This window comes from Nycticebus coucang, chromosome 4, assembly GCF_027406575.1.
Source record: "Nycticebus coucang isolate mNycCou1 chromosome 4, mNycCou1.pri, whole genome shotgun sequence".
Classification (NCBI taxonomy): domain Eukaryota; kingdom Metazoa; phylum Chordata; class Mammalia; order Primates; family Lorisidae; genus Nycticebus; species Nycticebus coucang.
In genome coordinates this window covers 111014029-111158207 of record NC_069783.1, presented here as the reverse complement: position 1 = coordinate 111158207, position 144179 = coordinate 111014029, and the positions used below count along the sequence as shown (strand labels likewise).

At 48.7% G+C, this 144179-nt stretch overlaps 2 protein-coding genes across 3 annotated transcripts; both read right to left on the bottom strand.

The window, feature by feature from the left end:
- Positions 1-47235: 47235 nt before the first annotated feature.
- SCARB1 (scavenger receptor class B member 1) lies at positions 47236-129351 on the bottom strand. 2 transcript variants are annotated; one of them, XM_053586938.1, is made up of 13 exons: positions 129010-129350; positions 84088-84245; positions 81618-81759; positions 79320-79523; positions 76196-76291; positions 74656-74771; positions 72889-73055; positions 65636-65754; positions 60281-60354; positions 56450-56501; positions 55766-55912; positions 51757-51885; positions 48128-48265 (listed from the first exon to the last, which is right to left on the bottom strand). In XM_053586938.1, exons 1-12 carry the CDS (start codon positions 129133-129135, stop codon positions 51757-51759), a joined length of 1530 nt encoding a protein of 509 aa, XP_053442913.1. In that variant the 5' UTR covers positions 129136-129350; the 3' UTR covers positions 48128-48265. The 2 variants fall into 2 exon arrangements, with proteins under 2 accessions (XP_053442914.1, XP_053442913.1); XM_053586939.1 differs by lacking the exon at positions 51757-51885 and having other exon boundaries at positions 47236-48265; positions 129010-129351.
- An 11422-nt stretch (positions 129352-140773) lies between these two features.
- Positions 140774-141302, bottom strand: LOC128583074 (deoxyhypusine synthase-like). Its single transcript, XM_053586937.1, has one exon. The coding sequence runs from the start codon at positions 141206-141208 to the stop codon at positions 140792-140794; it is 417 nt and encodes a 138-aa protein (XP_053442912.1). The 5' UTR covers positions 141209-141302; the 3' UTR covers positions 140774-140791.
- Positions 141303-144179: the final 2877 nt, after the last annotated feature.

Genomic DNA, 144179 nt, shown 5'->3' with positions numbered 1-144179 from the left:
CCCTCCTGCCTCAGCATCCCAAGTGTTTGGCTAGTTTGTTTGTTTGGGTTTTTTTCTATTTTTTGTAGAAATGGGGTCTTAACGTTGCCCAGGCTGGTCTTAAATTCCCGAACTCCTAGGCTCAAGTGATCCTCTCACCTTGGCTTCCCAAAGTGCTGGGATTATAGGCATAAGCCACTGCACCTGGGCTATCTTGGTTTTAAAACTGAAATTTTTGGTCCCTGAACCCTTTAATCCAGAGCAAACTGAAGTGGTTGGTACATTAGTTGCCCTGAGCGAGCTGCCACAATACCGCAGACCAGGCGCTTAAAAAAGACATTGATCTGCTCCCAGTTCTAAAGGCTAGAAGTCTGAAACCAAGGTCTCAGCAGGGCTGGTCTCTTCTGAAGTCTCTCTCCTTGATGTCTAGGTGGCTGTCTTTCCCGTGTCTTCACACGATCTTTCCTCTGAGCCAGTCTGTTTCCTAATCTCCTCTTTTTATGTGGACACCAGTCAGGGCAGATTTGGGACCATCTAAAGACCTCATTTTAACGTAATCACCTCTCCAAAGATCCTATCTTCAAATACAGTCATATTCTAAGGCACTGGGCCTTAGGACTTCAAAATATGAATTCTGGAGGGGGCACAGTTCAGCTCATAACAGTTACCCTACTTGACAACCACAAAGACCTGAGTCCTGCCAACAGCCACATTAGTGTGGAAGCAGATCCCTCCTCAGTCAAGCCCTCAGATGAGACCCGGTTGCCTTAATGGCAGACTTAATGGAGGAACCAGTTATGCTGTGTGCAGCCTCCTGACCCACAGAAACTATGAGGTAATGAATGCATATCATTTCATGCTGGTAACAGTGTGGCACTTTGTTACACAGCAACAGACAATGAATGCATTGAGCTGTATTGGCACACTTGTCCAGCCTTGTCTATAACTCTTTGCCGACCCCTGGCACAGAGCCTTCTGTTTCCATGTTCACAGACTGTTCTTCTGGGAAAATTTTAAGCATCTGTATTACTCTGCAGGCTTCTCTTCTGTTTAATCTTCTGGGCCCTAAATTCTTCCCTTAGGTGGTCGAACTTTGTTTTTGTCAAAGTGCTCTCACATGCTTTGTTAATCAACCCATTTCTTGTTGGGTTCTGACAATGTGCCCAAAACTACTGGGTCTTGTGAGGGTTGAGTTTTTATTTTATTTCCAGCCAGTCCCATCCAGCTGAGAGGAGTGGGAGTCAGAGAGGCGATGTGATCATTATAGTTGGCTGCATGCTCTGAGTGCCTTCGCAGTCATCTTTGCTAATCTGGGCTGCCTTACGGTGTGCTCACTGAAGCATGCAGGTGCTCTTTGAAAAGGGTCCATGGAAAACTACAGGTTCTCACTTCTGCTTACATCTGCGAAAATGCACATTGATGTATGAAAAGCACTGATAAGTCCTAAAGGGCAGGTGAGTGGCAGTGGTGGGAGGAGAAATCACTTACTGCCTTTTGAGAAACACTGCTCTGACCCACACCGCAACATTGCAGGTAAGTAGAATTATCTCCATTTTTCAGATGAGGACATTGAGGCTTGAGAGTACTAATACCTCGCCTAAAGTTACCTAGTGACCTATGTCCCCCAACCTCATAAACCAAGCAAGGAATTGAATGAGTCTTCGGTGGACCTTAAGGAGCAGGTTAATGTCAAGAAGTTGCTGGAACAGGGGCAGGGGCTGACGTGAGAGCCACGTGGATGTTTTTTCTGTTGAAAATGTCTTGTGGGTGAAATTCCAACCATCTCTCCTTTCTCTTTCAAGAACTACCAGTACATACATATTTTAATTTATTATTTTCTTTAAAATTCTAGCACAAGTGAAAGAATTGGCCCTCTGGGCTCCTGTGCCTACTGGAATTACAGGTGCCTTGGGGTTTATTCCCTGGGAGCTTTCTGGGAGCAGTAATGGTGTTGCTAATAATAGCACGTTTATTGAGCTCCTGCACACGCATGGGCTGCACGCTATTACACGTGGCACGGTGGTTTTTTATCTAATCCTTATAAGAACACTGTGAAGTAAGAATTGTTAATGATCCATTTTGCAGGTGAAGAAACTGATGCTGAGCAAGAAGCAAGAAGCAAATAATCTTCAGATACACTGGGAGGGACTTCAACGAGATTTTATAGAGAACTGCCAAAATGTGAGAGATAATGAACCTTGTCAGTAGTGACGTTATCTACCCGCCTTTGGGTAAAGCAGCAGCTGCGATTTGTTGAGCTTACTAAGTGCCTGGCATTGCTCCGACGCTGTGTCTATCTGCCGTTGATTATCCCCCATGACAATCAGATAAGTGAAGAAGTGTTATTCTCATCCCCATTTTCTAGGTGAGAAAATCAAGGTACAGAAAGGTGAAGTGGTGTGTCCAGAGCTGCACAGCTAAGCAGCAGCAAAGCCAGGATTTTAAGTCCAAAGCTGTGCACTTAACCTCTGTACTCCATCACCTCTCTGGGGCCTGCCAAGAGCCAGACCCTGGGCATTTTCTCCTTTCTTTCTCCTGTTAGCCTATTTTGCAAAGGCAGAAACTGAAACTCAGTAAGGGGCTGCAGGTTGTTCAGGACCCCACAGCTAATAAGCAGCAGACTGGCTAGAGATCTTTTTGACTCAGAGCCGGTGTTCTACCTGCCAGGGTCTCTATCTCCTCTCCTGGGCCAGGCCAGAGGCAAATGGGGCTCACTTTTGCTGCGCCACACCCAGCTTGGCAGGCCAGGCCCTGGGGGACCCCACCCTTTTCAAGCCCAGCTCTAGGACAAGATAATGCTGACCCAAAAGATCAGAAGCAGAAGATGGCTTGCTGCGCACCACATCTGCTGTTTACTCAGCATTCTTTTGAACTTTTAAAAAATCCCTGAGAATGCCAGAAGCAGAGCTGTAGATTGCTTAAAAAGAAAGAAAAGAAAAAACTGATAACGTGAGGAATCTTTCTTGCAAGTCAGTGTAAGTCAAACTGGTTGAAGCAAAAAGGGAAATTTATTGGCTCAAGTAGAATTGCCTTCAGGCACAGCTGGATCCAGGAGCTTAGAGAATGCCACCAGACTTAGGTGTCTCTCTCTCTCTGGGCTGTCCTATCCTCCATGTTGGATTCATTCACAGATGTCACAAAGTGGCAAGGTGGCTGGCTGCCAGGAGTCCTGTGCTACCTCCCCCAGGTCCAACTCCTGAAGAGATGCCCCATCAGAGTCCTCCAGCAAATGCACCAGAAGCAGCCAATCAGGGCAGAGCAGTACACTGGCTGGCTTTGATCCTGCTCTTTGACCCTGGAATTGGTTTGCACCACCTTTGGAAAAAACCCCTTTGTTAAACCATCCTGGAATGACCTACGTGTGAGTAAACCCGCTTTCCCTGATGTCTTGCTCCAGGAGAGATGCCGTAGAGGAAAGCCAGTCTGCACTGGGATGCTGGACTTCTTCCAAGATCCACCAGTAGGGTCCCCTCCGCCACCAGGAGCCCCTGTCCTTCCCACCAAGTCTTAAATGTCAGACTTGGATGAGAAAGTTCTGAAAATGGATGGTGGTGATGGTCCAACAACCAACGTAAATGTACGTAATACCAAGTGTACATTTAAAAATAGTTACAAGGGCTGGGCGTGGTGGCTCACACCTGTAATCCTACTACTTTGGGAGGCTGAAGTGGGTGGATTGCCTGAGTTCAGGAATTTGAGACCTGGCTGAACAATAGTGAGAGACCCCTCCTCTACTAAAAATAGAAAAACTAGTCGGGCATTGTGATGAGTGCCTGTATTCCCAGCTACTCTAGAGGCTGAGGTAAGAGTCTTGAGCCCAAGAGTTTTTTTTTGTGTGTGTGTGTGTGGTTTTTGGCTGAGGCTGGGTTTGAACCCACCACCTCCAGCATATGGGAGTGGCGCCCTATCCCTTTGAGCCACAGGCGCCACCCGAGCCCAAGAGTTTGAGGTTGCTGTGAGCTATGACACCATAGCACTCTACCCAGGGTGACAGAGGGAGACTTCACCTCAAAAAAAAAAAAAAAAAAAAAGGTTAAAAGTATAAATTTTTTGTAGGCATATATTGTGGTAAAACACAATTTTTGTTTATATTTACTTTTATTTCAGATTAATTACAAGGGTACAAACCATTAGGTTACAATATTTTTGTTAGGTGAGGTCCCTGTTGTAGTTGTGTCCCTTACCTAGGAGGTGTGCCATATACCCTTACATTGTGCCCATTAAATGGGAGCTCACCAATCCTCCCTTCCTCCTCCCGCCTCCCTCCTCCCGCTAGCTTGAATTAAATTGAGTTTTTGTCTTGTGTGGGTGTGTATTAGTTTGTCTACTGGCTTCATACTAGTATTGAATGCATCAGATACTTGCTTTTCCATTCGTGAAACCACAATTTAATAATTTTTTTTAAAGCCAAGGAACACAAATCCTCATCTAACCAGCGCCCCATCCTTTATCCCTCCTCTCCCATCGTTAGTATAGAGAGTCCTGCTCAGAGGCATTTGGAGAGGAAGCCGGTCTCATTTGGATCAATGCAGTATTGATTCCTGTTTCATGAACAAGGACACAGGCCCATCTCCTTCCAGTAGATCTGAACTTCACATGCCCCCAGGCCTCGGGTACAAAAATGATGCAAACTGTTTCTGTAGCCAACAGGGAGGCGTTTCAGTGACCAGCCCTGGGGAAGGCCTGGGGAAGGAAAGGCACTTGGCAAACAGCACCTGGCAAGGGGCACTCGGGGGCAGGATGACAAAGTCTAGAGCAGACGCCCAAGTTCCTCTTTCCAGCACAGGAACTGAGTCATCTTGCCTGTGTCCTCCCTGCCTGCAGGCTGGGAATGCCCTGCTGGTGAGGCCAGATGGCCAGGGTCAGCAAATTAAGGGCAGTCTCTTCTGCTGGGAAAAAACAGTATCCAGGGCACACAGTAGGCCAGATTCTAGATGCTGTCAATGAGGCAGGGAGCCAGGAGGATCACTCCTTGGGCTCAATGAGCTCACATTCCAGAACACCCTGTCCAGGTGCCCGGCTAGGTTTTCTATTTTTAGTAGAGATGGGGGTCTCACTATTGTTCAGGCAGGTCTCAAATTCCTGAGCTCAGGAATGACACGAGCCACAGACAGAACTGAAATTTTCCTAGTAGTTGCATAAAAAAAAAAAAAAAGATAGAAAATGAGAAGAGAAACAGATGAAATTAATTTTTATACTTTACTTAACCTAATCCAAAATATTATCATTTCAGCACTTACTCCACATAAAAAAGGAATCAGTGAGATGTTTACATGTTTTTCATACTGACATTTTGAAACCTACTGCACTTACAGCCCATCTCAATGTAGACACTAAATTTGCATTGGAAATACTGGATCCGTATTTCGATTTCATAAAATCAACAGTTGAAAAGGTAGATAAATCCACTGAAGTTGTTCTTTGAAGACTTAAAAGTCTTCCAAGAACTGAAGATCAAAAAATCATTTTCCTTTAATATTCGCATCCATGTTAGCAAAACCACTTTGGTTTTTAATTTTAAATTCATTAAAATGAAGTAAGATACAGACTTCGGTTCCTCAGCCTCATACCCCCTCTTTCAAGTGCCCAATAGGTGGCAGTGGCTATTACTTTGGTCAGTGCAGTTTTAAATGGAGGAGAGAGATGATTAAAATATACATAAATGGCATCATTTCATATAAATGCAATCACACAGTAGTTTCCTTTTTCTTGTCGGGCCTCTTTCATTCAACATCATTACCTTGAGAGTTGTCCATGTCATTATGTGAATCAATAATTTATTCATTCTTATTGCTGAGTCGAGTCCTGTTACCAGGATATACCACCATTTGCTTTATTTAGTCACTTGATAGATTGCTGGTTTCTTTTTAGTTTTTGGCTATTACCAAGAAAGCAGTTGGCTATTACCAAGAACATTTATATACAAGTCTTTGTGTGGACATATGCTTTCATTTCTCTTTGGTAAATAATAACTAGGAGTGAGATTGCTGGATCATGATCATAAAGCATATGATTAACTTAAGAAACTACCAAACTGTTTTCCAATGTGGCTGCACTATTTTATATTCCCTCAGCTGTGTATGAGCATTCCAGTGCCTCCAAATCCTCCCAACACTGGGTAGTGTCAGTTTTTTTCATTTAAGTCATTTTGATTTGGGACAATGAGATCTTTAAGGTCCAGAATCTTCATTCATGCATTCAACAATATTTGCAGAGCACCCATGAAGCACGGGGCACCGTGCCCAACACAAAAAGATGTATGGTTGCTGCTCTTGTGGAATGTTTGGTTTTGTGCATGGGACATTTATCAACTGCTGAGTTACAGGGGCTTTTGCTGCATGTAATGCCAGGAATCTGTGAAGCAGGAAAGTAGATCCAGTCTTGTGGGGAGGAAATCACAGCAATTCCTCTGAGGAGACCTCTGAACAGAGCTCTACGTAATGAATGAAGAACTAGCTAGCTGAGGGGAGGTGTAGGGAAGAAAAGAAACTACACACAAAGTGATGAATGAATGAGTTGGGATTCCTTGGGCTGCAATTAACAGCTATGAGATTTAATCATTTCATTGCTATAAACTGAATGTTTTGTGCCCCCCCATCATACATTGTAATCTTTTTTTGTTTGTTTTTCTTTTTTGAGACAGAGTCTTACTCTTTTGCTCAGGTTAGAGTGGTACGGAGTCAGCACAGCAATCACAAACTCCTGGGCTCAAGAGATCCGCCTGCCTCAGCCTCCTGCATAGCTGGGACTACAGGCACCCACCACAATACCCAACTAATTTTTCTATTTTTGGTAGAAATGGTGTCTCACTTTTGCTCAGGCTGGTCTCCAACTCCTGAGCTCAAGGAATCCTCCTGCCTCAGCCTCCCAGAGTGCAAAGATTACAGGTGCGAGCCACCATGCCCAGCCCCGTATATTGAAATCTCAACTCCCAATGTGACGATATTAGGAGGTAGAGATATGGGGAGGCAATTGGGTCATGAGGGTGGAGTTTTCATAAAGGTGATAGCAACCTTATAAAAGGGACCCCAGAGAGCTCCCTCACCTCTTCTGGCTTGTGGAGACACAGCAAGAAGGTGCCGTCTGTGAACCAGGAAGTGGATCTTCACCAGATATCGTATCTGCTGATGACTTGATCTCAGGCTTCCCAGCCCCCCAGAACTGGGAGCAATAAATTTCTCTTGCTTGTAAGCCACCCAGTCTATGGTATCCTGTTATAGAATCCTGAAATAAGATGCTCATGTAACAGAAAGTCTATAGGGGGGGCGGTTTTAGGATGGTTCCAGCTACACAATACTGTCAAGAACCCAGGAGCTAGGGTGGCGCCTGTGGCTCAAAGGTAGGGCAGGCCCCATATACCAGAGGTGGTGGGTTCACACCCAGCCTCGGCCAAAAAAAACACTGCAAAAAAATAAAAATAATAAAAATAAAGAACCCAGGAGCTTCCCAAATTTCTGCTCCCCCATCTTCAGTGGGCCAGCCATGTTTTCCCTCATAATCATAAAGTAGTTGCTGTAGCTCTAGGCAACACACTCCCACACCACAATGAACCAAGCAGGAAGGAAGGGGGAGGCAGCAAGGGGAGGTTTCTTTCTTATTAAAGGAGGAAAATATGCCAAGCAGAGTTTCCCTAATATTTTATTTGCTAGAACTGGGTCTCCTGTCCACCTTAGACCAGTAAGAAATAAGATTTCCTTAGACCAGGGCGGCGCCTGTGGCTCAGGGAGTAGGGCGCCGGTCCCATATGCCAGAGGTGGCGGGTTCAAACCCAGACCCGGCCAAAGAACCACAAAAAAAAAAAAAAAAAAAAAGATTTCCTTAGACCTATCATGATTCATTCTATGGGACAGAGCAAAGCCCCCACCCCAATAAATTCAAGGCTAAATTAGAAAGGGAAAGGAGGGAATGGTTGCTGAATAGGTGATCACCAGGGCTTGCCCAGCTCACAGAGTTAATTGTTTAACAGAATTAGTGACTATCTTAGAAATGTCTTGGCTGCTGGCCTGAGATGATTCACCCACAGTGACATGGCAAAAGCTGAGGGACAGGTCAGGTAGCCTTAACCCAAACACCAGGACTCAGTTCCCAAATGTCCTTCTGGGCCCCCAAGAGGACCTGGCAAGGACCACAGATGAGGGACAAGGGGTGAGTTGTGAAACTCCCCTACCCTCAATACTTCCTGAAATGTCCAGACATGTTTCCAACCTCCGCTGAGACATCCCAGCCCAGGCAGCCTCTGGCATTTGGTCAGCTCTCTCTCTCTCTCCCCTCTTTCTCTTCACTTACCTGGGGAAACATCTCAGCAATTCCAGAATGCATACCTGAAGATGAAGGTCGACTTAGGACAGGAATAATCAAATGACAGCCCCATCCCATCAAATCCCCTCCCGGCTGGGGCCCTCTCTGCGGTCGCACTGTGAGTTAGTGAGCACACCTCTGGGTGCAGAGAGGGTGCTGCGTGGCCTCCCTTCACCTGACCATGTGCCTGGGGCTTCTCTGGGTTCCTAGAAGGTAGCAGGATCCCTGAGCTCTCTCGATCGGGCTGGCATTTCCTGAGAGGAGGACAGAAAATCAAAGAAAAAGCAAACAAGTGGGGTGACTCCACTTGAAGGTCAGAGATGGCTGAGTAGCTGATGACTGATAGATATAAAGGAGGCAGCTGTGCAGAGGTGCTGGGGAAGCTGCTCAGGTGGAAGGAATGTCAAGTGCAAAAGCCTTCAAGTGGGAACAATTCAGGTGGGCTCAAGAGACAGAAGGGAGGGCTGTGTGGCTGGGGGAGGCGTGTGGGCCTCTGAGGTTGTGGCTAAAGGGCCTTGATGTGCCTGACTTCTAGGTGGGAAGCCAGATCAGATCAAGAGGACTTTGTGGGCTTTGTTAGAGAATTTTCACTCTTTTTCTTTCCATCCCAGAGGCAGGTAGAGCAGTTGAGAAGCCATTCTTGGCTCAGAGGTCTGGATCCAAATGCTGATATTTTCAGGGGTGACAGATGTGCCCAGCTGAAGAATTCCACTGCCACCCTCCCTTGCAGACAGGGGTAGTTGATGAATGACAGGCAGGAGGCTCTAGGCAAGGCTCTTTTAGAAAATATTCTTTTTAAAGTCAGGCTGAATTTTAGGATTGAGAGCCCCAGGTTCCCGCTGGCTGTCAGCTGGGGCTCATTCCCAGGTCTTAGAGGGCCCTGCTCACAGCAGGGGAGCTGTCTTCTTCCCAGCCAGCAGGAGATTGTCTGCTACCACAAACTTTTATATGATGTCACATAATCAAGGGAGTGACTATGCCATAGCAGTCTGCTCAGGGAGGGACTATACAAGGCTTGCACACCAGCAGAGAGGATTAGGGACCATTTTAAGATTCTGCCTCCTACGGAGGACAAAGCTTTGGAGCAGGCCTGGTGCAAATGCTAAACCATGATGGGTCTGGGCTGGGGAGGGCCCAGAGCCCCCCAGGGTGCTGGCCACCATCTGACCAGAATCCACCACTGGCCATTTTCCAGCACAAATTCCTAATTCCTTACCCTGCATGAAGCAGATGCAATTTAGAGATTTAGGAGAGACTTAAAGGAAAGCAGGGATAAGCCAGAAGAAGGCCTGGAGGCCCGGGAGGTGGGCCAGCAGGAACACTTCATGGAACCAGAAGACAAAAGACCTAAGAGCAGCGAGTTGGGCTTAGACCCAGTTGCATAAAATAGAAAATCCATTTACTGGGCAGCATGGGGACCCGCGGGGAATTCCTCCTGGCTGCTGCCTACAAATTGGAAAGAATTCAGGCACCTACAAAAGTTGATTTCTATTTTATGGGTTAAGAAACTGACATTCAGAGAGGTTAAGTGACTTGCTCAGGATCACACAGCTAGGAAGAGGTTACGTTGGGACTTCACCCCATTTGATTCGACTTTCTGTCACTTGCAACCAATAAGTCATAATGAACATGCCATGAGACCCTTGGTGTCCTCTCTGAGACAGACCAGGGAGTGAGTTTCTGAAACTTTTGTTATAGTGTGTGCTGTGCATGTGAATCTGGGGATGTGGGTGCTGGCGTTTGTTTTTTGTGTGAGCCATGTCAGAAATCCAGCCTGTTTTAAAACATTTGTCAGCATCGCTCTGAACCTGTTTGGATGGTAGGTCTGTCCCTCTTTGCCAGTGATTAGCCTAGATAAGCTCATGTGATTCACTTTGGACCAAAGAGCTATCAAAGGAAGTCTGCTGGGAACTTATTGAAAACCTTTGCTTCCTGATAGAACACATAAAGAAGTCCTCCCTCACTCCCTACCCAGCCCCTTCCTTCTAGATTGAGATGTTACTATGTAAAGAAATGTTACTGTGTAAACACGGAGCAGCTGCAGCCATATTGGAGCCCTGAGGCAAAAGTAATGGGAAGTGAACAGTTTGGTCACTGATGATAACACCAAGCTGCTGAGCCACACCTGGAAGCTCCTGCCTCTTTTGAAATTATATTACATGGCCTTATCACTTAAGCCACAGGTAATTGGGTTTTCTTTTCCTTGCAGCTGAGGCATGCTAACCAAGCCACTTATGGCAGTTCTTCAAAGCCAACTATAATGCCAATGGTTGAGGTCAAAAAGGTTTGCACAAAATGGAAAAGAACCAAGGAGCTGAAAGTAGTTGTGACATGACCTTTATTTAACTTGTGGTGGCCAACAAGCAGGTATGGGGACATCTGCCTTCATTCAGCTCATGGGTCCAAGCGAGCTAGCATGGGAAGCGACTTCTCCCCTCATGGGAAGTCTGCCTTGGAAAGTACAACATGCGAAGTCCACACAAGTGGAAAGCCTTGGGGCCTTACATACTAGCCAGAATAACAGTGGCTCCAAATTAAACGTAATGACGATTACTTAGGAACCCATGGCACCTTCCGGCTTAATTATGGGTATTCAGAACAATCGGGCACCTCCTGGCCTTCAGGTGAGAAAGCCTAAATTAGCTCATTTTCCCACACCAACTCTTACCCATCTTCCAGGGCCCAGCTCTGGTCTCCCTTCCCCGACTAGCCCCCCACCCAGACACTCTCATACTCAGCACAGTGTCCCCTTCAGCACACTTGTCACTGTTGCAATTTAATTTGTCAGGAAAGTTGAGGATAAATCCATAATCCTAACCTCCAAAGTGGGCCACCTGGAAAAAAAAATAACATTTTTCTGGTGCCCTCCTCTGAGTCAGAATCCTAGGCTGAAGAGAGGCTGGGTACATATCTCCATGGTCAAAGGATGGATTCCCAGCCAGCCTCAGCGACACCAGGGGAAGCCACACTGCATCAGAGTTGCAAATAATAGCTAAGGCCAAGGAGCCATATAGGCCTTGGTCTTGCTGTTTCCCAGCTGTGTGTCCTTGGACAAATCACTGCACTTCTCTGGGCCTTGGTTTTCCCTTCTGTAAAATGGGAACAATGACACCACCAAGATCATCATGCGGGAAAATGGGGCCAATGAAGGAACCCCAACTGTCACATGGGAGCTCTTTTCCCTGTGGGAAGGAAGTGCCCATGAGGGTGGTTGCCCATGACACATGGCCAGGATACATAGAAATGAGGTTGTCTAGTAACCAATGTGTGGTCACAGTCATCTCACACTCTAGATCCTGCTGACTCAGAAGGTTCCAAGATGTGAGCTGCCATTAACCCTTCCTTGGCTGCGCTCATTTCCCAGCACCCAACAGCAAGACGGCCTTGAGTGAGGGTCAGTGGCCATAGCCAGGACATTGCTGCTGACCAGGTCAGACTGTGGTGGAGAGAACAGGGAGAAAGACGACTGGAGGACACTTTTCTATCCAAAGAGTAAGCAAACAACCCTCACACCTATTCCACCCCGGCTAAGAGGAGGAGCTAATGAATAATGGTAACATCTGACATTTCTGGAGCACCTGCTGTGTGCCAAATGTGTTCTAGCACTTTCTATGTGCTAACTTATTTAATCCGCAGAACAACCCTGTGCAGTAAATACTATTCTCATCTCCACCTTACAGATTAAGAAACCAGGACTCAGGGTTAAGTAACTTGCCCAGGGTCACAAAGCCCACGGACAGCAGAGCTGGGATTTGAACCCACATCATTTGATTTTCTGATTTGCAGCCAGTCAGTCCTGATTAATGTATCATGAGACCTTTCGCATTCTTCCTGAAGCAAACCAGGGAGGGAGGAAGCCCCATCCTTCTTAAAAAGTCCCAGCGCTCCTACTGTGACAGAAACACCAACAAACAGAGATGGCGGTCACTGATGTCAGGGGCCACAAGACCACACACGAAGGAGCCACATTTCTTTCTCACACGGCACCAGCAGACCGGAGAAGCTTAACCCAGAAGGTCACACATCTCCTTTGAAGTCTGAGTCACAGGATGATGGTTCCATTTAATGCCTGGATAAAGCAAAACCATTGAGAGCACAAACCCCAGGGGACACCCAACTTGAGGATGCCCACCATTCGGGATCCCCAGGCTGGTTCAACAGGAGTCAGGTGCCACTCAAGGGTGACCCCAACCGGCAAAAATGCAAGGCTGTGTCTGGTCAGCCCCATTTTACAGGTGAGGAAATGGAGGAGCAGAGAGGCTGCACCACCTGCCTGAGGTCAAACAGCTCATGAGATGGGAAATTAGGGATATAACTCAGATCTCCCAAGGTTCCCTAAGGCTCCCCACGGCTCTTTGCTCCTGCCTTGGAGCTGGGTGAGAGCTCCCCCCGCCCTCCTGCAGAGAACGCTTGCAATATCTGGCCACACTGCATTCATTCCTCTTTTTAATGGAGGCATGTACCTGAATTTCCTCTCCCTGTCACTTTAGTTAGTCCAGCACGGTCAGGTGGCTTCTATCCCCTCAAGGGGGCCTGTGCCCCAGGCCTGGCCAAAGCACCGCCAGCCAGGTGATCAGTGCAGAGATGGGCATGTGAGCCAAGCTGGTGCCATCAGAGTGACAGAAGTTACCAGGCAGAGAATGTTCCATATTCCCTTGGCTCGAACCAAGGGAGATGTGCCTTGTAACTACACAAATATGTTATCTTACATTTCTTAGAGTCAAAATGGGCCCTACAGGGCTAAAACCAAGCTGTTAGCAAGGCTGCATTCCTTCTGGAACTTGTGGGAGAGAATCATCTATTCTTTACCTTTTCCAATTCCAGGGGTCCCCTGCACGCCTTGGCCCATGATCCCCTCCAAAAAGCCATCGCCCATCCTCGGCTCCTGCAGCTCTTCCCTTCTCTCTGACTCCGCTTGCCTCTGCTCCTCTTTCACTGCTAAGGACCCCTGTGATTTCATTACCCTTACAATGATGCAGGAGAATCTCCTCCTCCTCTCCAATCTTTTTAACTTAATTGTATCTGTAAAGTCCCTTTTGCTGTGTAAGGTCACATCCTCACAGGTTCCCTGGGGTTAGGACATGGATATCTTTGGAGGCCATTATTTTTCCTACCATAGCAGTTAAAAACCATAGGAGGCGGGGTGTGTGTGTGTGTGTGTGTGTGTGCGCGCTGAGATGGAGAGAAGTAAATCCTGGTGAATGATCTGAGCCCCTGAATCAGGCTGCACCTGAAGGCATACATTAATACTTTTTAGTTATATGATAACCATTAAATTCCCTTTTTTGCCTAAGCTAGTTTGAGGTATTGTTTTGTTTCACCACTTGTGAACAAAAAGCCTGCCTGGTATAACTCTCAACTCATAAGAAGTTCATGAAAAATCACCAGCTTACATGTCTCTCTCACCTGGGGCTGAAATCTTTAAGAGTAGAGACATGGCCAGGCACGGTGGCTCACCCCTATAGTCCCAGCACTTTGGGAGCCTGAGGCAGGAGGATCATGTAAGGCCAGGAGTTTAAGACTGCCTGGATGTGGGCGGCGCCTGTGGCTCTGTCGGTAAGGCGCCGGCCCCATATACCGAGGGTGGCGGGTTCAAACCCAGCCCCGGCCAAACTGCAACCAAAAAATAGCCGGCGTTGTGGCGGGCGCCTGTAGTCCCAGCTGCTCAGGAGGCTGAGGCAAGAGAATCGCTTAAGCCCAGGAGTTGGAGGTTGCTGTGAGCTGTGTGAGGCCACGGCACTCTACAGAGGGCCATAAAGTGAGACTGTCTCTAAAAAAAAAAAAAGACTGCCTGGGTGACATAGTAAGACCTTGTCTCTACCAAAAAAACAAGAAAAAAGAAATTAGCTGGGCATGGTGGCTTGTGTCTGTAGCAGCTACTCAGGAGGCTGAGGCAGGATGATTGCTTGAGCCCAGGTATTCAAGGCTGCATACAATGAGCTAAGATGATGCCAGTACACTCCAGCCTAGTGACAGAGTGAGACCCAGGAAAGGAAGGAAGGAAGGAGGGAAAAAAGGGAGGGAGGAAGGGAGGAAAGGAAGGAAAGGAAGGGAAACCTCATTTAACTTTGTTATCATCAACACCTGGCATGGTTCCTGACACATAGAAGGTGCTAAGAAAATGTTTGTTGATTGACTAACAATTTGCTAATTGAACAACTGAATAAACACCCTCCCACAGGCCCTCCCTCAGCAGCCATCAGTAGAACAAGAGGGCAGAGAGAAGCCTCAGCAGAATTTTCCAGGGGTGAATTGCAGGCCAGTCACTTCCCCTCTAGGGGTGGCAGCTTCCTCAGAGAGAGGCCCTCTGAAAGTGACCCAGACAGAAGCCTGGAGAAAGCCTGCCCTTTGAGGGCAGCCAGGGGCCCTGCTATCCTGACCCAGCACTTCCAGATTAATCCCAGGATGGCAGCTGCAGCCCTCTGCTGACAAATTTATCTGAGTCATTTCTGGTCAGGAAGCAGCTCGCTGTTAAATGAGAGTCACAGCAGGTCCCTCTGCACACCGGGAAAAGGCAGACGCCTCATTTTCCATAGCCCCAGGGCTTAGCAGGCGTGGCCCTGCAAGGAGGGTTTTCACAGGGTAAGGAGAGAAGCCAGAAGAGAAATCTCCCAGGAGGACCACGTGCCTTGGTCTCCAGACTGAGCTATCATTTTAATCAACAAGGTCCGTGCAATTCTTGCTTCCACACACATCTGAGAAATGTAATCTAAGGCAGGTTCTCTCCCTCTCTTCTGTAGGGCCCCTGTCCCGGACACACCTTCCTATTCTTTTCCTACCTCAAGTTGAAGGTCGGATTTTCCTCTGTGGACTCCAAGCAAGTGTTCAACCATTGCCAGATCTTACCATGCCCTGCAGTCTGCCCTTCATGCATTCAAATGGCAGCGATGGGGCAGACCTTTCCTCCTAGCTGGAATGCTGTTCCCCACACTGTCTAAATTTTGGCTACTGTCTCTCATGGTTGCTCAAAGACCAAGCTGAAATGTTGCTTTTCATTCTTTTAGTCAACTAGTATTAATAAAAGTAACTACTGATACGTATACAGCACTTATTATGTACCAGGCTCTGCCTCATCTACTATAACTGTGTATAACTTGCTTAATCATCACCAAAAGGCTGAAGTGGGGAAACTGAGGCACATCTAGTAAGTGACAGACCCAGGATTTGGGGGTCTTTGGGGACAGAGCTGCTCCCAAGGGCTGGGTGCTTAATCCTTCAGCTATACCAAGCTGGAAGCTTAGTCCTCAGGACGCGCTTCCTGGGCCCTGGGACTTTAGCCAAGTCCTCCTGCTGTGTCCCGCTACTACTTGGCAGATCCCATGAACAGGGGGCAGGGCTGCCTCATTCTCCTCTGGCCCCCAGAACCAACACTGAATACACTGATACATAAATAAATGAGTCTGCAATCAAGCTGGTAACCCTGGGCACTTAACATTTCTGTGCCTTGGTTTCTCTTTTGTGAAATGGAGATAATAATGGTGCCCACCCCTGAAAAAGTCATATCTGAGCCCCTTCTTGTAAGGGGAACTCTGACAAGGAATTTGAATAAGAGATGGGGGGCATCTCAAAGCACATCTGTGAGTCAGCTATTTCCATCACCCTGGCCCAAAGAAGCCCAAATAGGGGTGATGTTATAAATATTTAACTGCCTTAATGGCCCAGGTTTTCCTCTATCAAATGGAATGTGAATACCTATGACAGTGTACTGGTATAGACTGCTATGTCTGACCCCTGTGCACCCGCTGGGGCATAGCTCTACTGGGCTGGTGCTCTGGGCCTCCAAAGATTCACCCTGCCTCATGGATGAGCCAGGGTAAACAAACAGCAATGGGAATGGCGGCCACCTGGGAGACTTACTGGGCTTGTTCGCAGACACCAGGGAGGGCAGCGGAGCCTGGACTGCCACTCACAGAGGTGCCCAACTCCTGAGTCTGGGCCCACCTGGTGCTTCCCTCCCACTGGTCCGGGTTCCTGTATCTCAGGCCTGTGAGTGGTGCTGCTAGGGAAGACTGGGATAGCTCAGGACTTCTGTCCAGGCTACTATAATGGTCCAAGCCTGGGGTCCTCAGACAGCTCAACTTCAGAAGCCCTGTGGTTTTCTGTCTGTGCTTGACAAGTGTAAGCAAGATCATGGGGTGACTCCCAACAGCTCCCTAATTCTACAGAGACCAAATATGGACCTTGGCAAATTGTAGCCAGGAGTTCTCACACAGAGCAGGGAGGGTGGGCTTGCCAGAGGAAAGATCCGCCTTTAGGAGCAGGAATCACATCTGCAAGCTGGCCCTGGTGAGTAGAAGGCTTCTGCTTACATACCTCCAGGGATAGGGAACTCACTCCTTCCTCCGTTCATGAGTCAGGGTCATGGCCTAAGCTGGCTGGTGCAGAGGGGATTCCCAAGGCTGCCCGCCCCGCCCAAATCTGCTCACACAGCTAAAAGTCCAGTATCTCTGCACTTTGTCAAGTTCACCACAGATCGTGCCTCGCCCGTGCTTGTAGAAATCATCTCCAAACTGCCTGGAAATCCCAAACCCTGCCCCCTCACAGCTTTCCTTCTTCGTGGAATTTAGATCCAGAAAAAAGAGACGGATACTTAAAAATAATCAAAGAAGGGCAGCGCCTGTGGCTCAGTGGGTAGGGCGTGGGCCCCATATACTGAGGGTGGCGGGTTTGAGCCCGGCCCCGGCCAAACTGCAAAAAAAAATAGCCGGGCGTTGTGTTGGGCGCCTGTAGTCCCAGCTACTCAGGAGGCTGTGGCAAGAGAATCGCCTAAGCCCAGGAGTTAAGAGGTTGCTGTGAGCTGTGACACTACAGCACTCTACCGAGAGCGATACAGTGAGACTCTGTCTCTAAAAAAAAATCAAAGAAATAAATCTAGAATTACACATTGTGAGAAGTGCTGTGGAAAGAAATGGCAAACAAAGGAGCCAGGGGCATGACTTTTTTGTTTTTTTGTTTTTGGGGGGTTTTGAGACAGGGTCTTGCTCTGTTGTCCAGGCTGGCGAGCCATGGTATCAGCCTAGCTCATAGCAGCCTCAGACTCCTGGACTCATTTGATCCTCCTGCGCCAGCCTCCTGGAGTAGCTGGGATTAAAGGCACCTGCCACTAATTTTCCTATTTTTAGTAGAGACGGGGACTCACTCTTGCTCAGGCTGGTCTTGACCTCCTGAGCTCAAGGGATCCTCCCACCCAGGGTACAGGAGCCACCTGGACAGACTTCATAATGAAGTTTTGATACCAAAATATTTTCTGCGTTTGGAGGAATAAAAGTTTGTCCCAGGAAAAAAAGGAAAAAGAAGGGAGGAGAAAGAGAGAAAAACGTGGGGAAAGGTGAAGAAAAGAAAAAGGGAGAGAAAGAACAGGGCAGGACAGGAGAAAGAAAACAGATGCCCCGTCCCTATCACCATAATCTTATCTAGGGGTCAGCAAACTTCAGTCATGGGACAAATCAAGCCCATGGACTGTTTCTGTGCCACCTTCAAACTAAGAATAATTTTTACATTTTTTGAAGGGTTGTAAAATACAAACAAATAATGTAAAATATATTTACAATAGAGACCTTATGACCCACAGAGCCTAAATTTATTATTTGGCCCTTTACAGAAAAAGTTTGCATCTCTGAATCCTGCCAATATTAGCTCACTGACTCCCTTCCTGCCTGGGACAGACCAGACAGATGAGAATTTTCCATTTCTGCCCACGACGTCGAGCGCTATCCATTATAAACCTCTAAACACTAAGGCCCGTAAGGTTAAGTGATTCCTGCTTCGGCTCAGTGAGGCAAGTTCAGGGGCCAGAAGGAGAAGGAATGTCCTCACACACTAAAGAGAAAGGAGTCATCGCTCGGCCTCTACCCATTATCCATTTCTCATCAGCTTTTTAGAAAGCAGGAGAATTAATTTTGCCTGTTGCTTGTGTGGTGTGGGGTTTCTGTTTTATGAAATAAGGAGAGAGGAAAGACCTATTTATCTGTCAGAGCTCCTGGCTGCAAGTGATAAAAATGCCAATTCGAGTGTCCAAAGCAACAGAGAGAACTTATTTATTGACTCATGTTACTGAAAAGGGCGGAAGTTGAATGTGCTTCAGGCATAGCTAGATCCAGAGGTTCAAAATAGCACCATCAGGGTTCATCCTTTTCATTTCTTCTGGGTTGGTTCTATCCTCAGGCAGGCTGTTTCCTCAGGAGGCAAGATGGTGCCAGCAGCACAGTCTGTCTGCATCAATTGCCAGCCCTAGGGGAAAGAGGATCTCTCCTTCACTGAATTTAACAGTGCCCTGCCTGGATCATGTGATGCTCCTCTGATCCAATGACTGCGGCCAGAGGATGGGATGCTCTGATTGGCCACCCTTGGTCATGTGCCCCTCTAAGGGGCAGGAAGGCCCATCCCACCTGAACTGTACCTGCTGAGAGGAAAGAAGAGAACTGTTTCCCTCAATAAGATCAGGGGCCATTACCAGGAGAAACAGAAGCTGAGCCACCAAAAGCAACTGCTGTCCCCTACAGAAACAATCTGATATTTCCCTGGCCCCTTGCTAAGATTCACCTCAACTCATTTTACAATTGAGTAAACTGAGGTCTTAGGGGTGGAGTCATTCTATGTTACTATACAAATTTAGGTAGTGAAGGCAACATATAATCCTCACCTGGGTCTGATTCACAATCCTGCTCCCTCACTGACCAGCGCTTACCTCTAACCCTGCCCTCTGGCAGCCTAAGAACCCCAAAGGCACTCACTGTGCAATAAATGCCCATCACATCTGATCGGATTGTTGTTAAGAGTTTACCCCCCACTGGAACACAAGGTGCCTGAGGGCAGGGACCAACCAGGTGGGTCTTGCTCCAGCGCCTAGCACATACCTAGCAGGTGCCCCACCAATACTTGGTGAATGAATGGATGTACGCCTAGCATGCAGTAGGTGCCCCACCAATATTTGGTAAATAATGGATATATCCTTGGTGCATAGCAGGTACCCCACCGGTACTTGATAAATGAATGGATGTATTCTTAGCGCATAGTAGGCGCTCCACAGACATTTCATAAACACACGTGTCCTGAAAAACGCTCCACAGATACTCGGTAAATGAATGGCTGTCCCTTTAGTGCTGCACACACAGAAGGTGCCCCACAGACAGCTGGCAAATGAACACATCCTCGGTGCCCACCCAGTAGGTGCTTAACAAATATGAGGTGAATCAGTAAATGGATCTCAATGAGAGCCACACTTCCTGACTGCTCAAACATTTCCAGATAAGGGGAGAGAGAGAGAGAAAGAAAGAGAGAAAGGGCTAGGGGAGCAAGGGAGCCAAGGGGAAAGGAATGAATAAATGGCAGAAACCTCTACTAGAGTCCAGGTCTCACAGGAGGACCCCACAGTCCCCGCAGAAGGTCCCAGACAGTGACAGCATCAAGACTGACTGGAGAGAAACCCAGTTTGGGAAGAAGCGCTGGGTCTTTGTGAGCTGGGGCAGGCTGCAAAAGCAGGAGGAAGCGAGGTCAGCAGGACCCGCTGTGCCAGGGACACTGCGCCCCGGGCACTGCCTGCTCCCCACCCGCCCCGACCTTGCCTCCCACGCTACAATAGAGCGTCCATTGTTAGCGGGTAATTGGGTTCTGAAGCATCCCCTCCCCGGCTGGGGGTGGAAGCAAAGGGAAACACAATCTGTTTTCTATTTGTCACGGCTGCCAAGACGCCACTCCCGCCCCCGCCCTCCACCCCCAACCCCGCTGAGCCACAGCCGCTGTGACATTCCTTGGCCTGGGCCAAGCATGTATTGTTGCTGCCCACCCCTGCTGGCTAACTCAAGAGAAGAAACATGACAAAAACTTAAAAACAGCCGAAAGGGCCTCCTGGCCTTATCCCACATCCTCAGCTGTGGAAGCTATAACTACAGCCCTAATTGGAGTCTTTTGGCCCAATGGAGGATTCACATGCGGGACCCTCTTTTTAGCTGTGTGACCCAAGGTCACACAGTCACTCAGCCTCTCTGAGCCTCAGTTTCCACATCTCTAAAAATGGGGAGGATAGGAATAAAAAATAGGAAAGGCTATAGATTATCGCGAGCAAAGTAAGGGTTTGGTAGCTATTGGCTGTCACTGCTTTAACCTTTTAGAGAGTGAGAACTTCCTGGTTTCAGTTTATTTCATAGAGTTGGGTCGCTGTCCCAAAACAACCTGAAGTGGAGGGACATGGCAAATACCCAGGGGTCCTGTGTGTGACCCTCACTCAGGGCTATCGCACTGCTCTGCTCACGGACTCCCTTCCAGAGGGCCTACGGGATGCTGCTATACACCAACCTTGCAGTGACAGGAAAAAAGGGACACAAAAAGAAGCCAAAGGTCTGAGTTGTTCACATGTTGGGTTAGAAGACAGATGGGCTCTGGTGACATGTTCCTACACCCCTGAGTTCTGTAGGTGTTGGGAGATGCAGCAGGCATGGAGGGCTTCCTGGAGGAGGCGAGCCAGGTTTGAATCCTGACTCAGCTGTAGATCTTGGGCAATGTCTTTACCTCTCTGGGCCTTGTGACCTCATCTTCTGGGAACTCCTTCAAGAAAAAGACCAGCCCAAGTCAGCAAGGCTTTTAACAGCAAGTAAACCAAGACATGGTGAACTTGGCTTTTACTGGATAAAATCCCATGGGAGCCTTGGCCTGGATATTCAGAGTAAGCCTGTTCTAGCCCCACAAAAGGCCAGTGTGGGACAGACCAGCCCTTGGGGCTCCATCTTTAACCTGAACACCTAGGACAAGACACTGAGTCTCCGCAAGACTCAGTTTCCCCATCTGTAAAATGGGACTTGAGAGACCCCCAAGTGAGTATTTCAGCTCACAGGCTTGGCACACAGTAACTTCTCGACAGACCTTAGAGCAGGGAGTGTCTGAGAAAAGGGGGCGGGGGAACAGGCAGCAGAGACCAGAGTTTATTTCAACAAATAACCTTGAACGTGGCAGAAATGGCCAACGTCAGTTCTTTAATGACCTCAGGTGCATGAAACTGGATTAGGTATCATCTGTGACTCACTCCCATTGTTGGCGGGGACCTGACCTGTTTTATTTTATAGGTTTATTGCTTCACTTTTGTTTTTTTTGGTACTTTTCATTTCTTTCACAATACAATGGACACTGATGAATCTATCCCCCAAGGCAAGATCAAGAGCATGACTCATGCAGGGACACATTTGTCCTTTACCCAGAAGTAAACTCCATTCCTCGATTTAATAAGCACTATTGTATCTTCACTCCAGGTCAGACACACAATCCTGATTTTGTGTTTATCATTCCCTTCCTCTTTCATACAAAGGTCTTTGGTGTGAGTGTGTTTGTGTAAGCACCTAATCCAGTGCCTCACACTTACGCACTCTCAGTATCACAGGTTGCTAGGCCCACGCCAGAGTGCCCGTCTCAGCTGGTCTGGAGTAGGGGCCGAAAATGTACATTTCAAAAATGTTTTCAAAGGGGCCACTTCTGCTCTGGGGAACCATGGCCCTAAAGAGTATATTATTAGGCTGGGCATGGTGGCTCACACCTATAATCCTGGCATCCTGCGAGGACAAAGCAGGTGGATCCCTTGAGCTCAGGAGTTCAAGACCAGCCTGAGCAAGAGGAAGACCCCATGTCTACCACAAATAGAAAAATTAGCTGGGCTTGGTGGCGGGCACCTGTAGTCCCAGATACTCGAGAGGCTGAGGCAGAAAGAGCCCTTGAACCAGGAGTTTGAGGTTTCTGTAAGCTGGACTAAGGCCAGGGCAACAGAGTGAGACTCTGTCTCAAAAGAAAAAAAAAAAAGAGAGAGTATTATTGAGTTGTAGCTGTTTTTAAATGTCATAACACAAGTGTCATGTTACATGTGGTCTTTTGTGACTAGACCAGACCAGTGATTCTCAATTTGGCCTCAAGCAAGATTGCCCCAGGAGACACTTGACAGTGTCTGGAGACATTTTTGGTTGTCATGATTGGTGGGGAGGGTGCTCCTGGCATCTCGTGTTTTGGCCCCAGATTTGTTGCTAAACATATGATAAGACACAGGACAAGGAACAATCTAGCCCCAAAAATCAACAGTCTCAAAAGCAATAAAGACACATGTCCACACAAGAACTTGTGCAGGAATGTTCACAGCAGCAGCATTCGTAATTGCCAAAAAGTGGAAACAAGCCTCATGCCCATGAACTAATAAATATATGTGGCAGATCCACGTGGTGGAATGTTACTCAGCCACGAAAAAGAAGGAAGGCCTGATGCTGCTGCCGCGTGGATGGACCTGGAAACATGATGCCGTGTCAGGTACACCAGACACAAATGACCACACAGTGTGTGGCTCCATCCACGTGAAACGTCCATGATGGACAAACCCACAGTGCAGACGGTAGGTGGGTGGTTCCAAGGTCTGGGGGAGAGCCGGATGGGGGAGGGCTGTTTAGTGGGCATAGGGTTTCCTTTTGAGGCATGAAAACAGTGCTGATGTGCGCCTTCCTATACATATAACATGGGGTGCGCGTTCGAGAGTTTTGTTTAGGAGTATACCTAAGACAAAAAGCTGAGTCTTGAGACATAGGAAAGTTCAGTTTTGTCAGAAAATGCTGGCATTATTCATGCTGCCAGGCACTATGCAAAATATCGACCTATTTTCTCAGTGAATCGTCCCCATAACAGTATTATTAGGTCTGTTTTAGAGATATGGAAACTGAGGTTCAGAGATGTGAATTAATACAGACTTCAGCTCCTGGCCACCCAGCTAATTCCCCTCTAAGCCTGGGAGATGTGTTTCTCCTGCCAGGCACATGGAAAGCAGCGAGGGAGGGGGCTAGGCAGAAGCCACAAGCCCCCTCCCCTGGACTGACCTTGGAATGATTCACCAGTCACTTCTAACCTAGTGTAGGGCGTGACCACATGTTTAGAAAGCAGCTAAACCTCCAGGAGGCTTCCCAGAGGATGGCTGAACTTTCTAGAATCACTGGCCAGCTTAAATCATACATCACAGCTACCCATTTCCCTCCTAAGACATGCGGAACCCTCTACCATCCCAACTCCCCCTGCCTGACCCTTGCACACCCCAGCAGGGCAGAAGAGCACAGCAACAGTGCAAATGGGGTCTGCAAACGGAAGACCCAGTTCCAAATCCCAATGTTATTATGAACTTGCTGTGTGACTACAGAGTGGTGGCCTGACCTCTCTGAGTCCCAATCTCCTCATAAATGTAAGAGAGACATCAAGGCAGTGTGTCCACAAACCCAGGTTTGCACCATACAACCAATTTTTTTTTTTTTTTGAGACAGTCTCACTTTGTTGCCATTGGTAGAGTGCTGTGACATCACAGCTCACAGCAACCTCCAGCTCTTGGGCTTAGGCGATTCTCTTGCCTTAGCCTCCCAAGTAGCTGGGACTACAGGCGCCCGCCACAACGCCCGGCTATTTTTTTTTGTTGTAGTTAACGTTGTTTTGGCAGGCCTGGGCTGGGTTCGAACCCGCTAGCCCAGGTGTATGTGGCTGGCACCCTAGCCACTGAGCTATAGGTGCCGAGCCATATACAACCAATTCTTATTTCTTCCCAGTCAATTTAGAGCAGATTCCAGACCCTCAGCCTCCCAGGATGAGGGAAGATTCAGCCTCAGGACTGGTGCTCCTCCACACTGGGCGGAGACCAAATCTCCAAGAGGTCCCTCTGGTCACTGGTTCCCAGGGGACCGTGTGACCCCTTCTGATGTGACATTCCTCATCATCTGTGTGTTCTGGCAGTGGGAGTGGGAAGGGGCACGGGTCCTCATCTGCCCTTGAACCTCTTTGCTTAGGGCGCCCCCTTCCTGGTGCATGATGCAACTTCTAGATATGTCACCCAGTCACCAGGCCTGTCTCACCACCACCACCACCCCTGCCCCGGGTGAAAATCTCACTCCCTTTCTGCATCCCCCTCAGAACCAACACCGGTTTCTCAGCAAGCTCTCGTCTGGCCAACTCATAGTGCCTCCTGCCTTCATGGGCCTCCTGCCTTAGACTGTGGCTAAGCACAAGGCTACGGAGCTGGACACGCCACCCCTGGGAGTGGCAAGGGTCTGCCCAACTTCCACTCCCCTGCTGAGCAGGAAGTGGTCCACCCTCATTTCTTTCTCCTTCCCCCCGCTTTGTTTTTGGAGATAGAGTCTCACTATGTCGCCCTCAGTAGAGTGCTATGGCGTCACAGCTCACAGCAACCTCAAACTCTTGGACTTACGTGATTCTCTTGCCTCAGCCTCTCAAGTAGCTGGACTACAGGCACCTGCCACAACGCCCGGCTATTTTTTGGTTGTAGTTGTCATTGTTGTTTGGCAGGCCGGGGCTGGATTCAAACCTGCCAGCTCCGGTGTATGTGGCTGGCGCCCTAACCACTGCACTACAGGTGCTGAGCCTCTCTCCCCCCTTTGAGAGCTGGAATGTTGCTCTGCTTTGGCTACACCTGAGTGCCACAGCTCCTGGCTGTCCCCAGCACACCACCTCCCTTGCTCCTCTTCCATTAGAGAAACAAACTCCTCTCTCTCCTTGACAAACATGTTTCAGGGTTTCTCCGTTACCTCAGCTGAGCCCATGTATACCCTAACTAACACATCATGTTTTCACAATAGGCAGATATAGATGGACTACTTCTGGAAGCTTCTAATCCCTACCTGGCAAAAACAAAAATCAAGAAAAGAGCTGTATGCTGCTCTGGAATTGGGGGAGAGAAAATGACAGCATGAATAAACGTGAATGAATATCTGAGTTAAGAATCTTGCGAGGGCTGGGTGCAGCGGCTCACACCTATAATCCTAGCACTCTGGGAGGCCGAGGCAGGAGGATCCCTTGAGCTCAAGAGTGAGACTCCATCTTTACTTAAAAAAGAAAAAATAAGCTGGGCGTTGTGGTAGGTGCCTGTAGTTCCAGCTACTTGGGAGGCTGAGGCAGGAGGATGGCTTGAGCCCAGAGTTTGAGGTTGCTGTGAGCAAGGCTGACACCACGGTACTGTAGCCTGGGCAACAGAGTGAGACCCTGTCTCAAAAAAAAGAAAGAAAGAAAAAAGAAAAAGAATCCTGCCACCATAACACCTTCCACCGGGGGCTGTGTGAATGTGTGAAGGACTACAGGGTCCGATGCATGCAGGGCTGATGAGGTCTGGTATGCCATGAGTGTCCTTGGCCATGGGGTAACTGCATTGAGCCTTGTCAACAGTGAGCACTTTGCTGTGAGCCCTGTCTGGCTTAGAACCCTGCCTTTGGTATTTTCCAGGGCATATGAGGTTGGCCAAGTCACTTTGTAGCTACAAAAATTAATTGCTGAGCACTTACTGTATTCCAGGAATAAAGTCGATGCTGGGGAGAAAGTGGGGAGAAAGAAATAGCTGGTCTCTGTGCTCTCTGAGCTGGATTTGGCTCTCTTGAGAGGTCTGGCCTTCTGGGGGTTCTTTGAATGCCAGGCTGACCGTCTTTGATGCCCAGCAGCAGGCATGGACGGTCACAGCAGATGGAGAGCTGTGGCAAGGGCGCAGGGAGGATGATTAATCTGGCAGCGGAATACAGAATGGATTAGAGTCAGATGATTAGCATCCCCAGGAGGGAGAAGGAAAAAACCCTGACTCTGTGATGGCTCAGCAGAACTGCTCTCTCTAATAAATAATAATACTTTCCTGCTAACGGTCACAAGGGAGGATTTCTTGTCTCTACCTCTGCCCTGGCAGAAGTCAGGCACAGCCATGTGACATCCTTGGACCAATGATGTGAGCAGAAGTGATATAAGTTGCATCTGAGCTCTAAGAACCAGTGCACAATTTGCCCCATGCCCAACAATTTCTTTCCATACTGCAGATGTTTCATCTTTCTGTGTCCCAGAGTGAGGAGACATGGTACGGAGCCCCCAGCAGACCCAGACCATGAGGTTTGGGAGTTGTTTGTTACAGCAACATGACTGAGTCAACACTGACTGATACATTTCCATTTCACAGATGAGGAAGAAGTCTGGGAGAGGTCACATAGCTTGCCCAAAGTTAAATATAGAGTAGAGGTCCAGACAAGACCCAAAGCCAAATCTGCCCGTCTCTGCAACTTTCCCAGAAGTGGGGTGTCTCCATTCTGAACAAACCCAGCCAAGCCCCTCACTGCTAACCCCTTCAATTAAAGCCAATTTCAAGGTCTTCTGGTTTCTAAATGAACAGCCCTGATCATGTTCGTTAAAGGCCCTGTCTGCTCAGACTGCTCATTTTATCAGAAGCCGCCAACAAGATAAATGGCCCTGTAACTTATTGTTCCGCTGCAAAGCACCTCGCGGCAAGTGGCGGCACAGATGCCAGGAATAAATCACATCTGATCTTCCAAGAGCCAGGCAGAGCTCCCACGGGGAGCATCAGAGGTAGAGGAGGCCGGAGTGGGCCTGGGGGGGGGGGCTTCACTGAGGATCACAGAGCTGTGGGGGCGTCTTTCTTAGGGCCCCAGAACTCTGGAGTACAAATTGTTCTTTTTTATCTGCCCAGCATCTATTTCCTCTTTTTAGGGTTTGAGCGCCCCTTTTTGTTTGGGAAAACCATCTCTCCTGTACTCTCAGTCCTTGTGTTTCAGATGGAGTCATCGCTTCCCACCGCCCAGGGGGTGGACATGTGACCTAGCGCAGCCAATGGGAGCCCCACATCCTCTCACTGGTGACCCACCCCAGGCTGATGGCAGTCGGGTCTTAGACTTCTGTCAAAACTCTAAGAAAAGAGGCTCCTAACAGAGGCTACTCACACAGGCATGTTTATTTCATTGAACTGCCTCTAGTTACTATCACAATTACAGGCATACAGTGGGTGCTCAGTAAAAAAGTGCTGAATGAATGAAGGAACCAGCAGAAGTCAATAGAGCTGGTTCTTGTCTGGGCTCAGCCATGTTAATCCTATAACTTCAAGATGGTTTCTTCATGTCTTTGGGCCTCAATTTTCTTGCCTATAGAATGGGGTTAATAATAGCACTTACCAATAGCTAATTGTGCCAGTTAGCTACTGCCACCAACTGCATAACAAAAGATCCAATCATTCATTATCATTTCCATATCTGCTGGTCGGCTGGGGGCCACCCGGTCCGGGCTGGGCCAGGCTGGGGTGGGCTAAGCTTTCCCACCTGTCTCTTATTCTCCTTGGATCCGCAGGATATCCCAGGGCATATTTGTCTCACATGATGACAGAGGCACAGAATGGTACAGGGGCTCTTAAGCAGTAGGTCAGGACTAGCACATCACTTCTACTTCTTTTGGCCAAAGCAAGTTATATGGACAGATCTAAAATTGAGGGGTGGGGAAGTGTACTCTACTCCTTTGTCGAAAAGAAGTGCCAAGTCACAGAGTAAATGGCACAGGTGCAGGGAGGGGTGAAGAACCAAGGCCCTCTGTTAGTTTCCCCTACAGGTACAGTGGCCTGTATCTCACGTGGATGTGTTCCACATCTGCCTTCTCCACTAGAATGTCACCTCCTGAGCTCATGGAGTGTCGGCTTTGTTCACTGTGGTATCCCCAGCACCTGGGACAGGACCTGGGACAGGGTGGCTGCTCAGTAAACACTTGCTAAAAGACTGCAAAGCTGCAGTCTCTAGGCTGCTGTGACAATGAGCCAGGTTGGAGACAGGAACATCAGGTCAGAAGGTACAAAGTCCTCCAAGAGTCCTGATGCCATCGCTGCTCTGGCCTTTTGGTCTTCAGGGTGAGCAAATGTCCCATCTCTGTCCCCTGATAAGTAGCACAGCCAGGGGGCCAACTTGGCTGGGTGTCGTCACACAGGGGCACTGGCCTACTGACCCTCTGGTGTTTAAGCTCTGCCCTATCTCACATCTGGCCCAGTGTCCTGCAAGGCCCCCTCATGGCAGCGCCAACTCTTCCCCTTGGAACAGGAAGGTGCAGGTTCAGCTCCAGGCCGAGGCCACAGGTCTCTCTGGGGTGGGAGGGAAGTGGCCCAAAAGGCCCCCAGAACAAAGGAACAGCCTCTGTGGCCAGATGCTTGGCCCAGGGTCCCTGAGGCCACATTCCTGCCTGTGGCCACCCATCCCTACCCTGTGCGGTTTCCCTTGTGCCCTCCCTCCTGTCTCTGGAAAACAGCAAAGTCACCCTCCCTGTGGGACCTTTGGTGGGGGGAGTTGCCCCCACTCCCACATCCATCTGGACCTCAACACGACCCTCCCTCCCTGTGGATGAAGTTCCCCCCAACCCAGACACACAGGAAACCTCTAGAGCCTGCCCCCACCATGCACACTTCAGCACAAAAGCCTCCGCCCTCTCCAGGCCCAGCCTGAAAGAACCAAATGTTCCTCTATTATGCAAGCTCATTCCTCTCTTCCTGCCGAGGCCGAAATTGCAATCTGTGCAGGGGGGGAGGAGAGGCTGGGGCAGCGGAGTGCTGAACATCCGAAACAGGAACCTCCCGCCCTGCTAAATGCCAAGTTATCACCAGCCCCAACCCCTCAGAGGCCCAGGCTGGACACCCCAGCAGAGGGGATGCAGTGTCAGCACCTGTCACCAAACACTAATGCAGCCATCCCTGCGGCTTGCCCAGGGGAAGGAGATAAACTCTGGGTCTATTTTGATAAAGAAGAAAACCAGTCCTCCTGGCCGCCCATCCCCTGCAATATTTTCCCCTTTAGCTGGGCCAGGACAGTGTCAAAGGCACAGCTCTCTGTAAAACAACCCGAGGGTATGACGCTGAGCACTGCGATGTGGCCATATGGCAGGTGCTGTCCTAAGCACCTTAATCCTCACACACTGTGGGCAGATACTACTTCACTCCCATTTCACAGAGGAGGAAACTAAGGTTCGGAGTGGGTGGCTCGACTGGGAAAACACAATTAGGAAGCAGCTGAGTTGGGGACTAAACTAAGCTGTCTGATCCCACAGCTTGTCCAATTAACCGCTGCGCTGTAGAATGCAGGGATCAATGTTTATGTCCCAAGAGTTTTTCTGCTAGTCTAAAAGCCACACTGCCCATGATCTAGCAATCGTACCCTTTGGGTAGGTATCTAAAAATATGGAAAGGAGGGTCTCAAAGACATATTTGTACACTGACATTTAGAGCAGCATGATTGACAACTGCCGAAAGGTGGAGGCCACCTGAGTGCTCGTGGATGGATGGACGGATGAGCCCCTGTAGTCCATTCTACTCCATGCAATAGAGTATTATTCAGCCTGAGAAGGGAGGAAATCCTGTCATGTGCTATAACCACGGCTAAGCCTTGAGGACATTCTGCTAAGTGAAAGGAGCCACACACAAAGAGACAAATACCGTGTGATCACACTTAGAGGAGGTAGCTAATGCAGTCAAATTCACAGACATAGCCGGCAGAACGCTGGGTGCCAGGGGCTGAGGGAGGGAGCAATGGGAAGGTGTTCAGTGGGGACAGAGTTTCAGTTCTGCAAGATGAACATGTTCTGGAGATCTGTTGCACAACATTGTGAGTATACTTAATGCCACTGGGTTAAGATGGTAAATTTTATGTTTCATGTATTTTGCCATAATTAAAAAAAAATTGTCATTGTCACCATCAGAAGAATCACTGTACATACAAAGTGCCTTTTGGATGCCCAATGCACTATTATAAGAACTCAACTTAAATTCCCTGATCCCTTGTGCCAATGGCTCCTATTCACACCCTGCCTTGTATTCATGCCCTTTGCCATGTGGTTTTGTGATTCCTGTAACCGAAGAGGTAAAGTTTATTTCTCTACTACATGAATCTGAATTGGCCTTATGAGTAGCTTTAGCCCAGGGGTCCTCAAACTGTAGCCCGTGGGCCACATGAGGCGGTGTGATTGTATTTGTTCCTGTTTTATTTTTTTACTTCAAAATAAGATATGTGCAGTGTGCATAGAAATTTGTTTACAGTTGTTTTTTTTTTTTAAACTATAGTCCGGCCCTCCAATGGTCTGAGGGACAGTGAACTGGCCCCCTGTTTAAAAAGTTTGAGGACCCCTGCTTTAGCCTATGAAAACAACAATGTGCTTGTGCCAAGCTAGGCCTGAAGAAGTCTGGCATGGCTGCCTGCCCTCTCTGACTTCTGTGATCACAGAGGATCACATCCAGGCTAGTCTGCTGTAGGACATGTCTGTGGAGTGAAGCACAGTTCTCCCAGCAATCCCTGCTGAGGCCAGCCTACAGCAGTCAACAACGAGCCACCCCTAGCCATGTGAGTGAGCCCAGCTGAGACAGAAGAACCACCCAGCCAAGCCCAGCCTGAATCATAGACCTGCAGACACCTAACCCAAATAAATACTTACTGTTGGAGGTCACTGATATTTAGGGTGATTTGGTATCCAGCATCATTTAGCCAATGGATAACTGATACGAACTCCCATAAAAGACCCCATGTAGATATTCACTTACTTAGCTGTTCCAACACATACTCATTAATCACCCACTTCGTATCCAGGGATACAACTTCAAGCAAAGCTGAGACCACTGTTCAGAAATGGGAGAAAGATCAAGATCCGAGTGCTTACACCAGTGTGATTCAGTGAAAGAGCCCAGGCATGGCACATGGGAAGAGCACATAGCCAAGGCTTGAGAAGTCACGGAAGGCTTCCTGGAGGAGAAGTTGTCAAAACAGGGGCCTGAAGAAGTAGCAAAAGACGGCTAGATTGAGGGTTGTGTGAGGACAGGCGAAGAAGGTTGGAGGAAGAAACAGGGTAAAGGGGGCAGGAAATGGGAGACACAGCCTGGCTGCTGGGAAGAATCACAGGCCACTGGGATATGTTGTGCTGGAGGCAAATCACACAGGGCCCTGTGCCCTCCATTTCAGAGTTGGGACTTTATCCTGAGGGCCCAGGGGATTTCAGCTGAGAGCTACATGAGCAGATTTGCACTTGAGAAAGATCACTGGGCCAGCAGTGCGGAAGAGATGTTAGCCGAGCATGCGATTAAACCAGGCGGTGCAGGCTGCCCGGAGAGGCCGAGGTCCCTGTCCACACTGCAGTGCGGACGCCCCCAGATTGCCAGGAATCACGGTGGCCGGCTGTCTCTGCTGACCTTCCTACTGCCAGCTCCCTCTTGGGCAGTGATGCGGAAACTGAGGTTGTCCAAGGGCACTCCACTCCATCATTAGTAGATTCCCCAGGGACAGGCGCGGTGGCAGAAAGGAGGACTTCTGCCAACTGTCAGCTCTCTCCCTGCCCAATCAGCAGGCTGCCGCCAGCTGCAGAAAATGCCCTGCCCAACTGGAGTCAGGACGCCCCAGGGCCGCTTCAACGCATCAGTGGAGAGAGAATTTGCTGATCCCTGGCGGTGGCTGAAGGCCCCCAGAACCCTCCTGCCAACCCCGTCAGCATGTCGCCACCTGGTCAGGCAGCCGGCGCCCCTGCCCCAGCTGGCCTCCCCACACCAGTGAGACCCCTATCCATCAGGCAGGCTCATCCGTTGGCATCCATCACTCCAGAGAAGAGAAATAAAGACGCTGCCATATCGTTGTCCCAGGATTGATGTCCCTGCTGCGAAAACAAACGTTACGTCTTCCCACCAACATTTATTTTTGATAAATGCTGTGACTTTGCCTTGACATTTCTGAAGCAGCAGGAGACCATTACCCGGTGACAATATTCTATTCCACTGACATTATCTCTTAATTATAATATGCAAGTAATGCTGAAAAAAAAATGGCCCATAAATAGCTCATTTGGAGTTGCTGTATTCTGCCCTGTCGGGGAAAGGCTGAGCGATTTCATTCAGCACTTGCAAATGAAGGGAGACAAATGGATATCTGGGGGTCTTGTGTGTCCTGCCTCCTCAATGACAAAGCTTGCAGGGTGGCAGGAAGGTGGCAGGGAGTGAAGATGTCATGGCACCAGCCAGGGCTCCACCAGTCCCCTGGGTCCCCTCTGCCATCCCCCAAATCAGAGGGCACTTCACCCCCATCACCAATTAATAGCCTGCCAAGTTCAGTCCTGCAAAACAGTTTAATATTTAGTGCAGAGGGACAGGCATTGATTTTTTTTTTTTTTTAATCAGGAAATTAATCCTGTTAAGAGGCAGGGAGGTCAAGGGAAGGGCTGCCTGGAGGAAATCCTATTCTGCAACTCCTCTGGGTCTTTGGAAACATTCCCTAAGTTCAGAGGGAACAGGCTTCTAGGAGGGGGCCCTTAGGGACAAGATAGAGTCTTTGAGAGGGCTCCAGAGAGGAACACAGATGCCTCTTTTGGAACCTTGGATAGAGAAGTTGGCGTTGTTTGGAACCTGATGCCTTGGGGGCAAGGAAAGCCCAGAGAATTCATGCTTTTTATTTTTATTCTTTTTGAGACAGAGTCTTACTCTGTCACCCAGGCTGGAGTACAGTGGCATAATCATAGCTCACAGCAGCCTCAAACTCCTGGGCTCAAGTGACCCTCCTGCCTCAGCCTCTGGAGCAGCTGGGACTATAGGTGTGCATCACCATGCCTAGCTAATTTTTTTTAGTGGGTCCCACTATGTTGCCTGGGCTGGTCTCAAACTCCTCCTGGCCTTGAGTGATCGCCTCACCTTGGCCTCCCAAAGTGCTAGGATTAGGGGCCTGAGCCATCATGTCAGGCTGCATTTGTGCTTTGAGAAGCTTTATTGCTCCACACACGTACCAGTGAAAGTTAAGATTTTACAAAGTCAGGGTTTCTCAACCAGGGTGATTCTGCCCCCTCATCCCCGAGAGCACAGGTGCCATTTGGGGTTGTTACAACTGGGAGGAAACTCCCAGCATCTGGTGGGTTGAGGCCAAACATCGTATGATACGCAGGACAGCCCCCCCACAACAAAGACTAATCCAGCCCCAAGTGTCAACCGTGCCCAGGCTGAGAAGCCCCCTGTCTAAACAGTCACAGACAGAAGAGGCTTGATGGTCGGTTGGAGAAAGTTAGGAGCTGGACACGCATGAGAAGAGGCTAGAAATACTGGATAGCTGTCGACTCCGTGAAGAAAATGTACAAATATGTGGCTGAAAACTCCAAGGGCTGCCGCTAATAGAAGGAAGGACAAGCTGTAGTTTCCAGGCGGGCAGGGGGAGGGGCGTAAACAAGAAAGCCAGGCCTGTCTCATCAGCTTTCACACCGACCGGAGGCCAAGAAAGGGAAAGATGTTCCCACCGATGCTTTGAGGAAGTGGGTATGTTTCTTCTTCATTTTACAGACAAGGAAACCAAGGATCCAGGAGGAACCTGCACCCGGTTGTAGTGGGCATTGTGTCACGTCTATAAGGCAGGCTGATGAAGGCAGCACATGGGGTTGCTACAGGGACAGCTGAGGTCACACCTGAGCCTCATGCAGAAAACAGAGTCCAAGATGGATGGCTGGAGACTCCAGTGAAAAGAACTACTGATCCAGAGCCCAGGAGGGATGTGGGGGGCCCAGGGCTCTAGGTCCGAGGAAGACAGGGGGAGGGTACAGAGGAGGCGCTTCTGGGCAGGAGCTAGGCCATAGGCAGAGGACAGAGCCAGCCCCAGGCCACCTCCAGGTGGGATCTACTATCACAGGGCACTAGCCACAGCCGAGTCCCAGAGAAGAGAGAGGGCTCCAAGGGCTGAACACCCAGCCTCCTTTCCCCCGCCCTCCCAGGCTCCGGTTGACACCTCCCACTGGCTGCAGCCAGAGGAACAGGGCGTCCAGGTGGCCCAGAACACCACAGGGGCCTCCGGGGACATCAGTGTGCAGCCTTTCGGCACAAGTGCCCGCAAAGTAAAGAGTGTCCAATGTGCAGTTATAAGAAGCAGCAAGCTCCAGAGAGGGCAACTGGAGCCCAGCTGCCTGGGTTCAAATCCACACTGAGCCCCCCTGGCTGTGACCTGAGCAAGTGCAGAGTGGGGATGACAAGACTAATAGTGCCTCTTTCACAGGGTGACGCACACAGTGAGAGGCACATATACAGGGCCATAGCCCACCATACACATGGGGGTGGGGGGCAGCTGTCACCACCCCTGACTAGGGCCCTGTGGCTGCCATAACAGACTGCCATAAATTCAGTGGCTTAACACAAATTAATTCCCTTACGGTTAGTTCTCTGCAGAGCAGAAGTCCTAAAAGCAGGTGTCGGGTGGCTCCGGGGCAAATCCCTTTCCCTGCCTTTTCCAGCTCCCAGAGCCACTTGGACTCTTTGGCTTGCGGCCCCTTCTTCCACCTTCAAAGCACACATTTCCTCTCCAGCTCTGACCTTTCTGTCTTCCTCATCTAAGGACTTTGATGATGACAGGAACCTATCTGGAAAATCCAAGACCATTTCCCCCATCTCATCTGGAGAGTTCCCTTTGCCAGGCATGCAAGGGCACAGGTCCCAGAGTTTGGGCCGTGGACAGCTCAGGAAAGCGAGGCATAACTCAGCCAGCTGCAACCACCACCATCAGTCTTATTCCCTAGCTTCCCTCTCTCCATCTGGTTTACTCCCCACTGTGGCTTGGTGCTTCTCTAGATAAGACATAGGGACCCAAGGGACTTCTCTCGAGTGGTAGCAGAACAGAAATGAGTCTCTTGGGCTGTGGGATCCTGGGGTGGGGGGTGTCTCTGTCCTGCTAATGGACTCTGAAGAATGTGTTCCCGTGTCCAAGACAGCCCTCTGCCAGGCTTCTAGAACAAGCCTTTTCAAAGAGTTTGAGCTCAAAGAAGGGTCACTGGCTGAAATACCACCAGGATGTGGCAGCATTCACCAAGCAAGGGCTGGAGACAGTGACACAAAGAACATGTGTCCCTTCTCAGAGCAGCAACCTCTTGGCAGGACAGCTGCCAGGCAGGAACGAGGGCCCAGTGTGGCCAGATCATCCAATTTTGCAAAAATAACCAAAATGTAGATTTTTTATATAAAATCCCTTAATTTTTAAGTACTGGCCACCAATTCAGTTTTAGTTTTCTTTTAAACATCGTGTAAGCCAAAGGAAACACGTCTGTGGGTCAGTCTCCTGGGATCCAGGCCAGGGTCCCCTGGAACAGGACCCCATGAGAGCCTGGAGTTCTCCCCAAGCTCACCCCACCTGAGGCTGTGGCCAGAGACACAAGCCAGAGCAGCTCCCTATCAATTGGCCCCAGAAGGAAGGGCCACAGAAACTGCCGAGCCTTTACCTTCCCCTAAGCCCATTCTTCGCCTCCAGGGCATGGCGTGGAATCAGTTCCACAAAGCTGCCCCAAACCAGCTGGTTTGTGTCACCTCTCTGGGCTCATCTGCATAATGGGGGTTAGGTTGGTGACTACCTCTACGGTTCGCCGTGAGCACAGAGCAAGGGGACGCAGGTAGAATGCTCAGAGGGGCTGGAATCCACAGGAAGTTCTCAGGCAACAGGGCAAAAGGAATCAAAACCAGAAAGAATAATAAATGACTACCTTGGAGGCTTGGCACCTGTAGCTCAGCAGTTAGGGCGCCAGCCACATACACTGAGGCAGGTGGGTTCAAATCTGGCCCGGGCCTGCTAAACAACAATGACAACTACAACAACAACAACAAAAAATAGCCGGGCATTGTGCCAGGCGCCTGTAGTCCTAGCTACTTGGGAGGCTGAGACAAGAGAATCACTTAAGCTCAAGAGTTAGAGGTTGCTGTGAGCTGTGATGCCATGGAACTCTACCGAGGGTGACACAGTGAGACTCTGTCTCAGAAAAAAAGACTAGCTTGGCTGGGGGTCCAGAAAGGAAGGGGACCCAGGAAAATACTTCTATGCTGCCTGTGTTTTCCTCCTATTTCCAAGAATACCACAAGAGATCAACATAGGGGATACACACCAGACGTGGGAACAGAAGTCCTGGAGCTGAATCTCAGCTGCCTCACTGCCTCACTGTGCAGCTTCCAATAGCTCACTCACCCTCTCTGAGCCTCGGCTTCCTCACATGGGGTGAATTCCTCCTGGTAGAATGTGTCTGGGGAAAGACGCAACCTAAGAAAGACATAACCTAAGGCAAGCACGAAACACATAAAAAGACTCTTGAATGTGAACACCCTTTGAGAACTTCCTGACATCTTTTTTTACCGCAGCCCCAGCTGAGGCAGCAAAGAGGGGAAAACTTCAGCAGAACATTTGACACCTTTAGGTGCCTGAGGTGTGTGGTGACTTCCTTCCTCACCTTCGCGTACATGTGTCTTGTACCAACTCCTTTTAATCTGCTCCCCAGGCAAAGTGAATACTGGCCTGGCTCCATCACTGACATCGCCATGGGGAACCTGGGTGGGTCCAGCCTGGAACTCCATGATCGCCACAATCTGCTGCCTCCTCCAAAGGGCGGGCCCCCCAGCGCTGCGTGTCTGCCCCGACGGTATCTGTGGACTTTTCAAGCCATCATGGCCCCACACCAAAGGCTATGGTGCCTCTTTCCTCCTGCCCATGGCAGAGGGGAAACAGTCACTTCCTGTCACTGGAACAGAACTCAGTGGCAGCAGGGATTCTGGTCTGTTTTGTTCATTCCTCTATGTGCCCAGAACAAGGCTTAGTAAGGAGCAGCTGCTCAGTACACATGTGTGGACTGAACAAAAAAGAATACACACCATGTGTTAGACAGTGGGCTAAGCCCATTCAGAGCATTATTTCATTCAATCCTCTTTGCACTCACGGAAGGTGGCTCATGTCAGGGAGGTCTAGGTTATGCTGCAGTAACAAACAAAGCCCCCTCCCCCAAACTCATAAAACAACACATCCTATCCCTTGCTCATGCCACATAAGTCAGAGTGGGGCTCTGCTCTGTGATAGATAGGTCACAAGGTGATAGATCAGCCAGTGTCTGAGATGGAGGGAAAGAGTTCTGAAAAACCACCAGCAATTAAATGCTGCAACCTGAGAAGTGATACAAGTAATACTCTACTCTCTTGGATGATTGGCCAGAATGAGTCACGTGGTCCCACCCAACCAGCAGCAGACCCAGAAGAGCCATCCTCTCATGTGCCCAGAAGGTGAAAGTGGGAAACATCTGGTGTGCACACCACCACTGTTAGCCAACACCTGGTGTTTTTATTATCCTCCTATCTCCAGATGAAGAAGTTGAGGCTCAGAGAGGTTAAGTGACTTACCCAAGGCCACACAGTTATTAAATCATATAGCTGGGATTCAAACCCAGTACTGTCTGACTCTAGAAGCTAGTGTCTTGGCTGGTATCATTTATAAGCTCCTAAAGAGGATCTGTTTAACCCTGTTTGTACAAAAGATAAACACATTCACTGAATTCAGCTGATGAAAGACACCCACCCACACACCTCCAGGAAGGGGTGGAGAGCCACAGATGTTCATACATAAGTTACACAACTAAAAAGCGAAGGCAAATACTGCTCGAAAACTGACAAATTAAGTCCTGTCCAGGACATGTTTGGTTTGGCCCACATAGTATTATTTTAATTGGAATTTATTGCCAGTAATTAAAACTCAGGAGATTTCACATTTTAAAAAACCATTTTGTCTTTTTTTTTTTTTTTTTTAATGAAAGATCTGGCGACACTGGCCTATGTCACCATAGGGTAGCAGTCAGCATGAATGAAGGCAATGACAAGTTTTTGGAGCACAAGAAGGAAGCCTGGGATAGAGCACAGAGGGAGGGGATGTCATTAACCCAGACCCAGCTCATAAAATGCTGCTCCCTTTAACCACAAGTCTGACAGACTCACTTTCACACTTTAACATATTTTCATCTCTGTCTTCACAGAAAGGGTGTCAACAGTCTATCTCTAAAAGTGACGAAAAGGTACTACCTTGGGGAGACAAAGCATCAGCCATGCCACACTCACTAGGTCACTAGCCAAACTTGGGGAAGGGCATATCTTCACCTTCTAATTAGTACCTTAAGCTTAAGCTACCATACAATGAACCAGCACCTGGCCTGCTGGGCCTAACACACTGTCTGACTTGTTCTGTAGGCACTTGAACTTGCCTCCACTGACCAACACATACCCTTCCATTTAAAGAAGCTGGTTTTACACAGTACAGAATAACCACAGGCTCACTCACAAGAAACCCCATGATGTGTTTGATGGTGGCACCTACTGGTGGTATCTGGTACTACAGCTCAGCTCCAGCAGACCTTGTAAATAATTAGATACACACTGACTCATGAATGGTAAGATTTGTTCCAAGAGTAGTTTATCACACTTTTCAAACTATCTTAAGCCTAATTGCATAAAATGTCCTTCTTTACAATCTTCATGAGTTCCTGTGAAATAGATGAGTCAGGAATTAAAATTCCTGTTGCACAAAGGTGGGTCAGAGAGATTTGCCTGAGGGACACAGTAAATCCAGGCCTCTTTGGCATAGGGCTCTAGCTCTCAAATCCTGCTGCTTGCCTAATCTCCAGGCTGACATCGTGAAGGAAAGAAACCATGTCCTTCCCTCAAACAGCTGTTGATGCCACAGGCAGAGAGACCACAGGGCCAAGCGCACCACAAAGCAGACCCAGAGATGCTAGTGTTTAATCTCAGAGTCCCTGTGCCCTGAAATGGAAGAAATTCCTGTGGTCCAGGGAAGAACAGATGGGGCAAGTCATAAAAGTAGAGGGAAAAACCCAGAGACCAAAACAGGGCTGCACAGTTCTGAAAAACCACCACAGGCTGGCCACCAGCTTAAGGATTAATGTCTTCCACACGCAGTTGTTCCAATCCATCTGCTGAGATGTTTTCCCAGGGGAGTGGAAGGCCTGTTTCGTAATGGAAGCTGAGGAGGTAAATGAGATCTAGTTTGCAGAAATGTGCGTCGTGGCCAATGTTGCTCAAACATCTGTTCCTGAAAATGGGGAAAGAAAAAAAAAACAGCTCCATTTTAAAGGCCTCCTAACTTCTGCACGTTGTTAAGTTTCCTGTGGCTAAGGCTTCCTGGCAAATGTGTCTTGAAATCTGGAAATGCTCATGACTCCAAAGATATTTGGCCTTCACCCTCAGGACCCCAGCCAGCCTGGCTCCCAAGGCCTTGCAGAAACCTCCCCCAGCAAGGAGTGAGAGCACCTTATTCTCCCCCGTGACAAAACTCTGGGGACATCTTCCCTCCGGCTCTCCTGCCCTCTCTTTCCTGTTTTGTTGTTGGTTTGGGAGTGCAGAGCACTATTTTTAGACATGTTTATTCTTAACTCCTCTCCTTCTTCTCTCATTCTCCACCATTCTGGAATGAGCCTGGATGCTCCCCTGCTGGGGGCTTCTCCAGACTGATGGGCACATGCCTGGTATAGAGGGCCTCTTTCTAGATGAAGCTGGGATTGGATTTGGCAGAAATGAAGATTGCAAACCTTCTTTTCTCTGCCAGACTTCTTGGGATCTTCAGAATCAGGAGCTGTAGGTACTTGCTGCCTTTGGTTGGAAATAGTGCAGGGCCCCTCTCTGGCCAGCTGCAGACATATTCTCTCCCCTAGGCTTCTGAAGCTGTGATCAGAATTGCACTGCTTTGGAGGACTAAAGGCAGCATTTGGCCTGGGCTCCATGTTCACCAGAATACCTCAACGTGAATGTTCTAAAGCCCTGCCACCCAGGCTAAAGAAAATTATAAGCATTTCTAATTACCAAATCCTTCCACCTCTGTACATTGAGCATGAACAATTTTGCAAATACCTTAACTTCACAAAATTATTGTATGTATAACTTTTTCAATGTAACCATACAAGATGACATAGTCCTTGCAGCCCTGGTTGGTAAGTTTTTCTTTTTTTAACCTTAGTAAGTGTAGAGCCTCGAAAAGCAGACGCTCAGCGCCTCCGCCAGCCTTTAAGGCCGGGGTTCTGGGTGCAGTGGAGGTTGGAGCTCTGAACCCAGGGCTGCCCTGCAGGCTGGACCCACAGCGCCCCCTGGTGGCTGCCGACAACCCCTCCCGTAGGCCCTGTGCGCTCCCAGCTCTCAGGCCACATCCCCACCCTACTCCGACCCTATCTTTTGCTCATTTATTCAACAAAGACCCATTTGCACACACGCCCCATGCACAATGAACCTCGAGTACCCGGGGGCCATCCTCGAGGGCTTAGAGTCTAAAGAGGGAGACAGATCAAATGCTCTCACACAAACATGCATCAGACTGTGAAAAGCAGGTACCCAGGCCTGGAAAGCAGAAGCCTGGGAACGGGCCTTAGTCTGCCAGGCTGTGAAATAGGCCTGCTTCTCCCCGTTCCAGACTTTTCAGGGCAAGAGTGTTTGCCGATATATAAAGCACTGTGTACCTTACCCTCCATGTGGACAGGTGGAGGACGGGGCAGGGAGGGCAGGGAGCCCCTGGAGTGGTACTCAGAGCCCTCACTGGAGCCCTGGACTCCGCTTCTGTCGTCTCATCTATTAAATGATCCCCTCAAGCCACCTGCAGTACGGAACTGTAGGTGGCCTGCACAAACATGTGTCTCCTAAGCATTGACTGCAGCCTCTACTTTGGGTGCTGTGGTATTGAAGGATGCTTTGTGTTCAGAGGCCAACAGCATTGTGGGCGGGTGCATAGGGGAAGAAGATCAACTGGGTGGAGTGAGGACAGTCCCCGGGTCCTGACTTCTCTCCTGAGCAGCCAGTCAATAAATGCTCACTAAGGGGGCTGCTGAGCCCTGCACTGGGGACAAGATGGGACTCCACGTGCTCCAGCCATGCCTGCCTGGCGGCACCGCCTTCCCCTCCATGGTACCCCCAGGCATCCCCGAGTGTCCTGGGACGTCTTTCTGCCCCTCATTCCCCGCATCCCATTTTACCCATATACTATTAGCTGCAGCCCCAAAATACACCCCACATCCCTTGTCTCTTTACCCACCCTTTATGATAAACTGGTGAAAGTGTTTCCCTGAGACCTGGCAGATGCTCTAGCAAATTAATCAAACCCAAGGAGGGGGTCATGGGAACCCTGATGTCCAGCCCATACCCTGGGCTTGTGATTGGCATCGGAAGTGGGAGTTAGTGACTGAGCCCTCACCCTGTGGGGCCTGATGATCCCTCCAGGTAGACAGTGTCAAAGCTGAATTGAACTAGAGGACACCCAGCTGGTGCACTGCAGAACTGACTGATTCTTTGGTATGTGGGGAAAATCAACATTTGGTCACAGAAGTCTTCTGTGTTAGGTGTCGTGGGGTAAGGGAGAGGATAGCTTGAGTTTTCTCCACTCAGCCCGACCCTCTCGGGCCACTAGCGGGGCTGCCCTGCTCACACTGCCCTCTCGGGGTCTTTGCATGCGCACTTCCCAGGTCCCGAAGCCCTTTTTTCGGGATTCCTTCAAATCCTTCGGAAATCCGGATATGTGGCACTTCTCAGAGGAAACCTCTAGAAACACTGTCATTTAGGCAATCCTCCACTGTCATGTCACCTTGCTTTCTTTCTTTCCCAGCACCTGTCACCCTCCAGAGTTATGGTACTTACTCATTTACCGTCTCTACCCGCAAAGGCAGGGAGCCTTCTTGCTTTGTCCACCACCACTATATATATATATTTATATTTATATTTATATTTATATATATTTAATATATATATATATTTTTTGAGACAGAGTCTCACTATATTGCCCTTGGTAGAGTGCTGTGGCTTCATAGCTCACAGCAACCTCAAACTCCTGGGCTCAAGTGATTCTCTTGCCTCAGCCTCCCAAGTAGCTGGGACTACAGGCACCCACCACAAATGCCCAACTATTTTTTTGTTGCAGTTGTCGTTGTTGTTTGGCAGGCCTGGGCCAGGTTCGAACCCACCAACCCTGGCGTATGTGGCAGGTGCCCTAACTGCTGAGCACAGGCACCGAGCCCACCGTTGTATTTCCAAAGCAGACAATGCTGGTGCTCCAACCAGATCCAACTCCATCCTTTTTACTGTTTTCCCACACTCCTGGCTGGGGGGTACTTGCATATCCCAAACCCAGTAACTGCTGCTCACTTTTGGAGAACTGCCTCTGGGCTCCTGGAGTCCTATTTGCCCTCCTAGGACATCCCTTGGCCGGGAATCTTTATCTCAGAATCTCCTTCTGGAGAACCAAATCCAAGTGCCCCACATATGAGGGAGATTGCCACCATGGGCACGCAAACATCATTTGTTTAATGAAATGAAAAATGAATGTGTGGGTGAATCTGCACACCTTCTCAGAGCCCTTGCCCCCCACTGTGCACGGCAACTACTCTCTGCACACAGGAGGTATCTAATACATGCTTGCTGGAGGCTCGGCATCCAAGATCTTCCTAACATCCCAGGCTCCATAAAGAATCCTCACACATCCATTTTTGTGCCACCCTCATAAGCTTCTCAGAGATCTGTGGAGCAGCGGCTCCAGCCCCGTTTCACAGGCAGCACCAGGCTCAGGGAGGTTATGAGTTGCTAAGGCCACCTCGCACCTTGGGCAGAGGAGGGATTGGCATGCAGGTAGCCAGTTTCCAACCCCAGAGACCCTTCTATCACCTGCTAAGGGAAAGCAAATGTCCTGGGACCCTAGCTTTTATTTCAGGTGTGTCATCCTTGTTCCCAGTCCCCTTGAAGAGAGATTAAGATCCCTTTGAAAATCTGAAGACTACTGAGGAAATGCTTCCCAGAATAAAATACAACTTTTAGGGATTACAAGTTCCCAGAGATAGGCTGAGGACCACAAATAACAAGTCCCCGGTTTGAAATCAGTTCACTCAATTCAAGGAGCCAAGGGTGATCCCCTGACTCCTTAGTCGACAGCCTCTGAGCATCCTGTGTGCACAGCTCGCCCCCCAGTGGCCCAGCCCAGGACTGCCCAGAACTCAGCTCCATAGCCAGGAGGGTGCCAGGTCAAGGGTTTTACCGCCAGGGCCGGGGAAAAGCTGCCCACAATTTGAGCAAGGATGAACCTTGAAAAACTTGTACAATTCAGAAAGACCCCTCAGGCAGCTGCATGGAGGATGGACAGCATGAAACACGCATGGGAGCCGGGAGATCCGTGGACCAGACTGACAGAGCCACCAGGTGAGACAGGACAGTGGCTGAGGCAGGACAGTGCCAGGGCACTGGGCTTGCATGCGATGTCCCCAGCACTGGGCCACCATGCAGGGCCATACTGACCTGTGAGGCAGTGTCCTATTTTTCTCAAATGAGGAACACCACCCTGGCTTTACCATCTCGGCTGAGCCTCGTACAAAGGTGCCCAAAGTAGGTCTGGGTTGCCCTGTGTTAAAGGTTGGGGAACTGGGGCTCCAGAGAGGTTGGGTGACTGGTTGAAGGTCCCACAGCTAGTCAGTGGCACAAATGTAAAGCTGTCTGAGAGGAGGGGCCCCTCTATCCGGTCCCCCATTGTACCCCGAGGCCTAGCAGGTAGCGAGCACTCAATAAATACGTGCTGAAAGAACAGACACCTGAGCAAGCAGAGGAGAGCCGGGAGCCTCAGTAACCATCTTGGTTAAGGATATTCCAGTTTCCAGCACAAGGGCAGGCACCAGGTCCTTGGGGCTTTGGGCTACAGGAACCAGAGTCAGGACTTGGAACATTCTAGAACATTCTAGCATCAACTGGGGTACAAAGTACTCCAGGAGTCCCAAGACAAGAGAAAGCTGAGTGAGAGTGATCTGGGGGCCTTCCTGGAGGAAGGGGTGTGGCAGAAACAGCCTGTGACGAGGGCCAGGACTGAGCAAGGCAGAGAGAGGCGGGAAACTGTCCACGCAGAGGTGAGACTCGTCCCAGTGGCAGGGTGGGAAGAAGGGAGTCAGCAGGGGGTCTCCAGGTACCTCTTCACGGTATGTGGAGGAACATCTTTAAACTTTGCTATGTACTTTTTTTTTCTTTTCTTTCTTTTTTATTAAATCTTAGCTGTGGCTATGTACTTATTTTAACAGACCCATAATTTGCCCACTGGACCCATAATGTCACAGATAAAAACGCCTTTCTTTTAAAATAAAGTAGAAAAGTGAGTCAAATTAAGGAAAACTAATAAGCAGTGGAGTTCACGTCAACGTTGGGATTGGGAGTCTGAAGTGAAGGTGAGAAGGAAGGGTCTCCCCGAGCCTGGAATGCCATGCTCCTGAGATCCTCTGGTGAAGAGTGGCCAGGTGTCCTGAAAACTGTCCCCAAAGCCCGTCCTTCCACCTCTGGGGCAGATGGTGCTTTCCTCACTGAGCCCTGGATGAAGTAGTTGAGTGGGTTTGGGGATGGTGGTTGTACCAAAAATCACCCACTGAAAATCTTAGAAACTGCTCAGAAGCAAGGTATTCCCACAATGAGATGCATGGAGGACAAATTCCTTTAGGGAACAACAGACACACATGACCCTCCCACCCCCCATTGTCTTTTGTTTCTTTATGAGCAGGTAGAGCTGAATGCAACAAGTGTCTGTGAAGTGGCTCATATGCAAGTATGTCAAAAATCTCAAGTTATCAGGTAACTAGAGGAGGCTGGGCACTGCTTTCCCACTTGCCTTCCTGCTTTCCAGGGATCAAACACAGGAGCTTAAGGGGACCATCTTCTAGGCCTGGACTCTGTCCTGAGCTTGTCAGTCACCTGCACCCCCCACCCAAGCCCCTTTCTGAAGCCAATGTCCAGTCCACTGCAGGCAGAACCCTCCCCGAGGAACATTCCCAAACACTGGTTTTGAGAACAAATCTAAAAATTGGGCAATAGATGCTTTTGCAAGTCAGTGGTTTCTACTTTGCTGCTTTCTACAAATTTGAACAAAGGTCAAATGAACTTGTCAGCTGATAGATGAGTAACAATAATTTCTGATGACAGATAACCGTCTGACTTTAGCACATTACCCAGGAGCATAAGAATTCTACTCCCAGCCACTTACGAAAGCAAGGCTTCTTGGCACTTGCATCTACAAAGACTTGTTGACAAAGTTGGTCTGGTTCTAATCTGAATAAACTGGGGGCAGAGAAGAAGCCCCCCTCATCGCATTACAAGGCACATTTCTAAGCAAAGAAAGCCACAATGAGAAACCACTATGAACGGCTGAAGTTTGTGACTCAGCAATCCCTCTCTAGGTGTATGCCCAAGAGAAACAGAAATACACGTTCACATGAGAATCTGTACCTGAATATTCACAGCACTTTATCGGTCATTGTCAGAAACTGGAAACACTTTAAATGTCCTTCAACTAAGTGGCTAAAAAACCGTGGTATGTGCACACACCGGAATTCCACTCAGCAGTAAAAAGAAACCAATGATTGCTACATGCAACAACATGCGTAGATCTCAAAACAATGCTGAGTGAAAAAAGCTAGTCTCAGGAGCACAGACTGTGTGATTCCATTTATGACATTCTGGAAGAGGCTGGTTGCCAGAGGGTGGGCATGGGGGAGGGCTTCCCTACACAAGGGGAGCATGAGGAAATTTGAGGAAACCATACATTGTTGTTTATCTTGATGTAGTGGTAGTTCCTTAAATCTGTAAATGTGTTAAAAATTCATGGAACTGTAAACACAAACACACATCACTTATAGTCCGCAAATTTAAAAATACAGTAGAACCTTTATAAGTTGACCACCCGAGGGACTGTAACAAACTGGTCGACATATGGGGTGGTCAACATAAGGAACTAGCCCCGCTGGACTGATACATGCATGTGGTGCATGTCTGGTCTGTGCAAATTAGATCAACTTAAGGAGATGGTCAGCTATGGAGGTTCTACTATATATAAAATTCATATAAAAAGGACATGCACTCCAATAAAATTTTACTTCTTTAACATATAACATGAAACATGAGACTATACTGATCAACTGTATAACTATAGCTGAATGGCAATCCAGGTATCTTAGACTAGATGTTTGTGATGACAAAATTCATATGTTAATGCCCTAACACCCAGTGTAGTTGAATTTGGAGATTGGACCTCTAAGGAAGTAATTAGGGTTAAATAACGTCATAAGGGTGGGACCCTGATCCAATAGAATTAGTGCCCTTCTAAGAAGAGACACCACAGAGTCATGCAGCCACTCTTCTCCCTACCCCCTTTTCCAACATCAAAGAAAGGCCATGTGAGGACATGGGAAGAAAGTGGCCGACTGCAAGACAGAAAGAGAGACCTCACCAGAACCTGACCATGCTGGCACCCTGATCTAAGACCTCCAGCCTCCCAAACTGTGAGAAATAAATGCCTGTTATTTAAACTTTGCATTGAGGGTATTTTATTTTACCAGCCCAAGCAGACAAATACCCCAGGTCAAAAAAAAAATTTTTTTTAACCTTCATGGTTACAAGAAATTTAAAAAGTTCACTTCAACTTGTATAGATACTTATGTTGGAGACAAATACAACAGACTGAATAATAAAAGGCTTAAAAGCATCGAAAATACATAATAACACTTAGATAAAATTCTGGAGGGAAGAAGAAAAGAAATACAAGTTCAAAGGGGAAAAAGGCATAAAATTTCTGACCATAAAAGAGCTTATCTGGGTATTCTTAAAAATGTTTGGTGGCGAATATAATCTTGCTGTCATATGTGGGCCCCAGAGGTCACTTGTTGTATTTTTATTTTTTAGAGACAGAGTCTCACTTTGTCGTTCTAGGCAGAGTGCTATGACATCAAAGCTCACAGCAACCTCCAGCTCTTAGGCTTAGGCAATTCTCTTGCCTCAGTCTCCCAAGTAGCTGGGACTACAGGTGCCTACCATAACACCTGGCTATTTTTTTGTTGCAGTTTGGCCAGGGCTGGGTTCAGACCCTCCTCCTTCGGTATATGGGGCCGGCGCCCTACTCACTGAGCCACAGGCACTGCTCCAGAGGTCACTTTTAAACAGTGATGAAATGTCTCATATTAAAACGTCAATGATGATAATTAGTGGGAAATTTCACTTTTTGCAACTAATTAAACTTAAAATGAAGAGTAACTACTTCTCTTTTCTGCCAGGCCCAGGTCACTATACCTGTCCTACACACAGGATTTGTATATAAATGCACAGAAAAAGGTCCCCATGCAATAGCAGCACAGGTACCTTGGGGGCTTGGGAGTGGTCCCAAGGGACTTGGATCCTCCTCTTTCCAAAAAGTGCTGTATTCACACAATATTTATACAAAATTTTAAATTGCACAAGGTTGAAATTTAAAAACAGGAAGGCAAGTCAGCAGCTCAGCCTTGTGAGAGACACTCTTGGCAGCACCAGAAAGGAGCTATTGACCAAGAGCAGAAGGGCGCAGAACGCCCCAGCAAGCCCCTCACCCCTCAACCCCAGTAAAAAGGCTGCCAGAGATTCAAACCTTCAATTTTTTTTTTAAAGTTTATTATTTCAATAGTGAATTATTTTTAAAAGTTGATAAAATTCATTTATCTTCCAGTAGAAAAGGGACAACAGAGGCTTGCCCCAAGATCCAGGAGCACTGGGCAGAGGGGTCACCCCCTATCCCAGGGGAGGTATCCAGGTGGTGAGCCCCCAAGGCCTTCCCACCTCCCTCCATGCTGACACCTAAAATCTGAGGGACCCTGGAGGGGGGCAGCTCAGGGCACAGGCTGCTGCCATCGCAGCCAGGGAGTGGCCAGTTCAGTGTACAGGACGATGTCAGTTTAGGCTGGAGGAGAAGGGCCTCCAACATCCAGACCCAAATGTTCAGCGTCCTGCCAGAGAGTGAGACCACTGGAGAAGCTGCCCCAGGCATCCTGGTGTGGTGCCCCACACCACTTTCTGAGGCTGGACCTAGGCAGGTAGACCTTGGAGGAAGCTCATGGTCACAGCCTGAGCAGTGAGTCCCTGGCCCCTGCCCACATGGCTTTGGCACAGGAAGCCTACGCATCCAGCCAGGACCTCCAGGACAGCGCCCTGGCCTGGGAGTGAGAGGCCTGAGCTACCAGGCTGGGGCTGCAAGGTTTGTCCTGATGGGAAGGGAGACCCCCAGAGATGGTGGGTGTCTTCAAGAGCCAGGACCCAGTGGCTGAAGGGGCCAGGCTCACCCAAGGGAGAGGATACAACACCCATAGCACCCATGGTCAGGCCTGGGGGTCACTTGGAGAAAAGGTTCCAGAACAGTGCTTGTTCCCTGAGTCCCTTCGGCAGCAGCTCCATCCCTGAGTGTGTCAGTGCACGCCTGTGCATGTGTGTGCACATGTGCCGGGGCGTGTGTGCGATGTGCGGACAGGTGTGGCAGCTGGGGGCTCAGGCTTTGGGACTGGCAGGCTGCATAGACTCCTGTAGGAGGGGGGTGTAGGGGCCAGGGGGCTGCTCCGGCCCGGTGGCCAGGCTTGGCCTGCTCCCGCCATCCTTGAGACCCTGTGGAGGAAGGCGAAGCTGGATTACCAAGCCCCGTCCCCAAGCCCTCACCCTTAGCACCCACCCCAACCCCTGCACCCACAGCCCCCCAGGCATGAAAACCTCCCTCTTCCCCCTGGATAGCACCATTTACCAAGTCACGGAGAGGTGAGAGGAGGCTGGAGTGACTACAGACTTCTGCAATAGCATCTCACTAAATACCACCTGGCCCTGCCTCCACCTACTTTAGAGATGGGAGAAGTGAGGCCCAAAGACACAGAGGCCAGGGCAAGGGGAGGGGCTTGTGTGCAATAATAACAGTAGCACAGTCAAAGTGGAAAGGCCAGCACGGCCATGGACAGGACAGCGCACTTTTAAACCACAGTCACAGGAGAGTATTCAGCCTGGACAGTGCCACAAACAGGAAGACGAGGGAAGGTAGCCATAGTGTGCCACATACAGCGACAATAGGACACCAGCTAGGAACGTTCCTAGAAATCATCTGTTGTTCATGGATGTGTATATACAGATTTGGAGGGGGAAAAAAAACTACACACCAAATTCCTGGATGGTTGCCTGGTGGTGGGGGAGAGACCTTGGGGAGAGGGACAGGAACACAAAGGGAGGAATTGGAACAGACAGCACAAGACATTAACAATTTATAACATTAACAATTGTTATAACACGGCCAGTGGCGGTGGCTCATGCCTGTAATCCTAGCACTCTGGGAGGCCAAGGCAGGTGGATTGCTTGAGCTCATGAGTTCAAGACTAGCCTGAGCAAGAATGAGAACCCATCTCTACTAAAATAGAAAAACTGAGGCAGGAGGGTCGCTTGAGCCCAAGTGCTGTGAGCTATGACACCCCAGCACTCCTCCCAGGGCGACAGCTTGAGACTGTCGCAAAAACAACAACAACCTCAAAAAAAAAAACAATTGTTAACAATTGCTGAGTCTGGGTGATAGGGAACTCAAGACTGTGTTGTAATTTATCTAGTTTTACCTTTTTAAAACTTTCGCAACTCAAAATAATTAAAAATAAAGATAATAATGATGGCTGGAGTGTGGGGTACCTCTCTGTTCCCGTAGCCCCTTGCCTCCCTCTCCTGAAGAACCAAGAGGACTCCTTGCCCAGCCACTGCAGCTGGACACCCAAACCCCCAGGGCTGACTTCACCACAGGGTAGGGGGATCGAACCCCCCTCTGAACAGAAGGCCAGGGTGGGGGTGCCTGCCTCCTTTCACTCCAGCATTAAGCCAGGCCCTAGTGAGATCAGCACCCCCCACTGCCACAGAGGCAGAGTGGGATACCTGGGGCAGTCAGAAACTCAACAAAGTGGGCCTGAGAGTCAGACTTCAGACAGTCTCACTCAAAAGTAAAAAGGGAAAATGACCCCCAGGCTATAAAAGGACCCTTGGTCTTTCCTAACAAACACCAAAGGAGCCCAAAGATGGAGCAGATTCTTCCTCCCTTCCATTTTTGTTTGATTAAGGAGAAAATACTTGGAGTAGGGAAAAGATCAATGAGAAGCTAAAAAAGGTCCAGGCATGTTTCCCTGAAGGGCTAGCCTATATAGTTGCCCAGGCTGTTCACTGCACAAGGGCACCTAGGGGCTACAAACCAGTCAACACAGTGTTTGCCAGGTCCTCTAACCTGGGTAGGTCTCATCTGCCCCAAGGAGCTCTTTTTCTTATTCATGTAAAATTACCCTTTTCCCTAGTAAGACAGCCAGTCCCAAACCTGGGTGCAGGGCAAGTGTGGGGCCTCCCGCAGGGACCTAGGCCTAAGACTCAGGACAGGACTCAGCAGGGGGATGCCCACTGCCCAAGCTGAAGCCAGACAACCAGAGGATACTGCACTTCCCAAGTACACGTGACTACAGGTTTGGGGGTGTCATCTGGGGTGGGGGCTGAGCTGCCTCCAGAAAGCAGAGCAGTACCATCTCTTTAAATCAAACACTTGTCTATTATAATAACTTGAAAATTGGATTCCATTGTCAAAATAAAGAATAGACCCCAGTTTTGGTGGGGATAGAGGGGATGGCAAGACATCCTGGTTACGCCCAGGGAGGTGCAGCCATGGGGCTCTGACTGCTCTGTCTGTGCCAAAGTGAGTAACTCCCTTCCTCCTCCCTGCCACTGCGAAAATACCAAGCAAGTTTCTGCAGGAGGGAGTCATGGATGGGAAGGGGCAGGGACATTGATGGGGCCAAATTGTGCATAACAGAAAAGTGACCTGAAGGTATCCCTGGCAGACAGGAAAGGAAGGGGGCCCACCTAGAACACCTGGCCCCCAGCCTGGGGAACTGATGTGCTCAGACTCTGCCCCTGACACCCCTAGAGCCTGGCTGGAATTTAGCTGTCCCTCCCCATCCCTGCAGGGCTTGCAGCAAACACGCCCTTGCCCACCACTTCACATTTTCTGTCTTATTTCCTCTTCCAGCCCTGGAAACTGAGGCGGACTGGAGACAGCCAACTGGCCCCAAAGCACGGGGCTGTTGCCTCATGCCCTTGCAATGTGGCTCCTAAGAAAGCTATTTAAACCCAAACAGGCCCAAGCTCTCACGGGTAGCACATTTTTCAGACACCAAACCAAAATAATAGCTATTATCAGAGGCACAACCATAGAGTGACTTACCCCTGTCCAATCCCAAATTGTAGGGCCTATGGCCCTGGCTGTCAAACCAGCCCTGAACCTTAGCCTTCCAGAACCTCATCAAGGAAACAGAGAACCCCCAAAGGCACTGGTCTACTTCACTCGCAAGTAGGGCTGCCCGATAAAATCGGGGTACCTGGTTAAATCTGAATTTCAGGTAAACAACGCATAGGTTTTCAGTCCAAGTATGTCCCATAATTGTATGGGAAACACTTAAACTGAACATTATTCATCATTTACCTGAAATTCATCATTAACTGGGCATCTTTCTGTTATTGTTTCTTGTTTATTTGTGTTCAATCTAGCAACCCTACCCTCTGGTCCAGTCCTAGATACACAGTTGGTGTGCAACTGATGGCTAATTTTTTGTTCTTGGGTAAGTCTAAGGTTTAGACCAATGTTTCTCAAATATGTTTCTACACCAGAATCCTCTTACGGTTCATTAAAACACAGATTTCTGGGGTCCCCCTTTCTATTCCAGGAGGCCAGAGGCTGTCCAGGGACTGGCATTCTTAGTAAACTTCCCTAGGGGCATCTATTGCACAAGAGGTTTGAGAAGCAGTGGGCCTAAACGCCAATCTTGCCTTTCTAACATGACCCTGCAAATAGGACACCAGCCCAAAGAACACGAGTCACCCTCTAGGATCAAAGAAACTGCTCTTCACCCAGATCATGGGAAGGTAGGTGGTTTCTCCAAAAGCAAAATATACAAATGTGCATCCTTAGTCTGTAGACACTCCAGGTGAAGTTTAGGCTGAAAGAAATGTGTGGGACCCCAAGTGTTTGAAGCTGCCAGCATTCTACTCACTACAGCGGGCAGGTAGGGAAGAGGGGAGGCATGGTGTTACCTGGTACCCACCTACAGCCTTGCTTCCTGCAGCACAGCGCCCTTGGGAGCTGATGTCATCAGGGATTCAGAATAGGCCTGAATAGCCTCCTTATCCTTTGAGCCCTTTTTACTACTACTCCAAAATAAATAGCATTTCTCCTAGAAGATAACCAAGCTAATTTATAGTTGACATTGAAGCCACACAAAAAAAGGTTTTACACTGATCTTGATCTTTGATTTTCCAAAAGCAAAGAAGAAACAGGCAAGGTGCAGAATTTGAGAGTCCAGCAACCCTTAACATGTGGAGTTGGCTAAGATTTGGGAGAGCTGTCACCCTTTGACAGAAGTATGAGCCTCTTCAGGAAACACACATGCAAGGATAGGCAAGCCAAGCTTAAAAGGGTTCATCTGCTATGAAAATTTAGGCCACAGAGAAGAAGTGAGCTTGGGAGATGGGCCATAGTGGCCAACAGACAGTGTGTCTAACATTTCAAACCAGGGACAAATAGATTGTTCTGTTAAAACATTTGTGATGTTTTTTTCCTTAAAGAATGACTAGAAGGCCAGGTGCAGTGGCTCATGCCTATAATCCTAGCACTGGGAGGCCAAGGAGAGAGGATTGCATGAGCTTAGGAATTCAAGACCAGCAAGAATGAGATACCATCTCAACCAAAAATAGAAAAATTAGCTGGGCATTGTGGCGGTCTTGTAGTCCCAGCTACTCAGGAGGGTGAGGCAGGAAGATCATTTGAGCCTAAGAGCTTGAGTTTGCTGTGAGCTATGATGAGACACCACAGCACTCTACCTGAGCAACAGAGCACAACTTTGTCTCAAAAAATAAAAATAAAAAAGAAAGACTTGGAAAGAAAAATTTATCTCAAGTAAAATTAAAATACATTGAGTTTGGCTCAGCACCTGTAGCTCAGCGGCTAGGGAGCCAGCCACATACACTGGAGCTGGTGGGTTTGAACCCACACCTGTTAAACAACAGTGACAACTACAACCAATAAATAGCCAGGTGTTGTGCCGGGCGCCTGTGGCCCCAGCTGCTTGGGAGGCTGAGGCAAGCGAACCACTTAAGCCAAGAGTTTGAGGTTGCTGTGAGCTGTGACGCCATAGCACTCTATTGAGGGTGACATAGTGAGACTCTGTTTCAAAATAAATAAATAAATTAAATTAAATACATTGAGTTTGCTAGTATGTGACTTTTTCTCTTTAATCAGGACAAATACACGGCAGGGTATGGCAGCTCACTGCTATAATCCTAGCACTCTGGGAGGCCATGGTGGGTGGATTGTTTGAGCTCACAAGTTCAAGAATAGCCTGAGCAGCAAGAGTGAAACTCCATCTCTACTAAAAATAGAAAAAACAAAACAAAACAATAAAAAACCATCTAGCCAGGTGTCACAGCAGGCCCCTTTTGTCCCAGCTACTTGGGAGGCTGAGGCAAGAGGTTCTCTTGAGCTCAAGAGACTGAGGTTGCTGTGAGCTATCATGATGCCACAGCACTCTACCTAGGGTGACAGCGTGAGACTCTGTCTCAAAAAAAAAAAAAAAAAAGAAAAAGAAAAAGAAAAGAAAATGAGGACAAACACCTAAAAACAGGTAAGGCCTAACTTTGCTAAGTCAAAGAATACATAAAGGCATAAATTTCAATCATTCAGCCTCCAGTGAAACCAACAGGAGGAGCCCCAACCACACCATCCATAGAAATAATAGTGTTCCTATTTGCCTACTTGGTTTGGGGGTGGGACACTGTCTTGGGGACTGAGACTGGGAAGGGGTCCCTAGCCAGCACCTTCACATTCTCTGCTTCTGGATCCCCTTCCTCACCCTCCTCTGATAGACAATGAGGACAGAGACAGAAGGGGACAGAGGGCAGAGGCTGTCTTGGCCTCCTACAGCCCAGCCCCTCACAGCCAGTCCCCAGAGACTCCTCATGTGGCTGTGTGTGGCCTCATTAGCTGACACCCTTGGTGATGCTCTGCCTCAGGAGAATGTTCACAGGCTGAGAGCACAGTTTCAGGATCCTTCCTGCTCCCTACCCCTGTCTTATTCAGTCAGAAACTGTAGCAAATTTCCTCTTGTCCACTGTAGTTACAGCAACAGGGGTGAGGGGCACCTGAAAGAGCTGGTTAGAACCAATGTTCATCTGGGGCTCAAACACTAAAGGCAGTAAGGTGGTAAGAGCTGGTGGCCCCTGCCACCTCACACAGTGGAAATGTTTTCCCCCAGAGGATAGGGAATATGAAGTTGGGTTCTAGGTCCAAAAGTCCAGGTTAAGAGCCTTAGGCTTACTACCCCAGCAAGCAAGCACGCAAGCTTCCTCCAAGAAAGAGAGGAAAGAGAAAGAATTGGTTTGCCAACACTAATGCAGGCTGAAGATGACCCAGAGACCAGCAGGGCAGCCTGAAGGTCCCATGGAAGGCCTTGGCCTGTGGCCCCAGGACGACTCAGGTGGGGGCCACCTCCCAAGTGGGTGGCTTTCCGGTTCATGCATTCAAAAAATGGCCTTTCCTGCTTTTCTCACACTGGGTGGCATGCGGTCCCCTGCTCCTCCACCTCTGTGATCACAGCTCTCTTGTCACTATGTGACTGCAGTAATTCACCTACAGGTCTGTCTAGCTGCTGGTCTCCAGACTTCATGTTCTGGTCATTTCTATACCCCCTGACCTGTGTACAGTGCCTCACACACACAAGCACTTGGCAAACGTATGCTAGTGAATGACATGAATGAATGAATGACCCCAAACTGAGAAGGGGTATTTGTTATCAGCCCTCTTCTTCCTGCTCCTGAAGGTTGAAAGCCTAGAGATGGGGTTCCTCATGTATGTTCCTTTCCTGATATCAGCTGACCACTTTGTCTGAACTCATCAGGGCCTCCCCACTGGTCACCTGCCTTCCCCACTCCCAACCAAGGGCCTATTTGCCCCCAGTAGTTCCTCTCTTTGAAAACCTCCAACGCCTACCCAGAATCAGTCCCAAGATGCTCGCCCTGTGTCACAGGGCCTGGCATGACCTGCCCTGACCCCCTCCAACACCATCCCCTACTTTTCTTCCTCTCCCTGCTCCTCCACAGCCACCCTTTCCCTTCCTGACCATCCAATGGGCCTCACCTATCCCTGCCACAGGGCCTTTGCAAGGCTGTTCCATAGGGCATTCCTTTTGTAGCTCTGGGCTGAGTGTCCCCCAGGGCATTTGCATTAAAGTTTACATTCTTTCCTCACACTCTAACTATACCTGTGTCTATCCCTTGCCCCGGGACATGCACTAACCAGTCTAGGAACAACATATATGACTTTTGAGCCCTTGAAACAGGGTCAGTCCAGATCAAGACCTGCTGTAAGTGTACAAGACACATGGGCTCTCAAAGGCTTAATTTCAAAAAAAGAATGCAAAAAATATTTATACTTCAATATGGATTACATATTGAAATTATAATATTTTGGATATATTTGGGTCAAATCAAATTTATAATTAAAATGAATTTTACCTGTTTCTTTTGACTTGACTGTGGCCATTAGAAAATTTAAACTTGAAATCTCATGTGGCTCACATTGACTTTGAGTTGGATGCCACGGTTCTGGCCCATCACATTTTTTATCATGTTTAGTATCAGGGAAATTTATCTTTTCTGTTTGTTTTCATTCTCCCCGACTAGAAAGCCAGTCACTCTCGCCCCCCTCCCGCCCCCCAGCACGGATCTCACCTGTCTTTTCAGCTGCTGTACACCCATCTAACAGCCTGGCATCTCCTGGTACTAACTTGATAAGCAAATGATCCAAATACCAGGTCTCATTACTCAAAACCCACCTGCAGCTCCTCCAAGGGAGGGCCCCAGGCCTTCCGGAACAGACAGAGTAGTGACAACGCAGGAAGCAAGAGATGCGAGGTCCGCAACCACAGCAGGGGCAGCCCCCACCCCGGCAGAGAGGTGAGCCCTGGGCTGCCGGCCCTGGAGGATCCGACCTGAAGCCCCCTCCCCCCAGCAGGCAAGCAAACGGCTGTCAGCACAGGCCGCGCTCTGGCCACCACCTACTTGGCTCCGGATCTGGTGGACGACGGGGACGAGCAGCAGCATGCAGCCCAGGGCTAGGAGCACGTACTGCGCGTAGTGCAGCACCTTGGGCATCAACACCAGCTGGGTGTAGAAGGTACGGAGCGGCTCGCCCTCCATGGCCCCGCTCTGGGGAGACAGAACGACACGCACTTAAGCGGAGGCCGCAGGTTGTGAGCCTAGGGTGCAGATGCCACCCACGACACCTTGCTCCGGGGCCCCCTTACCCCTTCCGCACCTCAAGTTCCCTGGACCCGGCTTCGGAGGCCCCGGGCGAGACTACATTTCCTAGACCCCCTTGCAGGTGAACAGACTCATGTGATCGCGTTCTGGCCAATGGAAGGTGGGCCTGGCCAATAAAACCCTCCCATGTAACTCTCCATCATTTCCCCCACCAATGAATGGAGCCGGAACCTGAGCGTCTAGGGGGAAGGTGGGCCTCCAGACGCTAAGGGCCTTGGCGCCCTGAAAGACCACGTGGAACGGAGCTCTGTCTCCCACCAACCGACTGCGACTGAGCTGTGCGCCCACCAGGCGGGAACCTGATGTTTGGAGGCTGACCTGGCCATTAGAGCACTCTGATTTAAAATGTTTTTTCTGGCCTCAAATACCCACATTTGCATCTCACTAGGGGACCTGACACACCCCCGCCAAACGCAGTCCTACCTCTTCAAACCACAGCAGGGGCAGAACCACTGGCTCAATCTTCCCCGTTTGTCTAGAAATAAGCAAGACATAGCAGGTGAGAAGTTTTGCCAGTGTTTTGCAACGCGCAGCTGTGGAAAAGTAATCATAAGCTCCTGAGGTCTAGAGGGATTATGCAGCTATGGCCAGGACGGCCTCCTCCATTTCCATTTTCATGGCTTCAGTCCACAGTCCCCCCCACAAAAGTTACTGTGAGAGACACCACATAACTTTTATTGCAGTATATTATTATTATTGTTGTTGTTGTTATTTTTGAGACAGAGTCTCACTTTGTCACTGTCAGTAGAATGCCCTGGTGTCAGGCTCACAGCAACCTCAAACTCTTGGGCTCCAGCGATACTCTTGCCTCAGCCTCCTGAGTAGCTGGGACTATTGCTAGAGATGTCTCTGGCTCAGGCTGGTCTCAGGCAATCCACCCGCCTCTGCCTCCCAGAATGCTAGGATTACAGGCGTGAGCCACCATGTCTGGCAAACACAGCGTCCCTGGTTGGGCTTAAACCACCAACCTTTCAGTTAACAGCCAAATGTGCTAACCAATTGCACCAGGGACTGTGGTGACTTTATTATAATTGTTCTGTTATTTGTTATTAATTGCTTACTGTGCCAATTTATAAATTAAAATATCATATATATGTATCGGATAAAACAATATATACTGTAGAGGGTTCGATACTAACCCAGTTTCAGGCATGTACTGGGGGTCTTGGAATGTACCCCTTGCAGATAAGGGGGGCCTACTGTACTATATTGATGTGGGCTTAGGGCACAGGTTTTTGGATGTACTGCTGGAAGGAATCTCCCCTCACAAGGAGCAACTTGACAATTATCTTTTTTTTTTTTTTTTTTGAGACAGTCTTGCTCTGTCACCCTGGGTAGAGTGCTGTGGAATCATCATAGCTCACAGCAACCTCAAACTCTTGGTCTTAAGCAATCCTCTTGCCTCAGCCTCCCAAATAGCTGGGACTACAGATGCCCACCATGACGTCTGGTTAGTTTTTTCCTTTTCCTAGTAGAGACAGGGTCTCACTCTTGCTCAGGTTGGTCTCGAACTCCTCAAGCAATCCACCCACCTCAGCCTCCCGGAGTGCTAGGATTATAGGCATGAGCCCCTGTGCCCAGCCACAATAATCTTTTTAAATTAAAAACTCACATTCCCTATATGGCAGAGATTGACCTAGCTAACATCTATTTGTTCATTTTAGAAACAGAATCCCAATTTTACTTGGGATGGCAAGACATTTAACTAAAAGACTGTCTCAGCCTCTCTTGCAGTGAGAGTGGACTGTATGACCAAGTTCTGGTTAAAGTAATGTTAGCAGAACCATTATGTGTGATAACTGGAAAGGCTGCTTTAAAAGGAGCTTTCACAGCTAGGAGGTGAACTCTTTTTCCCTTCTCCCTTTCAGATGCCTGGAATGCAGATGCAATGGATGGAGCTTCAGCAACCATTTGTATCAGAGGCAACCTTGAGGATGGAAAAAATATGCTAGGAAAACAGAACAGAAAGATGGATGGAACTTGAACCATGAATGTCTTTGGAGAGTGCCATACTGGGACTGTCTGCCTCCAGACATCGTCTAAAAGAAGATTTAAATGGATTTACATATATCACCTACACATGAAAATGGTGGAAAACACCACAGAAATACAACAGGAGGTGCCATTCACTTTGGCTGCTTTTCTCTGAAAGACTTTGTATGAACTGAGGTAAATTACATGCAGGTTTCGTGAAACTCCATTGACGTTGTCTAGTGAGCAAAGAGCACAAAGTTCCTCCAACATGTCACAGTGAAACAGCTTTGCTTCCTGGCAGATGCATCTCTAGACCTTTCCCACAGCCATATCTCAGCCCTGAGAGGGGTGGGGAATAAACATACGCTGTTGAGACCACTTCCCTCATGTCCTCTGCTTCTAATCTTTCGAGGAGTTTGGCAGGTGTGAGGCCCTGAGAATCTGGGTTAGTGGCCCACAGGTCACTGCCAAGCAGAATGCAGCTGACCCTGTGGACTGTTTGTCAAGAATGTAAACTAAGGCTCAGCGCTCGTAGCTCTGTGGGTAGGGCGCTGGCCATATACACCAGGGCTGGCGAGTTCGAACCCAGCCCAGGCCTGCTAAACAACAATAACAACAACAACAACAAAAAATAGCCGGGCATTGTGGTGGGGCACCTGTAGTCCCACCTACTTGGGAGGCTGAGGCAAGAGAATCTCTAAAGCCCAAGAGTTTGAGGCTGCTGTGAGCTGTGACGGCACAGCACTCTACCGAGGGAAACATAGTAAGACTCTGTCTCAAAAAAAAAAAAAGAATGTAAACTACTTCCCAACAGGGGAAATTGAGAAGCCTTTAGTTACAATCCAGATTTTGGGATCCTTTTAGAAAAATGCAGAGGATGTAGCCAGACTGGGCCCACAGCCAGCTGAGGCCACACTGAGGCCACAGCCAGCTGGGGGCTGGGCAGGGGCTGCTCCCTTGGTCCTAGCCCTACCTTGGCTTCTGGGCTCCTTTGTCTGCATCACCTGCCTGGCCTGGTAGCATCTGAGTTAGAAGCCCAGCACCACATGGTAAAACCAGAGTGAGAGCTTGGGCTACAGACACCTTGCCCAGGCCTGCTGTTGTTACTCCATCACCCTCAAATTTATTAACAACAAATCCGCGGAGCAGCTTCAAAATATACAAATAAAATAATACAGGGATGGGAATGGAGACAGTGAGCTGACATAGTTATTTCCTGCCATTCTCTGACAAAGTGTTATTCTTTCCAGCTGAGAAGCATTTTACAAAGCTGAGTAGATGCTCACATTCCTGCAACTCAGGAATCTAAGTTTTTTTTTTTTTAAAGACAGGATCTCACTTGGTTGCCCAGGCTAGAATGCAGTGGTGGTATCATAGCTCACTGCAACCTCAAACTCCTGGGCTCAATCAATTTACCTGCCTCAGCCTCCCCTGTAGCTGGACCTACAGGCACTAAGAGAAATTTCTTTTAAAAAATTGAAATTAGGTCTGGGTATGGTGGCTTACACCAGTAATCCTAGTACTCTGGGAGGCTGCAGCAGGAGTTTAAGCTCAGGAGTTCAAGACCAGTCTGAGCCAGAAGCAAGACTCTGTGTCTACCAAAAGTAGAAAAATTAGCTGGGTGCTGTGTGGGGACCTGTAGTCCCAGCTACTCGGGAGGCTGAGGCAAGAGGATCGCTTGAGACAAGGAGTTTGAGGCTACAGCGAGCTGATGATGCCTCTGTACTCCAGCCTCAGCAACAGCGTGAGACTCTTGTCTCAAAAACATAAAAAACCATTTTCAAATGCTAAGAAGTACAGATACTGACACAGAGACAAATCCGCACCCTCCTCAGTTCTATCAACATGTAAGCTCACTGGTGAGGACATGAGAAACTGGAACCCTCCTGCACTACTGGTGAGAATGGAACAGGGTCCAGTGGCCGTGGAAAAGTCTCATAGCTTCTCAAAGGTTAAACATAGAGTCACCGTAGGACCCAGCAATTCCACCCCTAGGTATATTGAAAAACAGAACATATGTGCCTCCCCACCCCACAAACTTACATATGAATGTTTGTTCATAACAAACCTTGATGTCATCATGAACCTTTATGATATTTATCATAAGTGAAAGTAGCCAGTCACAATAGGCCAGGTGGTGTCTGATGCTACTTATATGAAGCGTCCAGAACCATCACTGTCCCCCATGCCCTGCACAACACCAGAGTCTGGGACCCTTGGAGTCCAGAGTCCCTGACCTCTCCCTCAGCAGTGCAGCCCCAGTTCCCAGATCACACTCACCCAATGCCTCTCACGGCTTTCATGTAGAGGTTCAGCTCCAGCTTCACGGAGCAATTCATGGGGATCCCAGTGACCTGCAGCAATGCACACATTAAGGACAGTGACGACCCACAATCTTCCCGGACACCTTCAAACCCTTCTTTCCCTGGTCCCACTCAAGAGGTGGGCATGCCAGCTTAACTGCCCAGTGGAGTTTGCTTTTATCTGACCACATACAAGCAACAGGTTAGGGGAGTCCACTCTTCTAGAAATTTTGTGTGTGTGCACTGGGATGGCCTCTACCGGTTCTCAGTCCTTTCAGATAAGCACATGCTTCCCAGGCAGTTTTGTTCACAAGCTCATGGGGCCCTCTCTAAAGGAAGCCCCTCTCAGGATGGAAACATCCTAATCCCTTTTATCTGTCTTCTTCAGACAGTGTTTCTTAAAGTACAGAATAACATCCTTTTAGATGCCTCTTTCCAACCTCTGCATTAAATGATATAGGTGAGAATCTCCTCTTTTTTTTTGAGACAGAGTCTCACTATGTCGCCCTCAGCAGCATGCTGTGCCATCACAGCTCACAGCAACCTCAAACTCTCGGGCTTAAGTGATTCTCTTGCCTCAGCCTCCCAAGTAGCTAGGACTACAGGCACCCGCCACAATGCCCAGCTATTTTTTTTTTGTTGTAGTTGTCATTGTTGTTTGGCAGACCCTGGCCGGGTTCGAACCCGCCTGCCCCCATGTATGTGGCTGGCACCCTAGCTGCTGATCTACAGGTGCTAAGCTGAGACTCTCTTCTTGATTCACTCTCACCTTTTCATTATCATTTCAAAGAGAAAGTCTTAGCCAGGAGTTTGCACTGTCCCGCCTCTCTAATAGACCTACATGGCACCTCCATTCATTAATAGATGGTCCTGAGAACTGACCTCTGCCCTGCACCACTGCCCAGCAATAGTCTTTTACCTACAGCCTAATGACATTTTTTTCCTTGTTCGTTTTTATGGTTGTCCTTTTTTGGAGATTTTTTACAATTTCCTATTTGAGACATAATAGAAAGATTCCTTTGTGCAGAATTCTTTTTTTTTTAAATGAAATGATTTTTTTAAAGTAAATAACAGAAGTGACGCAAATGTGTCACCAAAAACAGGAAAGTGGTTCTGGAATGAAGTCCGGAAATTATAGTGGAAAGAAACCTAGATCTGAGGTCAGATGGCTCTTCTTAGCTAACACTCACTTTCCTGTCTGTAAAATAGATAACTCTACCCACCTTAGAGAATTTTTGCAAGGATAAAATAAAGCATGCAAGATGGCCACACTCAGAGCCAGTGTTATTATTGGGAAAGGGCATCATCTTCAGTTATAGCTCAGCACTCTGAGGCCCTTCCTGGGCCCTGTGGCAAAGAGGAGCTAATCAAAGACTCTACTCTTAAAATCCTGGAGAGTTGGCTTGGCGCCTGTGGTTCAAATGGCTAAGGCGCTAGCCACATACACCTGAGCCGGTGGGTTCGAATCCAACCCGGGCCCACCAAACAACAATGACGGCTGCAACCAAAAAAATAGCCGGGTGTTGTGGCGGGTGCCTGTAATCCCAGGTACTTGGGAGGTGGAGGCAAGAGAATCACTTGAGCCCAGGAGTTGGAGGTTGCTGTGAGCTATGATGCCACAGCACTCCACCCAGGGTGACAGTTTGAGGCTCTGTCTCAAAAAAAAAAAAAAAAAAAAATCATGATGAGTTTGACCTCAAACACCTGATGGGATGGGAGTGAGATCACCCATGTGTAGAAAGGAGTTCATGCAGCAGGTCTGAGGTTTACCTGCTTAGGCTGCTGGCAAAGCTGGCCCTGGACTGAGGTCTCGGACCTCCAATTTCAGGAGGGTCCCCTGCCACTCCCTAACTTATAGGAGTGGCTTACCTTGCCTAGATTATTAGTACAAGCAATGACTTATGCTGAACACCTGCTTTCCTTCTGAGAGTCTAGAATTTTGGTACGTGCCAGAATTTAGGTGCCCTCATGATCAGCCCCTAATAGAAACCCTGGCCATCAAATTCTAACAGGCTTTCCTGATAGACAACACTTCATACGTGTTGTCACACCTTATTGCTGGAGGAATTAAGGGTGTCTTGCGTGACCCCCACCAGGAGGGGACTCTGGAAGCTCCAGCCTGGTCTGCCCTGGACTTCTCCCCGTGTGCCTTTCCCCTCTGCTGGTTTTGCTCTGAGCCCTCTCACTGTGATCACCACCACAGGCTGAGTTCTGAGTCTTCGTCTGGAATCATCAAGCCCAGGGATGGTCCTGAGGGCGCCAATGCAACCTGCCATCCTCTTCCCCTCTCTGGAACACACTCCACTTTGTAGGATCTCCGTGGGGGGGTCTCTTGTTTCCCCAAGAAATTTATCCCATGCCCTCCCTGGCTCACTCCTCCAGCTATTGTCAGACCTCCTCTTAGAGAACCAAGTCCCCCTATTCCATGTACCACAAAGAATAGAAACTTGGACCCACTCTGTCACCACCTCTCTTCCACTTTCAGGGGCTGAAAAGGGGCCACACAGAAGCAACCTCCAATGGGGAACAAACTGATTCCATGTCCTCTTCCCAGTGTGCCCAGATTAAAACCAAAAATTCAGAAGCACTTCCTCTCCCTGTCTGCCCCAAGCTAAGCTGAAATGAAAGTCGAGGGTAGGGGGCACCAGCTGACGTGGCTGCTGCACAAAAACGAAAGCTACCAGTGAGACTGTGTTCATGGTGGATTTCTCCAAAAGCCAGCAGAGCAAAAGAAGCAGTAAAATGAATTAAAGAGAGAAGATAGAAAGATGGGGCCAGGGTAGGGGCCAGGGTGGGGACCCGGGTGTCTTGTCAGTAGCTGAGAAAAATCTGAAGAAGACAAAGAAGAATGGTGTGGAGCGCAGCCTGCAGGGGGTGCACCACTATGGAAACATGGAGGGGGGTCCTCAGACAATTAAAAATAGGACCACCCAGGGATCCTGCAATCCCACTGTGGGATGTACATCCAAAGGAAACAAAAGGAGTAAGTTGAAGAGGTGTCTGCACTCCTTTGCAGCATCATTCACAGTAGCCAAGATACAGGGTCAACCTAAGTGTCCATAGTGGATGAATGGATAAGAAAAATGTGGTGTATACTCAGAGGGTGCCGAAAACGCATACATGTTTGAAGAAAGGAAAAAAATATTAAATTGTAATACTCAATATTCCCCAATAACAGATGAATGCAACTCACGTTGAGCACCTCTTGTAATTGTAGAAGTCAAACGTGACTTGAGTATTACGATTTTAATACAGTTTTTCCCTCTTAAAATGCTTTTATATATATATATGTGTGTGTGTGTGTGTGTGTGTGGCGCCTGTGGCTCAGTGGGTAGGGCACCAGCCCCATATACTGAGGGTGGCAGGTTTGAACCTGATCCCGGCCAAACTGCAACAAAAATATAGCCGGGCACTATGGCAGGCGCCTGTAGTCCCAGCTATTCAGGAGGCTGAGGCAAGAGAATCGCCTAAGCCCAAGAGCTGGAGGTTGCTGTGAGCTGTGATGTCATAGCACTCTACTGAGGGTGACAAAGTGAGACTCTATCTCTAAAAATAAAAAAAATAATAATAAATAAAAAAATAAAATGCATATATATATTTTCAGCACCCTCTCTCTATATAAAATGGATTATTCAGCCTTAAGAGGAAAGGAAATCCTGTCATTTGTGACAAAATAGGTGAACATGGGCCAGGTGTGGTGGCTCACTCCTGTGATCCTAGCACTCTGGGAGGTCACAGCGGGTGGATTGCTTATGCTCAGGAGTTCGAGACCAGCCTGAGCAAGAGTGAGATCCCTGTCTCTACTGAAAAAAAATAGAAAAACTAACTGGGTGTGGTGGTGCACACGTGTAGTCCCAGCTACTCGGGAAGATGAGGCAAGAGGATTACTCAAGCTCAAGAGTTTCAGGTTGCTGTGAGCTTTGATGCCAAGGTACTATACTCAGGGTGACTCTGTCTCAAGGAAAAAAAATAGGTGAACATGCAGGACACTCTGTTAAGGGACATAGGGCAGGCAGAGAAGATAAATACTACAATGTCTCATGTTCCTGGAGAATCTAATAAAGTCCAACTCATAGAAGCCGCGAGGAGAATGATAGTTACCAGAGGCTGGGGTGAGGGGAGTTGTTGGCCAGAAGGCAAACAGTTTCAGACAAATCAGAGAGAGGAATACTTGGGAGATGTACTGCACACCACAGTGACCGTGGGCAGTAACAATGCTCACTTAGTTTGAAATTTAAGAACAGATATTAAGTATTCTTACCACAAAAGGAAAAAAGTAATTATGTGATGCAATGGATACATTAATGAACTAGATAGACAGACAGATCAAGTTATGAACCACAAATATACATAATTCTTACTTTTTTTTTTTTTTGGTTTTTGGCCGGGGCTGGGTTTGAACCCGCCACCTCCGGCATATGGGACCGGTGCCCTACTCCTTGAGCCACAGGCGCCACCCTCACAATTCTTACTTTTCAATTAAAAAAATTAATGTTGTTAAAAAAGGCCTGTAGAAGAGGACATGAGTGTCCACTCAGGAAACAGAAACCCAAAGAATTTCTGTATCAGAAACAGAAGCCTCTGAGTCCATCTGGGCACCTTTTACAGAGGACAGGTGTGCAGAGAGAAGAGGCAACTGGCTGAAGGCTTGTCTCCAACGAGGACCATGGCTCTGACACCCTCCTAGTCCCTGCTTGTAGACAGGAATTCACATGGGACAATTTTCCTAGAATCTGCTTTATCAGCAAGATGTTCCAGGCTCTTGATGGTACCTAAAGATCTTTATGGCATCTTGACACAGCCAGAGGGCTGCCTCTGGCTAATTTGCAGGAGATACACCAACTGATAACTCCTAATTAATTTACTGTCTTATGGCCCTTTTATAGAACCTAGCCCTTATAAAAGGATAATAAAATCTTTGAACTCTGGAGTCAGGGTAAAGTAGGGACCTTAGATGGCTAAATACTCTAGCTGGTATTTTTCAACCTTTTTGATCTCATGGCACACTTAAACCTAGAGTTAACCTTTTACAGCACACTTAAATTATGTTAATCCAAAAAAAAAGAGTGAAAAAAGATATACTTACTGTGTTTTGAACTTCTTTCAAAAATAATTTAATTAATTATCTTTTTAAAATTTCATGGCACACCTAAGATCCTCTCATGGCACACAGGTTGAAAATCACTGTTCTAGGCGCTATCAGTGGCAAAGCAAGCCAGACTTCCCATCACCCCAGCCCTGGTACAGCTCTGTGCCTGGGAGGGGAGAGGAAGTGGCCATGTGTACACCAACAGAAATCGCACACCCAGCCACGACAGACAGCAGGGCTCACCGGGTGGATGTCGAGGAACAGGGAATGCTCTTCTTGGTTAGGGTGCAGGCCGATCACCGCTTCCGCCAGGACCGGGTCAGCATTGTAGAAGTGAGGCTGGGAGAGAAACAAGGGGGCACCTAGAAGGCAGAGGGCGCAGAGGGGCCATCAGACAAAGGGAGCACATCGGCGTGTCCAGCACTTGCTTCATGCCAGGCCTGGGTGAGGAGCAAGGGACACAGACTGTGAGACAGCTGCAGTCTGCAGAGCACCCCGGGATGATGACAAGATGCCAACGCCAATAACCAGGCAGAAGGGTGCCTTCCTTCATGGTGGGAAGAGGCCCCAGGCACTGGACATGGCAAGGAACAAGCTCTACGCTGGAGGAAGGGTGAGAGACCAAAGGCAGGAAGAGAAGAGGGTGAGAGGGATGGCAGAAGCAAGCACCAGAGGGAGGGAAATGCATGGTGCATGAAAGGGAATTACGGGAGGTGAGGACCGAAAGGTAAGTCGAGGCCAGGTTTGAACTTGGGTGTGAAGAGGGGAGTCTCCAGCACCAAGCCAAGCAGCCCAGACTGTCCCCTGCAGGTAGTGCAGTGACGATCAGTGAGCTCAGGCTTGCACACCTGTGGCCAGGTCACCTGGCTATGTCCGCCTGAAGGGAGAAGACACACCTGCTTCCCTCTGCTCCCAGGAGCCAGTCTGTGGGCTGGATGCCAGCGTGTGTGAGTGGGGACAGACCTGGCCTCTCTGAGTGAGAAATTCACACACAGAATCATGAGGCCGAACCTCACCATCGACTGACCACACACGGCAAACGCCAACTCATCCTCCAGACAACGGACTGTGGGCCTGATGAACAACGAGTTAACAAAGAACCGGTGAGTTTCTCTCTCTCAACCTCAGGAAGACCCAGGACAGGGAAACCCACAGAACAAGAACAAAGCAGACCTGTGGGTGCCCCGGCCAGGGGCGAGGAGAGCTGGGAGTGACTGCTTAATGGGCAGGGGTCTCCTTTGGGGACGATGGAAATGTCCTGGGACTAGAGACAGGTGATGGTTGCACAATAGTATGACTGCACTACATGCCACTGAGCTGTACACTTTGAAATGGCTAATTCTGGGGGCGGCGCCTGTGGCTCAAAGGAGTAAGGCACTGGCCCCATATGTCGGAGGTGGCTGGTTGAAACCCAGCCCCAGCCAAAAAAACTGCAAACAAATAAAAAAATAAAATGGCTAATCCTGTCATATAAATTTTGCATCAATTAAAAAGTAAAAACAATCAAATCACCAGCCCCTCCCTCCTTGCCAGCCAGATGCCCGGCATTCACGCTTAGGGGCATCACACAGCCTCATATGTCTGGATTATTTCTGCTTTTCTTAGCAAAGCCAGGCACTGGTTTGAAATAAAAGCTGGGATTTTATCAGGGTCAGGCTTTGTTTTCCTCAGAGTCCTTGTGCATCTCTTCCCTCGATGATTCTAAACCTCATCCGTTCTCCAGTTCCGCCATGTCCGGATACCCCCTGCAACGTTACGCAATGTGCTTGTCTGAACCAACCACCACTGCCTTCCTTAACTATCTATATTTTAAAAGAGAGCTTTATTTCCGCACCGTCACTGGCAAACACCACAAATATTTAGAAAGTAAAGGAAAACAAACAAGAGCAAAATAATACTCTCTGCCTTTTAGGCTTGCTGTTAGAATTAAATAAGAGAATGAATATAAAGCACACGGGGGTATAGAAATTTGGAATACAGTAGAACCCCCCCTAGTTGACCACCTCCTAAAGTTGACCCAATTTTCATAGACCGGACATATGCCACATGCACGTATTAGTACAATAGGCCAAGTTCTACTGCAAACTAGTACAACCTTTCTGGAAGGAAGTATGGAGAACCCTCAAAGCACTCAAGCTAGACCTCCCATTTGATCCTGCAATCCCATTACTGGGCATCTACCCAGAAGGGAAAAAATCCTTTTATCATAAGGACACTTGTACTAGACTATTTGTTGCAGCTCAATTTACAATCGCCAAAATGTGGAAACAGCCTAAATGCCCACTAACCGAGGAATGGATTAACAAACTGTGGTATATGTACACCATGGAATACTATTCAGCCATTTAAAAAAATGGAGACTTTACAGCCTTTGTATTAACCTGGATGGAAGTGGAAGACATTATTCTTAGTAAAGCATCACAAGAATGGAGAAGCATGAATCCTATGTACTCAATTTTGGTATGAGGACAATTAATGACAGTGGGGGTGGGGGAAGGGTAGAGCAGAGAGAGAAAAAAGGAGGGAAGGGTGGGGAAAGGAAGAGCAGAGAGAAGGAAGGAGGGAGGGGGTGGGGCCTTGGTGTGGGCCACACCTTTGGGGGGCAAGACACGATTGCAAGAGGGACTTTACCTAACAAATGGAATCAGTATAACCTGGCTTATTGTACCCTCAATGAATCCCCAATAAAAAAAAAAAAAAGAATATGGAAGCAGGCAGCACCTGTGGCTCAGTGAATAGGGCGCCGGCCCCATATACTGAGGGTGGAGGATTCAAACCTGGCCCTGGCCAAACTGCAACAAGAAAAAAAGCCGGGTGTTGTGGCAGGCACCTATAGTCCCAGCTACTCGGGAGGCTGAGGCAAGAGAATCACCTAAGCCCAAGAGCTGGAGGTTGCTGTGAGCTGCAACGCCATAGCACTCTACGCAAGGCAATAAAGGTGAGACTCTGTCTCAAAAAAAAAAAAAAAAATAGAATATGGCAGCAATTAAACCCAGGAAATGGTGAATAAAATAACAACAGAATAACTATAAAGTAGAAAAAACTCACAATGATTTTTAAGAAAGAGACAATGAATAAATAAATTTTATGAACAACAACAAAAAAAAAGATAGGCCAAGTTCCTTACGTTGACCACCTCTGTATATTGACTGGTTTATTGCAGTCCCTTGAATGGTCAACTTACAGAGGTTCTACTGTATTAGAATAAATACAATGGAAACCAATGAATACTGTAAGTTCTTATTAAACACTGTTGCTTGTCCAGGGTTTGACTGGGAGCCCTGCTCTCTTTCCCTCTTATGTTGAAGAAAGACAGACTGAGGCTGCGCCTGTGGCTCAGTAAGTAGGGCGCTGGCCTAATATACCGAGGGTGGTGGGTTCGAACCCAGCCCTGGCCAAACTGCAACAAAAAAAATAGCCGGGCGTTGTGGCAGGAACCTATAGTCCCAGCTGCTTGGGAGGCTGAGGCAAGAGAATTGCCTAGGCCCAGGAGTTGGAGGTTGATGTGAGCTGTGATGCCATGGCACTCTACCGAGGGTGATAAAAAAAATAATAATAATAAAAAAATAAAGAAAGACAGACTGATGAGTGTAGAAAGGTCTTCAAGCTCTCTCTGCACCAACAGAGACCCTCTCCTGGAAGTAAAAGAATAGAAGACAGAAGCTCTCTTTCTTCCTTAGAAGTCATTCAAACATCTACAGGGACAATTTGGAAAACACTGTCTCCCATCCTCCAGCCTCAACCAAGAAAGACATGAGGGCCCATCTTCATAGGTGGCGACACCCTCGAGGCCCTCGGTAAAGGCCCTGATAAGCCCTATCCTGCCTCCAACCCCAGGCAGACACCAACAAGGGATGGAGTAATATGCCCTTGCTCCAGACAGTGAGCATGCATGCACTCAGGCACGTGTTTCTTCCAATTTTATTTCCAAACATGCTGAGAGAGAGCCGCCCGAGCAATAAACGGTAATTAATTTACTGCTTTATGGCACATCTAAACAGGCATAATTGCCCAGGATTGCCATGGATTATAATTAATGGGCTCTATCAGGCAAATCGGAGGACCTCGTGCAGCAGGGAGGTTTGAGGTGAGGGTGTTGTCTGTTTCTGTCCCAGAAAAGCAAATGTGTGGGCACCTTTTCTCTTCAGATAAAATGCCACAGAAATCCAGGCATAGGTGGGTACCAATGACACATGCAAGCACCACACTAAAGATCAAAAAGTAAGAACGTGGATGCCTGTGAACAAGGAAAGGGGGAGAAAATCAAGCTGGCCCCACTGTGGGGGACTGTACAGTAACAAAGAGGACCTCAACCACCCCGGATGTCAGGGATAGACCGTACCACGTGCTAATGGATAGAAGAGGCCAGAAAAGGAGAAAAAAGGAGTTTCTATGCTTTATAATTCCATTCGCGTGAAGACTCAAAATGGCAGAGCTCTGGTGCAGAAGTCAGGACAGCGAGGGGTGGGGCTCAGGGGGGCGTCAGGGCCCATCATGTTCTGTTTCTTGATCAGGGTGCTGGCTGGCTATATGGGTGTGTGCTCACCTGGTGAAGTTTTAAACTGTGCATGTCATTTGGACATTTCTCCGTAACAACTACAGTATTTCTCTATTTAAAAGAAAATGCTGGGCAGCACCTGTGGCTCAAGGAGTAGGGTGCCAGCCCCATATACCAGAGGTGGTGGGTTCAAACCTAACCCCAGCCAAAAACTGAAAAACAAAAACCAAACAAACAAAAAAGAAAATGCTTTATTTAAATGAATATTTTTAAATTCCCCTGCACTTTTGAAATTTTTTTGCAGATGTGCTAAAAGGAGGCAGTCCATACCCTGTCCCAAGCTCTCTGGAAGGGATGGGCTAATTCTCCCCAATCTTCTGGTACTTACTCCACAATTTAGACCCTCCCTTACTCTTAGCCATTTGTTTTGAGTGGGACTGGACCCACCCATGGAGCCCAGTGGAGCATGTGACACAAGCCTAGCCAATCAGCATAGGCCACCCTTGGCTACAGTGATTAGCTCACAGCTGGGCATGAGATGCAAAGCAAACCAATCAGAGACAACCCTAGGACTTTTGCTAGAGTGAAGAGGACTCAGGTGGTCCCTTTCTGCAGAAGAGAGAGCCTGCCTGGCAGCAAAGCCAGCCCAGCAGAAAACCAAGCCAAGACTTGGAGTAAGAAAGTTTCTGGACAACATCCAAGCTGTAGATCCATGCCTGATACAGGGATTTGCCCTAGAATTTTTAGTTAAAGTAGCCAAAAAGTCCCCTTTTGGCCTAACTCAAGTGGAGTCTAGCCTCTGCCACTTGCCACAGAAGTTGTTATAACACACCTCCTATCAGACGATTCAACATCATCCTCCCTGCAAGCAGAAATTCCCAACGATACCACTGAAGGAAGAATATCATGAACAGAGAATGATGCCCTAGTTACAAATGCCTGGTTCTGCCTGAAATTGGAGAAACCATCCAACCCGTTGACAATCCTTCCCAACCCTGCTGCAGGCTAATATTGCAGAATCACCATCTCCAGCTGCAAGACATGGCTTCAACCAAACAGGCTCTCAAAAGACAGAGAGGGTCAACGTCTTGTCCTGCCCACAATGTGACTTCAGTCATGCCTCAACCTCAGGTCTCCATTTCCTAAATATGGAGCACACACCCCTCACATTACTCAAATACTGTGTGAGTATGTGCTGGGCACAGTTCTAGAACTGAGATTATACATGTGCTGGGCATAATTCTAGAACTGAGATTATACCCAAGAAGACATCAGAGCCCTCAGCAGTTGCAATCGAGGCTGGCAATGAGTCAGTAAGATAAAACACACAGTCAATGATCTCAGGGGGTAAGGAGCATAGGAAGGCAATAAAAGGATAAAGGGGGGGTAAAGAGCAGCTGGGGGGCAACTTCAGAGCAGGAATCAGACATAGCACACGAACAGACAAAAGGAAGGTGAGGGAATGATCCATGTAGATCCCATGAAAGAACATGGGGGAACAGCCAGTGCAAAGGCCCTGAGGTGGGACCCAACTTGATATACTCTAGAAACAGGGAGAAAGCAAGGAGCTAAGGAATAATGAGGAGGCATAGCATGGGAAGAAATGACATCAGAGAGGCCAGATGGGATCAGACCCTCCCTGCTGAGCCTCAGGCCACGTAAGGAGTTTGGACTTCATAGTAAACACACAGGGAGCTGCTGGGTATTTTAAGCAAAGACTGGGTGACAACCTGCATTGCTGAAATGCAGAGCCCCCCTCCTGGGCTGCCATGAGGAGCAGTGTTCTCCAGAAAGATCTCCCACTCTGCCTGCACCAGCCAAAAGAGCAGCCACCAGACACATGCATCTGCTGAGCATCTGACATGTGGCCAGGGTGACAAAGGACCTGCCATTTTAGTTTGATTTTATTGAAATCAATTTTAATTTAAACAACCACAAAAGGCCAGTGGTGGCTACACTCCATGATCTGGGGAAGGAATTGTAGAACAGGGGACAACTGGAGGGGCCTGGAAGGACCAAGTGAGACATCTTGATGGCCTGGACCATGAGCCAGGAGGTGGGGGGAGTGGGCAGGAGAGAGGGAGGGCTCAGGATCCTCTGTGGAAGCAAAGCAACCTGAGCTTCCATGCTGGATGGGGGACCGAGGAGGAAAGGAAACTCAAACTGACACTGGAGGGGTGTTTAAACACACCAAAAACGTCAGGGGATGTTAGGCTGGCACCCACAATTACACCCAAGTTTGCAGCCACATACTACTGAACAGGAAGAGTGCATGTAACACACAGGCCATCTTTAGTTCCTTTTCACCCCAGAATGGGGTAAAGGACCCTTCCCACCAAGCCACACTCTCACATTAAAAGTCACAGTGTGGGAGGAAAGATGAACACCCCCAAATATGTCCACACCCAACTCCCCAGAGCCTCCCACTAAGTTAGGTCACAGGACAAAGGGGAAGTGAAGTTGCTCAGCCCGCGCCTTTAAGACTGTTGTCCTTGAGTACCCAGGTTGGCTCCCTGTAGTCTCAGTGTCCTTATAACAGGAAGAGGGGGGCAGAGAGAGGGTGGGAGGGGAGAAGGCACAGGATGCCGCACCGCTGGCCTGGAAGATGGAGGGTGGGCCCGTGAGCCGGGGAGTGCAGGCAGCCTCTAGGAACTGGAAAAGGCAAAGACCAGATTCCCCCCAAGCACCCCTGGAGGGCATACAGCCTGCTTTCCTTGGTCTTAGTCTAGTGAGCCCTGCACAGACTTCTGCACTACAGAACTGCAAGATAATAAGTTTGTGTTGTTCTAAGTCAGTGCATTTGTGGAAATCTATTGAGGCAGCAATGAACACACACAGCATTTCCTCTTTTCCAGATCCTCCTTCTGCTGTCCTCATAATCTCCAACCTCACAGGATTATCAAGAGTACATAGGCCAGAGATTAGGCAGACGTGGGACAGATAAACTCCTCACCGCCCCCCGACCCCCTTGCCCTCCTGGCATGGGGACAACACGTACCAAACCTGCAGGTGCTCACATTCTGAATTCCGGACTCCATGCACGGGCAGAAGCCCTGGTTCGGTGGGTAGACTGACCCATTGGCAAACAGTGTTTTGGGAGCCACGAAGCGATAGGTGGGGATGCCTTGAAACACCCCTGGCTCCTTGTATGTTAACTTCATGGACCTGCAGGGACAGACCAGGAGGTGATTGAAGCTAAGTTAAGATGTGATCGAAGAACTAAGTCTGGTGGATGGAGAGAGGACTTGCAGACCACACAGCTACAGGCAGGTCTTGCTGAAGTCTGCCCAGATCCAGCCACTTCTCCCCACCCACACTGCCACCTCTTGGGTCCCCACCACCACTATCTAGCCTGGGAACTGCAACAGCCTCCTAACTGGTCTCCCTGCTCCAACCCTGCTTCCCCACCCAACACCAGCTTATCCTCCCTGGTCAGAACAAGCTATAAAACAAGAACAAAATACATTGTGTCCCTGCTGAACCCCAGCAATCCTTTCTAGTCTAACCTGCAATTAAGATCTATCGTCCTTATTACAGCTCACAAGCCTCTATGGCGTCTAGCTCCTCCTCTGCTCACTCGGCCTATCCTCAGGGCTCCCCTCAGGCTCCTTGCTGGTCCTCAAACATATGCCTTCATACCCCGGGGCCTTTGCATATGCTGCTCCCTCTCCCTGGAATGTCCTTCCCTCAAATCTCTACCTTCCACATCAGATCCTAGCTCAGCTGTCACCTCCTCAGTGGCAGCACTATCTCCCACACCCACCCCTTTCACCCTCCGTCCATTTCCCCTGTTGTGTTTTTTTGAAAGCACTTCTCAACTTGAACATTCCCTGTGCTGTTCTTTCCACGGCAGCCATTCATCACACATGGACACCTGCTGCCCTTTGAAATGAGATAAACCCAAATTGGGATGCGCGGTTAGCGTAAAATACATTCCAGATTTCTAAGAATTGCTACCAAAATTGTTAGTCTCTTCAATAATATTTGAAATGATAATATTTTGGAAATATCAGGCCAAATAAAATATAGTATTAAAAATAAAAAGACCTATTTCTTGTTACTTTTTATAATGCAGCTACTGGAAAATTTAAAGTTGTAGCATGTGACTTGCATTATATGTTTATTGGCAAGTACCAGCTTAGACAATAGTATTATGTCGATGTCAAATTTCCTCATTTTGATGGTATTGTGGTTCTATAAGAAAATATCCTTGTTTTTAGAAAACATCCACTGAAGTATTTAGGCACAAAGGGCACATTGTCTCCAACCTACTCTCAAGCAGATACGCCACAGAGCACATTAATGACTTTTCCAGAGTGACTGAAATAGAACAGAGGATATAGCAATGCCCAGAAAAGGGCTCCAGGGACCACGGCACATATCCGGCCTCCCGGGTTACAAAACTGAGCCTGCAGCTGAGCCCTCAGCATCCAAATGGTAACTTTGGGGTTTTTCATCTTTTTCAGATCATCTTTCTGCCACAGGGAAACCACCTCTTGCCTGCCTTTTACAGCTCCCTGTTAGCAACCTTGACCACATCCCTCTCCCTTCCTTCCTGACCAGCAGACTCTCTTTAGGCCTTAAGGCAAAAGCCTTACCAACCAGTTGAGTCAAAGAGCTATGGCCGTGGGCGAATGAGTTAAATATACAAGGATCAAACACTTTCCAAGTGCCCACCAAAGGCCACTGGATTCGACTATGGCCATGAGCCGTCAAGGAAGCAGCCTCCCCAGAGGCCCAGAAGGTCCCACATCACAGCAGTTACCGGCAGGCCTCAGGGCTGTAGAATTCCAGCGAGGATTTGGGAGTCATGAACGGTGCCCACATTTGCCCAGAAGTTCCGTTAATCATGTTGCACTGATCAGAATGCCAGTAGTTGACCTGGGGGGAAGCATTCAGACTCCATCACTCAGTACAGCCAAGACGCCTTAATAAGAGCTCTCGGGCACTGCACACTTAACCTGCCACTCAGTGCCCAAGATTGGCAAGGTGGGAAGAGAGTGGGCTATGTAGACAGGCAGACAGAGAGACAGACGGAGGACCCACTGCAGCTTCCTGACCCCTGCCTATGGACTGGTGAATGTGTAACTCTGCTAGGGACTCCGTTTCTCCCTCTGTAAAATGGGCCTCTCACCCACATCTCCAGGCTGAACCAAGCACGAAACACAGTGACCAGGTGAGAGGGAGGTGAGGCATTCACCTTCCTTACTTCTCAGAGTATAAGTTAAGAAACATAGCCTCAGCCCTTGCAAGATCAAGACCTCATCTCTACAAAAAAAAAAGAAAAATCAGCTGGGCATGATAGTAGTCCCAGCTACTCAGAAGGCTGAGGCAGGAGAATTGCTTGAGTTTATGAGTTTGAGGTTGCTGTGAGCTATGATGATATCACTGCACTCTGGCCTGGGCAAGAGTAAGATGTGTCAAAAAAAAAGAGAGAGAGAGAGAGACCTCCTAAAAACAGATGAAGGAAATGGCACACAAGTAAATGACTTAAAATCATAATCATAATGGCAGCCACCCTGGGAGACTTCAAAACAGAACTGACCACAACAGTTTCTTCTGTGGTGTGAGACCTCCACTCAACAAAACAGAAGGCTCACGCTCTAACCTTCTGCATAATGAAAATTCCATAAATCTTGTACACATGTATATTATACTGAAATATACAAGCCATAAAGAATATTGATAGTATCCATTAAGAGCAGTTATGACAAATTGCAGCTGGTGATCCCCAGCCCTCAGGGTCTTTACAGGGATGACCACAGTGAGCATTTTAGGCAGAAGGCGTACCATTACAAAATTGTTTTCTCAAATTCCACGAAGGTGAAAAAAGCCAGTTGCAAAACAATGCGGCTAATATGATTTCATTATGTTCAAAGAAGAAGAAAAACCCTCTACCTCTCTGTGTACATACAGGCATGCAGATAGATAAAAACAGACCAGAAGAATATATCCCAAACCGATAACTGTGGGTTTCCTAGATGGCTGGGGGTGAGCGTAGGGTGGCAGAGGGGCCCTTGATGTATCTCTCTATTATTTTACTTTTCAATGTGAATGTCTTCCAGTGTTTCTAGTGCAGTATTTTGAAAACATTTTTGCACAAATGAAGAATCAAAAGAATAAAGATCTCAGTTCCTAGCAGACATGGGGCACTGGATAAGGAGTCACTAATCCCCACCCAGCCCTCCAGCTGATGGAGCCTTAACCATAGGTAACATCCCAGAATCCAAGAGCTTTTGTCCTCCCAGCAGATGCCACCACTCTCCCATCTCCCTGGTGGCAGGGGCCCTGCCTCTCACCCCCACCTTGCTGAGTCCATTCCACTTGTCCACGAGGTGGATCCTACTCATGTTTTTGACTCCCGTGAACACAGTGAAGATCCCGGAGTCGGAGTTGTTGAGCTGCAGACACAGCAGGGAAGAGCATCTTTAAATCTTCGGACTGGGGTGAAGGATCCCAGCAGGCCATCAAGCCACCTGTAGAGTGCTGGGCTGTGCCCTCCTCGCCCTCCCAGGAGGACAAGGCCATCTTGTGGTTCAGAGCCACATCCCTGGCATCTGGGGGTCAAGAGGAGGAGAGCTAGGAGCTCTCTAGGACAGACACTTGCCTGGTTATTGTGAGCTGGAGCCTCCCCCCTCCCCCCTCTAACCCCAGAAGAGTTCTGGCTCTCCTCTTGGGCAAGCCCCACCCGACCCCAACTCCAAGTATTGCCCGGTGAGCACTTGGATTAATGGAAAAGAAGAAGTAGCATGTCATTTGGAGTGGACGGTGCACACATCTTCCTCTATGCTCTCGCCTGCTGCCACAGGGCCATGGAAGTGTGTCAAAACAAAGCCTCCCGTGGCCTGGGTCCCTAAGTGGTTGACCACCATGAGCAAGGGCCCCAGTCACTCATACTGGATGTGAAGTGAAAGAAAGAAAGAAATTTGCATTGTTCTGAGCCACTGAGATTCAGGGGCTGCTTGTCACAGCAGCATAAGCCAGCCTATCCTAACCTGTCCAGGACTAAGATTTATGGAACATTTCTAGACAGCAGGGCTCAGGCTTTGGCACTCTGAAGGCCTTTCCTAGAAGCAGGTCTCTAGTGAAGAACAAGCCTGCAAAACAAAGATAGGCGCTGCTGCAGGGTAAAATCTAGAAGCACACTGAGGAGCTCCATCAAAGCTGACTGCCCCACGGCTGCATCAATCACAGACTAGTTAAGCAAACAGCTCCAAGGCAGAGCCCAGCACAAAGTCACACCCTGGCCTCCTAATGGCTGTGTATCTGTCAGGTCACCTGCCCACCTGGGGCCACTCGAGCCTCACACTTCAGCCAGCACAAGGCCAAGCTAACAGTGGCTATTACCAAGGGACACTGGGATGTTACAGGAACTAATGTGTAAAAACAACTGAACATAATGCCCTGCATGGGTGAGAGCTCAAAATTCTCATCTATATCATTAGTATTATTTTTATTTTTGTCTTAAGAAATGGGCTCACCCAGGCTGGAGTGAGGGGCACTATTATAGCTTACTGCAGCCCTAAACTCCTTCCACTTTGTGATCCTCCCACCTTGGCCTCCCAAAGCACTAGGACCACAGAAGTAATCCATTGCACCCTCCCTATTATTGTTTTTTCTCTCTCTCTCTCTTTTTCTTTCTCTCACTCTGTTACCCAGGCTGGAGTACAGTGGCATCATCATAGCTCACAGCAACCTCAAACTCCTGGACTCAAGTGATCCTCCTGGCTCTGCCTCTGGAATAGCTAGGACTACAGACTTCTGCCACTAATTTTTTCATTTTTTGTAGAGAGGAAGCTTTCCTTATTGCCCAGGCTGGTCTTGAACTCCTGGGCTCAATGGATCCTCTCACCTCGGCCTCCTAAAGTGCTAGGATTATAGGCATGAGCCACCACACCTGCCTATTGTTGATATCATTAATAAATGCTCAACCAGTAGGATCCTTAAATAACAATTATAATAGCTGAAGTATATTAAAGACTGCTAATTACTACAAGAGTCCACTCTCTCCTTGGTCCTTCTCAGGGCATTAGTGCACCCACACAGCAGGTGACATTCCCAGCTTCTCCTAAAGCCAAGATTAGCCACAGGATTCAGTTTGGGCCATGCAAAGAAAATGGAAATTGTTTTTCTCCCATCCTGAGGGGGAGGCATCTGGGACATGCTGTTTTATCCTCACCTCCTCCACTTTCTCCCCACCCCCCACCCCACCACGTCTTCCTTCCTGCTGTGCTGCCTAGAGAGTGAACATGATAGCCAGTGCTCCAGCAGCTGTCTTGGATCATGAGGTGTGGAAACGACACCCAAAGGATGGCAGAGCAAAATAGCAGGACTTCTAGATCACTTAAGACTCTGACACCATCACACCAACAATGAACAGCCTACTGCTAGATTGCTATTTCAAGGTTTTCATAATCTATGGTCAAACATGGATTACAACTATGCTAGTGACTCTGTAAAAACTAAGTTTCAAAGCACTTCAGAATTTATAAGATGCTTTTACAGAATCATGTCTCTTACCCCAAACTTGCCAATTTACCCACACAACCAGAACCTATCCTCCTGGACAAAAATGTATTGTCTATCACCTGCAGGTACAGAATCATGATTCACCACCACCATCACTACTCTATGCTAGGTCAACAGAGCCTAAAGAAATGGGTGAGACTGGAGCAACCCAGAGGGCTCATTAAAACCTGCATTGAGGGCTCAGCGCCTGTAGCTCAGCAGCTAGGGCGCCAGTCACATACAGGGGAGCTGGTGGGTTCAAACCCAGCCTGGGCCTGCCAAACAACAATGACAACTACAACCAAAAAATAGCTGGGTGTTGTGGTGGGCGCCTCTAGTCCCAGCTACTTGAGAGGCTGAGGCAAGAGAATCGCTTAAGCCCAAGAGTTTGAGGTTGCTGTGAGCTGTGACGCCACAGCACTCTACTGAAGTCAGCATAGTGAGACTCTGTCTCAAAAAAAAAACAAAAAACCTATACTGAGGGAGTAAAGGTCAGGGGCCAGTGTCAGGGGTAAGAACCTATATGAACCAGATCTTGGCCCAGGGCCCTACAACAGGTCAAGATTAAGAAAAACTATGCAGCTCGGGGCAATGCCATAGTTGGTATTTGTGTTCTGTCTCCCAGCAGCCAGTTCCCTTCCTCCAACAAAGCCTCCAATTGTCTAAACTAAGCCCCATTCACATCATTTGATCCTGGATCAGGCTGCACCTGAATCTAAACCTAGTGTTTTCAGTTACAGGAAATCACAAATTCCCTATTTTGCTTAAGTCAGTTTGAGTGAGGTTCTCTGACATTTACAACCCACAGCCCCTGGGTGCCCAGCCAGCTCCCCAGGGGTCTGGTGTCTGGTTTCCAGACTGTGTCAGGGGAGGGTAAGACACAGGTTCTGAATGTGTGGCTTCTCACTGGGCCACACTTACCTCAGCAAATAACCCGAACTTGCCCTTGATGGGGAACATGCCTGGGAAGAACTTATTGATCATGTTCACAAGAGGGTCCTCGTAGCCCCACATGATCTCACCAACGGTGCGATTCATGAAGGCCCGTTGGCCAAGGGTGCTCAACGCCAGGGTCAAGGCCACCTTCAGGCCCATGGGCTTGTCCTCCATCATCACTGAGGCACTCTGCAGAACAGAAGGACACCATAGGTCAGGGGCCAGCAGTGGCTAGCCCTTCCTCCTTAACTTCAGCCAGGACTTAAGGCAAAGAGCCTATGTAGGAAAATGCACAGGCCCAGGAGCAGCCACGTGGGGCACCTGGGGCATCCAGAATATTCTCTGATCCTTTGGTACCAGGACCACATGTGCGCTTGAGAACCGCCCCCCTCCACCTGAGGGTATACAGGCTAAGTTAACTCCATGCCCAGACCCAGAGTCAGGCACATGGCTCCAACCTGGCCAATCAGCCACCTGCCCCAGCCCCCTGCGGCTATAGTGATGGGTTTGGGAGCATGTGTGGGGCCCAATGAGAGCCAACAATCTACAAGAAAACATTCTGCTGGGGACACAAAGGGAGTGCCCCTCTGCAAGGCTGCAGCCACCTTGAAGGGCAGGCTTGCCAGGGAATGGAGCCTGTGCACCTGTGGATGACCCCCGCTTGCACCCTGGATCAAGGCACACCTGAAACTAGCCCAACCCCTACCCCTTTCAGCAACACAGGCCCATAAATTCCTTTTTTTCTTAAGGCAGTTTGGAGTATATCTTACTTCACTTATATGCAGAAGAGAGTCTTAATAGGGACGATCTGCTTCTACTTCTAGCACTGCCCACCTGAACACCAAGAACCACATGTCTGTTCTACCCAATATCTAGGTGCTCAGAATACAGGTGAGTTGGTTGCTTAAGTTTTGACTTTTTATGGAGATACTATCTTGACTCTTGGTTTATTTTTTTTAAGGCTCCTCTTCTAAAAGCCAATCTCTGCCTCTAGAAGAGCAGATAAACATCTAGTATTTCCTAGAACAGACTGCAGCGGTCTGGTTCTGTAGGAACTTACCATGATCTCCTTCCTTTCTAATCATTTTTTAAAGGCAGTAAACACATGGCTTTAAAAAGTAAAAAAAGGGGGGCATAAAAATAGACCCCCTGACCCTCCTCTCCCATTCTTCTCCCCCAAGGCAGCCCATTGCTGCAGGATCTGGGGTATTCTTCCAAAGATAATCTGTCACAGGGTTAGCAAGCTCCGGCCAGGCAGCCCACCACCTGTTTCAGTACAGTCCGTGAGCTAAGAATATTTTCTACAATTTCACAGTCCATCATCCATAAAGGTAATTTTATTGCAATGTAGCCACGCCTGCCATCGACATTACTGTCTGAGGCTGCTTTTGCACTAGAATGACAGAACCAAGCAGCTGCTACAGGGGCCCTTTTTGGAACTCACTGAGGCCTCCAAGCCTATATCTACCACCCGGCCCTAGGGAAGGCTGTTTTTAAGGCTGGGCCTGTGCTGGTGCCTGAAAACTTGGATTTTGGGAGGGGTTCTTCCATTTCCTGGCAACAGGGAAGCTTACGCCGTTTGTACACACAGTCCGGTTCATGCCGGACACCTGCTTTTCTACTGGCCACCTGGGATTTTAGCATGTGCCAAGCAGAGAGTGCTCACGTGATCAGGTCCCAGTAACAAGCCCTGGGCATTGAGTCTCCTATGGGCTTCTCTGATCGATGACACTTCCCATGGGTTGTTGCAACGCATCACTGAGGGAGTAAAGCATGTCCCATGTGACTCCAGTGGTCTCCCTGAGACAGCCCCAGGCACATTTTGTGCCCTGCTGCTGTAATAAATCTTAGCTGCAAGTCCGCCCACCAAATCAGCAAATCAGGAGGTGGTTGGTCTTGGGGACCCCAACACACACAGGAAGCAGTCAGTAAATCTGGCTGACTCTCACTCTTGACTGCACAGAACAGAGGCCTTGACCGCACCTCCCCTCGACGCCACAGACCACAGCCTGGGGCACCTGTTTTTGGAGATTTCCAAGTTGCAGGTTGAAAAGGAAAAGGGCATCCCTCTGGCCAGTACTTCCAAACCAGAGACAGATGGGCCCGTCCGGGAAACCCAGCAGTCAGCTAGGGTGGCATCAACAACACAGGGCTGAGAGTTGCCATACTCTGACCCTGCAGGTGCCTGCTCTTCCCGGCAAGGGGCAGGCAGGAAAAGAGACAGAACTCCCTCAGGGTCAAGGGCAGGTTTTAGGGTGGTGTGGGCCATGGGGGCAGCCTCACCAAGACCAGGATGTTGGGCATGATGATGTAGTCACTCTCCAGGCCATGGGACTTGGCGGGCTGGAACCGGTAGCTGCGGTACTCGAGGTAGGACACCGTGTCGTTGTCATTGAAGGTGATGTTGCTCTTATGCCTGAATTCCCTGTGTGGGGAAGCCAGTAGGTCAGGGACATTCCCTGAAACTGCCTGCAGACCTGTATGGGAGCTGGTGGCCCTTGGATGTCCATGCACAGCTCCAACTTAGCAGTGTGGAAGCTAAATGTTGTCCTTCCCCCAAACCCATCCCCGCACTGTCTGCCCACTGTGGGACATGGGGCCACCACCCACGCAGCCTTGTTCTGATCTCCCTCACACAGTATGGCCAACGCCTCTGTAAGACTCACCCAAGTCTTCCCCAGAGAGTACCCCAAATGCCTGCACCCAGCTGTCTCTCACCAAGCTGGGTGATGACACCAGCGTCCCCTGCTGGTCCCTGCTCCTTCAGCGGAGGCACAGTGTTTAGGAACAGGCCAGAATCCTATCTCTGTCACTCACTGCCCATGCCTCAGTTTCCCCATCTATAACATAGGAGTAATAACAAGACCTGCTTAGCAGGCAGGGCTGCTGTGAGATGAAATGAGTCAAACATGTAAAGCCGGAGGCACAGAAAGCACTAAGTAAATAGCAGACGCTGCTGTCATCAGAATCTCCTGCCTCATCAATCCCTTCTCTACAAAGCATCCAGAATCTTTGAAAGAGGAAATCAGACCATGTCATTGTCTCAACCACACCCCCTTTTGCACACAGGATAAAATTGAGGCTCAGAGGTGTGAACATACTTCCTCTAGGCCATGGTCAGGTACAGAGCAAGGTCAGAAAGCTGAGTATGACCCGGGGCATTTGGCCAGCACCTTCCACAAACAGCATATCCCTTCCCAGCCTGCCCTCCTACTCCTGGTCGCATGTGTGTCCCTCTGTCTTTCTCTCTCTCTTTCTCTCTCTTTGTCTTTCTCACACATGTACTCTCCACCCAGACCCATGTCAGTGGTGCCTCACTGCTCCATGGCCTGCTTCTGGAACAATCTCTGGGGCTCAGCATAGCAGCCCCCACTTCCTTGTGAGACCCCACCTTGCCCAGGCTCAGCTGGCCCTTCAGCTCTCACCTACACACAGCCTCACCTGTACACAGCCTCACCTGCACATGGTATGGCCTCACCTGTACACAGCCTCACCTATACACAGCCTTACCTGCACATGGCATGGCCTCACCTGTACACAGCCTCACCTACATATGGCATGCCTCGCCTGTACATGGCCTCACCTACATATGGCATGCCTCGCCTGTACACGGCCTCACCTGCGTATGGCATGGCCTCACCTGTGCATGGCCTCACCTGCATATGGGATGGCCTCACCTGTGCATGGCCTCACCTGCATATGGGATGGCCTCGCCTGTACACGGCCTCACCTGCATATGGCATGGCCTCACCTGTGCATGGCCTCACCTGCATATGGGATGGCCTCGCCTGTACACAGCCTCACCTACATATGGCATGCCTCGCCTGTACACGGCCTCACCTACATATGGCATGGCCTCGCCTGTACACGGCCTCACCTGCATATGGGATGGCCTCACCTGTGCATGGCCTCACCTGCATATGGGATGGCCTCACCTGCATATGGGATGGCCTCACCTGCATATGGCATGGCCTCACCTGTGCATGGCCTCACCTGCATATGGGATGGCCTTACCTGTGCATGGCCTCACCTGCATATGGGATGGCCTCACCTGTGCATGGCCTCACCTGCACATGGCATGGCCTCACCTGTACACAGCCTCACCTACATATGGCATGGCCTCGCCTGTACACGGCCTCACCTACATATGGCATGGCCTCGCCTGTACACGGCCTCACCTGCATATGGGATGGCCTCACCTGTGCATGGCCTCACCTGCATATGGGATGGCCTCACCTGCATATGGGATGGCCTCACCTGCATATGGCATGGCCTCACCTGCATATGGGATGGCCTTACCTGTGCATGGCCTCACCTGCATATGGGATGGCCTCACCTGTGCATGGCCTCACCTGCACATGGCATGGCCTCACCTGTACACAGCCTCACCTACATATGGCATGGCCTCACCTGCATATGGGATGGCCTCACCTGTACATGGCCTCACCTGCATATGGGATGGCCTCACCTGTGCATGGCCTCACCTGCATATGGGATGGCCTCACCTGTGCATGGCCTCACCTGCATATGGGATGGCCTCACCTGCACATGGCATGGCCTCACCTACATATGGCATGGCCTCACCTGTACATGGCCTCACCTGCATATGGGATGGCCTCACCTGCACATGGCATGGCCTCACCTACATATGGCATGGCCTCGCCTGTGCATGGCCTCACCTGCACATGGCATGGCCTCACCTGTACACAGCCTCACCTGCACATGGCACGGCTTCACATGCACACAGCCTCACCTGTAGACGTAGGGCCCACGCTCCTGCACTTGTGGCTTCTCACCCTTCAGGATCTCCTCAGGGTTGAGGACGTTGAAGAAGTAGACAGAGAGGTAGAAGGGAACGGGGATCTCCTTCCACATGTTGTAGGACAGGCTATTGGGGTCGATGCGCACATTCTGCAGGGGACGAGACAACACGTCTGTGAAGAGGCTGAGGGCCTGGTGCCCCCACCCCACCAGGCAGCCCCAGAACAGTTGTCCAAGCCCAGCCGCGAAAGGAGCTCCTGGGCAGGAGGCCGAGGGAAAGCCCTTCACACAAACAGCTGTAGCTCCATAGTCTATAGAATTAAATAGGAACATATTCATGCTGTTATTTCTCAAAATGTATCTTAACAGCAACGGCCAACACAGACCCAGGGACGGCAGCACCATCTAAAAGGGGAGCTGTAGCTCAGTGGCAGCAGAGAGCACCCTACAGGGACGAACATAGGCTCTGTGTAGCCACATGGATCATTCACTCATTCAACAAACATATTCAGAGCACCTACCATGTGCCAGGCACCGACCTAAGAGCCAGGGATGGGAAAGTGAACCAAAATGGGAGAATGAACGAGACAGATCAATCTCAACTCCGCAAGCTCGGCTGTACCGGGAAAGGCAGGCGCTAAACAATTGGGGTATAACACATGCTGTAGTATAGGGCACAAAGAACACAGGAAAGGGAAGTGTGGAAAACACAAACCACACCCAAACCCAAAGTGAGGGAGGCAAACCCGTGAACCTGGGAGAAAGGGATACTTCACAGAGAAGCAGGAGCCAGTGCCCAGGCTTGAGGCATGGAGGTGTTTAAAGAGAGTCTACGGCTGGCAAGGAGGCTGTGCGACCAGGGCTGTGTCGTAAGGAGAGGAAAATGGAGACACTAGCCATGAAAACCAGAAATATAGGAATTTATATGAAAACTCCTGATTTATAAGTGTGGCAAAGGCTTAAAGGGCTGAAAAAAACAGGCCTGAAGTCCACTTGGCTTCTAATCACAATTCTGTTCATCCAGATCTGTAATTCTCTGCTCCAGTGCTGCAGGGAGGTCCTGCCAACCTACCCAGGCCCCACCCCAAGTCCAGTCTGGCCACATCAGCCCTCAATGCCCATACCCTCTCAGAGCCCAGGCAGGGCAGACAGGCCAGGCCCATCAGATAGATGCTTGATGTTGCAAAGCCAGGCAGCCAGGCAGTTGCGTCACCTTCCACCTTCTTTTGAACACAGCCTTCCAGGACAAGGACAGCCACTCCCACTGTCCCCAAACAGAATTGATAGGCTGAGAACCTGGGTCTGGCTCCATTTGGACACTTGGGCAAGTTGGCCCCTCTGAACCTCAGTTTTCCCATCTATACAACGGGGCTAGTGAGACTGTAGCCACAGCTATGTCTGGTTTGACCTCAGCAGCATAAAGTTGAATTCATTGCCAAGAATTAAAACTGGGGACTTAATATAAAATCTGGATTTTAGAGTACTTTTTTTTGAGGCCGAGTCTCACTATGTTGCCCTCGGTAGAGTACCGTGGTGTCACAGCTCACAGCAACCTCAAACTCTTGGGCTTAAGCGATTCTCTCGCCTCAGGCGCCTGCCACAACGCCCAGCTATTTTTGGTTGTAGTTGTCGTTGTTTAGCAGGCCCAGGCCAGGCTTGAACCTGCCAGCCTCGTTGTATGCGGCCGGCATCCTACTCACTGATCTATGGGTGCCAAGCCTGGATTTTAGAGTTCTATCAGAAAACCAGGTGATCAGAGACTTGTCATAACTGTTTATTGATAAACACATCTTCTTCCTAGCTGTGAGCACCTCAGGGTCACCTCACAAGCTGAACATACACAAGTGCAAACCAAGGTGATGAACAGACACAATACTAATGGAGGGACCAAAGTGAGCTTCCCCGGGGTGCCCATTTAGCCAGTGCTGCTGTTCTCACTGCAGTCCCAGCCGCTGGCCAGCACCATGACCCTCTGAGGCAGCCACTGTCATAATTATTATCCACAGTTACGAGTTAGGAAACTGGGTCTAACGAAAGATTTGAAGAGTAGTTTGGGGGCACAGAGGGGTCTGAGAAGGCTTCCTGGGGAAGGAGCTGGGTCCAGCATGCCTCCATCCCTCTGAGTAGCTCTGCCCACAGCCCACAGGTGCCAGCTCCACCTCCTCCCAGCTCACAAGTCAGTCTCATGGCTTCTACTTGAGGTGGGCCCCATAACTCTGGGGACCTGCTTACTACAGGTCGGCCCCTTCTTTTACCTGGGGGACACATCCCTAATGCCACCTCAGAGAGGCCTCCCTGGCTTCCCTGTCTGCCACCCAGCATCACCAACATGCTCTACCCTTCACCACACTAACCAGGACCCAAAAGGATCTTGTTATTGGCACAGCCTCCCCCAGTGTGAGAGTCTGCGGCCTGGCTCTCCACGAAATGCTGGTGTCCGTCTGCGGCCTGGCTCTCCACGAAATGCTGGTGTCCGGACAAGTGTTAGAGAGGGGAGACTTTCGAAAGAATGAAAGAATGAATGATGAATGAATGAACCTCTCCTGCCCCACCTCCTGGGAGCTTAGACCTAACACAGCTTGGGCAGGGGACTTCATAGTCACCAAGCAGCTCAGCCCCAGGCCCAGGCCTCCCTCCTCTCTGTACTCCAGCACCTCCACATCTACCCCAGTAGGGGCTTTTGAGAAGGATGGACACACCTATGTCTCCCAGGACAGGACCAGCCCCTCAGGACTCCCCATGCAAACCTGCTGCCCCCAGACTGTGGAGGGCCCTCCTCATCCAGCCCTGCCCTGCTCTGTCCACTCTGTCCACAGTGGCCTGGCCCACAGCAAGCAGGTCAGAAGGAAACCCACACACCTGCTTCCCTCCCTCACTCAGGCATTGGACTCAGCTCCCCTGGATAAACTGAGTCCGAGAGATGCTTGGTGACAGGAATCCCAGCACAGGGTGGGACCCTGAATCCAACCTAAGGCCTGAGCTGCCTGGGCCATGATGGCTTACAAAGAGAGTGAGAGATAAATGACAGGGTCCTGACCGGCTGCTGCAAACGCTCCACCACAGCCCTCGGGAGCAGTCCAAGTGAGGATGTGACCCCCCCACCTGGGTCAAATCCCACCATGCCCCTACCAGCTGGGGGACCTGGGCAGCGTCCCCCACCCTGCCCTGGGCCTGTCCTGACCCAGCGCCTGCTGGTGCCCCTCCAGGAGAAAATAGCATCAAAACTCAGGACCCTGGAAAAAGTGTCAAGAGAAAGCAGCCCTAACTACACGTTCTCATCGCCGACACAAGTGGACGGGGAGGGGACTTCTAGAGGGGACAGGTACATTCAACACTAGATTGAGGTGATGCACCCCGAGTATGTGCGTGCATCCTACTCGTCACACTGTCACATTAAATATGCGCAGCTTTTCTATCAAGTACACCTCAATGAATCTGTTTTTTAAAAACAAATATACCAACTCGGTTTCCCTCCATTGCCTCCCTTCCCTGCTAGGTTTCTCAGCAGAGGCAGCTGGTCCCAGGTAAGCACTGGAACCCCAGAACCCTGCTGTGCTATCCTCACGCCCTGGCCTGCTCGCCCTGGCTCTGGGGATGAGTTGAGGCCAATCCAATGAGATACAGGATCTGGTCTCACCTCTCTCTCTCATTTTCTCTCTCTTTCTGTCTCTCTCCAAAAGATTCCTTGGGAGAAGTGCTATTCGTCTGGTACTGCAATGCCCACAGGGAATCTTCCATGACCCAGCTCTGCCCCTTCAGACTGGGTGACTATGGGCTGAATCACTGACCCCTCTGGGTCTCAGTCTCCTTATCTGTACAATGGGCATGAGGACAAAGTCCAGCTCATGGGCCACTGTGCTTAGAACAGGGTTTGTCAGATCCCGGGGCATCTGGAGGGTAAGCTGTGAGGTCACCTGTCATGAAGTGACCCTTTCTCCTCTGCCCCACCTCTATGCTGGGTAAGGGACAGACTTTGCCCTGCTTTTGACCGGCAGAATAGCTTTCTCCCCGTCACACTAGACCACAGGCATCTGGACCAGGCAGCTGATTAGATAATGGCGCTGGCGACTCAGCTTGTGGACTTTCACCTAACATAGCTGATTCTGTGTGTCTGTCCCCACGCCCCCGGCCCAAGGTCAAAGATCCTGACCCTGGAACACAAAGTTGGGAGAGAGTGCCAAGGTGAGCCCTTGTTGGACAACACTCCCTCCCATCCAAGCAGACCCTTTCAAGCCCATTCCTGGATAGCTAGGAAGGCTGCCCAGAGGAGGTGACAGCTGAGCTGGGTGTTTAAAAAATGAGCTTGGCTTTGCCAAGAAAAGGACACAGGCAGGAAGTGCCTGGCAAAAGGCACAGCCTGTGCTAAGCTGAGAAGTCCTTAGGAGCATGACTGGCCTGAATGTCCACTGATAACAAATACGTTTTGAAAGCGATGATGTGTGATATCCACCAACAGATAAACTGAATGATACTCAGTAATAAATGCCACAATATGGATGAACTTCAGAAGTGTTACCAGACACGAAAAACTGTAATACACAGTATATATTCCCTTTATATGACATCTGAAAAACGGACAACTCTGGAGCCAGAGGCTGCCCTGGGGACTGGGGCAGGGGGAGGGGGCTGACATTAACCAGTGCTAGGAGACAGATTGAGCTGATGATAATGTCCTGCATCTTGATTTTGGTTACCACACAGGTGAGATGTATACATTCAATAAAACTCAATAAATTACACACTTTTTTTTTTGAGACGGAGTCTCTCTTCATCATCCTTGGTAGAATGCTGTGGTATCATAGCTCACAGAAATCTCAAACTCTTGGGCTCAAGTGATTCTCTTGCCTCAGCCTCCCGAGTAGCTGGTATTATAGGCACCTGCCACAACACCCGGCTATGTTCGGAGGCAGGGTCTCACTCTAGCTCAGGCTGGTCTCAAACTTGCCAGTTCCACTTACCTCAGCCTCCCAGAGAGCTGGGATTACAGGCATGAGCCACCATGGTCAGCCCCAAATTACATACTTTAAAAGGACAAATGTCATGAATGAACCCTGAAAAGATCAAGCTAACATTTTTGACAGTTTTATTCTGATACGATTTATAGACCACACAATTCATTCATTTAAAACACACAAGTCAATGATTTTTAGTATATTCGCAGAGTTGTACAACCATCACCACTATCTATTCCAGGTCATTTCATCCTAAAACAAAACCTCGGCCCCATGACAGTCACTCCCCTTTTCTCCCCCAGACCTGGGTAATCATTAATCTACTTTCTGTCTCTATCGATTTGCTTATTCTGGACTTTTTAGAAAAACGGACTCATGCAAGTCTTCAAATGTGTTAATAAAGCTCTATTTCTTAAAAATAAGCAGAGACCCAAAAGGCCATGCCATATGTGGCTTCTTTCAACCCATTTTGTTTTGTGCCTGGCTTCTTTTGCTCCACTTAATGTTTTTGAGATTCATCCTCTTTTTGGATGACTAGTGTTCCATGAGTGTGTGGACTGGATTGCAGGATTCTAGATAGTTCCACTCATCTGCTGATGGACATTTGAGTTGCTTCCAGTTTGAACTATTCTGAAGTTCAAGAATAGTTCTTGAACCATTCGCCCAGCTGACATAACTCATCAAATGACACATTTCATATGTGCGCACTTCATTGTAAATAAAATACACCTCAGTAGAGGTGATTTTTCTTAAATAAATAAATAAACATCTATGACATGCTATTATCTACTACTACGGAACAATCTCCAGAATATTTGGGGTTAAAGAAAAAAAGAAAAAAGATAAGTATCATTACTACCTTTAAAATATAATGTAGGCTCAGCGCCTGTAGCTCAGGCGGCTAAGGCGCCAGCCACATACACCAGAGCTGGCGGGTTTGAATCCAGCCTGGGCCTGCCAAACAGCATGATGACTGCAACCAAAATATAGCTGGGTGTTGTGGTGGGCACCTGTAGTTCCATCTACTCAAGAGGCTGAGGCAAGAGAATCGCTTAAGCCCAAGAGTTGGAGGTTGCTGTGAGCTGTGATGCCACAGCACTCTACCCAGAGCGACAGCTTGAGGCTCTGTCTCAAAAATAAATAAATAAGTAAATAAAATATAATGTAGTCATACTGAGCAAAAGAAGGCAGACAAAAGCATACTATTATGTGATTCCATATATCTGAAGTTCCAGAACAGGTAAGACTAATGTATTTCCACAGATAAAGTTCTGTTTCCTGATGGACTCTGGTGTTGTGCAACAATCACCACTCAGAGCTTTGTTCACTCTGAAAAATTCATGGTGTTGCTCCTTTATAAGTGGGCTTTTCTATATAAATGCTACACTTCCGAGAAAAAAACATTTGAAACCATAATATAAATTTTTTTAAATAAAAGATTAACTGCAAATGGTAAAGGACTTGAATAGACATTTCTCCAAAGGAGACATACAAATGGACAGTAAGCACAGGAAAAGAGGCTCGGGGTCATTAGGGAAGTGCACATCAGCGTTGCAATGAAATACCACTTCCCACCCACCAGGATGACTGTAATTTCTTTTTTTAATGGAAAATGACAAGTTTTGGCAAGGGTGTGGGAATTGGAAGCCTCATGCATTGCTGGTGGGAACGTAAAATGGTACAGCTGCTGTGGAAAACAGTGCAGCAGTCCCTCAAATGATGAAATGCAGAGTTACCGTGAGACCCAGCAATTCCACTCCCAGGAGTAGGCCCCAAGAACTGAAAACAGGTGTTCAAACAAAGACATGTACAAGAACGTTCCTAGCAGCACTATTCACAACGGCTAAAAACTGGGAACCACCCAGATGCCTATCAACAAATGAATGGCTAGATAAAATGCGGGGTACTCATACAGTGGAATGTTATTCAGTCGCAAAAAGGCATGAAGGGCTGACCCAGGCTACAACACAGAGGGACCTTGCGCACATCAGGTGAAGAGAAGGAAGCCAGACCAAAAGGACACGTGCAGTATAATTCCATAATTACTTGAAGTGTTCAGAATAGGAAAATCCACAAAGACGAAAGCAGATTAGAGGTCGCCAGGGCCTGGGGGAGAGGAGGAGGGACTGCTTCATGGGTACAGAGTTTCCACCTGGGGTGACGAGAATGTCCCAGGACGACATAGTGCTAATCATTGCACAACCTCGTGAATGCACTAAATTGCACACTTTTAAATGATTAAAATGGTGAATTTTATGTTAACTGAATGTTCATTGTAATTGAAAAAAACTAACTACAAATTAAAATGAGATATCGAACAGATGGACACAAATTAAGACACATGAGAAAGCCAACTGCAGGTGAACATGTGTGGAAAGAGGGACAGCTATGTGTGTGCTGGGGAGCAGTGGGTGCTTCCTAACCAGGCCAGAATGTGAGCAGAGGCCCCCCGTGGTCTGCAAGTCCCCCGCTCAGCATCCGGCACAGAGCACCTGCTTCCAAACACTGCTGCCCAGCCAAGGGCCCTGACGTGCACACCTGCCAGAAGCTTCATAAGAGAATACTTACCTTTCTGGCACAAAATGACTTAAGTTACAACTTGATTATTCACTACTCTGACATTCTACTCTATTCTGTTCTGTTTCTAAAATGCTAGTCCTGGCTAGGTGCTCACACCTGTAATCCTAGCACATTAGGAGGATCCCTGGAGCTCAGGAGTTCAAGACCAGCCTGAGCAAGATTAATACCCTGTCTCTACCAAAAAAAAAAAAAAAAAAACTTAGCCAGCATGGTGGCATACTCCTGTAGTCCTAGCTACTCGGAAGGGTGACGCAGGAGGTTCACTTGAGCAACGCCACAGCACTCTATCCAAGGTGACAGAGTAAATCTTGTCTCAAAACAAAACAAACAAAAAATGCTGGTCCCCATCCACCCCAATTGCTTTGCAACCCACTGTCAGATCACATCCCACAGTTTGAAAACTTTGCTCTAGAAAGAGTCTCATGTAGTGCACAAGGCTACCAAAAGAACTGTTGACTCTTGAAAAAGAAACAGAGAGCCAAGCAGGTCCTCAGCCAAAGATAAACTGGGCTTCCACGTACACACAGCAGCAGCAAGATGAGGGAACTGAGTCTCAGAATCTGGACAAAAAGACAAATACTACAGGATCTCCCTTAGTAGATATGAGGAACCTTGGTTTGGCACCCATAGCTCAGTAGTTAGGGTGTCGGCCACATACACTGGGGCTGGCGGGTTCGAACCCAGCCTGGGGCCTGCTCAACAACAATGACAACTACAACAAAAAAACAGCCGGGCATTGTGGTGGGTGCCTGTAGTCCCAGTACTTGGGAGGCTGAAGCAAGAGAATCCCTTGAGCTCAAGAGTGAGAGGTTGCTGTAAGCTGTCATGCCATAGTACTCTACCGAGGGTGACATAATGAGACTCTGTCTCAAAAAAAAAAAAAAAAAATCTATCTATATATATAGAGAGAGAGAGGAAAGAGAGATAAAGATATGAGGAACCTGAAAGAGCCAAAGACACAGAAGCAGAAAGCGGGAGGTGGTCACCAGGGCGGGGAGGTGCTGGGCAGGGGCACAGAGCTGCAGTTAGGCAGAGTGACTAAGTCTAGGGATCTAAGGCACAGCAGGAGGGCCAGAGTCAGTAACACTATATTTGTACACTGGAAATTTGCTAGGAGAGTAGATTTCAGGTTCTCTCACCACTAAAAGCATAAGGGTAACTATGTGAGGAGAAAGATATGCTGATTTTCTGGACCACAGTAAACATCTCACTGTGCAATAAATATGTATATCAAAACATCATATTGTAAGCCTTAAATATAAACAACTTTTGTCCAGGTACAGTGGCTCATGTCTATAATCCCAGCACTTTGGGAGGCTGAAGCAAGAGGATTGCTTGAGGTCAGGAGTTTGAGACCAGCTTGAGCAACATAGTGTGAAACCTCATCTCGGAGAAGGAAAATTTAAAAACCTACTCAGGCGGGGCGGCGCCTGTGGCTCAGTGAGCAGGGCGCTGGCCCCATATACCGAGGGTGGCGGGTTCAAACCCAGCCCCGGCCAAACTGCAACAAAAAAATAGCTGGGCATTGTGGTGGGCGCCTGTAATCCCAGCTACTCGGGAGGCTGAGGCAAGAGAATCGCTTAAGCCCAGGAGTTGGAGGTTGCTGTGAGCTGTGTGATGCCACGGCACTCTACCGAGGGCAATAAAATGAAACTCTGTCTCTACCAAACAAAAAAAAAAAAAACTACTCAGGCACAAATCTGTGGTCCCTGCTACTTGGGATGGTGAGGCAGGAGGGTCACTTGAGCCCGGGATTTTAAACCTGCAGTGAACTATGATGACGCCACTATGCTCCACTCTGGGCAACAGAGCAAGACTCTCATTAAAAAAAAAAAGAAGAAAGAAAAGAGAAAAACAGATACACCTCCCACACACACTTCACTCAAGATGAAGAAAAGGCAAGCTCAGGTCCGGACACCATCCCTGTTCCCCAGTTCAGCCACACTAGCTTCCTTGCTGCCCCTGGCCTGTGTGGCCACGCTCTTACCCCAGGGCCTTTGCACTGGCTGTTCCCGCTACCTGCAGTGTTCTTCCTGGGGTAGCTGCAGTCAAATCCCTCATGCTTGGCAATCTTTGGTCACTGCCCTCTTCTCAGGAAGGCCCACTCTTTCCATTCCTAAAATTCTTGAACCCTCTACCTGCTATTTTTTCCATGCTACTTGTGGCCTTCCGGCATATTTTATAATCAGTTTATTAAGTCTATTGTTCTTGATCTGTCTTCCCTGCTAGATCATGGACCCTCAGGGGCAAGATCCTCTTCTGCTTCTGCTTTGCTCACTGAAACGTTCCCAGGGGCTGAAACAGCATCAGCACCTCACAGGAGCCCAGCAAATATCTGCTGAATGAATGAGCAAATAGGAGCCCTGAAACCACACAAGTAACATGGAAATATCCTCAGGATGGGAATGCTGCTCGCTCCTTTGCATATGTTTTAAATAGCTCATACTCAAGAATGAATTTTTTTACATGCACAGGGAGTATGGCTTATCTGTAGCCTACTTTGGGTGGGGGCAACAGCTTGGTAAAGATGCCATGGGTAAGATGAAAATTTCATACATGAATTTTCAGCTCTCTGCTCCTGCCATCCACTGCATCCTCTCCTGCTCTCAGGAGGTCCCTGAGCCCCAAACCCAAAACTCCATTCATCTGAGAGCCACCTCCTCCATGAAGCCTGAGGGAATTGCCTCAACTAAAATGAACCCGCTGTGATTTAATCAGGATAGAGGTTGCTTCTCTGCACAATCACCCACCGCACACTCAATGCTTTGCTAGGAATTTAAAGACCCAAAGATGAACAAGATGGGGCCCCTACCCCTGAGACACTAGGGGACAAGAAGGAACAAAATGCTATTCAGGTAATAAAACACCTCTGCCTACTTCACCTCATTAAATTCTCAATGGCCCATTTCACAGATGCTGACACTGAGGCTCTGTGACCAAATACCTCTCCAAGGTCACAGGTGCAAGAAGAGACAGAGCTCCAGGCTCTGTGTCCAGTTCTAGGCCTATGTCCTCACATATCTCTCCTGGGCCATCCCTATGAGCCACCTGCACAGGAGCTTTATCCACCAATCATTAACTTGACCTGGCCACTGAATTGCAACGCCTAATTCCTCCTCCAGTAATAAAAGGAAACAGGCTCCAGAAAGAAACACACCTGTGACCACATGATCTGCCCAAATGAGACCCAGTTCTGGGGCAGGACCAGACCCTGCCCACTCCAGACCAGCCAGCCAGTCACTTGCTACATCCTGAATCCTGGGCTCCAGGTGTCCCCAGCCCTGTGGGGCTTATGCATATGAGAAGGGCTGCAACTCAGGCTGATATAGCCTGGGACTTGGGAACACCACACCCTTGGCTAATATTCCAACTTCTTTTGACGTTTTTTTTTTTTTTTGCAACATCTATTAGCCAGTAGTATTAGTCAAATGGCTAATTGCATTCTTTTGACTTTTGAAGGGCTAATATAAGAAGAATCAAAGAAAAGGGTTTTTTTGCAAGAAACCTATGGATGTTGCTAGTGTCAGAGGGGTGAATTGCTCAAGCTAAGCAGTGGAGTCCTTCTTGAATCTTCCACTCCCTCCCACCCAGCACCCACCCATCCATCAGCAAGGCATGGCAGCTCTCCCTTCAGAACCTCCCTCAAATCCATCTCTTTCTCCCCAACACCATCACAGCCAGGCAGGCGCTTGCTTGAACTGGTGTTGTAGTCTCTCCACTGTCTCCCTGCTTCTGGGCTTGCCCAGAGTCTTTTCTCACCACAGAATTAGAGTTATCCTTTTAAGATTTAAGTCAGATCATATCATTCTGCTCAAATCCCTCCTGTGGCTTGCTATCTGTCTCAGAAGACAATCCAAACTCCTGACAGTGACCTATGAGGTCTTGCACAATCTAGCCTCAGCAGTCACTCCAATTTCTCTTTACCACCTGTCCCGCTCACTCTGCTCCCATCCCACTGGCCTTGCTGAGCTGCCAGGGCCTTTACATTGCTCTGTTTGCTACTATAGGGGTATTCTTTCTTCTAATGCCCACCTAGATGACTCCCTCACCTCTCATGTCTTAAAGTCACCTTCGCAATGAGACCTTCCCTGAATACTCTTCATTCCCTCAACAGTATTTATTGAGCTCCCACTACAAGTCAGTCTCTGTTGTAGGGCTGGGGACTATACCAGTGAACAAACTGGTACAAAAAGTCCATCCTTCCTAAAGTAGCCCTTCCCCCAACAAACCGTATCTATCACCCTGTTTGATCTTCCTGATGTTACCAATATCAGAAATTCCTTTGTATCTGTAGACAAGCCTCCCCACTTTTTACTGCTCAACATACAGTTGTGATGGATGGACTAGAGCAGCCACTTTGCTTCAAGAGGCATGCTTGGGAATGGAAGCCACACACAAAGAATAATGGAACAGAATGATAGGAGACCGGATGGCTATGACTTCCTGGACCACCCCCCCAGGTTTGGGTGGCCTAGTCATCAGAGCACTGTCCATTAATTCATAATGCAATCCCACGCCATATCCCAGAATGGCTAAAATGAAAAAGACTGATAATAACAAATGTTGACGAGGAAGCAGAGCAGTAAGAATACTCATACAGGCCAGGCACAGTGGTTCACGCCTGTAATCCTAGCACTCTGGGAAGCTGAGGGGGAGTAGATTACTTGAGTTCAGGAGTATAAAGACAGCATGAGCAGAAGCAAGACCCCTTCTCTACTAAAAATAGAAAAGCTAGCTGGGGGGCGGCGCCTGTGGCTCAGTCGGTAAGGCTCCGGCCCCATATACCGAGGGTGGCGGGTTCAAACCCGGCCCCGGCCAAACTGCAACCAAAAAATAGCCAGGCTTTGTGGCGGGCACCTGTAGTCCCAGCTACTCGGGAGGCTGAGGCAGGAGAATCGCTTAAGCCCAGGAGTTGGGTTGCTGTGAGCTGTGTCAGGCCACGGCACTCTACCGAGGGCTATAAATTGAGACTCCGTCTCTACAAAAAAAAAAAAAAAAAGAAGAAGCTAGCTGGGCATTGTAGCACATGGCTGTAGTCATAGCTACTTGGGAGGCTGAGGCAAGAGGATGGCTTTAACCCCAGAGTTTGAGGTTGCTGTGAGCTGTAACATGACCACACTCTACCAAAGGTGACAAAATGAGACTGTTTCAATCAATCAATCAATAACAAGGAAGCTCTTTAAAGGAAAAAAATATATACATTGCTGGTGGAAGGAGACATTGGTATAATCACTATTTTTTCTACTAAAGCTGAACATACATTTACCCTATGATGTGGCAATATCACTCCTGGTATTTACCCCAGAGAAGTAAAAACATACATCCACACAGATTGTTCACAAATGTTCATATCAGCATTATTCATAATAGCTCGAAACAAGAACACAAATGATAAGAAACAAGTGAATGGGGCGGCGCCTGTGGCTCAGTCAGTAAGGCGCCGGCCCCATATACCGAGGGTGGCGGGTTCAAACCCAGCCCCGGCTGAACTGCAACCAAAAAATAGCTGGGCGTTGTGGCGGGCGCCTGTAGTCCCAGCTACTCGGGAGGCTGAGGCAGGAGAATCGCTTAAGCCCAGGAGTTGGAGGTTGCTGTGAGCTGTGTGAGGCCACGGCACTCTACCGAGGGCCATAAAGTGAGACTCTGTCTCTACAAAAAAAAAAAAAAAAAAGAAACAAGTGAATGGATGACAAAGTGAATATGTATGATGACACTCATACAACGGAATGCTACCCAACCATGAAAGGGAATGGCCAACTGATACACATGATAACACAAGCATAATGTTGAACAAAAGAATTCAGCACATAGGCGGATATGCTACATGAACCCACTTACACGTCATCCTGGGGTAGACATGGGGGCAGGGAGGCCTCAGGGGGGAGGACTGAGGAGCCTGCCATGCTTGGTCCAGATGATCATTACAAGTGTGAACACCTATGCAAAAATTCATCAACTTCTACACACCAACACCATATACTTTCCTGCATGTATGTTACACTTCAATTTTCAAAAGGAAAAAAATGAAAGCAAAAGCTTCTTAATAGGGAGGTTGAGGGCTCTTCAGGTGTGCAGCACACCTCCAAGGGGCGCCTCAGTCCACAACAGCCCCCAAACAACCCTTAAGTTCTCTGCCTGCTGTGCAGGAGGACCAGCCAGGAGACTGCTAGGGGTCCCCCTACAAGCAAAGGGGCTCTGCCCTCTCCCTGCCCATCCTCCATCTACCAACAGGGACCTGAGACAATTCCCTGTCCCTCAGTTTCCCTGTATATAAAAAGAGATTCAAAATAGGACCTACTCAACAGTGACAGGTCATGTTGACATAATGTGATGAGCATGGTCTTTGGCCTCTATGCTCTTCCTTCCAAAACCCAGAATAGCAGAACAAGAAGAACATCACATGAATCCCAGCAGAGGATCCTCCCACACAATCCCTGCCCAGTACCCCTCAAAACTGTCCAGCCATCAAACACAGGAAACTCGGTGAGGCTGTCACAGAGCAGAAGCCTCAGGAAACATGAGGACCAGGTGCAGTGGGGCACCTGGGTGGGATCCTGGGGCACAAAAAGGAAATGAAGGAAAAACTAAGGAAATTTGAATCTTACAAGGATGTCAGTTACGGCTAATATATCAGCACTGGTTCTTTCTTGCAACAGTGTTAGATGTTACAATAGGGGAAACTGCACCTGGATTACATGGGAACTCTGCTAGCTTCCCAATTTTTCTGGAAATCTAAAACTGTTCAAAAATGTAAAGTTATTTAAAAACAAATAGGCTCTGTCTCGCAGGGCTATGTCAGACCAGTGCCTTGCCAACTTCATGCTAGAGCTTGAAGCAAAAGCAAAAATGTGCACCCTATATATATTCTTCCCAGAACGTTAAAGTAATTTTTAAAAATACTGAAAATTATCTGAGAACGGACTCCATTAAAAAAAAAATGAAAATTTCAAAAGTATGGTATATTTAAATGTATAATATTATTTTAAGTTTAAATATTTTGTTGAAACCCAAACCATAATATACTGTAATGTTATTTTCCTGCCTTAAATGGAAGCACATTCATGGTATTAGCTTCCTATTGCTGCTGTAACAAAGACCCTCCAATAATAATCTACAAAGTTCTGGAGGCCAGAAGTCCAAAATAGGTCTCACGCTGAGTTGGGGCCACAATCAAGGTGTTGGCAGGGCCGGTTCCTTCTAGAAGCTCAAGAGGAGAATCCATCCCTTAGCCTTACCAGCTTCTTGAAGCCACCTGCATCCCCTGGCTCCTGTCCCTTCATCACGCTGACCTCTGCTTTCCTGGTCACATCTGCTTCTCTGACCTCTTGCCTCCCCTCTCACAAAGACTTGTGATCACATCAGGTCCACCTGCACAGTCTGAGATCATCTCCCATCTCAAGATCCTTAATTCAATCACACCTGCAAAGGCCCTATCACCACAGAAGGTCACATATTCACAGGTCCCAGATATTAGGATGTGAGCATCTTCAGGGGGCCACTGTTTAGCCTGCCACACCCACTCTGGGGCCCTGGGGCTTTCTCCCCTACAGCCCCCTCCATGCAGGAAACTCCCCAGCACTGGGACCCTGCTGCATCCCTTCCTTTCCCAAGCAATCCTGTCTTCACTACCAGGCAGGCCCCTCTAGGACAAGAAGGACCTAGGGCCCACCCAAGGGAAGCCCAAGCCCTGGGTACTCTGTCCCCTCCCCCTACCCTTTTTGAATGCTATTACATTTCAGCCTGAGCTGTCCTAAGAGAACCCAGAGTAGGGATACTCGGCGCACAGCAGGACACTCCAGGCGGCTGCTTTCAAGTGGCCCAGTGGGGGGCCCTTTGTTCTTACAATTGGGATCTGAAGAGCAGCCCCTTCTGGGCTGCAGACGTGTATTGCCATCTCCTGACTTCTGAGACCACATGCCCGGGGCACAAGGGTGTCCGGAAACACAGATTGAGTCCCACCCTGAAAAGGGCTTGTCCAGCTTCATCCTCAGCCACACAGAGGAAAAGCGACAGGAACCACCTGCTGATCACACCGAGGGCCTGAGGGGGTCTCTCCAAGAGCAGCCTCAAAAGCCATGAGACAAGTGGTGGGGCAGCAGAGGCAGCCAGAGTAGACAGCAAACTCCAGGGTCCTCACGTTCCCAGAGACTTCCAGCCTGGGCTGGGCCCAGGAGACAGATGTCACCAGTGCCTGTCCTTCGTGTTGACCACTAATGATCTCCTTAGACCCCCAAAAGGGCCTTGATAGCAAAGGGCCGAAGGCCCAGTTAGAGCCTCCCACTCTGGGCAAGGAGGCTCCAGGGAACTGCCGAACATTCGAGTAGCCACTGTTTCTAAGCACATCATGAAATTATAGAATTGTTTTTGGTGTGATGACAGTATTGTGGTAGTGTCTGGGGGCTCCCTTTGCCTTGGTGGTGGTGGTAGTGGTGTTCACCAGCTACCTGTTTGAGCAGTGGTTCTCAAAGTGTGGTCCTTGGGCCACCAGCACCAACATTGCCTGTTGACTCAGAAACTCTGGGGCTGGGGCCTGGCCCTCTGCGTCCCAGGAAGCCCTCCCGGGGAGGCCGATGCTGCTGGGAAAGCTGGAGCATGACTATGTAAGAGATGCTTTAGGGGTATACAGATCAAACTAGAGCGACCATGACCCGATGCCCCCTGCGCAGGTGAAGAGTGCACAGCTATCATACTGTTCTATTTTTATGCATGCTTAGAATTTTTCATAATAACTTTTTTTAATTACCTGAAATTTCTCACCACCATCTTCTCCCCCTAGCCCCTTCCTAAAACACAAACTGGGTCTCTCTGAGGCAGACCCCACAAACTGGGCCCATGGACCAGATTTGGCTAGTAGATGTGTTTTGGATCATATGGTTATTTCAAGATATTTTAATTAATTGATAATATCTTAAAACCAGCAGACAAATTCCAGATGCCTGGCTTCTTTTTGAAAGCTGGGTGTGATATGCCAGAGCTGGGCCAGCATCTGCACGTGGCCCCAGCCTGCTGGAGCCGTTCTGCAACCACGCCTCCCGTGGGTCTATGCTTCTGTTGGCCACAGGCCCCATTGCTCCTTACCGTCCCTCACCAAGCTACTTCCCTCGTTGTTGTTCCTTCATAGACCTCACAGGCATCTGAGTTTGCAATCCCTGTCCTAGAGGCACACAACTCAGCATTCATTCATTCATTCCAACTCTGTGTGAGTATCTAATATGCTCAAAGCCGGTGCTTAGTGTCATGGGACAAAGTTAATCAACCGGGATTCCTGCCCTCAGAAAACCAAGCAGGAAATGGGCAAGGAAACAAGAAATGCACAAGGGACTCAAACGCCTCAAACATGCTTACTGGCATGTGTAGCGTGCATTAGAATACTCACTCATATGCCGCTGGCAGGAGTGGCGATGGCCATAACCACTTTGCAGCACTGTTGAGCAACATCTCCTAAAGCTGAATGCACGAACCCTACAACCTAGTCACCCACTCCCGGGTATTACTCAAGAACAATGAAAACTTGTGTGCACATGAAGACTTGTATAGGCTCCCCAGCAGCCTGAACCGGAAAGCACTGAGGAGTAACCAGTTTGTGTGGTGATGTGTTCACACGATACAACACCTCACAGCAATGAGAAAGGACCTCAGGATACAACGTGGCTGCATCTCCGAGTTGAGCTTAAAGAAGCCAGATGCGAGAGTACTTGCCATGTGGCTTCATTTGATAAAGCACAAGAAATTGGTTCGTTTAGGTGAAGCTTATCTATGCTGTGAGAAGTTAGGGCAGTGGTTACCCTTGCCGGTGGGGTACTGACTCCGGGGGACATAGGGGGATTCTGGAGGGCTGCTGTTTCTAGAGGTGGGTGCTGGTTACTTGGGTATGTTCATTTGTGAAAATTCCACATTCCCGATACACACCAAATGAGTATTTGACACATGCGGCCAGTGGACAGTGTTGCTGCCCACCCAAAGGCCATCTGCATTCCCTTCGCCTACTAAGAAAACCCTAAGTTGGTAGAAAGCCCTAAATCTCATGGAAGGTAGGCCCAGACTCTAGTCCGTGGAAGCCTGTAACCCTGTTCTACCCAATGAGAGGGAAAGGAAAGTCTGTTGGAGGCTTCTGGAGAAAATTCCTCTCCCAATAAAAGATGAAGACCTCAGCAGAGCCCTCCTACTGCACTATTCCTCCCTTTGGGCTTTAAATAATGTGACTGCATGAAGTCTGGTGTTGTGACGGGCATCATGAGACCGTGAGAGCCACACAGACACCAAGCCAGTGCCCTGATGCTATTGAACTCCTGACCAAATGTGGAAACACCTACCACTCCTCATCTCTCATTAAGCATAATAATAAAACATCTATATTACATAAGCCCCTTGGAGGCAGATTTTATGTTGCTTGCAGCTCAAAACATCCCCTCTGAAACGATGAGGAAGGCAAGGGGCAGGGACAGTAAAACACTCACGTGCACACAGCCAGCAGTGGCAGAGGGTCTTGAACTTAGGTTCAACCCAAAGCCTGTAGTCTAACCACTGTGGGCACTGCCCCAGCAGGGGTTCACACAAGCACAAATAAGGATCTTAGACAGGAGAGGAGACGGTTGGAAGGCATATACAGTGAATCAAACACAATCTCGCTCTCCACCCCCAAATCAGGGCTAAGAACCTCCTGACTCCTCAATTATGTTTCCATGATGAGAACTCCGGGCAGTCCACCTGTACTTGTTTTTTTGGGCAAGCACAGTCTACACCAGGGTTGATTCCAGCTCTACTTTCTCCTGAGTCAGGCAGAAGATAACCCTTGTTTTAAACATCTCGACTTCAGCAAGGCAGGCTGTTACAAGCAAGAACACAAGTCCTCTCTACTCTCGGAGAGGATTCAGCCAACTATGGCCCATGGGCCAAATCCAGGCTGACACCTGTTTCTATTTACCCCAGAAGCTAACAACAGTTTTACATTTTTAAAGTGTTAAAAAACGGAAAGAAAAACACCATTTTGCCACACATAAAAATGGTATGAAATTCAATTTGTGTCTATAAATGCCATAGACACGATTCATCTGTAAATGGCCGCACTGGTGCGCGGCCAGGCCAGCGTCTCAGCACCACAGCGGCACAGCTGAGTAGTTAAGACACAACCCCCGTGGCCTACAGAGCTGAAAATATTTACTATCTATTCCTTGGCAAAGCTTGCCAACCCTTTGCCCTAGCCATGTGGAAATCCAGGAAAGGCAGTCTCCTGCCAGGCCAGCTTCGAGTGTGAGGCCAGAAACTCGGTTCTCCTGCTCATTCAGCCCCTCCCAGCTCAGTCCCAGGCTCAGCCTCATGGAGACATGTCTCCCATCCTCCCAAGTGCCAGGGCAGAGAGAACGCAATGACTCAGGACACAGTCTGTTCTGAAGCAGGCACTGGGCTATAAATGTGCCTAGCAGGACCACTACTAAGTGAGCCTTCCTCAGCTCAGTGTTGGTACCAGCCCAGGAATACATTGTGAAGCTGGCCAAGGTCTTATGAAATGGAGCAACACTGGTTCCTGCCCGGGGGAGTCAGAAGCTCAGGGCTGCCTCCTTCAAAGGCTAAGTGTTTTGCAAGCGGCTTGATGCCTTGGAATTTGCCCATGGCCAACAGGCTGGGCCACCTGCTCTACTGTGTGCAAACCAACAGCCCATTGCATGCAACCAAAGGGGTGGGTACCAACTCTCCTCAAGTTAAACCCCAGCACAATTGTTTTTTTTTTGTTGTTGTTGTTGTTGTTTTTAATTTTAATTGGGGTAGAATCATATAACATAAAATTTGCCAGCTTAACATTTTTTTTGCAGAGAAAAAATAATTTTAAAATATAAGTCTATTCATGTCACAAAAAAAAGAAAATACTAGATAGTATATCAAATATATAGCATGTCACTTCCTGGCAGCCAGTGGCAAGAGCATAGCTTATATTTATAATTTATCATTTCTTTCCATTACATTTTCCACTTTAATACAGCACCACAGAAATTGGGAGTTTTAGTCCAGACAAAATGGTAACAATATTTACTGCTGAGAAATCTGATATTGTGCTGGTCCCATTTACATAGGGTTATAGTTGTTTTCGATGTTACCTCTGGACAGAACGAATCCCCTCAGTTCCACTCTTACTCCGTCTTGGCCCCATTGTGCTTTTTTAACTTTTTCAATTATAGTCGGAATTAATAACCCAGCAGAAACTCTGACCATTTTCTCTGTCTTTTTCATAGGGAGCTTAAAATATTTGGGAAGCAATTACAACCTTCAATCCCAAGAGGGGAAGAATGGAGTCATCTACTGGAAACATTCATTTCTTGGGTCATACCATTTCTAACCAGCAACCCTGAGTAGTGTGAGAACAGAAAGCAAAATTCATTTAGAAATAATGTGAGAGGACAGCAGTCAGTTTTACCTACTGACTTCTCAGTCTTAGGTAGCTAATCTATGCAATAAATAGTGCTGGATATTTTTGAGTAGCTCAGAAAATACCCTGTGTTCTGCATGACAGCAACTGCTTGCCAAACCTCTCAGGAGATCTCACCTTTTTGCCATCCTGACTGTGTCTTCAGGAGGACAGCTCAACGCGCTGCTAGGCCCACTATTTTGGGGGGGATGAGATAGACTTGAAGAACAGTCTGCCAGTTCACTGCCCTTTTTCCTGTACTGTAAGGTTCCTTGATCAGACAGAAACAGATCCAAACAAGGAGACGATCACCTTGTTCACACAGAAAAAAAAGCTTCCTCTGTATAAGTAACCAGTCACAGAGGGCACATTTTCTTAGTTTATCCCAGAGGGTTATATGCATATATATTACTTAAACCTCATTTTTTACCGCTTCTTCAAATAAATAGGCTATCTATCCTATCACATAGTCCATGAATTAATATATGCCACTACCTTACATCGTCTCTCATCTGGATCAAGACAGATAATAAGAATCTAGTCTAGTCTAAGATCTCCCTACAGGAGGATGCCTTTCTTTATGGTTCTTTTTTTTTTTTTTCAACGCTTCTGGCTATAGATTTTTTTTTTTTTATTGTTGGGGATTCATTGAGGGTACAATAAGCCAGGTTACACTGATTGCAATTGTTAGGTAAAGTCCCTCTTGCAATCATGTCTTGCCCCCATAAAGTGTGACACACAATAAGGCCCCACCCCACTCCCTCCTTCCCTCTTTCTGTTCCCCCCCATAACCATAATTGTCATTAATTGTCCTCATATCAAAATTGAGTACATAGGATTCATGCTTCTCCATTCTTGTGATGCTTTACTAAGAATAATGTCTTCCACGTCCATCCAGGTTAATACGAAGGATGTAAAGTCTCCATTTTTTTTAATGGCTGAATAGTATTCCATGGTATATATATACCACAGCTTGTTAATCCATTCCTGGGTTGGTGGGCATTTAGGCTGTTTCCACATTTTGGCGATTGTAAATTGAGCTGCAATAAACAGTCTAGTACAAGTGTCCTTATGATAAAAGGATTTTTTTTCCTTCTGGGTAGATACCAGTAATGGGATTGCAGGATCAAATGGGAGATCTAGCTTGAGTGCTTTGAGGTTTCTCCATACTTCCTTCCAGAAAGGTTGTACTAGTTTGCAGTCCCACCAGCAGTGTAAAAGTGTTCCCTTCTCTCCACATCCACGCCAGCATCTGCAGTTTTGAGATTTTGTGATGTGGGCCATTCTCACTGGGGTTAGATGATATCTCATTTTTAAGTGTAGTTCAGTGGTATTAAGTACATTTGCAGTGTTGTCCAACTGTCACCCCTATCCATCCCCAGAACTCTTTTCATCTCACCCAACTAAAGCCCTCCTGGGTGCACCACTAAATAATAACTCCCCATTCCTCTGCCAGCCCCTGCACCTGCCATGCTACTGTCTGTCTTGATGAGTCTGACTACTCTAAGTAGCTCACATAAATAGAATCATACAGTATTTATAGCCTGTGTCATAATTTCCCTCCCTTGTAAGGCTGAAGAACGCTCCATGACATGCATGTAACTGTTCACCCATTCACCAGGCGATGAGCTGAATGGTGACACTGGGAGTGCAGGTGCACAGATATCTCTTCAAGACCCTGCTTTCATTTTTTCACGGTTTATACCCACAAGTTCAACTGCTGCGCCGTATGGCAATTCTATGTTCATGTTTTTGAGGACGCTCCATCCTGTCTTCCAAAGAGGCTGCACCATTTCACCCTCCGGCCAGCGGTGCACACAGGTTCCGGTTTCCCCATGCCCTCATTGCTACCTGTCGTTTCCCGGTTCTGTGATAGAGACCACCACACTGGGTATGAGGTGAGGCGTCCAAGATTTTCATTTCCTTCATGGCCACTGTCCACAACACTGTTGGCCATCTGAGTATCTGTCTCTTTAAGTCTATGGCCTGTTTTTCAATGGGGTTGTTTGCAGTTTTGTAGATGTCTTGTCCTGCCACGTTCCAAAGACCAGATTTAAGGCGCATACTCTGCATCTGCTCTGGACCTAGCCCCAACCCCCCTGCCTGCCAACGTCCTCAAACCAGGCGCCCTCCTGGACTCCCCTTCCCTCAAATCCAGGTCTCCAGCAAATCTTGTTTCAAAATGAATCTTAAATCTGCCCCTTCTTTCCATATCCACTGCCTCACCCTGGCCCTCTGCCTCCCTCCAGCCTCCCCTCATGCCCCCAACAGCCTCCCTGCATGCCCCCCAAGGCCTTGACACTGTCTCTCCCCGCAGCAGCCAGGGAACTCTTTGAGACTGAGTGGGACAAGGCTCTCCCCTGCTCAGAGCCCTCCAAGGAACCAAAACCAAATCCTCACTCCTCCAGGGTTGCTGCAAGGCCCTGCCTGCTTCCCCCTCTCGCTTGCTTCCCTTCGCTTCCCTCTAAGCCCCGCCTGCAACACAGCAGGCCCTTCCCATCTCCAGGCCTTTGCCCTTAGAGTGCCCTCTGCCTGGCATGCTGTTTCCATACCCAACCCCTCCTTGGAAAGGACCTCTCGGCCACCTCTCCCCCAAGGTCCCCATCCAGTAGTCACTCAATGTCAACTCACCTGCCTTGTCCCCTCCCGAGTTCTTGCCACTACCCAAGCTCCCCTGTACAGGGCTTATCTGCTTATCCTCGGTCTGTGCCTCCTGAGGTCTGTGCTCACCAGGTGAACAACCTGCCCACCACTTGGGCCCTAGGCGTCCCTCCCTGTCCTAGTACCTGGCCCCAGTCCTATCTGCCCCACTCAACGGGTTCATAAACAGCTGCCCAGAGCCGACTCCCCTGGGGTTTGTCCCCTATGTAGAAAAGGGATTGTAAATACACCCAAAGAGATTGTCATGAAGGCCACATGCCCAGTATCACTACTGGCCAGGGAGTAAGGAGCCCATCCCTGCCAGTGCTCATCACTGTCCCCCAAGCAGGCACCTGACCACAAACTAAGAGAACCCCAGGAAAGTTGAAAATGTGGCTGAAATGTAAGGCTGCCTATGATCTTATCTGTCACCACAGAGAGGGCTCAAGGAACCCTGGCCCCACCCACCCCCAGATGAAGGACAGCACACATCTACCCAGGGCCCTGTCCCTGACCCCATCATCTGGATCCGGGTCCCTCCTTCTTTCCCCACTAAGGACATGATGGTGTGACTGCTGACAGCCTCACCACACTTATCTGTACACCCAGGCTACACAACACAGCTGTTGGAGCTGGAGGAGAGTGGAGGTCAGCCACCTCAACCCTAACCTTCGCATCTTGCAGGAGAGGACAGCAAGGTTGCCCACCCCAAGGAAAGCCTCCCACCTCACAGCCAAGGCCACAGCTCCCGTCAGCATCACCATCACCCAGCTCCTGCTCCCCACCTCTCGGGACAGAGCGGGTCCCCTCATCTGACATTCCCTAGACCAGCCTTTCCTCACCAATGCCCCCAACCCTCCCACAGAAATGCTGGCACAGCTCCTACCACACGCAGGTACCACTCCCTGAAGCCTCACAACAGCTCAAGGAAGTAGATGCCAGTGCCATCCTACGTGACAGACGGGGAAACCAGGCTCAGGAAGGTTAAGGCACTGCCCAAGGTCACAACAATAAGGTTGTCACACTCTACAGAGAGAGGTTAAGCCATTGCCAAGGTCACAACAGTTTGTGGACACTACCATCATCCCACCTTACAGATGGGGAAACTCAGACTCAATGAGCTTAGGGCACTGCCGGGGAAAATCACTTAGAATGTGGACCTGTTTTCCTAATCTCTTCTCTAAATCACTACATAGATTAAGATAATCATTACAATAAAAAATGCTATTTTCCCATTCTTTCATGATTACCTCACTTCACAGGGCGGAAAGTGCATGTCCTGTGATGGACAAGGAAACTGAAGCAGGAGGTTTACAACAGCCTTAACCCACCTTAGAATTCCACAGGGTTCCCAACAGCCCAGGTTTTCTCTGCAAATTTCATCAGCAGGGACCTCTGGGGACCTCCATGAACTGAATTTACAAATAAGGTTGGTAATGAATGCCATGAACAGCACCCTGAGGCAACCACCACACCACCCACAACAGCTGAACACACACCAGGCAGCACCCTCCCACTCCTGTGTGTCCCACCTCTCAACACACTTTCCCCTGGCAGCAGCAGTCTGTGAGGCAAGGCCATTTACTAGCCCATTTTACAGATGAGGAAACCAAGGCACAGAGAGGCCCAGACACTTGTCCACTGTCACACAGCTTGATGGCCCCATCTTGATGTGTAGGAGCTTGGCCGAAGTATAGACCCGATCGAATGGCCACATTTCAGCTCTGCCAACAGCTGCCATGGAGATCCCCTGATCATCAGGAGAGCCTAGACATCTAGGCGTGGATGTAAAATCTGCCAGTCTTTAAATGCTGGAAATTTTTTTTTTTTTAATAGCAGCATGGCCAAACAAAGCACATCTCCAGCCAGGCCTAGGCCTCTGGGCTGCCAGGTATGACCTATGGATGCCAGTGGGGAGCATAGATTCTGTTCAAGGCTCCACTTCCACCTCCAGCTGTGTGACCTTGGGTAGGAACCTAAACCTCTCTGAGCCTGAGTGTTGTCTGGCACACAGCAAGTGCTCAATTGGTGTCAGCTATTGTTGTTAGCACCATCCCTCCTGTAACTGGTTGAACGGTGGCTCCCCAAAAGATACATCCACTCAGAAACCAGTGATGTGACCTTTTAAGAAAAAGAGTCTTTTTTGTAAATGTTAAGGGTATTGAGATAAGATCACCCTGGATTGGAGTGGGCCCTAAATCCAAGAACAAATGTCCTTGTTCGAGAAGACACAGAGGAGGCCACACAAAGGCAAAGGCAGAGATTGGACACAGCCAAGGAATGCCAGAGCAGGAAAGGTCCTCCTCCAGACCCCTCGGTATTACACTTCTGGCCTCCAGAACTGTGAGAAACTTCACATCTGTGGTTTTAAGCCACCAAGTTGGTGGTAATTTGTTATGGCAGCCCTAGGAAACTAACACACTCCCTGAGAAAGCTCTGGAAGACCTGCAGGTTTCTGGCACATTCCACTTTTTTCTGGAGTGGACCCTAATGTCCCAGAGGTGGGCTTCCCAACTGTTCACACCCCTCTTTGCTGCTCTGGCCACTGGGAAGCAGAGCCCTGCCCTTTACAGTGTTAACAAAGCCACAAGGAGAAGGCTCAATGTCAAGATGAGAATGAAGTCTGTGGCTAAAGCAGAGATGCCCAGACCCAGCTGGGTGCCCCATGCAAGAGGCAGAAAGGCGTAGGAGCATGTGCTGTGTGGTCTGAGTGCACGGGACAGGGAGGAAGTGGGAGTGGATCCCCTCTGTGGACACAAACATTTTTTCTCCCCAGGTAGGAACTACCAGGAACTATTAACCCAAGTTACTTCTAGATCATTGACCACTGGGGGAATCGGGCAGGCTCATGTGCCTTGCCAAGGGGTTGACTCTTCTTTGTCCACTCTCAACTCGTGTGATCAGATTCCTATTTGACTTTCCTTATCTTCTTCTTCTTTTTTTTAGACAGTCTCACTATGTCACCCTCGGTAGAGTGCCCTGGTGTCACAGCTCATAGCAACCTCAAATCTTGGGCTCAAGCGATTCTCTTGCCTCAGCCTCCCAAATAGCTGGTCTATAGGCACTGCCACAACATCCGGCTATTTTTTGTTGCAGTTATCATTGTTGTTTAGCTGGCTTGGGCTGGGTTCGAACCTGCCAGCCTCGGTGTATGTGGCTGGTGCTGTAATTAACCACTGTGCTACAAGCGCTGAGCTGACTTTCCTTATCTTATTTTTAATGACAGCTGGGGCTGTGAGGCCAAGAGGTTGGCCCCTGCTGAACACACCCACCCAGTCTTGAGTCACATGACCTGACAGCTGCTCCACTTGACCTCCAGATTCTGAGCACAGAGGAAATTGGCCCTATTTGCATAGGAGGAAACCAGCTTTCAGGAGAAAAGTGAGTTCCCACAGAACCCAAGCAGTGAGATCTGGATTTGAATGCAGAGTTCTGCAGGTCCAAAGATTGGGCACCCACACATGATGGACTGGCTTGAAGAGTGTCCCCCCACCCAAAGTTTATGCCCACCTGGAACCTCAGAATCTGACTTTACTTGGAATAAAGTAACATCTTCTTACAGATGTTACCAAGAATTTCAAGATGAAATCCTGAGGTTTAGGAAGGGCCCTTAGAAGAAAAAGAGAAGACACGTGAAAATGTCACATGAAGACAGGCCGAGGTGGGAGTGCTGAGTCTGGAGGCGGAAGAACACCATGGTGCCGGCCACCAACAGAAGCTGGGAGGGTGGCCTGGGACAGACTCGCCCTCAGAGCCTCTAGAAGGAACCGACCCTGTGGCCTCCAGTTTTTGCTGCTTAAGCTGCCCAGTTTCGTTATGCAGCCCTGACACTGACACACACATACATGGTCACACCCCACGGGAGACCACAAGCACGTCACTGGCAGAGGGGATGCCTAAGCTGGATTCCTGCCATAGGGAGGCAGCAAGGAAGGGATCCACACCCTCTCCCCATCCTCAGTAAGAGCTGCCCTCTCACCCTGGGCCTTCTCAACCCACAGGAGAAGCCCACATCTCTCCCTACATCAGACCTCGCTCACAGGGGCCACCAATTTCTGACAAAAAACAAGCCTAAGGCCAGGGGTCTAGCCCTAGTCTGCTCGGTGACTCTCACCCCGGGTGCCTCAGACCCCCACCTGCCAAATTTCAAAAGGAACAAGAATTAAATTGAGGGCTCAGAGATGCATACCCACTGGGCCTGCAGACATTCTAGAAGGCAGGATTGTGTCAAGCACTAAAGAGAATGTGAAAGACAGGAGCAATAGCCCTCTGAAGGCAAATTTAGTGAAATGGCTTCTCCGTTGCCCTATGGCAATTCCACTCCCAGCACATCCCCAGAAAAAATAAATTTTTTGGAGACAGGATCTTGCTTTGTTTCCCCAGCTAGAATGCAGTGGAGCCATCACAGCTCACATCAGCCTTGAACTTCTGGGCTCAAGCAATCCTCCTGACTAAGCCTCCCACGTAGGTGGGACTACAGGAGCTCGCCACTATGCCCCACTAATTTTTTAATGTTTTTATAGAGATGGGGTCTTGCTATGTTGCCCAGGCTGGTCTTGAACTCCTGGCCTCAAGTGATTCTCACAGCTCAGCCTCTCAAAGTGCTAGAATTATAGGCACGAGCCACCGTGCTCAGCCCACATCCCTAGAAAATTCTGGAGAAGTTCAAAGCAGCAGGTTCCAGAATGTTTGCTGTTCGTGGGGGCAGGAATTAGATAAAAGCAAGGTACCTGTCACTAAAGTGTAAATAAAATGGATGGACATTAACTAGGGAGTCTGGGCAGCAGCAAGAAGCTGTGAGCCTGAAACACACATGGCAGCACAGACAGACTTCACACGGAGCAGCACGAGAAATATCAGCAGGGGAGGAGCAATTGTGCACGCGTGGAGATGTAACCCCCCAAACATGAACAGCCCAGGTGTGGAGGACCTCCCTGTGCCCCCTCCAGCTCCCACAGTCCCTACATCGATCCCATAGGAAGGTATGGTTTAGCCCAGTTTACAGGTGTCCTACTACCATAGCGTCTCCCCCAAATCCACATGTTGAATCCATAACACCTGGTGCCTGAGAATGGGACAATATTGGAGACGGGGCCTTTAAAGAGGTAATTAAGCTGAAATGAGAGCATTAGGACAATCTAATCCAATCTGGCTGGTGTCCCTATAAGAAGAGATTAGGACACTCAGAGAGACCCTGGGGACGCACTCCCACAGGGAGAAGCAGCTGTCTGTGAGTCCAGAGGAGAGGCCTCCGGAGAAGCTTCCCAGTGTGTGGCCTTTTGTGATGGCAGCAGGAACAGACCCACATATCTCCCAAAGCCCAGAAATGTGAAGAAACTGTCCCAGGTCACACAGCTGGCAGGAGTCAGAGGCAGATCTGGACCCATGTGCACCACCTCTGGGACCTGAGTTCCCAGTCACTGCTCCCGACATAGACTCCTAGCACTGCAGGTGGTGCAAGGACATCCTCGGGTCTAAAGACACAGCCACACAGGCGACAAGTTCAGGGCCTGCAGGGGCTGCAGCACACATACACGCATATCTATGAACCTTCTGCTCCCAAGAGCCAACAGCCCAGATGCCCTTCAATGGATGACTGGATAAACAAACGTGGTCCATCTATACCATGGAAAGCCACTCAGCCATGAGAAGGAAAGAAGGTCTGAGAAACATTATACTAGTGGCAAAAGCCAGACACAAAAGGACACACACTGGAGGACTCCATTTATAAGAACCACCTAGAACAGGCACATCCTGTCAGGTGTTTGCCGAGGCCTGGGGAGCTGGGAGGAAAGGAGAATGGGCAGCTCTATAGGGTGTCCCAAAACCCCAAAAGCCACTATGCATAGAGAAAATGGGAAATCATAGCTACCATGTGTGGTGACTATTGGGACACCCTATACTTTAGAGGCACTTGCCTAACAGTGTGAATGTCCTAGATACCACTGGATTTAGAATGGTTAATTTTATGTTATGTGAATTTCACCTCCATAAATTACTAAATAAAGAAACAAATGATGGGAGTGGAAACCCGCTGTACCCACTCTGGACAGTGGTTTGGGACTTCCCAGTAAAGGTGAAGATACTCACACCATGACCAGCCACCCTAATCTGCCTGACGGGCCCAAGGGTGACTCAGCCAAGTGTTCCTTGAATGCAAGGGCACAAGAATGTTTGTAACCCAGAACCGGATACACAGCTATCAGGAATAAGATGGGTAAACTGTGACATCCTTGTAGAATATTACACAGCTGTGAAAATGAGGCGTAGCTTATTGCAACAACACGAGTAAATTTCACAAACATAGTGTGAAGCAGATACAGCAAGAACAAAGTGAAAAGGCAGAGAGTGCGTTTACACTCAAGTGACGTTCAAATGAGACCAAACTAAGTGATGTTCAAATGAGACCAGTGTCTGGGGACATGCATGGGGGTGACACTACAGAAGGCCAAGCAGGCTTTCCTCTGCAGGAGCTTGTGCATTTCCCACAAAATGGGCAACATTTCACAATAAAAAGAAACCAAAGACTCTGAGTAGAAAGGGCAAAGCCAGAGGTTGCAGCAGGTGGAGTCCGGAGAGCCTGGGAACAGACAGGGGAAGGAAATCCCAAGGACTGGTGAGACTCTGCAAATCCTGAAGCTGCCAAGGCATCCTGGCTGCAATCAGCTCCGAGCCGAGTAAAGCTAGCATGACCTCCACCCCACTGCCAGGAGGCCAGATGGGGCCAGGGTGATCTGGCACAAGAATTTCTGTAGGGCTCACAGGACCAGGTCAGGGGAGGTGAGAGGGCAGAAGCCCCCATGTGCCACCCCATCCAGCCTCCCATCTTCACTTGACTGGCCCTCGCTCGCAGAGCCCCCACGACCTTTCTGTCCAGGGGACAAGGTAGGCATCAGATCTGCCATCTCTTCCCACGTGATAGCACCAGGGTAGACACAGGCTGGTCAAGGGCCGTTAGAGGATCAGCACATCTTTACTCAAGGCCAAGGAATCAGAGGCAGAAAAATTAGGAAGCAGGTAGGGAGGAGGGGCTAGGAGGAATCACAGGCTTCTGCCAATCCAGGGGGTTCAAATTGGCCATGGGGTCCTGGCCCACTGTGGGGGAGGGCTAACAAGCTAGCGTGGAGGGTGTCCAGCCACCCACTCCCCACGCAGCTCATCAAAGAGAGCTTTGCTCCCTTCTCATTCATACAAGGAGGTTTTTGTGTGGGGCCCTGGGAAGAACACATGCACTCTTGAGAAAGCAGCCACACAAATCCACATCGAGGAACACCCTGCCAAGAGAACTGCCCTGTGCTCACTCTGGCAGTACATATACTAAAACTGGAGTAATAAAAGATTAGCATAGACATTCAAAATTTAAAAAAAGAAAGAAAAGAAAAGAAAACTGGCCTGGCCCCTTCACAAATGCCAGTGTCGTGAAAGACTCAGCAAAAAGAAAAAGGAGGGAGGAGTGGTGTAGATTAAGTAGGAAAAACAGACAAGGCAACAAGAACAAAATGTGACTTTGGATTTAAACATTTAAAACAAAAAGAGTGCAACGAGGAGTGTTAGTGGGACCATAAGGAAATCTGAACGCAGACTGCGCGTCAGCTTAACAGAGCGGATCATGGTGGCTTTCCTGAGTGAGACCCATCTGCAGTCACAGAGAAGGAAGTCCTTGTCCTTACACCGGACACATGCTGTTGTATTGTGAGTGAGATGTCATGATGTTTCCAAGTGACTCTCTGAAAGGTTCAGCAACAAAAGAGAGAAGAGGGAGGGAGAGAGGGAGCCATATATGCAGCAAACTACAATGTTCTTGCAATTTTCTAAAATCAAATTTTTCAAAGTAAAAGCTAGGGGTGGGGAAAGAACACATGGGGCTGCTTTGCAGATCATTTTGCAAGTTTGAAAGCTCCCTTTGTGGAAAGAGCTGAGCAAACAGCAGTGCATCCACAACACAGAGAATTCACAGTCATCGAGAATCAGGGCATGATAATCACCGGATAATCCTGGGTGCCCAGGACAATCTGAACAAGCCACGGTGGAGTAAGACAGGCAAGCCACAGGAAAGCATGCAGAGTGCGTCCCGTTTTGGCAAAATGACGACAGACTGATGCTTCTATACGTCTCTGTCTACCAGGATAAGATGTTGGAAACAGCAAACACTTATGTAACACTTGCCAGGCTGTTATCCTAAGTGCCATGTGCCCACTCTTCCACCTTCACAAAAGCCTTATGTAGGATTTACTTTTATTAAGTCGATTTTATGCAAGAGGAGAAAGGGCTCAGGGATTAAGTCAGTTGTCAGGATTCAAACCTGGGTTACCTTTCTCCGGAGTCTATATGCTCAAATCCACCTAAGCTCCTGGATGCTTAAGCCCTATCGAGAGCTGGAGAGAAGGCTAGGGACTGGGGAACCCATGACTGACCCAGACTGTGACATGCCAGAACCATCCACCTTCCAACTGCCCACGGTGCACTCTACCCCACACCAGCTCATCCAGGGACTGGGAGCACTCTTAGCTCATAAAGGGATGTTCCAAGAGGCTGCAGGGCCTGGCAGTGCTTGTGTACTCCTCCCACACACACCAAGTGGGGGCTGCAGCCTCCACATTGTCCCAGGTAAAGAAGTGTGTGCCCTAGGGTTTGGGGCAAGGGTAAGCCATCTGGCAGTGTGCCAAAGTGTATGCTGGACACATTACAGAATATATCTGTGGTTGGGATTCCAGACGACTCCCAGATGCTGGCCACTGATTCCTGGGCTCAAATCTCTCCCTTCCCTGCCCAGTACACACCCCCAGAGCCTCCTGCCTGAGGTGGACAAAACCCGAACTTTGGCACACCCCAGCCCTGACATCTCTCCCACTTTATAAAAGGATGTGGGCAGACAGCACTGTGGATGCAACCCTGTGGATTTTCTGCCCCAGCATCCCACATCCCCAGTTAGCCTGGAACAGTCTGCCCTGTTGGGACTTGCTGCTAACCATCCCCACTCCCTCCAAGTTTTGGTTTCTCCAAGGGAAAAATAAAAGCTGGAACTAAGTGAAACCCAAGTAGTTCCAGGTTTAACAATCTGAGAACTTATTAAACTTTCTCTGATAAAAACAATTAGCTGGTAAGCTACCTGGAGGTCTTGGATATACACTGAACAAAATAGTCTTTAAACACTGTAAAAGCAAACGACTACGTGAGGCAATGTGGGGAGGAAATGCGGGAACCTGGGGGAAAAAGGACCCAGCACCATTTTTGGTGCCCACCAACTTTTTCTTCTTCTGCTAACAGCCCCTCCTTTTTACTTTAGGGCACCACCCAACCTCCTTCCCCAACGCTAAACCCTAGGGATAAGAGCCTGACCAATCAGAAGTGTCCATTTCTTAAGCCACAGTGATGGGCCCAGGGCTGCACAATTCAAGCCCAGCCAATCCCGGCCAATGAGCATTCCCTCCAAAACTTTTCCCAGTCTTTAGGAAAATTCTCTAATTCCCCTTCACCCTCCCTCAGGAAGGTTCTCTTTGGAACCCTCCTGAGAAATTTTTCCTTCCCATTGTAGAGATGGCCATTTATTTTCTAAGCCTCGGATGGAGCTGTGGAAGGTGAGAATGGAGCATGCATACCAAACAGTATGAATCTCTAATTCTAGCATTGCATTCAGCCTGGCCGGACACTCCATCCTGAGACCCATGGGGGGAACACCAGGGTCACAAGAACCCCCTCCACCATGCACTCTCTCTGCGCCGACACTAACCAAGTCTACCTGGGGTCAGAATTGCTATTTTCCTTATTATTTATTTAATTATTTATTTTTTGAGACAGAGTCTCACTTTGCTGCCCTCGGTAGAGTGCGGTAGCGTCACAGCTCACAGCAACCCCCAACTCTTGGGCTTAAGTGATTCTCTTGTCTCAGCCTCCTGAGTAGCTGGGACTACAGGCGCCCACCACGACACCCGGCTATTTTTTGTTTCAATTCTCATTGCTGGCCAGGACTGGGTTCAAACTTGCCACCCTCGGTATATGGAGCCAGCACCCTACCCACTGAGCCACAGGCGCTGCCCTTATTATATATTTTAATTTAGTGCACATAGACTATTTTGCATAAATTACATGCACGTGGGCCACACCACAAATATTCCTGTACAAAGTAAAATCACCAGCCAGTAATCCTACCCAAACCCTCAATCTCCCAGCTTAGCCTCACCCAATTTCTGCTGTTGAGGAAAAGGATGACACAAATGGTTCCACTTTAAATAATGAATTAACTGCAGCAGGGAGGGAGACACTCCCAGCCCCATCCCAATCCAAGATGCCAGATGGGACCAAGACACCAGCCTGAGGCTCCTTTGCTCCCTCCTGGAGGGAGAGAAGTGGTCCCAGAATCAGCTTCTGCACTTCCCGCAGCCCCTCTGCCAAAACTGGTGCTGTCCTGACCCACCTCCATAGATAGCCTCAATGACATCTTTGTACTCCTGGGTCCTTTCCTCCTGGCCACTTAGCCTGGAGGCAGGAAAGAGGTCAATCAAAAGACACCAATGCTCAGACAAGGGAGACACCCAGCACTGGAATCAGAGAGAAGTCACTGAACCTACATAGAGTGTGTTAAGACTAAGGGCCTAGATCCATCTGTGGATGCACCCCAGGGACGCAGGCTTCTGGGAGCTCCCTGGGGCAAATGACCTACCTGGGGAAGGTAGATAGGTAGGCCTGGGCAAACTGAAGCCTAACAAAGTAGTGTCACTCACTGCCAACCACAGACAGGAAGTGCAAGACCCAGCATTGAACCCAAGAAGCTGTCTCCCAAGTCCATACTTTTGAGGACCTCCCTAGGAACCTCTCCCAGCCTCAGCCCAGGCTTCCACCCTGGGCAGCTCTCTACCCTGAACAAGGGTCTCCATCTGTAGAATATAGTCATGAACAAGGCAGACAAGGTCCCTGTCTTCATGGAACCTCAAGCAAGTGAACAGATAATTTCAGAGAATGATAGAGCTCAGAAGGGAATAACACAGAATGGTTATAACACAGATGGAGCAGTCAGTGAAGGTGGAAGGCAACTGTCCATTGGAAGGGGCTAGTGGTCAGAGGGTATCTTCTTTAAGAGGTTACATTTGAACTGAAGCATAAAAGAGGAGCCATGGCGGCACCTGTGGCTCAGTGAGTAGGGCACGGGCCCCATATGCCGAGGGTGGCAGGTTCAAACCCGGCCCCAGCCAAACTGCAACAAAAAAATAGCCGGGTGCTATGGCGGGCGCCTGTAGTCCCAGCTACTCGGGAGGCTGAGGCAAGAGAATCGCTTAAGCCTAGGAGCTGGAGGTTGCTGTGAGCTGTGTGATGCCATGGCACTCTACCAAGGGCCATAAAGTGAGACTCCGTCTCTAAAAAAAAAAAAAAAAAGAGGAGCCAGGGGGAAAGGCAGTCCAGGCAGCAGGAAGAGCATGTGCAAAGGCCCTGAGATCAGAAGAATGTGATGAATTCGAAGAAAAGGAAGGCCTGTGAGATGAGAATGCTGAGAAGTGAGGATGGCAGAGACCCATGAAGAAGGAACTTACAGGCCATCAGGGCAGATCAGTTTGATGCCAAACACAGAAAGATTGTATTCAGCTTTGTGAAATCATCCAATTTGCATTTTTAAAAGAGCTTTCTGGGCGGCGCCTGTGGCTCAGTGAGTAGGGCACCAACCCCATATACCGAAGATGGCGGGTTCAAACCCAGCCCGGGCCAAACTGCAACAAAAAAATTGCCAGGCATTGTGGCAGGCGCCTGTAGTCCCAGCTACTGGGGAGGCTGAGGCAAGAGAATCACCTAAGCCCAGGAGCTGGAGGTTGCTGTGAGCTGTGATGCTACAACACTCTACCAAGAGCGATAAAGTGAGACTCTATCTCTACAAAAAAAAAAAAAAAAGAGCTTTCTGGCTCTGGTGGGCAGAGCAGACAGCCCCACAAAGAAGCTCCAACAGCTGCTGACCAAAGATGGTGGCAGCTCAGCCTGAGGCCATGGCCATGATTAAGTAGAGGAGAGAAAGCCTCATGTCCTACCAAGGACCACAACCTTCCATGAGTCACAAGCCATCCCCCAGCCACAAAACAATACTTGTCTTTTAATAAATATTTGAGAACCTGCGATTACATACTGGGCATCATTCTAGGTGCTTGGGGACACATCACAAAAGTCCCCACCCTCACAGCCCAACACTCTCATGGGAAGAAATAGCCAACATGCAGTGAGCAGGATACATCACGTGGCATCTAAACAGGTGAGAAGGGACACGGGGAAAACACAGCAGGGTGAGGAAGGTTGGGACCACGGGCGATGAGGACTGATCCTGAAGATTAACAGAGGGATGTTGAAGTGACCATGTGAGGTCTGAAAACTGCCCCCTAATATCCTGTACAGGAGGCCTAACAGCTCATGTCAGGGGAGAGGATTCTGGCAGAGGGAAGAGCTAAGGCGACGTGCCGGTGTGTCTGAGGAATAGTCAGGAGGATAGTGTGCAAAGAGGTAAGGGACAGGGATGCAGCCAGAAAGGCATCAGGGGTGATGGCACAGGCCTCGAGGACCAGGGTAATGACTTGACTTTGACTCCTAGGGGATGGAGGCGTTGGCAGGGCTTTGAACAGAGGCAGACAGTAAGCTGTCTAATATTTATTGAGAAAACCTCACTGCGGAGCAAAGGTGAATGCAGGGTGGCCAGTGAGGAGGCAGATGCAGGAATCCAGGTGAGAGTTGATGGCACCACAGGCATAGTGAGATGTGGTTGGGTTCCAGATATAGTTTGAAGATGAAGCCATAAAACTCCATGAGAGGTTCAAGACAGGAGGTGCAGAGAACAGAGTCAAGGTTGACTCTTTGGCCCAGGTGGCTGGAAGACCAGTCGCTGACTGAGATGGGAAGATGGCAGGAGGCTGGGGGCTGGGGCGTGAAGGTGTGCGCTGCCATCGGGGGCCCCTAAACTGAGATGCTGGCATCAGATGCTTGAGGTGGGAGTTAGGAGGAAAGGTCTGGGCCCAGGGTTACCGACTTGGAAGAGGTCAAGATAAATATACTAGATGAGCTCACACAGAGAGGACAGCCAAGGCCTGAGACACTCCAATAGCAAGTGGTCCTGGAGACAAGGAGGACCAGCACCTAAGACCGAGAGCAGCCAGCCAGTGAGGGGGCCAGAAAACCAAGAGAATGGACAATTAAAGTGGCTCAAGTGGCCTTCTAGAAGGTTCCAGAGAAGGTGGAAGGAACTCCACCCAAATGCCAGGAAGCAAACAAGGGTCAGGACACTCCAGTTCCTTCCCCTTCCCCAGCAAGAGGCAATCAGTGAGCAGGAAAAAACATGAAAGGGAGGGAGGGAAAATAAAAAGAGAAAATGAAGGTGGCCATGCCTCGGGCCTCGAGGGCTCCTGGACGCCTGGGACTGAGGCCGGTCGGAACAGACTGATCAGCTTCAAATCTCACCCAAATTTCATCCCTAGGGCTTTGAGATGAAAACTGCCCCCTAACATCCTGTAAATAACCAACTCCTGAGCCCTTTAATTATCTCAAGCCAAGAATGAAGCTTTTTGTGTTTTGTTTCTCTTTGCATTTCAGCTGCAGCCTGGTCACTCCTGGGGCTAGTGGAGGCCAAGGTCACGTTTAAACAAGGGGGAGGGAGGTGGGGTGAATAAAAGGGATTCTCTTGTTGTTCTTTGTTTCTTTATAATTGGCCTAACGCTTCCATTGAATTCTCTGCACTGTTACTGTGTTTGCAGCCTCAGCTTCTATAGCCTGGGAAAACAGAAGGCTTGGGGGAAAAGCGCCTCAACTGAACCCCAAGTCCAAGATTACCAATGAGAAAACTCTAGGGAAGACTGATGACTTGCGGCCTCAGGGGCCTCTATTTTGCTGATCAAAGACATGAATCACCCATCTGCACACTAATGACCTCCATTCAGAACCCACAGATAGCCACAGGGCGTCTGTAACCTTCAACAGTCATGAGGAAGACAGAGAATACATGACACCAGGGACCTCCGAGCAGGACCCAGAGACACCAACTGGGCACAGAAGCCTGTGCCAACTCTCTTCTGGAACACAGATTCATCCAGGAAAAAATCCTCAACAAGACCCACTTCCATGTCACTGCCCAGAAACTGAGTCCAGAGCAAAGTGATTCCAGGTAGCTGAGCTTCACCAGGTTCTAGTTCATCAGGCAGAGTAACTATTAGCCATTCCAGGAAGGGCCAGAGAATTTCCTGGAATGGGAAGATTCACGTACTTCAAACATACCCCTGCCGCCAGGCCTGGACTGGAAAAGCCACCAGTGGGACACATCAGCTTGCATGTGGACATATATCAACACGCAACGACACACGAACCCATGTGTACACATGTGTACATGTGTTCACCAGCAGCACATGTGGACACACACTAACACACGTGTGCAAACACATACACGCACACTCACAAAGACAGGGAGATGCAAATCCACTAGGAGCAAAAAGGGAAACAAAGGGTGGCGCCTGTGGCTCAGTGAGTAAGGCGCCGGCCCCATATGCCGAGGGTGGCGGGTTCAAACCCAGCCCCGGCCAAACTGCAACAAAAAAATAGCCGGGCGTTGTGGCAGGCGCCTGTAGTCCCAGCTGCTCGGGAGGCTGAGGCAAGAGAATTGCGTAAGCCCAAGAGTTAGAGGTTGCTGTGAGCTGTGTGATGCCACGGCACTCTACCAAGGGCGGTACAGTGAGACTCTGTCTCTACAAAAAAAATAAATAAATAAATATAAATTTAAAAAAAGGGAAACAAAAATAAAGTAGACTCAGGGAAACTAAAATAGCCCCATGTTTTTCAGCTGTGGCCAGGGAGTGAGAAGAAGCAGCTCTCTCACGAGCCAGGAGGAATAGGAAGTTCACTGGCAGGAAAGAGGAAGGAAAACAAAAGAGAATCAGAGCACACCTGTGATCCAAAGTGTTCCCTGAGAAAGGAGCCTCCTCCCCATCTGTGACCCCTGATCAGCTTTGCCCCATCCATCCAGATGTGCGGGTCCTGCATTGCACCCTGTTCTTCATGACCCTGTGACTCTCTCCCGGGTTTCCGGAGATGGCAATCACAGGGGGAAAGGCCTGGGATGGCCCCGTTGCCCACTGGCAATGCAGGCAAAAGGAAGTGCCAACCCAAGGAAAGAATAGGGAAGGGGCTCTGCTCTGCCCCCGAGCATCAAGTCCAGCTGCTCAGATATACGGGGAGTGGGCACGGGGTGGTGGGGAAAGCCAGTGCCAGCTTGGAGTTGGGGTCCCTAGGTTGAAATCCTGATCTTATCATTTGGAGCTGTGTGACCTGGGGTAAATTACTTTCCCTCTCTGTGCACCTACTTCCCTCAATAAGAGAGATGCAACAGTAGCTGTTTAGATACTAAAAGAAATGAGTTAATAAACATAAAACCCTTAGAACAGTGTCCCACCCCCCACCTCCGCACATGAGCACCCTTAACTGTTACCTTTCATCAACCCTCACCTTTTAACTGATGTCAAAGGAGATCTGCCAAAGGGCACAAATTCAGGGACACTCCATGACCGTCCAGACTGGCCCTCAAGACTGAACCCCGGAGGAGGGGCAAACCAAGGAGTCTGAGGCCAAGGCAGGGGATGAGAAGGGGTGCGGGGGCAGCCTAACCTCACAGCACATACTGCTTGGTCCGTTCTGTGATCCTCTAGTGGTGAAGGGTCCATCACGAGCCCAGTTGCTGCTCTAGCCCTCAGAGACACTGCAGTGACAGTGACAGGAAAGCCCCTGCCCCTCAGACTTCCACATTCATGAGGAAGAAAGAGAATACACACACAAAAAGTGCAACATAATGGGAGTGACTTTTAGGGAAGTGAGGCGCCAGGTTGGCGGGCTCGGTGACCACCAAGGAGATGAGCGTGGCCGAGTGAGCCGGGGTGAGGTGAGAGAAGGAATGAGAGCCAGATGTGGGGGACCTGGCTATAGAAAGGACTTTGGGGTCCACTCAAAGTGAGAGGGGGAAGCCGGAAGGGTTATGAACAGCAGGGGAACATGATTTAACAGTACCCATCTGGGGGCGGCGCCTGTGGCTCAGTGAGTAGGGCGCCGGCCCCATATGCCAAGGGTGGCGGGTTCAAACCCAGCCCCGGCCAAACTGCAACAAAAAAAAAATAGCCGGGCGTTGTGGCGGGCGCCTGTAGTCCCAGCTACTTGGGAGGCTGAGTCAAGAGGATCGCTTAAGCCCAAGGATTTGGAGGTTGCTGTGAGCTGTGACGCCACAGCACTCTACCGAGGGCGATAAGGTGAGACTCTGTCTCTACAAAAAAAAAAAAAAACAGTACCCATCTGGCTGCCTGCAGAGACCAGAGGTGAAACTACTGCATCAGTTCAAACAGTGGACGGGAGAAGCCAGGCTGGGGGTGGAGAGGGTGATATATTTGAAAGGTAAAATCGATAAGATTTGCTGATGAGTACATGGGTGTACTCTCTGATGACACAGGGTATCAGGGAAAAGCACACAGGCAAAGATGTCCTAAGGTTTTCACCTCCACGCCTGGAAGTGCCATTAATTGAGAAGCAGAACACAGCTGAGTCAGCAGAGAGGCTTCGGCTTCCCTCCTGGACGTGGGAGAAGGCTAGGAGGCCTGACACCAAGGATAGTGGCCTGGCAGCTGAGCCTTCCCTGGAAGGTCAGAGACCCACAGGGACCTGAACCACGCCTTCATTATTCATTCAAATACCCAAGAGCAACTGCATGCCAGGCCCAGTTCCAGGCAGCAAGGGCAAGAGTCCCCAGCCTCATGGGATTTGCCTCTGGGATATCTTCTTCTCTCTCATATACATGTACACCAGCAAGGTCACGTGAGGCAAATTACTTTCTTCAGTTTGTCTCCTTAATTGATGGATAAGTCATGTGTCACAGCACCATGCTGGCATTCAACGTGAAGATCATCACAAAGGTACTTTGAACCCTGCATGGCATACAGTAAGATCTCCAGGCATGGATACTGTGAAGTTCACCCTCATAGCCCTTAGCATGTTGGAGTCAACATCTCTGTCCAACCCTACCAACTGGTTAAAGGAGAAGAAATGAGCCTCACCTCTCCCAGACCTCTCCAGGCCACCCAACCACAGAGCCCCTTCACCGTGTGCCTCCTGCGTTTGTATGTCTGATTCATTCAGCCATTCTATAGGGAAAGCTATGTATCTGTTTGTTTAGTGGGGGAGGAGGTGTTTGTTTTTTTGGTTTTAGAGACAGGATCTTGTCCTGTCACCCAGGCTGGAGTAGAGTGGCCTGATAATAGATTACTTGGGCTCAAGTAATTCTCCCACCTCAGCCTCTCAAAGTGTTGGGGTTACAGATGTGAGCCACCACATCTGCCTGCCCATTTGTAATTTTTTTTTTTTTTTGAGACAACATCTCACTCTATTGCCTAGGCTAGAGTGCTGTGACCTCAGCCTAGCTCAAAGCAACCTCAAACTCCTAGGCTCAAACAATCCTCCTACCTTAGCTTCCCAAATAGCTGGGACTACCGGCACCCGCCACCAAGCTCAGCCAATTTTTTTCTATTTTTAGGAGAGACAGGATCTCTCGCTCTTGCTCAGGCTGGTCTCAAACTTCTGAGCTCAAGCAATCTTCCCAGCTCTGCCACCCAGAGTGCTAGGAATACAGAAATGAGATGCCGTGCCCAGCATTTAGTTTTTAATTAAACACATAATATATGAATCTATTCCCTTTATTTAAAAAAAGATCATTACAGGCTCAACGCCTGTAGCTCAAGTGGCTAAGGCGCCAGCCATATACACCAGAGCTGGCAGGTTCGAATACAGTCTGGGCCCACCAAACAACAACAACTACAACCAAAAAATAGCCAGGCTTTGTGGTGGATGCCTGTAGTCCCAGCTACGTGGGAGGCTGAGGCAAGAGAATCGCTTAAGCCCAGGAGTTGGAGGTTGCTGTGAGCTGTGATGCCATGCCACAGCACTCTACCCAGGGTGACAGATTGAGGCTCTGTCTCAAAAAAAAGATCATTACAGATAAAGTATTAATAAAATATTAGGCTTCCTTTGGCCACATTCCCAGCCCCCTCCCATCTCCCTCCAGAGTAATCACTTCTGTCAGTCTGGCTGGACCCTTCCACACCTTTTCCAAGCTTTACATACACTAATACTATCCCATTGAAAATACAAACTATTGGGGCGGCCCTGTGGCTCAGTGAGTAGGGTTCCAGCCCCATATACTGAGGGTGGCGGATTCAAATGTGGCCCCTGGCCAAACTGCAACAAAAAAATAGCCAGGAGCTGTGGTGGGCGCCTGTAGTCCCAGCTACTCAGGAGGCTGAGGCAAAAGAATCACCTAAGCCCAAGAGCTGGAAGTTGCTGTGAAGTGTGACGCCACAGCACTCTATTGAGGGTGACAAAGTGAGACTCTGTCTCTAAAAAAAAATACAAACTATTGCTTGGTGGCCATAAATAGCACCTGAGCTTTTTTTAACTAGTAATGTGCTTTTGCAACCTACTCATGCTAAAAAAATATATGTCTAGTTCCTTCTTTCTAACTTTGTCCAGAAATCCACTCGATGAAGAGATACCATTTACTCTATGGAAGGGCAGACCAAGATGCAGTGATCAGGATTCCTATCCACCACGGCCACAAGTTGTGCACCCTGGCAAGTCACTGACCTTGACCATGGCTCAGTTTCCTTATCAGTAGGAAGGAAAAATTCCACTGCCATTAACTATTTCACAAAGCTGTTACCAGATTCAAATGAGGAACCAAGGTAACAGCCAGGCCATTTCTGCACACACGTGGTCTCCTTTGTATCTTACAACTTAGGCTGCAAACCAGATCTGAGCCCTGTCTTAGAGCTGAAGAATGAAGCACTGGTTCAGAGGAAAATATCTGGCCTGAGGTCTCCCTCTGGCAAATGGCACGGCTGGGGCTGCAACCCTGAGCTCTGGAAACTGACACAGGTTTTGAAATGCATCATGTCCCTACTCAGCCTCATCAGTAACCTGAGAAATGTAAATCAAATGCATTAGATAAACTAAAAAATGATGATAAACAGGTGATCTCTTGCACTGGCAGAGATGAGGGGGAAGTGGAGGTGGGGTCTGGGGGCAGGGGGGTGTCTCCTATCTTGTTAGTGAAAGTAAAAAATGTCCAGAGGCAAGTTTGGTGGGAACTGTCAAAATTTAAACTAAGCACACCTTCTGGTCTAGAAGTTCTACCCACAGAAATCTACACTATGAAATGTTACTACGCGCACAGAGAGGGATGCATCAGGATATTCACTGTTGTTTGTGACAGAGAAAATTATCCTGTGATAGAGAAACAGGTTAACAACTGTCTATCTCCATGCAGCAGAGAGAAAAAAATGTATTGTTCTCTTGGAACATGGAAAAACCTTCAAGTGACATCACTGAATTGAAAAGCAAACTGCAAGATATTTATACATTGTATAGTTCAATTTATGTAAAATATATGTTAATATATACACATACATGATCATGATATAAAGGAAAAGGTCTAGAAAGACCCACACTGATGATGGTGATAATAACTGAGCAGAAGAATAAACCGGAAGGAACTTTCTCTTTTTTCCTCCACTTAAATTTGTTTACAAGCAAATATTTATGTCATTTATATACAGTGCTCCCTCAGTATCAGAGGGGACCTGGCGCCAGGACCCCCACAAATACCAATATCCCTAAATGCTCAAATCCTTGATATAAAATGGCACAGATTTTGCACATAACCTACACACACCCTCCTGTATATCATCCTTAATGCAATGTAAATGCTATACATTAGTTGTTACAGAGTATTTTTAAAATCTGTATTATCTCTATAGTTGCATTATTATTGTTGTTATTTTTTCCATAGATGCTCAATCCCTGATTGCTTGACTCGATAGATGTGGAATCCATGGACACAGAGGGCCAACTGTATGGACTTCTTTAATTAACCAAAAAGCATAAAGAAATAAAAATCAAAACACAAGACCTCCTATTCAAGTTGCACAAGGCTAGGCATAGCCAAAGAAAACACCAGCAGCCATTCCTGCTCATCCTAGCATCCTCACTACTCCGTCCCCTGAACACAGGCTTTCTTCTTCCCCAAGAAGGCACTTGGCTGCTGCTCCAGCCTGAGCCTTCCAAGAAGTGGCTTCTCAAGCTGGGCGTGGCTTCCTGTCTTCCTTCCTTCACACCATTCAGTCCTCAACCAATCGCCTTTGGGATATCACAGAAGGATGCCAAAAGGCTCTCATTCAACTTTCTAAGCCTGGAGGTCCCAGCTAAGGGACAACTGAGGACAACATGGTTTTCCTCTTTGAAAGCTCAGAGGAGGAATGGGGAAATGTGATAGTGCACTCATGTGCATGCACCCCCTCCTCCACTGGCATCCTTAACCCAATCCACATTGTGAGAAAGAAAACATCCTCAAACTAGCCCAAGAATAAATGAGATGGGCGGCGCCTGTGGCTCAAGGAGTAGGGTGCTGGCCACATTTACCAGGGGTGGCTGGTTCAAGCCTGGCCCCAGCCAAAACTGCAAAAAAATAAATAAAGTAAAATAAATGAGCTGACAAGATTCATCTGCTTTAAATCTCAACACCTCCACACCTGAAAGCAGGAGACTAGGTGCTCTTTGCACAAGGTCACCTGCTTGTACCACCTGAGTGACAACCTTTCCAAGGACATAGTGGGGTTTTTGTCATTGCAGAAACCACAAGGCTGTCACTGAAATAAACGAGCTAAGCTGCTCAGAGAAGCATAACAGAGAAACCACCCTGAGCTGCCGTGGGAGGAAGAAGCAGTCCTGTTGCTTTTCCCGCCATTCCCAGAGGCAGTGTCACCATTCACCTCTTTGCAGTCAGGTTGCAGAACTTAATGGAACCCTATCTGAAAAACCAAAAAAATAGACACAACGTGGCCGAGATGACTCAAGGCAGAGACCTTTAGAAGGGTCAAATGTTCCTCCATCTTTAAAGCCAGCCAGGACCCAAGAAGTGGCAACGGGGTCTAAGCAGATGTATCCTTCATTCATTCATTCATTCACTCACTCTCCTAATGGGGCATAAACATGATATGTGGATAAGTCCCCCTCTTTAAGGAACTCAGTCTAAAGAAGCAGGGCAAGGGGAAAACATGTCAACTAGTATGACAATCTCCATGACTTCACCCCAGCTCTGTGTCTGGCTGAATCTTTGGTAAAGGTGAGCCTCAGTTTTCCCTCTCAGGCACTGCAGGTGCTGGCTCCATGGCTGCAAAACACTGAGCTTCCAGCTCAAGTGTGATATTCTGCAATCTCCCAGCCCTTCGCTAACTCCAGGTCCATTCAAACAGGTAACCCAGGCACCCAGGGCAGAGTCTGTTGATCAGAAGGCCCGATGACTGCCTAATTTGTGTCCCTGGTTAAAAGGGCAATAATGGGGCGGCGCCTGTGGCTCAGTCGGTAGGGCGCCGGCCCCATATACCCAGGGTGGTGGGTTCAAACCCCGCCCGGCTGAACTGCAACCAAAAAATAGCTGGGCGTTGTGGCGGGCGCCTGTAGTCCCAGCTACTCGGGAGGCTGAGGCAAGAGAATCACTTAAGCCCAGGAGTTGGAGGTTGCTGTGAGCTGTGTGATGCCATGGCACCCTACCGAGGGCCATAAAGTGAGACTCTGTCTCTACAAAAAAAAAAAAAAAAAAAAAAAGGGCAATAATGTGTAAGGTTATGATCAGAGGAAAGACCTCAGGCTCTGTGCACCCAAAGGACCTTGGGCTGGTGCCTGCCTCTGCATGAATAGGAGAAAAGCGGCTTACCGGTTTCAGTCTGAATCAGGAAGGCTGCGTGGGGGGAGAACACAGCTAACGTTCTGCCTCTGAGTAAGAGTTTCTAATGGGGGAAATTCGGGGCAGGAGGGGATGCTCTACTAAGTGCCTATTACGGGCTGGGCCCCCATGTGAGCTTCACAGAAGCACATGAATGTAAGCTTCCTGTCCTCATGGGCTCTTAGGATGCAGTCCTAATTTTGTCAGACATTGCCACAGGCTGCTGTCAAAAGAGACGCTTAAGCGCGTCCCTGGGCTTCCCTGGGAACACCGCAGGGGCAACACGGCCACACTCTTGACCCGTCCCTTGCCCCAGATCAATTGGGGCAGGGTCAGGTTCCCCCGGTGGTCTCTCATTCAGGCCTCCCCAACCCTAGTCTGCGCCTCCAGCAAAACCCCTGGGTGCCCACTTTGCTTGGTTCCAGTCTGGGCTGGTGAGGGCCCTGGGGAGGGGGCAGCTGCTCTGATCTCCCCACGCTCCAGGTCGCCAACCCACCAGCCGCGCTCCCGGCCCCCTCGGCGCCCGGTGCCCAGCGCCCTACAGCCAGGCCCACGCGCCGAGCCTGGGCGCCCCTCACCCACCTTGAGGACCTGCTGCTTGATGAGTGAGGGCACCATTACGATCATGACCGCACCCAGCACAGCGCACAGTAGCCCCGCGACGCCCACCCCCGCGGCCGCCCAGCGCGCTTTGGCTTGGCCGCCCATGCCTGCCCTCCTTGGTGCCCTCCGGGCGCTCGCAGGGCTCCGCGCCTGGCCGGGGACAGGGACTGCAGTGGACGCGACGGAGGCCGGGACTCCGGGGACGCAGGCCGCAGCTGCACGGCGGGGCCGGGACAGCGGCGCACCGAGGAGCAGTTGGGCAGGTGGCCAGTGGCTTTATGCGCCATGGCCGGCGCGGCCGCACCGCCCCCGGGCCGCCTTGAGCTCAGGGATTCGGGCGGGCGCGGGAGGGCGGGGGCGGGGCCTGCAGGGCCGGGGGCGGACCCGAGGGGCGGGGCGCGGATCGGACGGGCCTTGGGGCGGGACCACGGCTTCCAGGCACGCCCAGCTAAGCGGAGGCCAGTGGGCTAAGCCGATTCGGTTTTGCATCGCCCGGCGCCCTCTTCCTCATCCCTCTTCTCTCTCCTCCTCCTCCCCTTTCCCACTCCTTCTACGTCTCCCGGCTGTGCCTCTCTCCCTCCGCTTTCCCTCTTTTTCTCGCCTTCTCCTCCTTACACTTCCTGTCACGACCATCATCACCATTGTGCACGCTTGGTTAGGAAGTCACCCTGTCACTCAGGAACGCAAAGCCAGTAAGAGAGTCTGCACCGCGCTCCGCACCGCCACTTCTTGGCCCTCTCCGAGCGCGCATGCTGTTCCAACCTGGAACCCGCGGGGCAGGCTACTGCCTGCCTCAGGGCCTCTGCGCTCTCTCTGCTGGGAATTCGGTTCCCCCAGACAGCCGCCTGGTTCTCTCGGTAAGGTTCCCGCAGCCTTATCGGTAAGGGTTCCTCTGCCGTCCTATGCGAAGCAGCACCCAGCCTCCTGTCACCCTCGTCCTTATCGCCGAGCACCACCTGGCACGGTAGATGTCCGTTGTTGCTTTGCCCCAACTCCCAGGGAGGCCCGGGAGGCGGAGTCCCCAGCTTGAAGCACTACCTGGCGGGAACGCTTGCGCTCAACAGATAGTCCGGAATGAATGAATGAGACCCGCTGGCCCCTGTGCCGGGCGCTTTGCACAGGATGGCTTCATTTTACAAATTAGGGGACTGAGACACAGAGAAGTTAAGTCAGCAAAACTAAGTCCCTGCTTTCTAACGAAGACGGAGACTGCTGATGAGCAAGTGAGCAAGTGAACGAAGCACAATTGCAGAGAAGTGCCCCAAGAAAACAAAATGGGCCAACAGTAGCCAGACACCAAGAAGTGGCGCCCTCAGATGGGAGCTTGCTCCCTTGCAGTGCTGCACAGCCCACATCTGGCTGCCTCTTTGCACCTCCACCACCCACCCCACGTTGAGTTTGGGCCCCTCACGTAGGTCAATCCCTTCCTTTCCTGCAGGGGGTTAGTGAGAAGGCAAAGGACTCAGCCTGGGTTACACAGAACAGGAGGGTTACACAGCACCTGGGTAAGGCAGGCCCTGTCCTCGAGGGCTCAGAATGAGATCTTTTAAACTCATGAACCCGGGCGACGCCTGTGGCTCAAGGAGTAGAGCGCTGGTCCCATATGCCGGAGGTGGCGGGTTCAAACCCAGCCCCGGCCAAAAAAAAAAAACAAAACAAACGAAAAAAAAAACTCATGAACCCAAAAGAAAGCAGGCTTCCCCCAGGCCCATTCTGGCCTGAAACAATATTTACTGAGTGCCCTGTGTACTAGCAAGTCTTACCCGTCACTGACTTTCCCTTGGAAGACCTGACACTGTCCAGTGCCCCAAAGAGAGGGCCTACCCTGATCTAGAGGAACAAGTTCAGAGAAATCCACACTCTGGGGCAACCGGTTTGGGCCTCTGTGCCTCAGTTTCCTTGTCTGAAAAATGAGGAAAATGAGAACCTCTCCATGAATAAGGCTGTTGTGAATGTTAAAGAAGTTGGGGGAAAAAAATGGGACAGTCTTTACAATGGTGCCTAGACATGTAGGTGCAACTAAGCTATTTGTTGTAGTTGTTCCAAGGCCCTGCACAGCCTGGCTCCTGCCCACCGCTCTGCCCCCCTATGCTACCTACACCCCCCCTTCACTGTACTCCCAGCCTTCTTTCTATTCCTTGAACATATGGCTTGTTCTTGCCCCCGGGCCTTTGCACTTGCTCTTCCCTCTATCTGGAATACCGTCCTCCTAGATCCTACCACAGCAATTCCTTCTCCGCTGGATCTCAGCCGAAAGCCCACTCCTCGGAGAAGCCTTCACTGTTTAATCTGTTGAAAATGGGAGTCCCAACCCACTCTCCATTTAACCATCCCCATTTTATCTGAAATTGTCTGTTTATCTGCTCACTTGTTCACCTCCCCCAGCTCCCAAGAGACAGAAGCTGGTCTGTTTCCACTAACTGGTATACCCCTAGCCCCTGGAACTGTGCCTAGTACATATCAGGTACTCAGTAAATACTTTAAGTAATCAATTAGTTTATTAGCTCATTAATAATCAAGTTACTGGTTGATTGATTAATAAATCAGTACAATTGGCTCGGCACCTGTAGCTCAGTGAGTAGGGCGCCAGCCATATACATCAAAGGTGGCGGGTTTGAGCCGGCCCAGGCTCGAACAACAATGACAACTGCAACCAAAAAATAGCCGGGCAGTGTGGTGGGCATTTGTAGTCCCAGCTACTCAGGAGGCTGAGGCAAGAGAATGGCTTAAGCCCAGGAGTTTGAGGTTGCTGTGAGCTGTGAAGCCATGGCATTCTACCCAAGGCGACATAGTGTCTCAAAATAAATAAATAAATAAGTACAATTTCATTACATTCCCCAAGGCCTTCAATAGCCTTCAGCTATCAGGATCGTTTTGTTTCATTTTGTTATTTGATTGTTTTCTTTTTAATGACGTTTGTAGTTTCTTGGAAATTAGCCAATTATCTAAAAAGTGGGGTCTGGCCAGCCCTAATGCACCCCCCCGAAACCACCCAACCGTGATACTGACTCTCCTTGACCATCTCATCCAATCTAACTTTTATTTATGACCGAGTCTTCAAGGTTCAAATGTACGTGGTGCTTACCCAAGAGAGCCCCAAGGCCATGGCTGGAGTGCCTTTATGTCACGTCACTGCTGTCTCTTGACAATGAGAAGGGCAGAGATGAAAGAGGGCTGGACACACGTGATCCACCTTGGCCTTACTGAGGGAAGTCACTTCCAGTCAGAGGGAGGGTGGCTTAAGCAGGGAGAAAAAAAGACATCACAGTTTAGAGAGAGGCCTTGCCCTAAGGAAAGGCAAGATGCAGAAGAAAAGAAGATTAATAATAATAAAATATTCTCCACATAAGTGTTTTGGGGATTCTAGAAAAACAAAATCAGATGGTGTTCCTCCTCAGTTCAGATCCCTCCTAAGATCAAAAATACAGATAATGATTGACGATTGCTTCTTGGCCTATTGGCTAAAATCTAGTATCAGTTCTTCTCAGATGAAAGTTGGCAAAGACATAGAGAAACTGCAACCCCTATACAGTGGGTCTGGGACTGCTAAATGGTAGAACCTCAGGGTAAGTATACAGGTATCAAAGACCCAGAAATTCCATCCTTAGGTATATGCCCAAGAGAAAAGAAAACTTTTGCCCACACAGAAATCTGTACATGGTGTTCACAGAAGCACCTTTCACTAGTCAAAAACTGGAAACATCCTAGCACTCTGGGAGCCAAGGCGGGTGGATTGCTTGAGCTCAGGAGTTTGAGACCAGCTTGAGCAAGAGCAAGATCCCATCTTTACTAAAAAGACAAAAACTAGCCAGGTGTTGAGGCAGGCACCTGTAGTATCAGCTACTGGGGAGGCTGAGCCAAAAGAATTGCTTGAGCTTAAGAGTTTGAGGTTGCTGTGAGCTATGATGATGCCATGGCCCTCTACCTAGGGTGGTGGAGTGAGACTCTATTTTTAAAAAAAAGAGTGGAAACAACCCCAACACTCATATTCTTCACTGGTTAAATGAAATGTGATCTATCCATACGCTAAAATATTACTCAGCATAAAAAGGAATGAAGTTGTGATCCATGCTACCACATGGATGAACCTTGAAAACATGCTAAGTAAAAGAAGCCACCACAAAAGGTCACATTTATAATTCCATTTTAATGAAATATCCATCATGGGCAAATCTGTAGAGACAAAAAGTAGATTGATGGTTGTCAGTGGCTGGGAAAGGAGTGGTTAAAATGCTCTAAAATTGATTGTTGTGATAGTTGCACAACTCTGTGAATAGATTAAAAGCCATTGAATTGTAGACTTTAAATACGTGAATTTATGATATGCAAATTATATCTCAATAAAAAAATTTATAAAATGTATAAAAAAACATTTCTCATGACTCCAAGTAAAAGTGTCAGCCCTCACCATGGCTCATGAAGTCACCATCATCTCCCTGACTTTATCATCCCTCTCCCCCCTTACCCACTCTGCTCCAGCCACGCCTGCCTCCTGGGAGCCCCTGGACTGCTGCCCTAGGTCTTTTGCACTTACTACCCTTACTCCTGGAATGCTCATCTCTCTAATGCCCAGGAGGTTCACCCTCCCTTCCTTCAAGTTCTAGCTCAAATGTCATCTCACCCCACAATACTCCTATCTTCCTTCCCTGCCTCTTCTCCATAGCACTGCTCACCATCCAACACACTAGACAATACTGGCACATATTTATTTGTTTTATTGGCCTCCTTCTTCCTCCAGAATAAATAAAAGTTTCACGGTATTACTGGGCATCTACCCAGAAGGAAAAAAATCCTTTTATCATAAGGACACTTGCATTAGACTGTTTATTGCACCTCAATTTACACTCGCCAAAATGTGGAAACAGCCTAAATGCCCACCAACCCAGGAATGGATTAACAAACTGTGGTATATGTATACCATGGAATACTATTCAGCCATTTTAAAAAATGGAGACTTTACAGCCTTTGTATTAACCTGGATGGAAGTGGAAGGCATTATTCTTAGCAAAGCATCACAAGAATGGAGAAGCATGAATCCTATGTACTCAATTTTGAAATGAGGACAATAATGACAATTAAGGACACCGTGGGGTTGGGGAGCAGAGAGAGAAAGAAGGAGGGAGGGGTGGGGGAAAGGAACAGCAGAGAGAGGGAAGGAGGGTGTGGGGTGGGGCCTTCGTGTGTGCCACACCTTTTGGGGGCAAGACATGATTGTAAGAGGGACTTTACTTAACAAATACAATCAGTGTAACCTGGTTTCTTGTACCCTCAATGAATCCCCACCAATAAAAAAACAAAAAGTTTCATGGGAACAAGACTCCATCTGTTTTGTGCATTACTGTGCCCCCACCTCCTGGAACAGTGCCCAGCACACAGTGGGTCCTTAATCACAGTGTTGATGAACCACAGCTTCCAGAACCTGCCTCTGCAGCCAGGCTGCTCAGCTGCCCAGCTTTGTGGCCTTGGACAAGTTGCTTGGCCTCTCTGTGCCCCAGCTCTCTTATCTGTGCCACAGGGATCAGAGCCACGCCCACTCCCTGGGGTAGTTGTGAGGATTACATGGGTTAATCCCAGCCACACACTTAGCAAGGTGCCTGTATCAGGTATAGCTATCACTCCATACAGGTGGCTACTTGTCCTGTAGCCCACCCCAGACCAGGAAGAATTATCATTATCCCCAAGGGCACTGGAAACATTGCGCATAAGCTGAAGGAATTGATTAAAAAGAGGCATAGATAGGGCAGCGCCTGTGGCTCAGTGAGTAGGGCACCGGCCCCATATACCGAGGGTAGTGGGTTCAAACCCAGCCCCCGCCAAACTGCAACAAAAAAATAGCCGGGCGTTGTGGTGGGCACCTATAGTCCCAGCTACTCAGGAGGCTGAGGCAAGAGAATCGCCTAAGCCCAGGAGTTGGAGGTTGCTGTGAGCTGTGTGACGTCATGGCACTCTACCAAGTGCGATAAAGTGAGACTCTGTTTCTATAAAAAAATAAAAATAAAATTGGGGCGGCGCCTGTGGCTCAAGGAGTAGGGCGCTGGTCCCATATGCCAGAGGTGGTGGGTTCAAACCCAGCCCTGGCCAAAAACCACAAAAAAATAAAATAAAATAAATAAAAATTAAAATTAAATTAAAAATAAACTAAAAAAAAAAAAAGAGGCCTAGATAACTAGTTAGTGGAGAAGCAGACACAGCAGGGTCTTCAACCAAAGTCACCTGGCTCCAGAATCCAAATGTGATCACTGCTCTCCTTGCTGTGGAAAAGAAGAAAGTGAAGGAAAAGAAAGAGACGAAGGAGAGAAAGGACAAAGCACAAAGAAAAGGAAACTGTTTTGGTCATATCTGCCACCCAGATTGCAGCTGGCAAGGCAGGAAGAGAGCCCACGAGGCCTGAATGCTGTTGGATTCATTCAGCCAACGCTGATGGAGCTCCTGCCGGGAGCTGGGTTCCCAGCAGGGACGATAACCAAGCTCCTGGCCTCATAGATCCTACCTGCAATACAATAAATGCCAGACAGTCATCAGCACATTTCATAAGACGTCAGAGCCATGCTGTCCGGTACAGTAGCCATGGCTGTGCTGCATTAAATGCTGGGCACTTCATGTGAGGCTGGTCTCAAGAGAGATGTGTCATGTCTTATACCCCCCAGATGTCACAGCCTGAGGATAAAGAGAAGAATATAAAATATCTCAACATTCTTACATTGCTTACATGTTGAAATGACACTGTTCAGATATACAGAGTTAAATAAAATATACAAAATATACAATTTAAATTAATTCCACCTGTTTCTTTTTACTGTTTAAAATGTGGTACAACTTTTTAATAGTGATGTGGTTTCCCATCGCATTTCCGCAGGACAGCACTGTTTGAGAGTGATGTGTGCTTCAGGGATAAAAATAGAACAGAGTAAATGCCATCCGTGGAAGGGTTGTACAATTTGAATGGGGTGACTGGGGGATGGCCTCTCTGAGACTGTGACATTTGAGCAAAGATGTAAAGAAAATGCAGGAGGAAGTCGTGTGGAGATCTGGGGAAGAGCAATCCAGGCTGAGGGAACAGCCAGGGCAAAGACCCAGAGGGGTCTGGATGGATTTTAATTAGAATTTTAATTTCTTCTGTTGACCTTATCTTGATGCACATGACTTATAAGGAGTTGTTTTCCTTTAATAAGTTAAAATGCCCCCTACAACATTGTGAATATAGGTAGAGAGTTCTCCAGAGCCTCTAAAATTCCCTTGGGAGACTCATCCTCTACCTCTGGCCTCTAGTCCTGTGCTAGAGTCTGAATGTTTGTGTCTGCCTCAAAATCCTTAGGGTGATTAGGTCCTGAGGGTGGAGCCCTCATTAGTGGGATTAATGTCCTTATAAGAAAGAGCTCTGGAGAGCTACCTTGCCCCTCCCACCAGGTGAGGACACCAAAGATGCTGTACATGAACCAGGAAGTAGGCCCCCGTCAGACACCAGATCTGCTGGCCTCTTTCTTGATCTTGGACTTCTCAGCCAGTGAGAAGTAAATGCGGTTTATAAGCTACCTAGTCTATGGTGTTCTGCTACAGCAGCCTAAGCCAACCAAGATAACCCATAATTCCTGACTGTCTGCAACATCAAACTATTGTGAATCCCTGGCCACTGACTTTCCTTCAGGAGCCTGTCTGCTCTGACTCAGGCCTGGCAATCGATTCTCACCTTTGTCCTTGGCCCCCGGGATCTGTGATATGGCTTCTCTGGCAGGAGCTAACCCTCCAGGACAAAGGTGCAAGTGTGTGGGAAGGACCCATCAGCAGCAATGAGCTGATAGCTCTGTTCTGTGGGACAGGTCACAGGAGGAGAGACGCTTCTACCAGCTCCCTCAGCCAATAGCAGCTGGGAACAGGAGGATGATGGATCCTGTCCCTGAACCCAGAAGGCTCTGCTGAGGTCACCTGGCAAGGGATGGACACATCCATTCATTCATCTATTCGTATAGCAAATATTTGCAGAGACCCTGCTATGTGCTGGGCCTACTGTGTGCTAGGAGGGGGGCATAGAAAGTGAACAAGACAGGTCCCTTCTGTCCTGGCCTTACTTATTAGTGGGGAAAGGAGAATTAGGAAACAAAAACGAATAAGCAAATAAATACATATGGATTTGGAGTGATGCTAAGTGCTAATGAGAGAAATAAAGTAATCCCTCAGAGAGTTGGGAGGTGAAGGGGTGAGACCTAAAGGGCGAGAGCTCTGGAGGACATTTCTGGCAAATGAACCAGCAAGCACAAAGGCCCTGTGACAGAGAAATGCTTGGTTTGTCCAAGGAACAGATAAGCAGGGCAGGACCCCTTAGAAAAGTTGACCACTGCAGTTTATGCCTCTTACCCCAACATTGTTATTGATAGTACCTCCTTTTACTCTCGAAGTTTGGACACTAAATCATTTGGTCACCTTTTTCTTAGGCCACAGTGAAGAATTCTGATTTTAGCCATGGAGGAATGACCCAATCTGATTTAGGTTTGTCAAATATCTTCCAAAGAATGCTAATTTGGAAAGGACAATCAAGGAATCATGGTTCTGTAAGACTATGTCCATACAGTTTAGAAATGTATACTGTAGCACTTAGGGTTGAGATTAGCTTTAAAATAACTTGCTAAAAGAGAAAGAGAGAAAAGGATGGATGAAGCAACTGTGGAAAAAATATTGTTAACTGTTGGCTGGGTATGGGGACTCACACCTATAATTCCAGTACTTTTGGAAGCCAGGGCAGGAGGATCAGTTGAGGCCAGGAGTTGGAGACCAGCCTAGACACCATAAGAAGACTCTGCCTCTTAAAAAAATAGAAAAATTAGCCTAGTCCTAGCTGCTCAGGAGGCTGAGATGAGAGAATTGCTGTAGCCCAGAAGTTCAAGGCTGCAGTGAACTGTGATCTCACCACTGCACTCCAGCCTCGGTGACAGAGTGAGACTCTGTGTCAAAAAATAAGTGTCATGGCAGTGCCTGTGGCTCAAAGGGGTAGGGTGCTGGCCCCATATGCTGGAGGTGGCAGGTTCAAACCCAGCCCCAGCCAAAAACTGCAAAAAATAAAAATATATTTAAGTGTCACTATGTCACTTTTGGTAGAGTGCCATGGTGTCACAGCTCACAGCAACCTCAAACTCTTGGGCTTAAGTGATTCCCTTGGCTCAGCCTCCCAAGTAGCTGGGACTACAGGCGCCTCCCCACAACACCTGGCTATTTTTGTTGTTGTTGTTGTTGTTGTTGCAATTGTCATTGCTGTTTAGCTGGCCGGGCTGGGTTCAAAACCACCAGCCTGAGTGTATGTGGCCGGTGCCCTACCCACTGAGTACAGGTGCTACCCTCAAAAAATATTTTTTGATTAAAGAAATTATTAACTGATGATTCAAAAAATGGCTATATTGGGGTTCATGGTGTGATTTTCTCTACAGTTGAGTCTGTTCTTTTTTTTTTTTTTTTAAATGAAAATATATCTCTCTGGCTCCTGCTTAGGAGTCAAGAGTAAAAAGCAAAGCACAGCTGGGATGAGGTGCAGTCCTGAGCACCGAGGCTGTAGTGACACAGGCTGGGACACCAGGGAGAAGTAGGCAGATTTGAGATAGATTTGAGATGAAGAACCCACAGCTGATGGGAAACTGTTTGCCACTGCTAGGGAAAACAGTATGGAGGTTCTCCAAAAATTAAAAGAGAATTACCATATGATGCAGCAATTTCACTCCAGGATGCATACCCAAACAGGATCCTGAGGAGGTTCAGCAATGCTATTTGCAGTGGCTAAGGAGTGGAACCACTCACGTGTCCATCAGTGGATGATGGCTAAACAAGATGTGCTCTGTCCATCCTATGGAATATTATTCAGCCTGAAAGAGGAACAAAATTCTGTCATAGGTTGCAACACGGATGACACTTGAGGACACTATGCTGAGTGAGATAAGCCAGACGCAAATGGACAAATATTGTATGATTTCACTTATAGGAGGTCCTTAGAGTCACCAGCCTCATATAGAGACAGAAAGTAGAGGGGTGGATGCCAGGGGCCAGGGAGGAAGAAGAGCAGGAAGTTATTGATTCCTGGGTATGGGGTTTCAGTTTTGCAAGATGAGAAAGTTCTGGGATGGAGGGAGGTGATGTTTGCGCAATGATATGGGTATACTTAATGCCACAGAAATGTACACTTAGACATGATTAAAATAGTAAAAACAAACTAACTATACAACAACAAAAGGATGAGCCAGACAGAGGGTAGGAGTCTCCCACAACAGGCAGGTTTTGAGATCAAAGCTTCCAGAAACGTCTGGGGAGAACCGAGGGAAACTGAGCAATGAGGAAGCAACTTGAGAGTTGATCTTTGATCAAGAACCAGGGAGGAGGCAGAAAGAAGTGGGCGAGGAGGACTCAGGGAGGATAAGTGGATTCAGGTACCAATGTGCCTTCTGGAATGTCCTCTGCAACCTGCAACCAGAGAGTGAGGGCCTGGGAGCCCCCTAACTGTTGCCAAGCCCACCCTTTGGGATTTCTTCACTCCCTGGCCAGAAAGAAAGAAGAGAAAAGTTCTGGTAAATGTGACAGGAGCTTTTGTCAGCTTCCCTGAGTGACACAGCCGCAGACCCAGAATCTGTCCCTTAAAGGAGCTGCCTCTGAGAAAGGAAGGGAGATGCTGGAAAGAGCACCCAAGAGATCAAGCTCTGGCCAATGAAGCCTGGATTTATGAACAAGTTGCTTAACTCCACCAAGACCTGGGTGCCCCCTATAGAGGGAGGATGAGAGGTGTATCAGGGGTGGATCTGTGCACAGTCTGTGAAGAATTTAACAATAATAAAATCCACTCAAGCAGTCACTCAGTCTGCTTCTCATTATCACCATGTGCCAGCATGCTAAAAAATGTCAGTGATAAATATTCTCCTTGAAATAGTCTTTGTTGTTCTAAGTTCTAAACCAGGAGCTGGCAAGCTATAGCTTACAGGCCAAACCTGGCCCCCAGCTTGTTTTGTAGATAAAGTTTTATTGGAACACAGCCATGCTCATTCATTATGCATAGTTTATGGCTGCATTCATGTTATAACAGCAGAGTTGAATAGTTTTGACAAAGATCCTATGGCCCAAAAAGCCTAAAATATTTACTATCTGGCACTTTACAGAAAAAGTTTGCCAATCCTCATGCTAAAGAATTGCTGTGGTTGGGCAGTGCCTGTGGCTCAAAGGAGTAGGGCACTGACCCTATATGCCTGATGTGGCAGGTTCAAACCCAGCCCCAGCCAAAAAAAAAAAAAAAAAAAGAATTGCTGTGGTTGTGGTTGAGTTTTAACAAAATATTTATATATGAAAGTTTTAAATTAGCACAATTATATGAATATTTACTTTTCAATAAATATTGTATTCCCCGTGGAGTTCAGTTCTAAAAACTCTCAATGCCTCTACACGCATATACACATTTTTAATAAATTTGAATAAATATCCTTTTTTTTTTTGAGATAAAGTCTCACTAGGTCATCCTCGGTAGTGCCATGGTGCCACAGCTCACAGCAACCTCAAACTCTTGGGCTTAAGTGATTCTCTTGCCTCAGCCTCCCAAGTAGCTGGGACTACAGGCACCGGCCACAACACCTGGCTATTTTTAGAGACGGGATCTGGCTCTTGCACAGGCTGGTCTCAAACCTGTGAGCTCAGACAATCTACTCACCTCAGCCTCCCAGAGTGCTAGGATTACAGGTGTGAGCCACCGTGCCTGGCCTTAAATATCCATCTTTTTTTTTTAAATGATCAATAACTGTATTGCCTATAGACCCAAAGAGGCCAAAGCCATAGCCCCACAGGTCCCCACCATGTTGTGCTGCACAAGGTAGCGAATGGTCTCACGGATGCCTGAACTGATGAGGTTGGATGTATATCCCAGAAAAATGGTGCAGCCAGTGAGTGGGCGGCGGCTGTGGGTCAGGTCTGCATGTTGGTCTTCATCCTGCGACAGCGGCTCCAGCTTCTTCTCGATCATGGCGTTGACTTGCTGCACCCCAAGCCCAAAATTGGTTGCTTGGAAGCCGGTGGTGCCGAAAGCTTCCAGCAGTGCGCGGTAATCCACACCGCGGTTGAAGTCGTAACCCAGGACCTGGGCGCTCTCGGGTGGCAGCGCCGAGCTGTGTTTTAGCCCTGCGGCCAGGGCCGCCGCAGGCGCCTCCCCCTCCGGAGAACCCTCCATGTCCCTGGGGCTGGCTCTCAAGTCACAGCCACCCTAGCCGGACCTACGGCGACCTCGAAGCGTGTTAAGCCCTGGCACGCACGCCCCTGTTGGAGTCCAGGGAAAACCTACTTAAATATCCACCTTTAAAATAGAAATTTATTCTTTTTGTTTTAAAACTAAAGAAGTCACCAACAAAATAGTGATTTCTGATTACTACAATTATTATGATGATTATTCTATTATTATTAAGTGGGATGTTAAAAGATGATCCATGAGGCAGTCAAATGCTTGTGACTTGCTGAGGGAAACAAATAATACCTTGTGGAGTTTTTGTGAAAATGAAATGAAACTTGTGTGATGACAGATACCACTGGTTGCCCTTCCAAAATTCCTCCTCTTTCAGCCTCTCCTTTCTTTCTTTCTTTTTCTTTTTTTTTGAGACAGAGTCTCACTATGTCACCCTTGGTGGAGTCACAGCTCACAGCAACCTCAAACTCTTGGACTCAAGTGATTCTTTTGCCTCAGCCTCCCAAGTAGCTGGGACTATAGGTGCCCCACCACAACGCCTAGCTATTTTGTTGTTGTTGTTGCAGTTGTCATTGTTGTTTAGCAGGCCCAGGCTGGGTTCAAACCTGCCACCATCGGTGTAGGTGGCTGGTGCCGTAACCATGGTGCTACGGGCGCCAAGCCTCAATCTACCTTTCTTAAAGACAGAGGATCTTTAAGAAAGATCCTACCCTACTCCCAGCAGCCACAGATGCTCAAAAAAGGGGAGCCTGACTCCCAGGAGGAAATCCTGATTATTCTAAGCCAATCTTGAAAACCCAGGGGCATTCCTGAGCTTAGGGGGTGGACATGTGACTCAATTCTGGCCAATAAGATGTAGTGGGCAGATGCTTGGGGAATTCCGGGAAAGATGTGGCTGATAAGAAGAGATCCTTCCCGCACTTGTATTGAATGTTGTCCCATATAGACAAGACGCCACCTTGCAAAGCAGAAAGCCTGACTTCCCCCTGATGTCCTTGATCTAGGAACTGAGAATCCTGAAGCAGCTCCATTTCAGGACTTCCTCTTATGTAGAAATGGTTTCATTGTTAAACCACTTGGGTTGGTGCTTTCTAGTACTTTCAGTCAAAAGCATCTCAATAGATACGCATATAAAACCCTCTGGCCAGTAGCCAGCAGCCACAGTCAACAGCTTTATTGATTTCTTCACCCAGTGAATATTTACTGAGCATCTTCTGTATGCCTGGACTGTTCTGGACACTGGCATTCAGGAGAGAGGAACTTTCTTCTCTAGAGGTGCATTCCAGGGGGTGGAAGCAGACACAAAGTGAGTCCAAGAAAAAGCGAACAACAATCTCAGACAATGTTAAATGCTGGGAAAGAAACAAAACCGGAGTGGTTTGATCTAGAGAGCAAGTGAGGCTGGGGCCTCTCTGGGAAGGTAACATTTGAGGAGAGAATAAATGAAGATCCAGAGATAACATTGCAGACAGTGGGCGCAGCACGTGGAAAGGCCCAGAGGATGGAGTGAAGTTCGTGTGTTCAAGGAACTGAAATGTGGAGCGTGACAGTGGCATGAGGATGGCCACAGCTTTCGGGACAGTATCTGAAAGGACACAAAAGGCCCGTGTTCTGAGTTTCTCTCCTCCCTTTCTCTTTCTTTGAGCTTTTGTTTCTAGGCCTGAAGTTTATGCACTCTGGTCTATTGGAATTGGAGCTGAATTTTCAGGCTTCACTTCCTAACTTGAGAGAAACACTTCACCTCTCACCGTGTGTGGGCCCGATGCACACACTGGCGCTTTAAATGAAAGCCAGGTTTTCATGCCTCAGCTGAGCTAAGCGGCTGGACTTGCAGCAAGTCCCCATCTGTTTTGCCAGTTTTCCTACCAGAGCAACATTTTCTTTCCTGCCTAGACAACTACCCTTTCCAACACCAACCTCCTCTGCGCAGGGCCCCCCTCTCCCCAGGCCCGGGAACCCCCCTCAACAACATTGGAGCAAGAAGACAGCCACTGACAGCACTCTTGATGCCAACATGAGTACAAAGAACACTTTAGATTAGGAAATGCCTTTGCCCTTTTAAAAAAAAAATTCATTCAAGGTAGAACAGCATAGCTGCCAGTTTCTCTCCTGGCCGGGAAACTATCCTTAGGCTCCAGGCTGAGGTGTGTGGCAGGGCTGGCTGGACCCCACATAGAGGCAGGCTCCAAAATTACTCTTTGGAATGCAGTGGACACTGACACCTTTTGGGCACAGCTGATGGCAGCCAAGTTTCCTGTTAGAGCAGGGACTGGACACTTACTCGCAGGGCCATTTGTCAGACTGTTGAGCGAGTATCTCCTCTGGGGAAAGCAGGACACAGGTGTGCAGCAGCCATGGCCTCATACGGTAACAGACCAGTGGAGACAAAGGTATTACTCTTGCGCCAATGAGTCTGCAAGGATATCTGAGAAAAACACTCTCAGGGAAAGGAGTTCTCTTCAAGGAGGATATATTACAGAGGTCGCAGAGTGGACCTTTATTCAAAGCAAAAGGGATCTGGTTTCTTCCTGCTTAAGCCCCAGTGTTGGCTTCCCTTAGAGGAGCCTAAACTCCAGATCCTTCCCTGGGGCCCACAAGGTCCCTTTCCCTCTCTCCCTCTCCCTCCCTTCCTGAGTTCCAGCCCCCTGGCTTCTTGTGGATCTTCCAACATGTTCATCTTGTGCCCACCACAGGCCCTTGGCACATGCTGTCCCCTCTGCTTCAAACGCTCTTCAAGTTCACAAGGTCTCCACAGAGGCTCCTTCAAGGTGCAGCTCCAGTGTTATCTCCTTGGAGAGGCCTCCCCTGACCAACCCATCTAACGCAATGCTCTTTATGACGCCATCCTGTTTTATGTTCATCTCACCCTGACATTATCCAGTCTGGGTTTTTGCTGCCTGTTTTCTCCAGACTATGCTAATGTATAAAAGAATCATGAGACCGAAGACCTTGGCTATGCTCA

What these genes read in the sequence shown, in the direction of transcription:
- SCARB1 (XM_053586938.1), bottom strand. Translation starts at nt 129,135, where the DNA reads ATGGGCGGCCAAGCCAAAGCGCGCTGGGCGGCCGCGGGGGTGGGCGTC. An exon ending in TCAAGCAGCAGGTCCTCAAG is followed by an intron (nt 84,246 to 129,009) that starts GTGGGTGAGGGG and finishes CGTCCCCTGCAG; the next exon opens with AATGTGCGCATCGACCCCAA. An exon ending in AAAGCCGTGAGAGGCATTGG is followed by an intron (nt 56,502 to 60,280) that starts GTGAGTGTGATC and finishes GCTTATTTCTAG; the next exon opens with ACAAACGGGGAAGATTGAGC.
- LOC128583074 (XM_053586937.1), bottom strand. Translation starts at nt 141,208, where the DNA reads ATGGAGGGTTCTCCGGAGGGGGAGGCGCCTGCGGCGGCCCTGGCCGCA.